Genomic DNA, 144,179 nt, shown 5'->3' with positions numbered 1-144,179 from the left:
ACATACAGTATACACAGTGTGCTCTTGGTTTCGGGGTAGATTCCCGTGATTCGTCGCTTACATACAACACCCAGTGCTCATCCCAACAAGTGCCCTCCTCAATGCCCATCCCCCATTTTCCCCTCTCCCCCGCCCTCACTCCCATCCACTCTCAGTTCTCTGTATTTAAGAGTCTCAAAAAATTAAAAATTTAAAAATGAAAAATAAAGGAGAAAAAAAAAAGAGTCTCTTATGGGTTTGCCTCCCTCTCCATTTGAAACTACTTTTTCCCCTTCCCGTCCCCCATGGTCTTTTGTAAATCTCCTACGATGAACAAACTGCTCTCATAGCCAAGTGCCTGGTGACTTGTTTCTCAAGATGCTGTGGTAGGACAGTCGTAGGCAGTTATTCTGGCCAGGCAGTCCCAGGATCATTCTTAGAGAAGATTCCCTGAACTCCTAGGTGGACAGGTTTCAGGTTCAGGGGTACCCACTATCCTGTAGGGAGGAGTAATGAGACCCCTGTGGCCAGGCAAGTGCTGCCCCTTCTAATCCCCTCAACCCTGAAGCTGAGGAGAGTGTGGGCAAAATTCTCAAGGGGACCATGGGTGTTTGGGGAAGAGAAGGATGAACAGTGACCACCTCCTGTAATGACGAGGATGAATACTACCAGAATCTCCAGAGTGCACTTAGATTGTGAAACAGATACCACAAGCAGCAAACGGGATGTTCACCCTAAGGGCCTCTGAACCAGGGCCTCAACACCGCCCCCTGGAGGTAGGCGGTTAAAGACCTGTGTGAACCCAACCCTGGAAGTGATCCCTGAGCTGAGGAAAGACTTGAGGGGTGAGGCGGTGGGAGCCCATGCTCCAGGTCCAGGGGACCCCCAGCAGTGACCAAAAGATGCACCAGGCTGGGTGGGCTAGCTCCCAAATCACTAATTCTCCCTTTACCTGCATTTGGAAACGCACATAGCCCCTGTTGAGCCAAGGAGCCTCCCCCTGGAGTTCATGAAGAATCTGGGGAAAGGTTGCAGGTCTCAAGAGGGAAGATCCTGGACCTGTTGTTAATCTGAGTATAAGGAGTGGTTAATTTAAAAAAATCAATTTTGGGGGCACCTGGGTGGCTCAGTCAGTTAAGTGTCCGACTTCAGGTCAGGTCATGATCTCAGGGTTTGTGGGTTGGAGCCCCAGGTCCAGCTCTGCACTGACAGCACAGAGCCTGCTTGGGATTCTCTTTCTCCCTCTGCCTCTGCCCCTCCCCCTGCTCTCTCTCTCTCTCTCTCTCAATAAATAATCTTTAAAAATAAAGAAATAAAATAATACATTTTAATTACAATTAAATTGAAAATTAATACTTTTTTTAATGTTTTTTTTGACAGAGAGAGAGAGACAGAGACAGAGCATGAGCGGGGGAGGGGCAGAGAGAGAGAGAGGGAGACACAGAATCCGAAGCAGGCTCCAGGCTCTAAGCTGGCAGCACAGAGCCCGATGTGGGGCTCGAACTCACAGACCGCGAGATCATGACCCGAGCCGAAGTCGGACGCTCAACCGACTGAGCCACCCAGGTGCCCCCAAAATTAATACATTTAAAAAAGTGTAATTAAATAAAAATTTTAATTGAAAATTAAAAGAGGGGTTATACCTTGCTCTCACCTGGGGAAGTAACTCGTTCTGTTCATACCTTTTAAATAAATTAATTAATGACATATCTAGGAGGCAAATAAGTAATATATAAATATCATATAGAGTAAATAAATAAATGAGTAGGTGAGAAGACAAAGAAGCAGACAAAGGAAATAAGTAGATTGTTTTAAGAGAGAGAGAAAGCGAGAAACACGCCCTGTAGTCTCAGCAGCGTCATAGGCAGGCTCTTGATTAATTCGCGTTCAGCTTTCCGGAAGACTGTGCTTGAGTTCACATCATGAAGGACTGGGTTTGTGTCCATCCTGTGGTGAGGAGACAGACGTCTCTTTCAGAGCCCCAGCATCTACATCAGCATCCTTAACCATCCTCCTTCCAAGGAGATGTATTATCCTCCTAGTTATTCTGTTAGTCACTCTGCTATTAGGAGAGCAGGAACTGTTGCATTTTTATGTTGCCTGATCATATCTTCCGGTTGGAAAACATGGTTAAAGAACAACAGCCCAAGAGCCGGGAACCCCACCACCAGGTGGTTCTCTTTCCTGCGGTGCTCACAGGAGGCCAGCATTTTTGAATGTGGCTATGTTGAATGCCTTAAAGATAACTTGGGGTATCATTTTCTGCAAGGATTTTAATTGTAGTCCCAAAGCTGGTAGGTGGAAGCATTGAGCATATGTTTGTGGCCTATTTAATGAAGCCAGCACAGGGCTATGTGTAAATGCTTATGCCGAAACAGAGTTGAAATGGGGCACTTTGGAAGACAATAGTGCAAAGGGAAAGGGTATATTAGTCATGGTTCTCTAGAGAAACAGAACCAAGAGACGGTGATTGATACATACATACGTACATACAGCGATGATAGATAGACAGAATGGTAGGTGGATGGATGGATGGATGGATATAGATAAATAGGTCTGTCAGAAGGAATAGTCTCATGTGGTTAGAGAGGCTAACAAGTCTACATTTGGCAGGCTGGAAAACCAGGAGAGCTGAAGGTATAAGATCCGGTCCAAAAACTACCAGGCTCAGGACCCAAGAAGAGCCAGTGTTTCAGTGCAATGGTCAGAGCAGGAAACAACCAATATTCCAGCTTAAAGGCACTCCAGTGGGAGAAGTTGTCTTTTACTCAGAGGTGAGTCAGACTTGTTGCTCTATTCAGACCTCCAACTGTTTGGATGAGTCCCATCCACATTAGGGAGGGCACCATGCTATACTCTGTCTACTGATTTAAATGTTAATGTTTAATGTTACTGATTTAAATGTAACAATTTAAATGTTAATCTCATTAAAAAAATACCCTCAGAGGGGCACCTGGGTGGCTCGGTTGGTTAAGTGTCAACTTTGGCTCAGATCAGGATCTCACAGTTTGGGAGTTCGAGCCCGGCATCGGGCTCTGTGTTGCCAGCTCAGAGCCTGGAGCCTGCTTCAGATTCTGCATCTCACTCTCTCTCTGCCCCTCCCCTGCTTGTGCTGTCTCTGTCTCTGTCTCTCTCTCTCTCTTTGTCTCTCTCTCAAAAATAAATAAACATTAAAAAAAATAAATTAAAAAAAAAAAAACACCCTCAGAGACACACCCAGAATGATGTTTGACTAGTCATCTGGGAAGTCTATGGCCCTGTCATGTTGACACATAAAATGAACCATCAAAGGGCATTTAGTGGAGTTACACAGGGAATGGGGGGTGACACCCATTATCTGAATTCATGGGGGAAAATGTTCAGTTTAGTACCCAACTGGGAAATTACTCTTCCCATCAATTGGATAAATGTTAATTAGCTATAAATGCAAGGCACATAAAAAGATGGTCAACATCCTTAGTCATCATCCACTAGAAGGACTAAAATTAAAGGGACTGACCACACTAAGAGCTGGTGAGGATTCCAAGCAACTGGATCTTGTGGATATGCAAAATGGGATAGTCACTCTGGAAAACAGCTTGGCAATTCCTGTAAATGTTCACTTACTTTGTGATTCAACAATTCCACTCCTATTTCCACGAAAGTAAATGAAACCATATGTCCGCGAAAAGTCTGGTAAAAGAATGTTAATTGCAGCTTTGTTCATAAGAGTTGAAAACTGGAAATAGCCCACTTGTTCATCGATACAAGAATGGATAAACAAACCACAGGATATTCATACAATAGAACACTGCTGACTAATAAAAGAGAAGGAATTCTAATCCAGGAAACACAAAGACAGTTCTCACAGACATAAGTAAGACTGAGCAAAAGAAGTTCAAGAATATAGTAAACTGATCTGCAAAGATAGAAAGCAGAATGTCAGTTGCCTTTGAAAGGAAGGGAGATTGACCAGAAATGGGTACCAGGGATCTTTGTGGGGTGATGACAGTGCTCTATATCTTGATAGGGGGTTGGATGATACAGCTGTAAACATTTGCCACACTCATGAAACTACCCTTAAGAAGTTGTGCATTTTACACTCTAGCCTTATGAGAGTAATTAAACATTTTGCCAGTAAAAATTTGCAGAAGAGCAAGTCCCAAGATAGGCATGAGACTAAGAGCAGTAGAGGTGAACAAAACAAAAACCTGTAAACTTTCGTGGGCAAAGACAGTAGGCACTTCGCAAAATGAATTGGAGGGAAGCCAGGCCTCTAGAAACACAACGGGCAAAGTCCTTGTCCTTAAAATCAGAACTCTGACAAACCGTTAATTCAGAGACTAAGAATGAAGGTCCAGAAACAAAGAATCCCCCAGCACCACCCCAGTACAGACCCGGAAGCCCAAGAACAGTGACAGAAGCACAAATGAGATCAGCAGAACGTGTTAGACCCAAGGAGAGCAAACTCCAAGCCAACGAAAGTGAACTGTATTCTCGTAGCTATGTCGGACTGTTTTGGTAATCCCTCTGTACCTTCTTTCATGATTACTGTAAATATTTGACTTGAACTAATTCTACAGCAAACTATCAAGTTCTCATTCCGTCGGGTAGATTCATTCTTTCTCAGCTAATTTTGAAGTTGTCTTCATTAAGTCCTGAGTGAAACAGAAATAAAAGCTAATAATCACCGAGGACTTCTTAGGTGCCAGACACCGTGCTAAGTACTCAACATGCGTTAATTCATGGAATCTTGCTCACCCAAGAAGTAGATACTGACAATAGAATTCCTATTTTACACATGAAGAAACCGAGGTTCAATGGGTAAAAATTTGCATAAAGTTCCTGAGCTAGGATGGGAGAGGCAAGATTCAAACCCAGGCTGTTGGACCGCAGAGACTACTGAGAATTGTGCTCTATTGCCCCCTTCTAGGAATTTTTCAAAGCGCATGGATGCTGCCCAACTGTTGTGGAATCAGAGACTCTTGGAATCCTGTACACTGCCTATGAATGTCTGAGAAACCTACAGAAAGAAGTTGTGGCCAGCCAGTGCCAAGAAAGCTGTCCATACTACCCGAAGATCCGTCCATGCATTCGTTGGTCCACAAATATTTAAGAGCCTACTGTGTGCTAGGCCTTGCTTGCCACTAGAACTGAGTGCCAAGTAGAACTGAGAGCCAAAAGCTATTCTACTACACTTGGCAACATCCTTCTCCAAAATGCTCTCCCAGGCAACCAAGCAGGAAACTGCACCCTGATGGCCATTCCCCCTTTAAGAAGTCTAGAACCTCAAATGTAGAGTCAGCATAGCATCCACTGAAAATGTGCAAAATGGCAGCCATAAGCAATCTGGTATTAGGTATCTCCTACCTGCTCAAGAAGCTGTCTCTGCTTTCTGAACAGTTTTATCAGGCCCTATGATTATTTTGTAATGTAGATATTGATCATTAATCAATGTTGCCTAAGCAACACACTTAGAATAATACATCAAGACCAGCCTCTTCAACAACAAAGCTCTGGGAAATTGCTGGCATATTAGCATTGACTGATTGCTGAGACATTGCTCTCCTGGGCTGAAGGGGGGTGCAGGATGGGTGACAGCAGGATGCACAAACAGGTACTACAGGCTGAGCAGAATTGAGGTGGCACAAGGAAATGTAGAATAAATGCCCTAGGAATGGCAGTGTCACCTACTGTAGCAGAAAAAGCAGGCTTGAGTGTTGGCTATGCCGATGCTGGCTGTGTGTATTTCATTGCCTTCTGCCGGCTCAGTTCTCTCATCCATAAAGTGGGGTGAAGTAATTGCTGCAATGCTGGACCCCTAACGTCAACCATTAAGTGGATATGAAACTGTCATGTAAACTGTTAAAGCACAAAAATCGCGGTTGAGGTTTGGAGGTGCTCTTCTGTACCTGAAATGTTGACCCAATTAAAAACTATGAGCTGGATATATCAGAACACCAGCTTCATTAATGGTGGCTGGACCCAGCCCATTTGCTTGTTTCCAAGGGTTCGGTCTCTCCTTGCCTTTGCTTATGCAGAGCAGCTGGGAAACAGCAGGAGGGGTAACAAAAGGAAGGGAAGAAGAAAAACATGCTTCCCCAGCAGGTGGAGACCATACACAAGGAGGCACAGCTTCAGCGTTCTCAGTAGCCAGATGAGCTACTCCTCCACCCACAGGGAGGAGCATCTGAGCAATGGCAATAAAGATGCAAGCTTCCTCCCCAGAATGTTCTCCAAGGGGCTTAAAGTAAGGGTAGAAATTCCAATTTTTCTACCAACAGTCAGTGGATTGACTGCCCCAATAGACTTCCACAACTCGTTTTCCCTACTTTTGCCATGTCCCACTTTAGAGGCTGGAGAACATAACTCCCTGATTTCCCAGAAGCCTTTGCAGCTAGAGATGACCATGTGACACAAGTGAGACCTAAGTGGAAAGGTAGTGAGTGAGTAGATCTTCTGGGGGAGACAGTGTGTCATTTCTTGGATGAGGCCTCAAGAGACACCAGCTGTTTTGCTCACTCTCTCCCACATCTACAACTCACCATGAGACCATGACCTGGATAGCCACTGATCCAAAGAGGACATGAGACATGTGGAACAGACTGGAACCAAGACTGTCTTCATTTTTTTTTCTTTAAGCCTGTCTTCTTAAACTAGCAAAATTACAGCTACTCCTATGTCCCAGACACTCTTTCAGCGGGCTGGAAGGGCACATAAACCATTTACAAACCATATCACTTTATGCCTGTATTAGTCAGGTAGGGCTATCATAACAAGATACCAGAGACTGGGTGGCTTGCTTAAATAACAGAAATCTATTTTCTCATGGTTCTGGAGTCTGGGAAGTCTAAGACCGAGGTGCCATCACATTCAGTTTCTGTGAGGGCTTTCTTCCTGGCTTGTAGACAGCTGCCTTTTCACTGTGGCCTCACATCATGGGGTGAGAGAGAGCTCTGGTGTCTCTTTTTCTTCTTGTAAGGGCACCAGTGCTAGAGATCTTCATGATCTCATCAAACTTTTTCCCTCTTTATAGGCTCTACCTCCGAATATGGTCACAATGGGCATTAGGATCTCAACATCCGAATTTGGAGGGGACACAATTCAATCAATAGCAATGCCCAAGATATCAGACTTCAACACCCAAGGAGCCCCACCCCTCCCCTCAGGAAACATCAGCATCTGGTGTCTGATTCTGCTAATTCAAGCCACAATCATTTTACTGTTCATGGTCATCAATGATGTGCCAGAAGTTGTAACATTCATTCATTCAAAGTTCAAAGGTTTAGGGAAGATCAAGATCTCTGGAGCTAGAGTGAAGAAAGAAGGGAAATGTAGTAGAAGAGGGTGGAGAGGAGAGAGGAGACAGACCGTGTAGGCCTAGCTGAGCAGGAGAAGAACTTCATTCTGGGGATTGAAAATATTAGGCCATAGTCCTTGGACATTTGCATTTAAAAAGGAGGAGAGGGAAAGCTATGTTTATTGTATACCTATTGTACTTACGGGTTCAGGCTGAAATAACCAAAATCCCACCCATCCGCTGCGTGGCTTAAGCAAAACATTTATTTTTCACAGTTAGGAGGCTGGGAAGCCCATGATGGAGGCTCAGGCAGATTAAGTGTTTGGTGGGGCCCCACCTTCCAGTTCATACACAGCCATCTTCTTGCTGTGTCCTTACATGATGGGAAAGGGCAAGAAAGCTCTCCAGGGTCTCTTTTATATGGACACTAATCCCATTTATGAGGGTACCATTCTCATGACCTAATCACAAAGACCTGCCTCCAAATACCATCACATGGGGGGTTAGGATTTCAGCATATGGGCTTTGGGGGAGGGGGCACAAACATTCCATCTATCGCGCTTATTATATGTCAGGATCTATATATTAGATACTCTCCATATCTTGATCTTTACATTTAAATATACATAATATTTACTGAGTGACAAACACAATCACAATTCTAGAAATCAAGTCCCATTTTATATTCCAAATCACCAGTAAGGTGTGAGGGGAAGAGGTGTGTATTCAAACCTCTCTGACCTTTCCTCGGCTCAACTTGGAATAAATGCATGATTTCACATGGGGAATGTGGAGGTCATATCAACAGCCCATTAAATTCAATCAAATACACAATAACCTGTTTTCTATTCCAGCTAGTAGGTTAAATATCCAACTTTTTAATTTCCAAATGGTCTCATGCAATCATCGCAATTACCATCCTATTCAACCATAAAGGTAATTTAAGCTGTGGGTTTCATCTCCATCAAACAGCTTGTTTCTAATATGCAATTCTGGCTTGGATTCCAAGAATAAATATTATCCTCCAAACAAATGCAGGTTGATAGTAATTCACTAATTCACAAATAATAGTTTGCAAAAGAAATAAACTTTGTGCAGATGATACGATTGAATAACAAGGAAAATTAAGAGAACTGGCTGAAGAAATACAGGAATGAATACAATAATTCAGTAAGATGGCTGGAGACAAGATAAATATACAGAAATCAATAGCTCTCCCACAAATCAATAATGTAAAAAGATCTCCACATTATATGGTGTGTGTGTGTGTGTGTGTGTGTGTGTGTGTGTATACATACATACATACATATATATATGTGTGTATATATATACACACATATATATGTATATATATATATATATATATGTAATTTATTTATAAATGCCAAAAACTAGGATACGTGTTTTATAGATATTACTTACCCAAAATAATTTTCTCAGACGTTGTAACAGATTTTTTCTCTGTGATGTACAGATGTGGAAACTAAACCATAGAGGAGTAATTTTCCCATGATGAGAAAGCAGCATGAGATCTTCAAAAGGTAAAATCTGATTGTGCAACTGCTCTGTTGAAAACCCTCCACTGACTTTTGTTCTTAAAATGGAAGCATATCCTTGCAAAGCTTTGCCTGAAGGTCACTGCTACCTCTCTAGGCTTATTTCAAGTTACTTTTCCTTCAAACTCTATGAATTGGAGATTAACCCAGACTATCCTGACCCATCAAAGCCAGGCAAACCCATTTTGTTGAAGTAGAACAGTTTCCCAAATTAGTTTTTAGAGGAAATACATTTCCAAGTTTAGCTGGCAAGGGGCAAAAAAGCAAAAAAGCAAAAAAGTAACTGAAGCTAAGAATAGATTCTTCAGAAACAAAAAGGAAGAAAGGTTATGTGTGTTTTCATGAAGTTGAAAAAAAATAAAATATAAAAGAAAGTAATGGACCATCCTCTCCTTTGCTTCTGAATATCCATGTGAAAATCTAAATAAAATACCAACAGACAGAATCCAACAGCACTCATGTTCTGTGACCAAGTGGGGTTTCTCTCAAGAATGCAAGGATTCCTCAAAGCATATTCCCTATTAATATAATTCACCATGTTAATAGACTAAAAGAGAATATCATGTGTATAGATAATAGAAAGCATTGATGAGATTCAATATCCATTCCTGTTTAAAAAAAAAAAAAACTTTTTGAAAGTAAACATTTCCTTAACATGAAATGATATGTCCATGTCACTCCCCAACCTGGCAAGATGCTTAATTGGCAAAGACTAGAAACTCTTTCACTGAGGGACAGAAGGAGTCAACAATGTCTCCTATGATGCACATTCTCTGACTCTCATGACATCCTCTCCCCCATATCCACCGTCCAGCTGGATCCTCCCTGCTCTGCGTCCAGGAGGCCAACCTCGTTAGATTTTATCACCAGCTTCCCTTAACCCTGTGGCTTCTGGTCAAGTTTTTCCAAAGGAGACACCAACAGGAGATCGGGATGGGGGGTGGGGGAGATGGCGGCAGGAGAACAGAGAGGTCAGTGTCATCAGTCACTCGACTGCCTTCCCATCTGGCTGTGGTTAGCAATAATGTGTTTCTCTGGCTAAGGCACAGCTCTTGTAAGATGCCCTCCATTCCTGTTCTGATGGAGTTTTGGCAACTGCTTTCTTCATTTGCTTTTTCATGTCTGGGGTATCCATTAGAGCTGCCCCAATGTCGGTAGCCCTGGCGTGCTTCTTCGTCTTTTGCTGGGCTTCCTTAACCCTGCCCACACCTTGCAAATAGTCCCTTCATTGAAATCTCTGCAGTCAGTCCTTTTGAGTCTTGCCTCTGTTCCCTGCCCTGATTCTGACTGATACATACAAGGCCACCGCCTTTATTTAACATAGATCGGCAGGCAAAAGTTGATGAATTTAGACAAAAGAAAGAAATTAAGAATAAAAAATTGTTAAGCTGTGTCACGGAAAAATTGCACCAGGCAATTTAAACAGACAAAGGAGACTATTCCAGACTGTTGCACTAGGGGAGTGAGATTGAACTCAATTCCAAATAAAACAGGGATGGCTGGGGATCTATAGCTAATGGGGTGGAGTGAGGCAGTCATCGGATTGAGAATTAATGGGAGGAACTTGATTCCGTATCAAAGATGGGGAACTCCTGCTCAATTGATTTGGCAAGATTCTTGCTGAGCTGGGCTGGCACTGCCATGGACAACAGACCCAGGACCACTGGGCCAAGAATGACCAGACAAGGACTCCTCCAAATCGCATATTGATTTCCTAACCCCCATTGTATTGTTATTAGGAGGTGGAGCCTTTGTGAGGTGATGAGGTCATGAAGGTGGAACTCTCCCAAATGGGATTAGTGCCCTTATAAAAGAGATCACAGGGAGTTCCCTTGCCCCTGCCACCAGGTCAGGACACAGCAAGAAGATGACCATCTATGAACCAGGCAGTGGGTTTCCACCAGGCACTGAATCTGCTGCACATTGATCTTGGACTTTGCAGCCTCCATAACTGTAAGAAATAAATATTTGTGTTTTAAGCTGAGCTATTTGTTGTTTAAGTTCGTGTGTTTTGTTATAGCAGTCCAAACGGACTAAAATATCAGGTGATGTGGTTTGTGTACCTTGAAAAAAATTCAAGTGTTCAGGATCAACTGAAAAAACTCGAAGCAAGAGAATGTAAGGTGACTAAAAAGGTAACTTCCATGAACCAAAGGCCATAGCCTTCTTGCATACCTGGGATTAGTCAATTACAAGCCAGGGGCTGGCCAAATCCAGACTGCCACAAACTTTTGTCAATCAAGTTTTATTGGAACACAGCCATACCCATTTGTCTCTTTATGGTCTGTGGCTGTTTTTGCAATACAACAGCAGAATTGAGTGGTTGCAGCAGACTCCATATGGCTCCCAAAGCCAAAAATATCTATTGTCTGACTCTATGAAAAAAGTCTACAGACCACTGCTATATACAAAGAACAAGCTTAGTAGATTAAAAAAAAAAATCCCATCTAAAATAGCATGCAACACATTGACCACAGACCTTAATTTCACAACCAGACTAATGTGGCAAAAATCAGAGAAAATAGGTGCAAAATCTGGATTTGAAAAGCAACAGTGGAGAATGTAAGCTGCCTGAGAACATGCAGACTTTTTGAGGTGGGCTTTGGATTCTGAGGGGGAAACAAACTGATGTGCCCTGAATCCTGACGGGCCAAGAGGACACAGCTGATACTTGGGCAGCATAAATAATAAAAGCATTGAAACAAGTATGACAGCAGAGACTCTTGCCAAGTGCCCAGGAACAGCGTTAGCGAGGTGCAGTGTTGTCGGGAGAGGATTCACAGATGGACGGCAAGGAAAAGACATTCTGGGCTGAGCCAAAGACACAGAGGTCTGGAAGATAGAGTGTTTTGTGAAGTGTCAGTAGAAATGGCAAGGGCTAGACCTTGCTGGTGCCAACAAGAAATAGACAGCTACAGCCTTCCAGCCTGACTGAGAGGTGGTCCTGAAGGACAACGGTGAAGGAGGATGCTCCAGTGATCGGAACTTCCAGGCAGTACATCTGCACCATGAGAGAATGAGAATCCTGGAGCTACACCAATATATGGGCAGTTGCCAATCACTTGGCTGGATGGGGTCGTTCTTAGAAAGGACACACCTGGGGCACTGGCGACCGGGAAGCCTGTGAGAAATATACATGGGAGGACACCTTGGAGTAGGCTCAGAATGATCCCATGAGACCTAAATCCACAGTAGAGAGGGTTCTCAGTAACCTGATGGGCAAGATGGCCTGCGTTCTGGCTGTCATTCAGCCCTTTTCAGCACCCACCCTCGTGCTTGCTCAATGGGCCTGTGTGCAAACAGACCAAGGTGACAGGGATGGAAGCCATGCACGAGTTCAACAACATGGACTTCTTCCCACCAATGCTAATCAGGTTCTTGACCGGCCAACAATAGAGACCAGCACCGAAGCTCAACATTGCATCATTCCCTTCGGGGAACAGCCGTCTACTTTGTGGCAGGACAAGCACTAGTTCCCCTACATTGCAGATGGGGCAGAGATCCATCCTCACTGAAACAGACACACGACCCGGACATGGGTATCTTCCCTATCCGCCATGTTTTTGCAGGTACCACCATCCATGGGCTATGGTATCCCCTATTTAACGTTATGACACTTCCCCCTGTATTGATTACTCCTGATCGAGAAATATGTCTGGCAACAAAACAGGTGCATGCACAGGTTCCTGCCCGTGGAGCTCACTGGTTTGCCAGGTGCCCGACATCTAGGTGCCCCAGGCCTAATAAGATAGAGAAATGGTCTACAGAAGGCTTAGTTACAAAGCCATTGAGGAGGCAACGCCCAGAAAGGATGGAGCTCTATATCTGGAAAGCAATATATGCCTTGATGCGGCAACCATCTCAAGGTGCTCTTTCTTCACATGGGGCCAAGAATCCAGGGATGAAGGTGGGATTGTCTCCTCTCTTGCTATCACATCCACTTGCAGGGTTTTTGGTCCTGAGCCTACCAACTTTGAGCTCTGCTGCTTTGGAGGTCTTAGTACAGGGAGGCAGTGTTCCCACCAGAGGACACCAGAGTTAGAAAATGAGAGTATCCAGGGGCACCTGGGTGGCTCAGTCGTTTGTGTCCCACTTCGGCTCAAGTCATGATCTCGTGGTTCGTTGGTTCAAGCCCCACATCGAGCTCTGTGCTGACAGCTCAGAGCCTGGAGCCTGCTTCAGATTCTGTGTCTCCCTGTCTCTCTGCCCCTCCCCCATTTGCACTCTGTCTCTCTGTCTCTCTCTCTCTCAAACATAAGTAAACATTAAAAAAAATTTTTTTTAAATAGGGTTGATAATCCCAACCCTTCATGAATGAAAGTTTGAATTTTAACACCTGGTACAGAACTGAACCAGCTGAGCCCTTGGATGAGGACAAAGCAAATATGAGATGATATGACACGAATATGACACGTGATAACCAGAGCACAATCATGACCAGTTACAGAAGCGAGGACTGTAGAAGAACTATGCTTATCTTCTTCCTTGCTTGGTGTGTGTGTGTGTGTGTGTGTGTGTGTGTGTGTGTGTGTGTGCTCTCTTTTCTTCTTCGCTAATATCCAATCTTGTTAGGGCAGTTAACTTTACAAGTTGGTCTTTAAGTAACAGAATATTCTGATGAGACTCTGGCTGACTTCGGAGAGTAATTAACATAGCCCCCAAATGGCTGTAATAACTGTTGTGACTTTGAGTCTCCTCACACTGGGGAGCATCGCAGATATACATGCCTTTGCTTGAGTGCAGAGTGGCTGTCTGTGGTCAGGTGGAGGCATAGAGTTGTCTGTACTGTTGGTAGAAGTTCAAATACAAATAGAAGCGTGTGGATGAATACTGAGTAGCCAGAGTGGATTTTGCCAGCTTTTTAGCTATTGTATTTCAACTCCAAGCCCGTGTTCCCATACCCCACTTTGGGAGGGTGGGGCCAGGACCCCGCAAGCACATTTCTCCTTCACCACTGCTCCCAGTTGGACTCGGGCACTGAGGGAACCCAAAGGCTGGAGGAGGAAGAGGGGACACATCCCCTCGGTGACACCAACACCAGCACCAAGTCATTCCTTCTCTGGAGGTCTGAAGCTTCCAATCTATGGGGCCTCTTCTCCAAACTTCTAAGTTTTAGTAATTCTAGTCTTTTCCCTCTGCTCCTTCAGCCCTAGAGGTAGATGCTTCCGGCAGGTTCTCCCCCCATGATAGTTTACTCTTCTTTTGTTCCTTTTCAGGGCTTCATTTTGCTGTCACTCGTTTATGTAAAATTACAGGTGGGTAAACTTTCCATGAAGACCTTGATAGTAAATGTTTAGATTTGTGAGTCATACAGTCTCTGTTGTAGCCACTCCACTCTTTTATCTTTTGGCCTGAAAGCAGCCATAAACTGAACACTTAAATGTATGGGCATGGCTGTGTCCCAGTAAGACTTTATTTACAAAAGCAGGCAAAGACTGGATTTGACCACCTGTCTTAAATTATTTCTGTTCAAATAATAGTATGTTTTTCTTTCTCCTGCCTGGCCCCAGATTGACACAGTGGGCATGAGTCTTAAAGCCTATCACATTCTAGTGAAATGTTCGGAGAAGGTTTCTGATTCCAAGTCAGAACAATCAGAGCCAATGAGATGGTCGAGAGAGCATTCTGCCTAAGAAATGCTGCCTAAGAAATGATATTCTTACCCTCTGGACTCAACTAAACAATTGGTTTTCATGGAGCTACTAACAGTCATCCTACCACCAAGAGGGGAGAGTAGAGCCAATACAGAGAAAAGTTCATTGGAGAATACAGAGCCTTGTTTTGATAAGATCATTAAGCACCTAGATACAGCCATGCCTGAAGCCTATGGCTTGAATTGTAAGAGTCCTAAATTACCATTTGTCTTAACCATTTTGACTTCAATTTCTGTAACGTGCAACTAAAGGAGTTTTGACAAATTTAGACACACAAATAGATGTGAAAACACAGGGGGGCTAAAATCTCTTAGACTACCATTGATTCACTTATTTAACAAATACAAAGTGCCTAGGTTTATCAAGCATTCTGCAGAGGTAAAATATACAGCCCCTGTCTTCAGAAATTAGCGGGGTCATTTTAGAAAAATATTGCTCAAGCCTTCCAAGTGATGCATTTTTATAACAAAATCAATAAATCAAGTGTTGCTGCTTAACTTAAAAAGAAAGAAAGAAAGAAAGAAAGAAAGAAAGAAAGAAAGAAAGAAAGAAAGAAAGAATTTAAATGAAGATTTGAACTCTCAGATACCCTACCCTAATACTACAAATCTCTGTCCAAACTCATGTGTTTAAGAAATCAGTTTGCTTTATCTTTATAGCTCTGCTTAATCTCTATCTCAAGCCTCATTCCTTTGGCTTGAAGGTCCTAGGCTCTTCCCTACACCCACCCCCAAGGTGTGGTAAGGTCCCACTGGTTTTTCATTGTGCCAATTCACTGAGGAAGACGAAGGGCCCACAGTGCCCTCTGCCTGGTGGTCCATGTTCACCGATGCAGATAGAGGGCAGATGAAGCTTTCTTAGCTAAAGGTCATTAGCCCCTTCAGGTGTGTGGCAGACACTGCTAGTTGCTTTCCACTTCAGCTAGATACAGCCATGTGACTAAGTTCTAAGGAGATGTCAATAGATGTATTACAAGCAACTTCTGCAGTAGATCTTTCAAAAGGAGTTGTTTTGCCTGGGAGAAGCATTCTTTCAATCTTCCTGCGGCCAAGAATTCAGATGTGATGGCTGGTGCCCTGGTAGCCACTTTGGAATTTGAGGCAACCTTGAGAAAGGAAACCATAAAGTGAGGATAAAGGAACAAAAAGATAGATGTCCCTGATTGCCTTGTGTCACTGGCACACCAGCTCTGGACTACTTGCCTCCAGTCTTCTCTGTTTTTTAACGCACGTTGCAAGCAGCTCAAGCCACAAAATTAGGAGAGGGTGGTCTCTGTTGCTTGCAGGCATTATGCAATTCCTGTTTCAAAATCTCCTAGCTCTCTCTGCTGATCTTCCAGTTCAGAGACCCAGGGACCTAAGCAAGGGCCCCTTTCTAAGTTTGGGGAAAAGCCCTCTGTGGTCAAACCCTGCTTCTCCTGAATGGGTTCAGGATGCTGAAAGTGGGGGAGAGGAAAAGGAGAGTGTGCCCCAAACCCACCCCAAGGCAAGGAACACAGAGCCAACTCCCTGCTTAATGGGGGAAGGGGAGAGACACCAGGAGACAAAAAGAAAACATCACACATCTCAAAAGCATGATCCAACACACTGTTTCTGAGAAGGTTTTTGCCAACCATGCTTCCGCCTTCCTCTGGAAACATTAATATTTCCTTCTCTTGCTTTTTACCCTAGCAACAACTTGTGCAAGATAAACACTTCTACAAAGAGGTGTAAGTTTCCGTCTAATACACACTGCCAATTGAGAAATTCATAATACATGAAAGCAGCCTTGAAGGCCATGAAATCAGATGGATCTGGAGGAATACCATCAGCCTTGTTGCGAAGAAAAACAGTTGTCAGGATGACTTTGAAGTCAAGAAAATAACGAAAGGAAGTGAACACGGTCTAAGAAAATTAAAACGGATTATCTCCCCGAAAATGGGATGCTTAAATATGCTAACACATGCAGAAGTGGGTCCTCTGCCTGGCCCCCCAGGGCCCTGCACATGATGATATGTGCTTTGTTTTAGGAAACCTGCTGAAAGAGCGGAACTATGCCGGCCGACTCCATCGTGTTCTGTGTCCTCCACCTTGAGTGATTATGTCCCGACATGGCCCCCTTTCTGCGAAAATCACAGAAACCTCAGACCACGCCTCCTCCCCTTGAGTAACCTCCCGCTCACCCGTTCAAACTTCCCGATCAAAACACGCCCAGCGACCTGCCTAACAGGACTCCAGCCCTTCCCCAGCCAATCGGCTGAGGCCACGACCCTTCCCCAGCCAATCGGCTAAGGCCACAACCATTACCTCACCAACTGCCCCTAGACCCCTATAAAACCTTTGTGCTTTTGAAACTCCCCGCTCTCTCTGGCATCTCACCACTGCATCAGTGCAGGTAGGGGATTGAGCTCGAGCTAGCTCGAATAAAGGTTCTTTGCTTTTGCATCCGACTCGGCTCCCTGGTGGTCTTTAGGGATCGCGAATTCTGGGCATAATGCTGCCTTGGTTTGGAAGTGTTTTTAAATGATTAAGGAGCAGAGATGTGCAGGGTAAGAAAAGAAGCGACTAAAGTTCTCTATTTCATTGGGAATCCGGCCCGACTTAAAAGTCCTGTTGCGCTGCTAATCAAAGTATGAAATACGGAGAGAGCTTGAAAACAGCATTAATCATTAATCTGGGGAAGTGCTTACGGTTATGAATTCTTCAAGAGTTTCGAAAAACTTGCAGCACTTTTCCAGATAATACTCGGGAGGCTGTGTGTTTTTATTTTTCTTTTCCTCAAGTCCCTTGTGAAGAGATAACCAAAAATAGTGTCAGGGTCAAGCTTGGGGGGGGGGGGGCGTGGAATGAGCTATCCCTTCACAAACGGCTCCGGAAAACAACATACAATGTAAGTAATTTGTTTTTAAGTAACTAACAAGGCATGGTGATTTCTTACCTGGGGCTTCAGTAAATGCCAGGTCGCTGGAAGCTGTTATATGGACATAAAGGCAATACTTTGCCATTCACTAATGTGAGTTCAATCAGTGTGTGTGCCTCTTCAGGAAGTCCCTGTTGTGCATTTATTTTCCTTGGTGCCATCATTCCGAAATCGGTAGTTAACCAAATGCAGGTTTCGCTTTTAGCTCTTTTTGGGTTTTTTTTTTTTTAATGTTTATTTCTCTTTGAGCGAGAGAGGGAGCGCCTTCGAGAGCCGGGGAGGGGCAGAGAGCGAGGTGGGGCAGAGGATCCAAAGCAGGCTGCATGCTGACAGCAGAGAGCCCAATGCGGGGTTTGAACTCACCAACCATCAGATCATGACCTGAGCCGAAGTCTCAAGCTTAACCAACTGAGCCACCCAGGTGCCCCTAGCTCATTTCAGTTTTGTAGCAGCATTAAAAAACAAAAACAAAAACAAAAAAAAAAAAAAAACAGGAAAGGAAGAATAAAGTTCGAATGAATAAATGTCAATCTTCTCAAGAAGAAACTAGATTAATAATATATTACTATTTCCAAGGGAGTACATAGAGTTCATACTGTTTCATCTGTCAGTCTCCTGTTTTTCAGTAACTGTTTTGGCTCCATGTCTGAAGTAGGAATCAGTCGCTAACGTTTTTCAGACTAACGTTCCCATGAAGCCACAAAGCTGTCCTCAGATGTGACGGGATGGGGCACAAACCAGTCTCTGCCAGGTTACAAGCACCCTGCACTTCTTACTTGCCCAGGGTAGCAAATGCCTTTGAACCACACTCCTTCCGCCTGGGTCAGTGATGCTCAAAACAGTGGGGAGAGGAAGGGAGGCAGGGTGGGAAAGTCACTTCAGAGTCTAACTTCATTTGTACGCTTCAGAAAGAGCAGTGGAGATGTGACAACCATCTGATGATTTCGATCTGGATAAACAGCTCCGAAGGGACAGGGCTGAAAACAGCGGTTCTCAAAATGTGGTCCCTGGACCGAAGGCACCATCACCATCACCTGAGAACTCGCTAGAAATGCAAATCCTGGCTCCAGGCCAGAGCTACTGAACCTGACACTCTGGGGGTGAGTCCCAGCAAGTCCACCTGGTGATTCTAAGGCATAAGACTGAGACCCTGACTCAAGGTGTCCCCGAGGCAATCTGGCATGGCCTCCATAGGCTGCCTGAACTTGGAAAAGTCCCTTCACCCCTCTAAGGGTTAATTTCTTGAGATGTTAGAAAAAGGATAATGAGTGCTCTTCAAGATGGCAAGGACGCGAGAAACAAGGAGGGACCGAGAGACTGTCACAGGCCAGAGGAGCCTGGGGAACATGATGGTAACATGCAGCATGGTACCTGGATGGGATTCCGGAACAGGTGGAGGACAGCCAGACACTGAATGTTTGTGTCCCCCTCAAATTCGCATGTTGCATCCTGCCCCCTAAAGTGATAGTATCAAGGGGTGGGGTCTTTGGGAGCTCCCCAAAATGGGACTTCCCTGATAAAAGAGACCCCAGAGAGAGACCTCGTCCCTTCCCATCAGTGAGGACATAGCAACACCATCTATGAACCAGAAAGCAGGGCCTCCTCAGATACCAAATCTACCAACCCCTTGATCTTGCCTTCCAGCCTCCAGAGGGGTGAGCGATACATGCCTTTTGTTTAAACTCCTCACACCCCGGCCTTTTTATGATAGCATCCCAAATGGACTAAGACAAGGACATTAATGGGAGAACTGGTCCACACAAACACCTAACAAGGTCAGTTCCTTCATTTTAACCAATGCACCCCAGTGAAGTAAGAGATGGTCAATGGGGAAAAGCGAGGGGGGTCCTGGAATCTCTGTTCTACCTTTGCAACTTTTCTCTAAATCTGAAACTATCCTAAAATTTGAAGCTTATTGAAAAAAAATAGAATGTTACCTAACTTTCAGACATCTTGTGATGAGTGAAGGTAATACCTAAGTAAATGCTCAGACGCAGTAGACCAGTGGATGTCCAGGGAAGAGGGGGGATCGAACCAGCTTCGCCCTGGGGCTGCAGAAAGCTTCTCCCTCCCCACCCCGGCTTTCCAAGGAACATCACTGTGGGGAACAGAGTAGGCGCGGCACCTTTTCCTCTCACCCTGACCTCCTTTGTCCTTTCTCTCCCTCCAGCCAAGCCCCCTCCCGGGAAGAGCACAGCCAAAGCCTTCCCACACAACGCGTGGCGACTTTTGAGTAGCTTGGACCAAGATTTATTGTCAACAGCCCAGTCGGTAACAGCTGTTTGCATTCCTCAGCCCCTCCATTGCCTCCTGAATGTCAAGTCTCTTAGCTGAAAGGGCATCCTTCATTTGGCTATGCCTGCTCGAAAGAATTACTTTTGCACGGTATGATCTGCTCAGCTATACCCATCTTCCACATCCAGTCCTCCCAAGCCAGACACGAATACAAAAGAAACGGAAGATTAATTTTAGATAGTACGTGGCTCAAGCCAATTAACTCAGCGCACACTGGATGGTCCCTAATCACTCTTCTAGCGAGCGGAGGCTCTGCGTTTCCCTTCTTACTGCCTTCTGGCCTCTCTTTGTAAATACATACTAGTCAGAATTGAATCTGTCTCATTGCACTTCCCTTTTGGAGCCTGGCTCTCGGAGCCACTTTGTTTTTTTCCCTCTTGCAACTGCGTTTCATAGAGTTGACCCTTGTTCCTCATTTGTAATCTTTCCTAGGTGGACTAGCTGAATAAATTCAACACCCACAAGGGGGACATTTGTCACCGAAAGGTGACAGCTAAAGCATCGCCACAGTGAAAATGCAGCGGGGCGGGGGGGTGGGGGGGTGGGGAGGGGACAAAGAAGACCCGAGGGCCTTTGCTTCCCCATCAAAAGAACAGTGAGGCACCTTAAAGAATCCATGGTTGGGGGTTGTGGTTGCATGAAGCTGACAACACCACCTGCTTTTTTTTTTTTTTTTGCTTTTTTTTTTTTTTTCTCCTGCAGTTTTGTCTGGTTTGGTTTTGGTTGGATTTTTCATACATCTGTGCTACTCTAAGCAAAAATGTATGCCCAACGCACACACTGATTTATCACTGGGCCACATTAAATACGATCTCCAGTCTATCCCCTGCCAGACGTCTTTCCCTCCCCTCGTCTTGCCCCTCACCGCTGGGCTCTCTTTAAAGGGAATGAAAACACGCGGAGGCACAGCCAAGGATTTCAGCTGGGAATGGCCCAGCGTCTGTGCACGGATGTGTCGATCTACCCAGCATGAAGTTTCCAGCAAAGTTCAGCAAAGAGCGACACGTCTGAACTGAGGATTTAGACTCAGGGGCTGGTGGTATTGGCATTTCCATCTATGATGAAAAAGCAAGGGGGTTACAGAGCAAAATGTTCTCGTCCTCTCAGCCCCCCTGCTGCTGGGACCACCTCTGTCCTGTTTCCCCAACAGCTGGCACAGAGCCAGGCACTGAGTAGTGTCGTGATAACAGCCTACGTGTGCTGAGCCACATCCAAGCCTTTGGTTGGTTCAACTGCTCCTCAGGTAACAACCCCTGACAACTCTAAAAGGTAGACACTCCTGTTATTGCCCAGGAAGGTGGAAGGAAATTGAAGCCCAGAGAGGCTACAGACATCTCCTAGAAACACACAGCTGGGGTGATGGTTGCAGGATTCAAATTCAAGCAGTTCACCCACGGCTTTCCTCAGAAACCCTGCCTGTCCTGAGCTTTCAGTATGAGAGTCTCAAGCTGTGGCATAAACTGAGGTGAGGGCAGGGCAGGTAAATTCTCCAGCACGCTGGAAAGAAAACAAATCGATTTCTATACAAAGCAAGCATCAGACAAGGAAGCAAAATGCTGGCTTAAAAAGAATCTTTTCTCAAAAAAAAAAAAAAAACCCCCAAAAAACTTTTGTTTGTTTGTTTGATCAATAGAACAAGAGGGAAATTAAAGCTGTACCAAAAGCCCAGGCTGGGTACAGTGATTACAGGGAACAGATGTTTTGGGTTTTGTTTTTTTTTTTCTTTTCTTTAGTATCAGATGAATTAATAGATAACCCACTATGGCATATTGCTCAAATGTCATGAGAGTAGGGAACAGTATTCTGTGTCCTCCTAAGCCTTTGTGCTGTTCTTTTTGCCAGGATTGCCTTTCTTTCTCTGCCATTTAATAAGCTTACTTTCGCCATGAACACCCAACTTAGACATGGCCTGCTTTACGGTTTTCTCCAACCCTCTCCTCTGCGCTTTCAAAAGACTCTGATTTTATCTTCTCTGTTGTATGCATCATGCTTCATAGTGCAGGGATTGCAAACTCCAATATCCTGCAGGACCAAGCATGAGTGAGCAAAAGGGGGTGAGTCCTAGGACAGTAGGGAGCAGTGGGGTGTGGGGAGTGGACACAAAGTGCCCTCCTAAAGTGAGGAGCTACCAGTCAGCTCCAACTAAGCATCGCCATATGTACATACTTTTCCTGTATTAACAAATATTCTGAGTTTTGTTCAAGAGAAGCCAGTTGTGATGGTTAGTTTTGTGGGTCAACTTGACTGGGCTAAGGGATGCCCAGGGAGTGGGTAAAATGTCATTTCTGGGTGTGTCCATGAGGGTGTTTCTGGAAGAGATTAGCATTTGGATCAGTAGACTCAGTAAAGATCATACTCACCAATATGGTGGGCATCACCCAACCCACCAAGGCCCTAAGTAGGACATAAAGGTAGAGGAAGGATGGATTTGCTCTCTCTGCTTGAGCTGGGACATTGGCACTCCTGGCTCTAGAGTCCTTCAGACTCAGAGTGAGATTTGTACCGTTGACTCGCCTGGTTCTCTGGCTTTGGGTTTGGACTGAACTACCCCACCAGCTGCCCTGTACCAACAGTTTGCAGACAGCAGATTCCATAATCACATGAGCCAGTATCTCTTTGTAAACCTCTTTCTGTATATGTGCATACATATCCTATTGGTTCTGTTTCTCTGGAGGACCCGGACAAATACATCAATAATCCAAATTTTTGTGGGAAAAAGCCCTCAGTTTTTAAATATTGGCACCTAACTTTTTAAATGTTTTAAATACTGTGCAGGCTGCCAATAGCATCTCGCTACTGGTTACTTGCTTCTGTCCTCGCCTCTACAACTAAATATAAGGCCCCCTTACAGGTTCAGCAGCAGTTGAGAAGACAGACCCATGTTGAAATCATGACTTTGCCCCTCACCAGGCTGAATGACTTTCAGTATATTACTTAACCTCTCTGTGCCTCAGTGTTCTCATCCTTCTTAAGTTGGGAGGAATAATAAAGCCTACCTCCTAGGCTCATTGTGAGAAGTCCATTAGCTAATGTGAATACAGTACTCAGAATATTGTTTTGCACCGGTTAAGTGCTCATTAAGCATTATGTATGACCATCATCATATCTTTATTTTCTCAGTACCCAGCACAATGCTTGGTACATAACTGCTGTGTATTTGATGTTTATTCGGATAACTAATATTAATATTCCTATCATGGGCTGAAAATGAAATATTCAGGCAGACAGGAAACTTCAAATCTGCTACATGTCTTTCCATCTTTTCGAGGTCTCCCAGGTAATAGGCTCTGTGGTCAGATGCCTTTCCAGATAATTGAATAGGAACACATTTGGTTTTTTATAAATTTGTCTTCAGTGTTTATTTCTTTTTGAGACACAGAGAGAGGCAGAGCATGAGCGGGGGAGGGGCAGAGAGAGAGGGAGACACAGAATCCGAAGCGGGCTCCAGGCTCCGAGCTGTCAGCACAGGGCCTGACCCGGGACTCGAACTCACAAACCATGAGATCATGACCTGAGCCAAAGCCAGCTGCTCAACCGACTGAGCCACCCAGGTGCCCCAGTAGGAACACATTTGTTCAACAAAATTATCTCTAGAAACTTAGACCTATTACAGCTCTCTCTTAATAAACCTGTGGGTGATGATGACAGAGAGCTAACTAGCAATGTGCCTACTAAACTACTCACCTTCCCAGACTCCTCTGCAAGTAGAAATGGCCATGTGGTACCCTTCTCACCTGTCAGAGACAGAGGGATGTCCCTGGGGAAAGGGCCACTCCCTAAAGCAAAGATTCTTCAAGGAGAAAATATGTTTTCCTCTTCACGTTCCCTTCTTTCTGCCTGGAAGGTAGAAAGAATACCTGGAAGGACATCAGCCCTCTTAATACCATGGGGACAAAAGCCGTGCACCAAAGGTTGCAGAGCAAGAAAAATTGAAGGAGTCTGGTTTTGGATGACTTCCTTGAGCAAGTGTACAATGATGCTCGTTCTGAATGTGTTCCGTAGTGATGAATACCACAGGGAACCATCCAAGCTTAGTGCAAGTGTTACTTTTGCTTGTATGTAACTTCGTCCATGAGAAACACCAGATAATTGCAGAACACTGTACCCAGCTGAACTGAGCCATGTACCTGCCAACACCCATTTTCACAAGCAAACTTCAATCCTTTTTCAAGACAAAGGGCCATATTTACCATACTACCTATTGTATTTCGTAACCATTTAGCACGTATAAAAAATATGCTACTGTTTTTATGGAGTTTCTATCTTGTGGATGTGTCCCTGCTGATTTTTTTAAGTTTATTTATTTATTTTGAGAGAGAGAGAGAGAGACAGAGAGACAGCACAAGTGGGGACAGAGCAGAGAGAGGGAGAGAGAGAGAATCCCAAGCAGGCTCCACACCATCAGAGCAGACCCCGATGTGGGGTTCGAACTCACGAACCTCGAGAGCATGACCTGAGCCGAAGTCAGACACTTACCAATTGAGCCACCCAGGCTCCCCCATGATGATGTTTTTGAATGTTACACTCCAACCTATCTTTCCTGTAAGACTGTGGTTTCTAACTGTTGTTTAACATAGTGTTGGAAGAAGTCCTAGCATCAGCAATCAGACAACAAAATGAAATAAAAGGCATCAAAATTGGCAAAGATGAAGTCAAACTCTCACTTTCCGCAGATGATATGATAGTCTCCATGAAAAACCTGACAGACTCCACCAAAAGTCTGCTAGAACTGATACATGAATTCAGCAAACTCGGAGGGTACAAAATTAATGTGCAGAAATCAGTTGCATTTTTATACACCAATAATGAAGCAACAGAAAGAGAAATAAAGAAACTGATCCCATTCACAATTGCACCAAGAGCCATAAAATACCTAGGAATAAGCCTAACCAAACATGTAAAAGATCTGGATGCTGAAAACTATAGAAAGCTTATGAAGGAAATTGAAGAAGATACAAAGAAATGGAAAAACATTCCATGCTCATGGATTAGAAGAATAAATATTATTAAAATGTCAATACTACCCAAAGCAATCTACACATTCAATGCAATCCCAATCAAAATTCTATTGGCATTCTTCTCAAAGCTAGAACAAACAATCCTAAAATTTGTATGGAACCACAAAAGACCCTGAATAGCCAAAGTAATATTGAAGAAGAAAACCAAAATGGGAGGCATCACGATCCCAGACTTTGACCTCTATCACAAAGCTGTAATCATCAAGACAATTATGGTATTGGCACAAATAGAGACCAATGGAATAGAATAGAGACCCCAGAACTGGACCCACAAATGTATGGCCAACTAATCTTTGACAAAGCAGGAAAGAGTATCGAATGGGAAAAAAAGACAGTGTCTTTAACAAATGGTGCTGGGAGAACTGGACAGCAACATGCAGAAGAATGAAACTAGACCATTTTCTTACAGCATACACAAAAACAAACTCAAAATGGATGAAGGACCTGAATGTGAGATAGGAAACTATCAAAACCCTAGAGGAGAAAGCAGGAAAAAACCTCTTTGACCTCAGCCACAGCAATTTCCTACTTGACACATCTCCAAAGGCAAAGGAATTAAAAGCAAAAATGAACTATTAGGACCTCATCAAGATAAAAAGTTTCTGCACTGCAAAGGAAACAATCAACAAAACTGAAAGACAAATGATGGAATGGGAAGAGATATTTGCAAATGACATATGGGATAAAGGTCTAATATCTAAAATCTATGAAGAACTCACCAAACTCCACACCCAAAAAACATAATCCAGTGAAGAAATGGGCAGCAGACATGAATAGACACTTTTCCAAAGAAGACATCCAGATGGCCAACAGACACATGAAAAGATGCTCAACATCACTCCTCATCAAGGAAATACAAATCAAAACTACAATGAAATATCACCTCACGCCGGTCAGAGTGGCTAAAATGAACAAATCAGGAGACTATAGATGCTGGTGAGGATGTGGAGAAATGGCAACCCTCTTGCACTGCTGGTGGGAATGCAAACTGGTGCAGCAGCTCTGGGAAACAGTGTGGAGATTCCTCAAAAAATTAAAAATAGAACTACTCTATGATCCAGCAATAGCAATACGAGGAATTTACCCAAGGGATACAGGAGTGCTGATGCCTAGGGGCACATGCACCCCAATGTTTATAGCAGCACTTTCAACAATAGCCAAATTATGGAAAGAGCCTAAATGTCCATCAACTGACGAATGGGTACAGAAGATGTGGTTTATATATACAATGGAATACTACTTGGCAATGAGAAAGAATGAAATCTGGCCATTTGTAGCAACATGGATGGAACTTGAGGGTATTATGCTAAGTGGAATAAGTCAGGCAGAGAAAGACGGATACCATATGTTTTCACTCCTATGTGGATCCTGAGAAGCTTAACAGAAGACCATGGGGGAGGGAAAGGGGGAAAAAAAAGTTACAGAGAGGGAAGGAAGCAAACCATAAGAGACTCTTAAATACTGAGAACAAACTGAGGGTTGATGGGGGTGGGGGAGAGGGGAAAGTGGGTGATGGGCTGGGAGGAGGGCATACGTTGGGGTGAGCACTGGGTGTTGTATGGAAACCAATTTGACAATAAATTATATTTTAAAAAAAGATTGTGGTTTCTACTGTGCGATTTTGCATAACACAGTGATTTTTAGTGCCTTCGTCCTATTATACTAGAACTGACCATACTGTCTTTAGACTGCTCACATCTGGGCTCTTGTCACATAAAAAAAAAAAATGTGATAATGCTTAAGCCAGTATTTGTAAACACAGCCAAACATATTCTCAACAGGTCCACTTTCATAAAATCTAGAATTAGAACTTCTGAGGGTGCCAAAGGGTATTATTCCAGATTTATTTTGAAAACCAGAATGCTCAGGCCAAAATGTCAAGGTATTTTTTTAATGCTTATTTATTCATTTTGAGAGAGGGAGAGGAGAGCACATGAGTGGGGAAGGGGCAGAGACAGAGGGAGAGAGAGAAATTCCAAGCAGGCTCCATGCTGTCAACACAGGCCGATGTGGGGTTCGATCCCATGAACCATAAGATCATGATCTGAACCAAAATCAAGAGTCAAACACCTAACTGACTGAGCCACCCACGTGCCCCTCAAGGTATCTTGTTTTTATTTTATTTTTTTAATGTTCATTCATTTTTGAGAGCGAGAGAGACACAGCACAAATGGGGGAGAGGCAGAGGGAGACGCAGAATCCGAAGCAGGCTCCAGGCTCCGAACTATCAGCACAGAGCTTGACGTGGGGCTCGAACTTACGAACAGAGAGATCATGATCCGAGCTGAAGTCAGACGCTTAACTGACTGAGGCGCCAGGCGCCGCCCCTCAAGGTATCTTTTGCTAAAGTTTCCTCCATCTTCTTCACCACTAACCCTGAGCACATATAGATGGGAGATGACTGTGTTATGTTGAGGAGGGGGAATAGTCGATGAGAGAGAACTTTTTGGAAGCTATCCTAATTTGGAACTGAAAACAAAAAATTCTTTGTGAAAGGCTCTCTCTCTCTAAGTGAGGCTTGGGCAGGGATGTCGTGAACCCCATGCTGGGGGAGTTTAGAATTATTCCCAGTGCTGTGAAGGGTTCTCCCCAGATGACTTGGGGAACATGAGGTTTTCCTTTTTCTGTCACCACCCTGTCCCCACCGCCACAGGCACTGGTGACGTAAGAATTGCATCAAGGAGATCTCTAATACGGGTTGTCATCAGAGATTCCATTTTCCTGTAACACGTGGAAAAAGCTGCCTGTGACATGTCCTCAGAGCTGGATTAACGTCTTCCGCCTCCCTGATGGGTGGCTTGTGCCTCCTCCGCCCCAAGTCAGAGACGCCTCCCAGGCACTGATAGTCACCAGGAAATACATCTTTATCTGTCTTGTTCCTGTTTCTCATGGGTTGGGTAATAATGACATAAAGATGTTTAGGGTTTTGCTTGTTTTTTAACCAGCTTTGCTTTATTTGTTTTGAGAGAAACAGAGACAGTGCAATTGGGGGAGGGGCAGAGAGAGAGGGAGAGAGAATCTCAAGCAGGTTCCATGCTGCCAGCACAGAGCCTGAGGCGGGGCTTGAAACCATGAACCGTGAGATCTTGACCTGAGCGGAAACCAGGAGTCGGACGCTTAAACAACTGCATCATCCAGGAGCCCCCATTTAAGGTTTTGTGAGAACAAACATGTCAGAGTCCTAGAAGTTTGCGACATGTCCTCATGAATGACGCATGCTATTTCTTTGAGCGAGCTTTCCAGGCCACGTTTGGGTCTACAAGTGGCCCAAAATGTCCAGGTTGTAGAAACAGACCAATCACTTTATTCTGTCCTCTTCAGTGGCTCTGGTGGAGAACTGGGGTCTGGGAGCATACAGAATCCATGACAGGACTGTGAAATCAAAGGTGTTCCCATCCAGCACCCCCAGGTTGCTCCGCCAGCTTCTCTCTCCTCATTGGCCGTCCCCCGCCTTCCCCATCTACCAGCGAAACAAGGCAGGAGTGAAACGATGACCACGACTAGTACGCCCATGCTGCTGCATTTGAAGGGGGTTATTCCTCAAGAGGCAGAGTGTGTTTCTGATGGTCCAGAAAGCCTGTCCTGCAGGCAGTGCTAGCCTCAGAGGCTTGAGACACAGGGCAGGCAGGAGGACAGGAAAGCATGCTGAGGGATGATAAAGCTGTTGTCCTCAAGAGTCCTTGAGCAAATAAACTCTGATTAAAGTCCCTCTGAAGGGACAAGGGAGGACAGCCAGCAGACTCCTTCCTGAAGTGGCTCCAAGTGAGGGCACCCTTCTAAGCGGGTCACGAGGAATTGGTGATTTTCCTCTTGAGAGGGGAGTGGAGAGATGAAACCATTTGCCCAGCATCATATAAAGTCTCTGGTTTGATATGTACAGCTTCCTTGGGAACAGAGCGACAGAAGCCAGGACTTCGGGGACATGATGGCCCCACGAGCTGTCCAGTGCTTGAAGCCCAGCCCACTGCCAGTCTACACTACCCCGAGCCCCGCTGGCTGTGGGGATTTGTTCTGGGAGCTAGGGATGGGGCAGGGAGACTACGCCCACACAAACTGAACTCCTCTATGAACATAAGAGCCCTTGTATAAAGTGTGTTGGTTTCATTTTTAAAAATGATAAAATAACTGTTCTAGGAGGGTGATAATGAAAGGGTTTATGAGACCCCAATTCTGCTCTGTGATGATAGAAAATCAGTGACTAAGGTTTGAAATGGATGAACCCAAAAGTAAAATGGTAATCACATGCATATTGTTTAGAAATATAGAGACAAGGAGGACACATGTGCAATCTAGAACCTCTGCCGTACCGTTACTCTGTCGGTTAACATGTAGGTGCAGGGCAGACCTCTTGTGAACATGGCACATAACACAGCACCCTTCTCAAGTGTCACACCAAAGCCCCGCCCACAGTGGGCTCTGTATTCTGTCCGGAATTCGCATGTTTCATGCCCAAGATCTTCCTTGTACCTGGAAATTGCTTCCCCCATTTCTCCACCAAGCGAATCCTATTCGAACCCTCCCTCCTCAGTCAAAACGAATCACTTCTTCCTCTAGTTACCATTCAGTGGTGCTCATTCCTCAATTTAGCATCCACACTCTACTGGAAAATCACATCGCACTGGCCACGTGACTGGCTCTGGGAAAGGCGGGTGAAGCAAGCCCAGGGTGAAGCAAGCCCAGCCAATCAGAGCCCAAGAGAGGCAGGGCCCACACGCTTGTGGGAAGGTTGGGAAATTGCCTCTTTCCACTAAAGTTGCTGGAAGAAATGAAAATGAGTTTATATCTCCTGGCAGTCCTCTGATCCCCAGCGGAAGAAACCTGAGTGAGTGAGGCCAACACAGACGAAAGTCAAGGGGAGAGGTAAAGAAGACATGCTCTATTTTTATTGTGGTAAAATACACACAACGTAAAATAAAATCCACCGCTGTAACCATTTTAAAGTGTACCACACAGTGGCACTTAGCACATTCACGGGGCTGTGCCATCATCACCATTGTTCCAGGACTTTCTTTTTTGTCACACAAAAGGAGACCTGGCGGCCATTCAGAAGTGTGTCTGTATCCCTGCTGGCCCCTGATAACTTCCAATCTACTTTCTGTCTCTATAGATTTGCCTGTTCTAGATACTTCAGAGAAGTGGAATCATACGCCATGTGTCCTTTTGTGTCTGCCCTATTTCCCTTATCATGATGCTTTCAGGGATCACCCATGTTGTAGCAAGTACCAGAACTTTCTTCTCTGACCCCCCACTTTATTGAGATATAATGGGTATACAGTATCATGTAAGTTTAATGTGAACAATGTGTTGATTTGCTATGCTTGTACATCACAACATGGCTACCACCAGAGTGTTAACCTAACACTGCCATCATATCACATAATTACTGTCTCTTTTGTCTTTTTAATGTTTATTTGTTTTTGAGAGAGAGAGACAGACAAATAGAGAATGAGTAGGGGAGAGGCAGAGGGAGAGAGAGAGAGAGAGAGAGAGACAGGGGAAGAGAGGATCTGAAGTGGACTCTGTTGACAGTAGAGAGCCTGATGCGGGGCTCAAATTCATGAACCTCGAGCTCATGACTTGAGCCAAAGTCGGAAACTTAACCAACTGAACCACCCAGGTGCCCCCCATTTCTTGTTTGTTTTAAGAACATTTAAGATCTACTCTTTTAGCAACATTCAACTATATAATACAGTATTTATTTTTTTTAATGTTTATTTATTTTTGAGTGACAGAGAGAGACAGAGCATGAACAGGGGAGGGGAAGAGAGAGAGGGAGACACAGAATCCAAAGCAGGCTTCAGGCTCTGAGCTGACAGCCCAGAGCCTGACACAGGGTCCAAACCCACAAACTATGTGATCATGACCAGAGCTGAAGTCGGATACTTAACCCACTGAGCTACGCAGGCTCCCCTATGATACAGTATGTATTAACTGTAATCACCATGCTAGATGTTAGATGCCCAGAACTTATTCATTTTATAACTGGAAGTTTGTGCTCTGTGGCCAGCCTCTCCCCATTTTCCCTTCCTCCTAGCCCCTGATAACCAGAAATCTACTCTCGATTTCTAGGACCTTGGCCTTTTAAGATTCCTCATGTAAGTGAGAAAAGTATTTGTCTCTCTAGGTCTGACTTGTCTTACTTAGCATGATGCCCTCAAGTTCATCCATGTTGTCACAAATGGCAGGAATGCCTTCCTTTATAAGGAATATATAACGATATATAGAATATACAAATAACATCTTAAATATATATCAGAATATATATAAACAAATGTATCCAAATTTATTTATATATATATATATATATATATATATATATATATATTCTGAGATATATATATACATATGTGTATATATATTCTGAGATATATATATACATATGTGTATATATATGTGTGTATATATGTGTGTGTGTGTGTGTGTATATATATATATATATATATATATATATATATACATATATGTATGTATCTGTATATATCTCTTTCCCATTTTCTTTACCCACTATTCACCAGTAGACATTTAGATTGTTTCCATGTCTTGGCTGTTGTGAATAATGCTCTAGTATACATGGGGGTGGGGGGCAGATATCGCCTTGAGATCCTGTTCTCATTTTCTTTAGGTGTGTATCCACAAGTGGGATCATTGGATCATATAGTAGTTCTATTTTTAATTTTTTGAGGAACCTCCATACTGTTTCCTATAGTGGTGATACCAGTCTGCATTCCCACCAACAGTGCAAGAGGGTTCCCTTTTCTCCACATCGTCACCAACACCAGTTCTTTCCATTTTTTTAATTTATTTTTTTTATTTACATCCAAGTTAGCATATAGTGCAACAATGATTTCAGGAGTAGATTCCTTAATTTCCCTTACCCATTGAGCCCATCCCCCCCTCCCACCACCCCTCCAGTAACCCTCTGTTTGTTCTCCACATTTAAGAGTCTCTTATGTTTTGTCCCCTTCAAGTTTTTATATTATTTTTGCTTCCCTTCCTTTGTGTTCATCTGTTCTGTGTCTTTAAGTCCTCATATGAGTAAAGTCATATGATATTTGTCTTTCTCTGACTGACTAATTTCACTTAGCAAAATACCCTCTAGTTCCATCCACGTAGTTGCAAATGGCAAGATTTCAATCTTTTTGATTGCCGAGTAATACTCCATTGTATAGATATACCACATCTTCTTTATCCATTCATCCATGGATGGACATTTGGGCTCCTCCCATACTTTGGCTATTGTTGATAGTGCTGCTATAAACATTGGGGTGCATGTGTCCCTTCCAAACAGCACACCTATATCCCGTGGATAAATGCCTAGTAGTGAAATGGCTGGGTCGTAGGGTAGTTCTGTTTTTAATTTTTTGAAGAACCTCCACACTGTTTTCCAGAGTGGCTGCACCAGTTTGCATTCCCACCAGCATTACAAGAGATCCTCATTTCTCCGCACCCTCACCAACATCTATTGTTGCCTGAGTTGTTAATGTTAGCCATTCTGACAGGTGTGAGGTGGTATCTCATTGTGATTTGTATTTCCCGGATGATGAGTGTTGTGGAGCATTTTTTCATATGTCAGTTGGCCATCTGGATGTCTTCTTTGGAGAAGTGTCTAATCATGTCTTTTGCCCATTTCTTCACTGGATTCTTTGTTTTTTGGGTGTTGACTTTGAAAAGTTCTTTATAGATTTTGGATACTAACCCTTTATCTGATATGTCACTTGCAAATATCTTCTCCCATTCTGTCAGTTGCCTTTTAGTTTTGGTGATTGTTTCCTTCACTCTGCAGAAGATTTTTATTTTTATGAGGTCCCAATAGTTCATTTTTGCTTTTGTTTCCCTTGTCTCCAGAGACATGTTGAGTAAGAAATTGCTGTGGCCAAGGTCAAAGAGATTTTTGCCTGCTTTCTCCTTGAGGATTTTGATGGTTTAGGTCTTTCATCCCTTGTGAGTTTATTTTTGTGTATGGTGTAAGAAAGTGGTTCAGGTTTATTTTTCTGCATGTGGCTGTCCAATTTTCCCAGCACCACTTGCTGAAAAGACTGTCTTTATTCCATTTGGGTATTCTTTCCTGCTTTGTCAAAGAGTAGTTGACCATACGTTTGTGGGTCCATTTCTGGGTTCTCTATTCTGTTCCGTTGATCTGAGTGTCTGTTTTTGTGCCAGTACCATACTGTCTTGATGATGACAGCTTTGTAATACAGCTTGAAGTCTGGGATTGTAATGCCTCCAGCTTTGGTTTTCTTTTTCAAGATTGCTTTGGCTATTCGGGGTATTTTGTGGTTCCATACAAATTTTAGGGTTGCTTGTTCTAGCTCTGTGAAGAATGCTGGTGTTATTTTGATAGGGATTGCCTTGAATATGTAGATTGCTTTTGGTACTATTGACAATTTAATAATATTTGTTTTTCTTATCCAGGAGCATGGAATATTTTTTTTTCTTTTTTGTGTGTCTTCTTCAATTTCTTTCATAACCTTTCTATAGTTTTCAGTGTATAGATTTTTCATCTCTTTGGTTAGATTTATTCCTAGGTATTTTATGGGTTTTGGTGCAATTGTAAATGGGATCAAATCCTTGATTTCTCTTTCTGTTGCTTCATTATTGGTGTATAGGAATGCAATCAATTTCTCTGTATTGATTTTATATCCTGCCACTTTGCTGAATTCATGCATTGGTTCTAGCAGTTTTTTGGTGGAATCTTTTGGGTTTTCCATGTAGAGTATCATGTCATTTGCAAAGAGTGAAATGACCTCCTCCTGGTCAATTTGGATGCCTTTTATGTCTTTGTGTTGTCTGATTGCTGAGGCTAAGACGTACAATAATATGTTGAAAAACAGTGGCAAGAGTGGACATCCCTGTCTTGTTCCTGACCTTAGGGGGAAAGCTCTGTTTTTCTCCATTGAGGATGATATTAGCGTTGGGTCTTTCATATATGGCTTTTATGATCTCGAGGTATGATCATTCTATCCCTACTTTCTTGAGGGTTTTTATCAAGAAAGGATGTTGTATGTTGTCTAATGCTTTCTCTGCATCTATTGAGAGGATCATGTTGTTCCTGTCCTTTCTTTCATGGATGTGATGAAACACATTGATTGTTTTGAAGATATTGAACCAGGTCTGCATCCCAGGTATAAATCCCATTTGGTCGTGGTGAATAACTTTTTTCATGTATTGTTGCATCTGATTGGCTGATATCTTGTTGAGGATTTTTGCATTCATGTTCATCAGAGAAATTGGTCTATAGTTCTCCTTTTTAGTGGGGTCTTTGTCTGATTTTGGAATAAAGGTAATGATGGCTTCATACAATGAGTTTGGAACAGCTATTTTTTGGAACAGCTTCAAGAGTATAGGTGTTAACTCCTCCTTAAATGTTTGGTAGAATTCCCCTGGAAAGCCATCTGGCCCTGGACTCTTGTTTTTTGGAAGATTTTTGATTACTAATTCGATTTTTTTACTGGTTATGGGTCTGTTCAAATTTTCTATTTCTTCTGTTTCAGTTTTGGTAGTGTGTATGTTTCTAGGAATCTGTCCATTTCTTCCAAATTGCCCATTTTATTGGCGTATAATTGCTCATAATATTCTCTTACTATTGTTTTCATTTCTGCTGTGTTTGTTGTGATCTCTCCTCTTTCATTCTTGATTTTATTTATTTGGGTCCTTTCCTTTTTCTTCTTGATCAAACTGGCTAAGGGGTTATAAATTTTGTTAATTCTTTCAAAGAACCAGCTTCTGGTTTCATTGATCTGTTCTACTGGGTTTTTTTTTTTTTTTCGATAGCATTAATTTCTGCTCTAATATTTATTGTTTCTGTCTTCTGCTGGTTTTATGTTTTATGTGCTGTTCTTTTTCAGCTCTTTAATGTGTAGTATTAGGTTGTGTATCTGAGACGTTTCTTCCTTCTTTAGGAAGTCCTGGATTGCTATATACTTTCCTCTTATGACCACCTTTGCTGCATCCCAGAGGTTTTGGACTGTGGTGTTATCATTTTCATTGGCTTCCATATACTTTTTAATTTACTTTTTAACTTCTTGGTTAGGCCATTCCTTTTTTAGTAGGATGTTTTTTAGTCTCCAAGTGTTTATTACCTTTCCAAATTTTTTCATGTGGTTGATTTTGAGTTTCATAGCATTGTGGTCCAAAAATATGCATGGTATGATCTCTATCTTTTTGTATTTACTTAGGGCTGATTTGTGTCCCAGTATGTGATCTATTCTGGAGAACGTTCCAAGTGCATTGGAGAAGAATGCGCATTCTGCTGCTTTAGGATGAAATGTCCTGAATATATCTGTTAAGTCTATCTGGTCCAGTGTGTCATTCAAAGCCATTATTTCCTTGTTGATTTTGTGATTAGATGATCTGTCCATTGTTGTAAGTGGAGTGTTCAAGTCCCCTACTATTATGGTATTATTATCAATGAGTTTATGTTTGTGATTCATTGATTTATATATTCTGGTTCTTTCACATTTGGAGTATAAATGTTTACGATTGTTAGGTCCTCTTGGTGGACAGACCCCTTAATTATGATATAATTCCCTTCTCCATCTCTTGTTACAGTGTTTATTATGAAGTCTAGATTGGCTACTTGGGCTTTCTTTTTGGCTACTTGGCTACTTGGGCTTTCTTTTGTTGAACATTAGCATGATAGATTGTTCTCCATCCCCTTCCTTTCAATCTGAAGGTGTCTTTAGGTCTAAAGTGGGTCTCTTGTAAACAGCATATATATGGATCTTGTTTTCTTATCCATTCTGTTTTCCTATGTCTTTTGATTGGAGCCTTTAGTCCATTGATGTTTAGACTGAGTACTGAAAGATATGAGTTTATTGCTATTATGTTGCTTGTAGAGGTCGAGTTTCTGGTGGTTCTCTGGTCCTTTCTAGTCTGGGTTACTTTTGATCTTTTTTGTTTGTTTGTTTGTTTGTTTGTTTGTTTGTTTTGTCTTTTCTCCCCCTCAGAGAGTCCCCATTAAAATTTCTTGCAGGGCTGGTTTAGTGGTCACAGACTCCTTTAATTTTTGTTTTTCTGGGGAAACTTTTGCTCTCTCCTTCTATTTTGAATGACAGCCTTGCTGTATAAAGAATTCTTGGCTGCATAATTTTCCAATTCAGCACATTGGATATATCCTGCCTCTCCTTTCTGGCCTGCCAAGTTTCTGTGGATAGGTCTGCTGCAAACCTGATCTGTCTTCCCTTGTAGGTTAAGGACTTTTTTTCCCTTGCTGGATTCATGATTCTTTCCTTTCCTGAGTATTTTGTAAATTTGACTATGATATGCCTTGTTGATGGTCAGTTTTTGTTGAATCCAATGGGACTCCTCTGCGCTTCCTGGATTTTGATGTCTGTGTCTTTCTCCAGGTTAGGAACATTTTCCACTGATATGCTCACATAACCCTTCTACCCCTTTTCTCTCTCTTCATCTTCTGGGACCCCTATGATTCTGATGTTGTTCTTCCTTAATGAGTACTGATTTCTCTAATTCTTAAATCGTGCTCTTTTGTCTTAGTCTCCCTCTTTTTTCTGCTTCATTATTCTCCGTAAGTTTGTCTTCTATATCGCTGATTTGCTTCTCTGCCTCATCCATCCTTGCCACTGTGGCAACCATTCGAGATGGCAGCTCAGTTATAGTATTTTTTATTTTGTCCTGACTAGCTTTTACTTCTTTTATCTCTGTAGAAAGTGATTGTAATCTATTTTCAACCCCAGCTAGTATTCTTTTCATTGTGATTCTAAATTCTGGTTCAGACATCTTGTTTGTATCTGTGTTGGTTAAGTCCTGGGATGTCATTTCTTCCTCCTCTTTCTTTTGGTGTGAATTCCTTCATTTCGTCATTTTGAAGTAAGAAAAGGAATTGATAAGGTAAAAAAAAATTAACATTCAAAAATTAAAAACAATACACACACACATACACACACACACACACACACACACACACACACACACACAAATCAAATACATGATGCTAGAACCTAGGTGTGTTTTGGTCTGGTTGTTAAAAGGAGCTTAATAGTTGGGAGAAAAAATGGGGGGGAAAAAGGAAAATGTTTGAAAATTTGAAAAAATGAATACAATGAATTAGAATAAAATGAAATGATGGAAGTAAAATAGAATTTAAAAATTTTACAAAGAAGTAAAAAATATAGTAGAAAAAATTAAAGATTTTTAATAAAAATTGAAAATAAAAATAATTTTTTCTCTTTCTGTATTCAAGAAAAGGAAACTAAAAAGAAAGAAAATAAATTGAATAGATGGACCCGCAAACAGACTAAAATACAATTGAAATTACATCGGTTTCCCCTTGAAGTCAAACTATGAAGTGCTTTATAATCCATCAACTAGGCAGGCGGAGAGACTTGTATTTCTGAAGAGTGAGGTTGGCCCAGTTGGGCAGGGCTTGGTGTAATGACTTCGTTCTCCACTAGATGACGATGCTCAGCTTACTGGAGGGGATTGTTGTGGCGCTTGCGGGTGTGTATGCGCATGCGTGGGAGCCGTGAAAATGGCGCCACCCAACTGCCCAGTCTCTAATATCGAAACTCTGTGCTCTCCCCAACCAGCAATCATACACCCATCCTTCATCTCTGGCTTCCTCCGCTCCCGCTTCTACACTGTCCGTGCAAGCAGTCAGGTTGCCAGGTGGCACCTCCCTCCTGAGTTTTATCTCTGACGTGGCTGTGTTTCCCGACCCCTCACTTCGGGGGAACTGCGGCTTGGACCCGCTCTGATCCTCTGTGGGAGGGTCTCCCTGAGCAATGGCTGGTGGTGGCCACAGCCAGGAACGTTTGCAGGACCCCTGCTGCTGCCAACGCCCAGAGACCGCAGCCGGGTGCCAGCCCACGCCAGAGAAAGTTTGCACGATTGTGTAGCAGCAATGTTTCAGGGATCATGGAAAATCACAACACATATCTGGCCCCTGGCTTTGCCCTTAACAACCTTGTTCCAGCACCAGCGAATGTGGTTGTTCTCTGGGGTCTGCTGTGGACCATCTGGCCACAGCCTCGACCATATGTCCTCCCCGCAGGGAAACTGCCTCTCCCCATGTGACTGGAGGATAACCGGCCTTCACTCTGCACCTGGGGATCCACCCTTCCCACCAGAGCCCCGCCAGGTAATGAGCTGCGGAGTTTCAGACTCTGCCCTCCCCTGTTTGTAGAGTCTTAATGGAATTTCAACCCTCTCCTTTCTCCTTTCTCCCTTTTTAGTTTAGTCCCTGTGGCTGTTTCCACTTTTCCACTTTCTCTCCAGCTGCTTTTGGCGGTGGGTGGGTGCTTTTTCCGAACTCTCTCCTGTCTCCATCCTCTGTCTGCAAGCAGAAACAGCTCCCTGCCCTTTGGGGCTTCTCTCTCCCCCAGTTCACCTCTTCCTGCTGCATACTGCTGAGTTCTGTGGTTCAGGTTGTGCAGATTGTTGTGTTAATACTCAGATCAGTGTTCTAGGTGTGCAGGATGGTTTAGTGTTGATCTGGCTGTATTTCATGGATGCAAGACACAAAAAAACTTCCATCCTGTTCCACCATCTTGGCTCCTCTCTATATGATCTGTTTTTATTATTAATTATTATTATTATTATTACTACCTTGCAGGTGTGAAGTTGTAAATTTAATTGTGGTCTTGATTTGCATTTCCCTATTGACTAATGATATTACACATGTTTTCATGTGCTTTTTTGCCATTTGGTTATCTTCTCAAGAGAAATGTCTATTCAAATTTTTTGCCTATTTTTTTAATCAGGTTTTTTGGAGAGACACATTCTTGATGACGTCTTTGAGCCCTAGATCCAACTATGAGACTTTGGGGTCTTACTCTTTTCAGTTACGGGAATCAATAGATTCAGTTTTCTGTGCAAGTCCTTTTTCATGTGTCTCTTGTCACTCACAACTAAAAACTACTCCTGAGAAATAGGCTAAGTCCACGGAACAAACCTGGATTCAGATCCGCTACTTGCATCCCCGAATAGCAACTCCTGAAATAAATTGCTCTTAGAGTTATGTTTATTTCTGCCAGAACTTTTTTTGTAATCAATGACCCAATTTTAAAAAGTAGAGAGTGCCTTTTAGGAAGATGAAAATCATCTGTATGATACTATAATAATACATATATGCCATTATACTTTTGTCCAAACTCATGAAATATACAACAGGAAGTGTGAACCCTGAGGTAAACTGTGGACATTGGATGATTATGATGTGTCCATGTAGGTTCATTTACTGAAAAATGTACCACTCTGGTGAATGATGTTGATAATGAGGGAGGCTATGCATGTGTGGGGGCAGGGGAGAATCTCTGTGCCTTCCTCTTAATTTTGTTGTAAAGTTAAACTGCCCTAAAAAAAAAGTCTCTCTCTCTCTCTCTCTCTCTCTCTCTCTCTCTCTCTCTAATTAGAGTTTTAATGAAAAGCCAATCAGCTAGGATGGACCAGGAAGTTTCCTGTAGGTATATCAAGATTGCTCTGGTATAGCAGAGCCCTACCTCTCCCATTTCATTCATGGACTTTTCCTGCATGGCCCCTGCAGGATTTTAAGTTTGCAATTCCCGACTTAACAGATGTGTGGATTTAGCTGGATCTCTTACCCTCAGTTTTCTTAATGGGTAAAGTAAGACTGATTAATAATATATACTTTGAAAGTTCATGTGCGACTTAGGTACCAAATAATAAAAGTTATTATTGCTGCTTTTAAATTATCATCGTCACTGATGATAGTCATTGTGGCAGATTCTTAGGGTGACCCCATCTTCCCCACCTCCTCGTGTTCTTGCCCTTCTGTGCTCTCTTCCCTTTCAGTATAGGCATGACCTGTGACTTGTTCCTAATCAATAGAATATAGCAAAGGTAACAGGCTACACATGATTATATTACATAAGCTTGTAGCACCTGTCTTGCAAGAGTCTCTCCCACCTTTGTTGGCCTTCAGGAAGCCAACGTATGCTGGGAAGCTCCAGGTTGAAAGGAACTACCGGTGGCCTCTAGAAACTGAAAACAGGAAACTAAAACTTTTAGTCCCATACCATGGAACTGAGTTCTTCCAACAACATGCATGCTTGGAAAGAGATCCTTCCCCAGTCTAACCTCAGATGAAACCACAGCCCCAGCTGATACTTTGAATGCAGCCCCACAGAAGACCCAGTTATGCTGTGTCCAGACACCTGGACACAGAGAAACTGTGAGATAATAAATGTCAGTTGTTTTAAGTTCCTAAGCTTAAGGAGTATGGTTCACCCATACTCCTTAAGGTAGTATGGCTATGCAGCCAAAGATAAGTCATACATTAAGTATTAATGTCCTACTTATTAATACATAAATATTAAGCAATAATACATTAAGTATTAATGCACATTAGATAGCAGGAAGATTATGGAAGAGATGGTCTAGATAAGAAGGAAGAGAAAAGTAGGAGTGCCTGGGTGGCTCAGTTGGTTAAGAAGGAAGAGAAAAGTGACTTCCATCCGGTTCCCAATGATCCCACAGCAGCAACCAGCCACACAGACAAAAACCACAAAATGTTTCGTGTCCCCATTTTCCAAGGATGATTTGCCCCCTTTCTGCTTTGCCCGAACAAACACTGCTTTTGACTTGCTTTTGACTGTCAAAGAGAAGTTTCATGCAAATGAGACAGCCCCCTGGAAAGAATGAATGATCCCAGGGTAGGATCCCAAAGAAGAAATCTTATTCAGTGGATCCTAACCAAGGTGCTTATGAAACCAATATTTCAAGGCCTAATTTTTAATAAAACGCCCAGGTGAGACTTGATAAAAGCATCTCTAGAGAAAAGAGAGGGAGAGTCCCAATCTTGCAGCCACTGTCCAACTGTATGTGAAGCCATAAGTGGAGAGATTAATGGCTCCTCACAGCCATAAATACATTTTTTTTCTCTTCGATGAGTCCTGGGGGACAGGAATCTGGTTATAATTGGATGTGTTGCAATATTGCTTTTTCATTTACAATTACAGTACTGAGAAAATGAAAAGGAATAGCGTGAGACTTGAGTGTGCTGGTGATTAAAAATGGCACCCGCAATATGCCATCAAGGCAGCCCTTCCTACCGTGCTGGCCCTCTCTTTCATTGGCACCTGCTCTGAAGGGGAGATGGGTGCCCTGTGACGAGGCAGGCACTGGGAAATTGGAACTACCATACTTCCTTCTGCTGCCCTCACAAAGACAGGCAGCTTTCTTCAGCTTCTACCCTTGTATTCTGCCCATCTCAAACACATTATGACATCATCACCCAAGTTCAGGATTCCAGAGAAAAATGACGGTCTCATTTCTCCTTCCTCATCTCTGTCACCTCCCCTCTCAGTTTTCCACAATGGCGGTTATGGCTGTGCTTTCTGGAGATTTGTTTTCCATAACATGCTCTCTGAATGCATTTACAAATCAGAGAGAGGATGTTTCAGGAAACTATAGAGGGAAAACTCTTCGCACTGGGTGCCCAGTGTGTCGCAGGTGCTTCATAAGTTCATTGCAGGTGCCAAATAATGAATAACTTAGTAAATTAATAACTTCATAAGTTCCTTCACTCCTTCATTTTGCATTCGCACCACTCCCCTCCTGCCAACCGTGGCCTCACTCACGTTCTCACTGAAATGCTTAGAAACTGGTCCCCCGCCATCATCCAGCCGTTGTCAGTGCGAAGTGTGGTCCCTAGAGCAGCAGCATCAGCATCACCTGAAGACCTGTTAGAAATGCAAGCTGTCAGGCTCCAGGCCAGAGCTACAGAATCTGACACGTCAAAAGTGACGATTTGCAGTCTGCATTTTGTTGTTTTAATGTTTATTTATTTTTGAGAGAATGAGAGAGAGTGCAAGTGGGGAAGGGGCAGAGAAGAGAAGGAGACAGAGGATCTGAAGCGGGCTCTGCGATGACAGCACAGAGCCCGATGTGGGGCTTGAACCCGCCAACTGTGAGCTCATGACCTGAGCCGAAGTCAGACGCTTAACTAACTGAGCCACCCAGGTGCCCCTAGCAATCTGAGTTTTAACAAGCCCCCCGGGGGATCTGGAGGCAGGCTCAAACACCTTAAGTACCAATCTAATCCCTTTTAATGCCTGATGGATCATCCACATCGATATCCTTTACCACAAACTCCAGATTCACTGGAATTATTTTTGGGGAAAAAAAAAACACAAAAAACAGAAGACCATTTGCCAGAGCTTAGAAATCCATTCGAGAAATTTCTCTTGCTCTGCACAGGTTGTAAGAGGACTTCACTTGAAAATCACATATGGCTTCTGATGAATTACTCTTTAGCTCCACTCTGTGGATCTTTTGTGTTTTGTACCTACCTGCTTGCAGAGAGGTGCTGGTCAATGTTTAACAACTGGCTTTCTGGGAGCAAGATGCCTTTGCCAATCTCCGGGGTGAAAACACTCCCACCGTGGCCCACGTCAGGCTCCCAACATGATATCACCAAGCGCAGAGTCGAGAAAAGACACATACAAGGGTTCTCACAAGCATGCACCTGCTATGCCCACTGCCTGCTTGCCAACAAAAGCCTGCATTTCTCGGGGTACAGAATATGTCTTCCACTTCTTTGGCATTGCCCCCAAGGGTTCTGCTTGGCCAAAGGGGAATGTGTCCGCCTCTACCCTTAGGATGGTGGTACGCTTGACTCTCTTGCCAACGATTCTGTGTCCCTTCTGTTCACACTAGCCCTGTGGGAGGAGGACTTGCTAACTGGAGGTGGCAGCTTGAGACAGTCGGTGGGGCACATTTTACTAGTTGGCTGGCTATTGGGATAAAGGTAGGAACCAGCTAGATCTTTCCTCTTTCCCTTCTGTGCCTGTGCATGGTGGCCCCTTGCCCACTTCCTATTTTTTGTCCCATGTCGTGATGCCAGAAGACAAAGCAGCCCCTGGCTCTTCCTCCAGGGGCTGCGGGGGTCTGTGGCCCCAGAGTGGCTCACACACCCAGCCATTACCAACCCTGGGGGTAGGGTCCAGGAAACCCTCTTGGACTTGCACCCCCAGACACACGCACAAAGAAGTCCAGTTCTCTGGGGGCGGGGGAAGGAAGGCACCAAGCCATGTGGCCACTGTTAATGCAGCCGCACTTCATTTTCCCTCTTTACCACCGTCCTTGTGGAGGAGGGGAGCAACCTTGGCCATGAACCCTGAAGCCCTAACGCCTAGCTCACTGCTCTGAAAACAGCAGATACTTAGTTCTTTCTGGAGTAAGAAGGGCCTGGGTTTAGTAGACAATGGGTGCTCCATAAATGAGATATTTTGTAAGTCTTGTTTCATGGCATCTTCGGCCAAAGACTTGGCCCCTAGAGACCCCTGCCAACTGCTTCCCCAGGAAGCGAGGCCCTACTGGAGAAGCTGGGCCCCACAGTGGCCAGCTCAGTACCATGCGGCAGTTGTGACAAGGCTCCCTCCACACCAAGCCAGGCCCACTCACGCCAAGCTGTCATCTACCCAGTCTTCTGCAGGCAGGAGGCCATTCCCTCTCCCATGTGGCAGACCTTCAGGACTGATGGCCAAGTGTATGTTCTCTCCCTCCCTGTTTAAGGGCTCCACCAATCAAGGGATGTGGCTTAGCATTTGTTTCAGAGAACCTGACATTCAAAGATGGGGGTTAGGGGGACCAGGAGCATAGCAGGTACCTTAACGGTGATGTGGCTGCTGTCCCAGCCTTAGTCCTGGCAACCAAGATAGATTCTGGTGTTTCCACTTAATGTGAACACAAGTCCTCTAGGGATCACGTTAAAATGCAGATTCTGGAGCTCCTGGGTGGCCCGGTCTGTTGAGCGTCTGACTTTGGCTCAGGTCATGATTTCATGGTTCGTGGGTTTGAGCCCTGCATGGGGCTCTGTACTGACGGCTCGGAGCCTGGAGCCTGGTTCAGATTCTGCGTCTCCCTCCCTCTCTGCCCCCCCCCCCCACTTGCACTCTCTGTGTGTGTCTCTCTCTCAAAAATAAATGAACATTAAAAAAAAATTTTTAATGCAGTATGCAAATGCCATCCTTCTCAGACTCCACTCTCATGACCGTAACACAATCCAGTCATAAATTACGGTTATGGTGATTTTTGAATTTAATTTCGAATTTTCTTTTATGTTATAATCAGGCTTAGAAGGAAAGGCAAAAACAATATATCACGCTCTTGTGTTTTATTGGTTAGGGTTTAAATACATTTGTTCATTTGACTACTCACTGATTGCATTTTTAAACATAACGTATTTTAATGCGATTTTTCTCTACTGCACACAAAATGCTTTAAGGCCATAAAATTCTGTGATGAATAGTAACTCCTCTTAGAAACCAAGGCATCAGCGATTCCTTTGAAGAATTTCTTCAAATTGACTCTTCAAAAATGCTGTAATGTGGTTGTGTCTACGTGACATCAAAAACATCTGAAGCAAACTGTTTTGTCTACACAGAGCCAAGTCTTGAGATATTTACATACATTTGAAGACACAGAGGAAAAAGAATCCTGGCAAAGAGCTGATTTTCACTTCACATCTTGCTCACAGCAAGTAAAGAAGGAGCCCGTAACAAATGATGCTTAATTAATTACAGTAAAAACTCACGTCTGACTTAACAAGCATTACTGGCAACCCCATTAACCCAAATCCTGTGGATTCCCACACCAGCCGGAAAGCCTTCCAATCGCAGAGAGGATGGAATGAAAACACAACTAAATCACGTCTTCAGAGGAATGCCAGCAAAAAGCAGGAGTTAAAACATCCAAAGATAAATAGGAAACCGGCGAAAGCCACGAAGCATCCACACATTTTGGTGAAATTACAGTCCATTTCAATCTCATTAGCGGCAGCCACCAGTGGAATGCAGAGCAGAGCTAGAAATAACTGGGAGGCATGTGCTACATCAGAGACGATGATTCTGTCCCGTTTAAGGTACAACTTGGCTAATTCACGGGCACCTGCGGGGCTCAGTTGGTGAAACATCCATGTCTTGATTTCAGCTCAGGTCATGATCCCAGGGTTGTGGGATGGAGCCCCGCCTCCCCTGGGCTCCACGCTGAGTGATTCTCTCTCTCCCTCTCTGTCTCTGACCCTCCTCCCTCGTGTGCTCTCCCTCTCAAAAATAGTAAACAAATAGAGGCACCCGGGTGGCTCAGTCAGTTAAGGGTCCAACTTCAGCTCAGATCATGACCTCGGGGTTCATGGGTTCCAGCCCGACATCAGCTCTGTGCTGACAGCTCAGAGCCTGGAGCCTGCCTCGGATTCTGTGTCCCCCTCACTCTCTCTGCCCCTCCCCTGCTCGCGCTCTGTCTCTCTCTCCAAAATAAACGTTAAAAATAATAATACATACATAAACATTTTTTTAAAAACTTGGCTAATTCTTTCTCATTTTGCCCCAGATTTAAAAAGTGAAACTCATTATTTGAGAGATCAGGGATCCTCTCTAAGCGAACCTTGGGTGTGGTCAGGCGAACCATTGCCACAATAACGCTGCAGAGCAAACCCCTCCCCTCCCCTCCCCTCCCTTCCCCCAATCTCAGTGGCTTACGCTCATGGCCCCGCAGTTGGGATGTGCTCTGGCTGATCCCAGCCGCAATTGACCGCATGTCTCTGCTTCAGACTGTAGGTTCAGTTCAGCTTGGCTCCAGGGGTCAAAACTGAAGGGCCAGTGGTTTCATGGCCACTAGGACACAAGAGGACAGGTCCCGCCGCCCAGCCACATTGCAAGCCTCTGCTCACACCCCAGGCCTCAACATCCCATTGGCCAGAGCGAATGATACGGCTGAACCCCAAGCCAAAAACGGGCCAGAGTGAAGAATTGGGGCCGATAACGTAAGCTACCACACCAGATACACCAGTGTTTCTCAATCTTGTACTCGTTGTCACCCGTCAACCCCCCCACCCCCCAACCAGACAGCCTTTAGACTTAGGCACTCTGTAGAGAATGCATGAGAAGCACTTGACAAGAAGTGCTAGAAGCTAAGTCCACTTATCCCTCTCCGCCTAACGTAATTTGAGCTCGCCTCCCCTGCTTTGCAGAAGAAGGAACCGGGCCACAGGTTGGATACCTACAATGGGTTCTTTATTACACTTTAGTCCCAGTTTGCTGTACAGGTGTCTCTACTCAAGTGCCTCTGCGGCCTGCTTCTCCCACTGACGCGCACAACTTCTCCTTAAGGAAATCATCTCATTTTATGCCTGAAAGCCTCTCCAATGCAGCCTGAATGTTATTACCAGTTCACCCGCATTTGCACGGCCTCTCAAACAACTAGCAAATCACAGACAGAGCCCTGATCCTGCAGCTGCCACCAGGATCCTGGCCACAACGCCAAGTGTCACCTCCTATCAGGGTAACGACACCCTGCGGCTGTCTTCAGAGCGCACTACGAACGCCTATTGCTGATCTGACTAGCATAATGTTAGAGTCTAATTCCCGCCTAATAAAAAAAAAAAACTGTAGTTTTTTCATATTAATTACAACCCAGTTAATGTGCCTACAGGCACATCACACTCCTGAATAGCAAAAGATGTCTCTTACCAGTTAAGAACCACACTCAGCGACTCGTGCAAATCCCTAAATGATACAAGAGGCTTAAACAAATTCAAGGTTTATTTATTTTTTCCATACACAAAAGAAGTCCACAGATAGAGAGACCAAGGCTAGAAGTAGAGGTACATCACGAAATCGAGCTTTTGCTTTCTTTCTCCCCTGGTATCCTTAGTAGATGGCTTCCTTCCTCGCTGTCACCTCATGGTCAAAAATGGCTGCTAGAGCTCCAGCTGTCACACCCATACACCAGGCAGAGAAAAGGAGGAAAAGTAGAAGGGCAAAGACTGTGCTTGTCAGTGGATCCAACTGAGTTCTCTAAGTGCTATTGATGTTATTTCTAGAAGTCACCTGAAATTATCTCATGTACCATGAGAAATATGTGTGGCACTCTTTGGCCCCAAGTACATGGGGTACGTTATGGTCACTCCGAAGTCTGTCTGCTCTGAAACCCTTCTCTTCCCCTTAATGCAAAGCCCTTCATTCTCCCCAAGGCCACCACCATGAAGCATGCAGGTGTTGTACCGTGACCTTCTTTCCTGAAGAGCCAGGTCAGTTGCAGAAGAAAACCTCAATATGAGAAGGTAATGTTTAAAGTCCTCACTGCTAGGGCTCTCCTTGGAGTTGCAAAAGGAAGCCATCTAAACACACAGACCCTTTGCAGGTGGCAAAATCCTTTAACTGACAACCTGAAGGAGTGCTCTTGATCTGGTTCACCCCACCTCAGGTCTGTAATTCTCCCCTAAAATTTCTTCTGCAAATCTCTCCATTCAAATCTTTATCAACCCTCTGGGCAAGTCGAGAGGTGAGCCACTCTCTTCTTAAAGGGAAAGAACACTTTTCCTGGACACACCTCCCCCTTCCCAGATTATAAAGCCCTGAGGCTGTCCATTTGCAACTATAGAAGAGACTACTGGCTGCCTTCCCATTTTTACTTCTCTTCTACTCAAAGAACCTCAAATTTATTTCATGTGGCAATGTGACCAGCAGAAGGAGTGTTTCCTGACCTCTCTCACCGCTAGAGTTAGTCAGTATTATATAAGAATAAGTTGGTGGATGGAATTTCCAGGGAAACTTAAAGAAGGGTTAATTGGGGTGCCTTCTCACCCAGGCTCAGTCAGTTAAGCATCTGATGTTGGCTCAGGTCATGATCTCATAGTTCATGAGTTCCAGCCCCACATCGAGGTCTGTCCTGACAGCTTGGAGCCTGGAGCCTGCTTCAGATTCTGTCTCCCTCTCTCTCTCTGCCCCTCCTCAGCTTGTGTGCTCCCTCTCTCCCTCTCCTTCCCTCTCTCTTTCTCTCTCTATCAGAAATAAATAAACTTAAAAAAAAAAGAAGGCTGATTCATCCAGGAGATTCCTGTTTCTTTTTCCCCCCTTGCTTCCTACTTCTTGCTTGGAAAAGCTTATACGTTTGCAGGGTTCCAGCAGCCATTTTGAATCATGAGACACTTTGACTATGAAGGCCTACATTTTACTGAAGCCAAATATATATATATGGAAGATAGGTCCTCACTGGCCATGAAGCCACACTATCAGTCCTAAACTCTTACTTCTGGACTTCCATGCACAAGAAAAATAAACATCTATCATATTTAAGCCACTGTTATTTAGGTTATCTTTTCTTTGCAGCTGATGAACCTTCCCTTAACTGATACAGCGATCCTGGGCTTAAAGACTTCATTCTGACTCTGACTGAATTCTCTAGCTCAGTGACTCTCACACTTTGCATGCTTCAGTCTCACTGGAGGGTTTATTAAAACAGATCACTGGGCCCCACCCCCAGACTTCCAGATTTGGCCATTCTGAGGACCTGCATTTCTAACAAGTCCCAGGTAATGCTGATCCTGATGTTCTGAGGACCACACTTCTAGAATATCTACGCTGGCTCGTTCCTAATTATTTGGATGATTTTCTTCCTAGAGACTGTGAAGAAAACAAGCGGCTGGGAACTGAGTCATTCTTGTTTCTCCCTTTTCGGCTTTTTGGCTCACGAATTCCTTTCCCAGACATAGCAAACTGTACCTTTTGCCTGATTTTTTTTTTCTTTTTTGGCAGTATGCCCCTCCATATCTACCATTATGAGAACTGCTGCTAACTTGATCACACGAACTTTGAGTCCTGGCAGAGATCCACGTAATTCATATAAATCTGCAACTTGTGAACACTTCATCTTGTACACTTTCCATTTTCTCTTCATCTTTTTAAAAAAAAAAATTTTTTTTTTAAGGTTTATTTGTTTTTGAGAGAGAGAGAGCATGAGTTGGGGAGGGGCAGAAAGCAGGTACACAGAATCTGAAGCAGGCTCCAGGCTCTGAGCTGTCAGCACAGAGCCCGATGCAGGGCTCAAACCCACAAACCGCGAGATCACGACCTGAGCTGAAGTCATACGCTTAACCGACTGAGCCACCCAGGCGCCCCTTCTCTTTATCTTTAATGCCACACTTTTCATAGACAATAGTTCAAAATTGTGTGGCAAAAAAAAAAAAAATGATTTGGGGTTTATGGCTTTCAGTTTTGCTGTTTTGTTTTGCATTTGAAGATAGTTGTATATATTTTTTCCTCTCACATATTATTTTGGTTCATTATCTGTACAGCATGTCAGTTCACCCCATAGCCAAACATGAATTTTTTGTTCAGAGTTCTTTTCACTGGACCCATACATTTTCCTCTTCTAGAGGATTCAAAGCAATGGTAATATATCACTGGGTAATTTTTTTTAATTAAAAAAAAATTTTAATGTTTATTTATTTTTGAGAGTGATAGAGAGACAGACAGAGTACAAGCAGGGGAAGGCAGAGAGATAGGGAGACACAGAACCTGAAGCAGGCTCCAGGCTCTGAGTTGTCCCACACAGAGCCCAAGGCAGGGCTTGAACCCACAAGCCATGAGATCATGACCTGGGCCAAAGTAGGAGGCTTAACCGACTGAGATACCCAAGTGCCCCACCGGACAATTTTTTTTTTACCCAGCAGCATCCATTCTCCTGTATTTTGGTGATAACATTCTGGTTTCCACTTGAAAATCACCTCTCCTGGTTCTCAGCCCTCCCCTCACAGTGGAACATGTCACCCATCCACAGCCAGTCAGAGCCCATGGTCTTCTCCTTGTGGGCAGAATTGTGCCCCCCCCCCATTCATATGTTGGAGTCCCAACCCCTAGGACTTCGGAATGTGACTGCATTTGGAGATAGGGTCCTTAAAGAGGTCATTAATTTAAAATGAGGTCCTTAAGATAGGACCTATTTTAATATGACTGGCATCCTTATAAAAAGAGAAGACAGCCATCTACAAGCCAAGGAGAGAGGCCTCAGAAGAAATCAATCTGCGGACACTTCAGACTTCTAGCTTCCAGAATCGTAAGACAATACATTTCTGCTTTTCACTTGGTCTGTGATTTTGTTATGGCAGCCAGAGAAAACTAATACATCCCTGGCCCTAGGGTCGGCAAACTTTTTCTGTAAATAGCCAGACAATAAACATTTAGACTTTGTGGGTCATATGATCTCCATTACAACTACTCAACTCTGCCATTGTAGCATCACATCAGCCGTAGGCAACATTCTAAACGAATGGATGTGGGTGTGTTCCAATAAAACTTTATTAACAAAAATAGGCAGGCTGCCCTTGTAGTGTGATTTCCTGACTTCTGTCCCCAGATGATTGGTTTAGGAGTAAACATGTGACTGAGTCCTGGCCAATAAGCACGATTCTATTCCTCTGACCAGAATGTTATGGTGACTCTCAGAATTTGCTCCAAACTAGGAGGAAAAGCACACTCTTTTTACTGGACCATAGTTAGGAGGATGTGAGAATGCAGCCGCCGTTCAGACACAAACCTGCCATCTTTCATCTATTTTTACAGAGGCCAGAATTCAGTAAGTAGATGCACATAAATGCCTAAAGAACAAATAAGCAGTAATCAACAATTTAAAATCTTCTACATATCCAAATGGGCTTGGCTGCTAGCTTGAATCAAGTTAACAAGAGAAGTGTCCATTGCACCGTTTGAAAACAACAGAAAGCAACATATCCTGCTATATGGCACCTTATGTAACCAGAACTTTAAAAGAATAACAAGACCCAGGAGAAAAAGCCAGAGGGAAGATACTTATCCAGATTCTCTGAGAATTCCCAGAAACAAAGCAGCTTTAAAAACACATCTGGTCAGTAATAAAGGAGATTCAAGGATGGCTGAATTCTTTTTTCCATCAACTTACTTGATTTTAATTTAGATCTTTAACAGAAGAATTCAACATAGCTTCCCTGTTATGGATCAGATAGAAGAAGATATTAGAGTTCTTAAAAATTGAAAATCGTATATTATTTTCTTTCCAGACTGATATTTATTTCTGTGTAGTAATTAACAAAATCAGATGCGAGCTTGCTTGTGTCCAACCGCTGATGGTGCTGGTGTCGGATAGTTAGCAGACCAAGTTAACCTCTAGTAGTAAGCAAAACTCAAATCTCGGGGGCTTTATGCAAGTTTATTTCTTGTTCCTGCAAAGCCCTGAGTCTGGGCAGCTTTCCGGGGAAGCTGCCTTCCACGTGGTAACTACTTCCCATGGCACTTCCAACAGATGATTCACTATGGACGGAGAAACAACACGGAGAATCACACACAGCCTTTAAACGCTTTCACCCTAGTGTCAGAGGACACGCCTACTCTCAAGCCATTGGCCAGAATTAGTCACATGGCTTCCCCAACCACAGAAGCCTGGGAAATGTAGTCTTTTAGGTGTCCAGGAAGAGGGGGGAGGATGGGAAACAGTGATTATCACAGTGCGATTCCTTCCAGAGGAGGAAAAAGGGCAACTTGCAAACCAATGAGGAGGAAGCACAGAGAAATAGGGATGCAGATAACTGGAGAAGAGACTACCATGGGGTGTTGCTCAGTTCCGTTGTTCTCAAGATGCACCTATGTACAAATGCCTGCCCATGACGTTGTTCACTGAGCTGTGGTAAAAGGAAAAAAAAAAAAAAAGAACATGTCATCATAGAGCTAAATTGGCAGTGTAATCCTTCAGTGTTGCTAAGATTGACAATAATAAATGGCCCTCCTACATTTTTTTTGTTTTAAAATGTCATTTCTTTTTTGACTTGATGGTGATCATAGTTAGTAATTGCTTATCTAATGTCCTAACTTGGCAAAATAAAAGGTTGGCAGTCGCTCATAACTTTCACCATGTTTTAAAGTTACTGTGTCAGTCTGCAAAATGAAATTCTTGGAGCCAATGACCTAGTTAATGGCTTTGCCTAGAGCTTGCTTTAGCTGTGTAAGGAAATTTACTTTTTTGAGCACTCAATCTGCAGTGTTTAGCATTTTTCAAAGGAAGGTATCATTATCTCACATTTATAGATAAGGCAACAGAGACTCAGAATAAAGGGTTCCTGGTTATAATTTCTCAGTTGTCCCACTTTTCAGCCCTCTAATAAGTCCCTTTCTCCGCATTACTCTCTGTGGTTCTCCTGCTCTGATTGAACCCTTGCTGATACACACGAGGATCCTCTTCTCGGTGTCTACTTGTGGGGACTCTAACTTAAGACAAATCTCTTAATAAATGGTGTACTATGTGACTTACCAAGGCCACACTGTTAATTAAGGCCAACAGTGGACCTCAATCCAGATGTACATGACTGAGGTACACGTTCCATCCCTAAAGCCCACTGTCACTTTAGACACTGAACTACATCAAAGCAGTGAATTAAGAGGAACTTCTGGGTCACGTTCACCAAGTGCATGTGGGCAGAAATCCCTGCAGCTATATTAGAATGATATTTAACTCAAGACCCGTTAATGAAGCACCCCTCGCCTGCACACTGGCAACAAGAAGGAGAATCACGCAGTAGGGTGTCTGAGCAAAAACGGGCTAATTCTCAGCACAGGTGCTCTTGTGGAATATTGATAGCTGTTCTGAAGACCAAATGGAGTATCTTTGGCTCTTTTTACCCCACCAGGTGTTTCTCACTCCCGGAGCCGAAAATGTATGTGCCTTCTAAGACTGTAAAAATAGGCATCTCTCACATTCCTCTATAGGAACATTTAGAAACAAACAACATTTGGAAAGCTGCATACATCTTATATGAAATATAAAGCTGTTCCACTGTAACTAGGGGCTTGCTCAGTCTGATGCATGAGCATAGATATTTGTATATTCATAAATTTCTGGTGCTAATGCACTTGAAATTCACTGTTCCTGAGAAAGGCAGGAAGAGGCAAGACAACTTTGAATAAGTTGGTGGGTTGTTTTTTTCTGAGATTTCTTCACTAAACAAATTTGTAAATATCCAACTTGCTTTTATTATTGTTAAACCCTAAATCTTATGAATTATATTAAAATATCAAACTTTGAATAGGGTTTTGGGAAAGGCTAAAATAAAACTTAATTTTTCTGATTTAATAAATATTACTAATAAAATGAGGCCATTTTGTTTTTCATCTACATACATTTCTAACAATCCCTCTTATATCTATACTTTTTTGTCAGTAGATAAAAATCAGTTCTATATATCATGAGTTATTTTAAAGCTACTTTTATTCCAGGACTTCAAAGACATACAGAATGTACTTTTCTTTAAGTGCTCTGCAACTCAGTATCCATGATACATCATCATAAAATATCAAAAATCTTATTATCCATCAGAAATATTTAGGTGGAATAGTTAATTAAATGGTGCAAAAACCTTAAAATTATGATTCACATTTGAGGCTATAAAAAGGTACTAAAGCATAAGGAAAGAGAACATTACCTTAAAGACTTAGAGGAAAAACAGAACTTAATGATCATCTTCTAAAAGACATGGACATAATTTTTTTTTAAATATTGGTAAAATTGCAATTAATTTTATATTGATCAATTTAAAGGAAGATAGATAGATAGAAAATCAAGAGTCCTCTATGAAACTAAAGTAGGAGGCCATAAGAGATGAAGGCAAAAATGCAGGAGAAAAAGCCAAATAAAATTTTTAAAGAATTTAAGGAAATCTAAACTCTAATAGGAGAATTAAAATCCACACTGGAGACAGTTTAAAACAGAAAGAACACGGTAGAAAACTGCGTTATAGGAAACTTAGAAAACCCTAAAGATTATAGAGTAGGGAAAAAGAGGCAATGAAAATCAATTTTTGAAGGGTAAAGTACAAAAGCAGTAATCATAAAACAAAATATCAGATATAAGACTAAATGGGTTAACATGTACAATGAAATATTACTTGGCCGTAAAAAAGGGTGAGCTATTGCCATGTGCGACAATATGGATGGACCTCAAAGGCATTATGCTGAGTGAAATAAGTGAGAGAAAAACAATACCATATGATTTCATTATATGTGGAATCTACAAGACAAAACAAATTAATTAACAAATAGAAAGCAGAATCAGACCTATAAACACAAAGAACAAACTGATGGTTGCCAGAGGGAAGGGGGATAGAGGGATAGACAAAATGGGTGAAGGGGAGTTGGAGGCTTCCAATTATGGAATGATTAAGTCATGAAAATAAAAGGCATACCATAAGATATACAGTCAATGATATTGTAATAGTATGGTAACTACATGGATGGTAGTTGGTAACTACACTTGTGGTGAGCATAGTAATGTATAAACTCGTTGAATCATTATGTTGTATACCTGAAACTAATGTAACATTATGTCTCAGCCGTACTCAAATTAAAAAAAAAAAAAAAAAAAAAAAGACCAAACATGCTGACATTGCCAATAAATATAAATGGGTTACACTTCCCTGTCAAATGGTTAGGAATTTCAAATAAGGTTTTAAAAGAAGTTTCTTTTTTTTTTTTTAACATTTATTTATTTTTGAGACAGAGAGAGACAGAGCATGAACAGGGGAGGGGCAGGGAGAGAGGGAGACACAGAATCTGAAACAGGCTCCAGGCTCTGAGCGGTCAGCACAGAGCCCAACGCAGGGCTGGAACTCACGGACCGTGAGATCATGACCTGAGCTGAAGTTGGACGCTTAACCGACCAAGCCACCCAGGCGCCCCTAAAAGAAGTTTCAAATAAGGTTTATTAAAAATAAAACTCTAGGGGTACCTGGGTGGCTCAGTTGGTTAAGTGTCCAAGTTGGGCTCAGGTCGTGATCTCACGGTTCATGAGTTCTAGTCCCGTGTTGGGCTCTGTGCTGACTGCTCGCAGCCTGGAGCCTGCTTCGGATTCTTTGTGTCCCTCTCCCTCAGCCCCTCCCCAACTTGTGGTCTGCCTGTCTCTCTCTCAAAAATAAATAAACATTTAAAAATAAATAAATAAATGAAAACTCTATTTTGCTTATAATGTATATACCAAAAAGGCAGATTAAAATAATAGAGGAAGATCTATCAGACAAACGCAAACTGAAAATGAAGCATAGATGAGAGATAAAGTAGGTGAAAATTCGACATATGTGCATGGGCATGGATAGGATGTGCTGGAGGCACCTTGCACTGACTCACAACAGCGGACTATACACATCTCTTCTTACCTCTACATTTAGTGACATTTTAGTACTTGTTTTTGCAGAGAGCTGGTTTACCAGCACACCACTGTGTATGCCCCTCTTTCCTTCACTCCTGTCCTCAATGTTTCCCAGCATTATGGATTTAATTTGTCATCTTAGATCTTGGTTATCATCATTAAAGTACTTTTATTTACTGTAATGGTTCATTGTATGTGTCAACTTTACCATCAGGTACCCAGATATTTCATCAAACATTATTGTGGGTGTTTCTGCAAGGGTAATTTTGGACAAGATTAACATCTTAATAGAGGAAAACAGATTGCCATCCATAATATCAGGAAGACTTAAATAGAACAAAAAGAATGACCTTCCCATGAGTAAGAGAAAAGTCTCCAGCAGACTGCCTTTAGACCTCGTCTACATCATCCACTCTCCTGGATCTCCAGGCTGCCAGCCTTCGGACTGGAATTATACCATTGACTTTCCTGTATCTTTTTAGAATCTACACACACACACACACACACACACCTCATTTGTTTCTTTTCTCAAGAGAACCCTAATTAATACATTTATACATTATATGCTTCACTTTATAGATTCTTCAAACATTTCCATTATTTTATAGCCATATTAGGATTAATTTAGACTTCGTGTAAGCAGTTATTTTATACCTTGAGTTCCACATTCTTCATTTCTATACTTTGATTTTCCAGTTGTCTGGAGTATGATGGTAAATACTTTCAGGAAGTGTATGTTAAGATATACATCTTGGGGCACGTGGGTGGCTCAGTTGGTTTAGTGATGGACTTTGGCTCAGGGCTCAGGATCTTGAGGTCCGTAAATTTGAGTCCCACATCGGGCTCTCTGCTCTCAGTGCAGAGTCCTCTTCAGATCCTCTGTGTCCCTCTCTCTCTTTGCACCTCCCCTCCTGTGCTCTCTCTCTCTCTCAAAGATAAATATTTTTAATAAAAAGATATACATCTTGATCATGTCTGAAATTGTCTGTTGCCTTCCCACATGAACAAGAGAGGAGCCAGATCCTTACCTTTGATCACTGGTTTTGCAGATAAGAAATATCTTAGCCTTATTTTTTTTCCTAAGTAAGTAGTCTTTTATCCTGTCTGAATGCCCATCATATGCTTTTTCTTCTTAACATTCAAACATTTTGGGGTGCTAGGGTGGCTCTGTCGATGGAGTGTCTGACTCTTGATTTCACCTTAGGTCATGATCCCAAAGTCATAAGATCTAGCCCTGCTCCATGGAGCCTGCTTAAGATTCTCTCTTTCCCTAGGGACACCTGGATGGCTCAGTCAGTTAAGCATCCGACTTCAGCTCAAGTCACAATCTCACAGTTCCTGAGTTCGAGCCCCACGTCAGGCTCTGTGCTGACAGCTCAGAGCCTGGAGCCTGCTTCGGATTCTGTGTCTCCCTCTCTCTCTGTTCCTCCCCCACTCACACTCCGTCCCTCTTTGTCTCTCAAAACTGAGTAAGTGTTAAAAAAAAAAAAAAAGATTCTCTCTCTCTCTCCCCCTCAGCCCCTTCCCTGCTCATGTACATGCTCTCTCTCCCTCTCTCTCTCAAAAAAAATTCAAACATTTCATAAAAATAGCCTGTTTGATTGATTTGAAAATGAACATTTTATCACATGTTTACACCCTCTGGAATCAGGGTACAACTTACAGTCACTGTCTAACGTATGGCAGTATGATTCTGCAAACTCCTTCTATTTGACACCTGTGGAAAAGAATCAAGCATAAAACCCTCTTAGCCTTGATGCTATGTGGGTTATACTCTTTGCTAGTCTATTTTCATAAGTTTGTTTTGGCCTGTGCTCAGTAAACCATAAATTTAACATTATTCAGCTAAAAAAAAAAAGGCATCTCTATTATTCCTTTGAATGATTCCGTCTCTATGTGCTGTTTGCTCCTTCTGAAATTCTTCTCATTCTTCTCCCTCTAGTCTGCATTTCTTTGATCTTTTCTTAAGTCTGTGTTCATGTCTTTGTCCTCTCCCTTTGGGTTTGGGGAGAAATTTTTAAACACGTCTCACACTGCTCTGATTCCATTTTCCACAACAGACAACTGTGTTCTGTATAGCAATTGTGTCCACTGCAGATTTTCATTTATCCAGTGTGGATTTTCTCTCCATACAATCCTTCCAGTCTCCACCTCTTTCCTCTTTAATATCACCCGCAAATGTAATGTTTCCAAATGTAATGCTCCAAAGAATTGTGTTAAAATATACTTCAGAAATATCCTAAAATATGAGACATATCCTAAAATTTCTTGCAACACCCCTAGTTCGCAAGGCGATTTTTGTTCTTTTTTTTTAAATTTTTAAATGTTTACTTATTTTTGAGAGAGAGAGAGTACAAGTGGGGGAGGGGCACAGAGAGAGGGGGACAGAGAGAGGGGGACAGAGGATCCGAAGCAGGGGCTCAAGCCCACAAACGGTGAGATCATGACCTAAGCGGAAATCGGACACTTAACCGCCTGAGCCACCCAGGCGCCCCCAGCAAGTCTTGTTCTGATTGTTGAGTTTGATCCTACGATTTTGAGATCGCTCTACTTTCGTACGCCAGTTGGTTTCCTATGTGCTTGAGCATCTGGAGACATGAGCAGCAATGCCAAAGCCATCGTGCCTGGCCCTGGTAGTGTGTCTGTCAGGCTCAGAGTTTGAGTGGAAACATGATTCACTCCTGCCCTCAATCAATTTGCGACAGGCTTTCTCTTACTTCTTTCCTCCCCTCACCCTGTAAGGGAAACTCTTCCTAGAGAATTCAACTGTCCGATCGTGCTCCACGGGAGAAGAAACCAGTTCCTTTACTGGCCTTGTCTACTCTGTCCCAGACATGTGTTGTCCCTCTTCCTCCTGTTAATGCGTGTTGTCCCCCTCACCTCCAACAAGCCACTTTGCAGGAGTTCAGGCAACACATCTGATTGAGTTGTGTGTTTCTTCTTGAAGAATTTGATACATTAATACACGCCTATTCCCTAGACCTTCATCAGTCATTATTCCTACCAAGACAAAGTATACCCCAGAGGGATGTTTTGTTTCTCCTGAAATGATGTGAGATAATTAAGATGCTATTAACTAGTCTGGAATCATTTCGGAGTCTTTTAAATTCCGTTATCTAATGAGATGAGGGACTCACTCCGATATTATGGGAAGGTAATTTATTTCCTTCATCAAAATAAACAAGCAATTGCTCGCATCCCAAAAAGATAGTAAACACTAACTATATTCAAGAATAGGATATGAAAAGATGACAAAGTCTACATGATCTATTACTGATCCCGTCAAGGTAGAAATCTGCATTAATGCTGGTTAGTTAGAACCAAATCAACAAAACATACTAATTGTCACAGGCACACACATCAAGATTAACTTTTTGCAATTGTATTCACATGTACTCTATGTGCTACCTTTTGGCAAAGCACAAACTCACTGGTCTATATTACATATAGATCGATACAAATACAATACACATACACTCATAGAATCCAGAATGCATCTATATTTTAACTAAATTGAATCTATACATTTATTCTTCAGTTCCTTCCCTTGGATTTATTGCTAACTCAAAATAAATTCACAAAGTTAATATTCAATTTCCGTTTATTTCATTACAATCTTCGTTCTTTGGGGCCACAGTAATTTTGCTGGGGAAAGAAGTAAGAAAAAGTTTCATCCAAATATATTTTCTTTATTTAATTTTAATAATATAATTTAATATGTAATTGGTGTTTGGACTAAAATGGGTGGTGAATAAAAAGATTGGAAGAGAAATGTGGGTTTTCTCAGAGCCTTGACATTTTGATATGAAATATAGTTATTTAAAGCTGCAGCTCACACTTAAAAAATTACCTACACACTGACTTTTGACATCCATGGTTACCAAATTGCTCTGCTCTTGTCAGCATCTACTTCATTCAAAAATACCCTTCCCTGGGGCGCCTGGGGGGCTCAGTCCACTCAGGTCACGATCTCACGGTTCATGGGTTTGAGCCCCACGTCAGGCTCTGTGCTGACAGCTTAGAGCCTGGAGCCTGCTTCAGATTCTGTGTCTCCCTCTCTCTCTGCCCCTCCCCTGCTTGTGCGCTCTCTCTGTCTCTCAAAAATAAATAAATGTATAATAAAAAAATTTTAAATAAAAATTAAAAAGAAATCCTTCGCCCAATATTTGCCAAGCTATGACCATGTGTCAGGCTAACTCGGTTAACACTCAAAATAGTCCTATGATTTACTTTTCATTCCTGTATTCCCATTTTACAAGTGGAAAGACTGAGGCTCAAGAAACTTGCCCACAGCCATGAAGTTGGTACGATGCAGAAACTGGATTCCAAGACATGGCTTCCTGTTTCCAGACCCCATGCTTTTGCCAGCCAGGACCATTGGGCTGAACCACCTTGGCATGGAGAGTCTTTTGGTTACCATGGTTACCCCCCCACAGATACACTGCTTTCCAAATGTGCTGTTAGCTAATTAACTAAAATACTTGTGGAAATCAAGAATGGATTAATACTAGGAAATCGAGAATTCAACATAGTTCTTCAACAGATCAAAGGAAAACATCATGATTGTATCAAGACATGCTGAAAACTATTTGATAAAATCCAACATCCATTCCAGGTTTGAAATAAACTCCTAAAAAGGAGAAATTATATGTATGAAAACTACCTCAGACCGGAAGAAGTGTATTAAAGTAGAAATGAACAGCTCCACTAAAGCCAGAGGCAAGGCCTGACCAGTATTAGATTTTCCTCTGCAGCAACCTCCTGGCCAAAGTCCCAGAGCTCTGGAAGCTGGTAACACACGGGTGGATTCTTCTCCCAAGAAACAAACGTGGCCAAGAGGAAATATCTGGAGAATGTGGAGCATGGAGATCCCTCGATGAAGCCAATTAGTCCGCCAGCCCGGCCCAGGCACACGATGATAGCCAAGAAACCACTGTGGGGATTTGCCAACCGCCAAATATGTCCATTCTAATTACACGTGGCTAGCCCCGAGAAGTGACAGGCTTCTTCTGAGCGCAAGTCTTAGAGGTTAGGACAAAGAACCTTTGGCCCTCAATGCTTCCACCAGGTGGGGAATTAATGTTTCTGTTTTCTTTTTTAATGTTTATTTTTCTTGACAGAGAGACAGAGTGTGAACAGGAAGGGGAGAGGCAGAGAGAGGGAGACACAGAATCCGAAGCAGGCTCCAGGCTCTGAGCTGCCAGCACAGAGCCCCACGCGGGGCTCGAACTCATGAGCCGTGAGATCATGACCTGAGCCGAAGTTGGATGCTTAATTGACTGAGCCTCCCAGGCGTCCCTGGATGCTTCTTAATGCACAGGTTTCTCAGCCGGAGGCTACCGGCATTAGGAGCAGGACGAGAACCTGCTTTGTGATTTATTTGTCTTAAAGAGTAATTCCCATGAATAAGCTCTTCCACAAGTTCATTTCTCCCACCGAAAGGATAGGTAAACTATCAAATTATTTCCTCCTTTCTGTTGTTCCAAGTACATGTCTTGACTTCTAAACATAATGCCTCACTCTAAATGTCAGGGCTCTATATCCTATCTCCCTGTGCAGGTAAAACTACATTTAAACATATTTACATTATATATTTACATTAAATAATAATAAATTCCACTTTTGAAATGAATCAACTTTGAATTTCCTGAGTCCATTTTTTTTTTTTTTTTTTTACTAAGAAAGCACCTTCACCCCATGGGATTTCTTAGGCAGATAGAAGAAGTAAACTCCAAATTAAGCATCTCAGAGGGTCAGGAAAAGACCAGGCCATGAAAAAATAATTACAGATTTTTTTTTTAACGTTTATCTATTATTGAGAGAGACAGAGTGAGACAGAGCATAAGCATGGGAGGGACAGAGAGAGGAGGAGACACAGAATCTGAAGCAGGCTCCAGGCTCTGAGCTGTCAGCACAGAGCCCGATGCCGGGCTCAAAGCCACCAACTTTGAGATCATGACCTGAGTCGAAGTCGGATGCCGAACCGACTGAGCCACCCAGGAGCACTAATTACAGGACGTTTTTAATAGGCTATAATTTAATTTCATTTATTTAACAAATTAGTACTTTTATCCCCAAAATACAGCACAATGCATATTTGATGTCTTATTTGTATTATTTTTTGTTACGTTTAATTTTAATTTATGTTAATTGTATTTAGCTTAGAAAATTTTTTCAATGTGTATTTATTTTTGAGAGAGAGACAGAGCGCAAGCAAGGGAGGGGCAGAGAGAGAGGGAGACACAGAATCTGAAGCAGGCTCCAGGCTCCAAGCTGTCAGCACAGAGCCCAACTCGGGGCTTAAACTCATGGACCACAAGATCATGACCTGAGCTGAAGCCGGGGCCCTTAACTGGCTAAGTCACCTAGGTGCCCCAGGTTTAACTTTTAATACGTTTTTTAACTATGTAGTTCAAAACAACAAATATAAGATAAACAATGAAAAAAATTCCCGTTCCTCCTCATTCCCATCTGAAAATTCCAATAGAAAACCAACAACCTTAGCTTCTTATATATCCTGCCAGACTTTCTTTATGTATATTCAAGCACTACACTCACAAAAAATTTCTTACACATCACATTGTACTTTGCTTTTTCACTTAACAAAATCAATTGTTTTTGATGAATAAAAAGCCACAGGGTTTTGCGGGGGGGGGGGGGGGGGGGGGTTGTGGGGGGGGTGGATGGATTGCAGCCAGATATTAGGATATTTTGGCAATCATAATATTTTTGCATGTATGCTTGGGATGATAACTGATTGTAATTTATAATTTACAGATTTAATTCTGTATACATGCTCTACCCCAATGACAAACTCCTATAGGAAAATGACATGGTTTATTAAAGATTGTCATAGGTCACTACAAGCAATGTGGTCCAATAATCGGACCCATATTTAGCATCTTCTACCTATGCTTCTTCCCCCGTCTGTGCTTCTATGAGACTGTAGGTGGAACCACATATGGAGAAAACACCGGAAGTCTATGTGTAAGTCCCCTCATGAACAAGATGCCAGGGAAACAGCCCCGCCACCACCACCCCTACTTTCCATTCCCCACACATGACACTAACTCCAAGTCAGGCAAATGGATTACAACAGCATCATCAATGCCTACTGACAAAGACGAACAGCTCTTAGATCATTATTATTCACAAGGTCAAAGCTCTTTGTCAGCGCCATGGTCAGGGCTTGCGTAGCCACCCGGACCCCAAGCTCGGAAGGGTCCCAGGCTTGGTTGAACGCTCTGCTGTCGCCATCTTGAAATTCCCATTACTTTTTTAACAAGATGCCCTGAATTTTCATTTGCACTGGACCCCACAAACTATGTAGCCAGTCCTCTGTTCCTTGTCAGAATACATTCTAAGAGGGAGAAGATGGTAAGGGAAAAGGAATGTCTCTAAAATTAAGGAAAAACCTGGGTCATCTGGGTGGCTCTGTTGGTTAAGCAGCCGACTTCAGCTCAGGTCATGATCTCTCTGCTGATGAGTTCAAGCCCTGCGTCGGGCTCTGTGCTGACAGCTCAGAGCCTGGAACCTGCTTCACATTCTGTGTCTCCCTCTCTCTCTGCCCCTCTCCTGCTCATGCTCTGTCTCTCCCTGCCTCTCAAAAATGAATAAATGTTAAAAAAATAAAAATTTTAAAAAAATAAATAAAAATAAGAAAAACACACTTCACAAAATTTGCCTGACTCACATATTCTTTTCCCCATGGGAGAGTTTCCTCGGGGTTCCTCATAAATTCCTACAAAAGGCTAATTGCCTAATCCATAAGAACCACTATCATTTCTTGATGTCCTTGCAAAGAGGGGCAGGTAATTGGTTTTCAGGTTCAGATTCATTCTTACTTTTTTTTTTTCTTTTCTGTTGTCAAACAGTAAAAATATTTTTATTTTAATTAGAGTCATCAAAAGTCCTTATTTCTGAGAAAAGAGATTAGTTTAATGACTAAATTCCCTGTGCCTCTATGAGTAATAATTAGTTAACCAAATACAAGTCTTCTCTCGGTGGAATAATGACACAGTGTTAGTACACAGGTGACTTCATTTTCAGACAATTAATGTAAGTGACACACACCAGTGGGTCTCCCAGGGACCTCAGGTCCCCGGCAAAGCTCTGTAGGTATTGCAATGGTTTCCTCCCTCCTACGCGTACCATCCATTGCCCGCAGACAGAATCGTAACAGGCCTCTCAAGGTCATATACTAAAAATTTGCACATGCTCGTAGACGCTGTCTGGTTTGATATACCACAGATCTATTTGAAACTGCTGCTGAATTCATAGTAGCTTTTTAAAAACGTGGCTGCAGGGCACCTGGGTGGCTCAGTTGGTTAAGTGCTCGACTTTGGCTCAAGTCATGATCTTGCAGTTCATGAGTTTGAGCCCCGCCTCAGGCTCTGTGTGGACAGCTCAGAGCCTGGAGCCTGCTTCGAATTCTGTTTCCTTTGCTCTCTGCCCCTCCCTCACTCATGCTCTGTCTCTGTATCTGTCTCTTTCTCTCAAAAATAAATAACATTTAAAAAAAGAAATGTTTTTACTTTTTTTAAATGTTTATTCTTGAGAGAGAGGGAGACACAGAACCTGAAGCAGGCTCCAGGCTCTGAGCCATCAGCACAGAGCCCAACGCGGGGCTCAAACTCATGAACCATGAGATCGTGACCCAAGCCAAAGTGGGATGCTTAACCGACTGAGTCACCCAGGCGCCCCAAGAAATTTTTTTAAAGTGTGGTTGCCACCCACAGACACAAATCTACTACTGTCATCACGGAGGGATTGATCCAAGAGTATTCTGAGTTTATGTTAAAGGGATGTATAAGCATAGAAAGGATGTGGACCATATGAGTCACGTGTTCAAGTCAAAGTGACTCAGTGACTCAGTGATTCATGGCCTGCCCGTGTTAGGCATCTAAGGAAGCAGTAGGGGGAGCAGGGGTGTCCACAGTTTTCGAAGTCAAGTAGAATTTGCTCCTGCTCCCACTTGGGGGCCATGGACAAGCTCCTTACCCTCCTATGTCCTCTTCTCCTTATGTGTAAAATAAGGAAAATAATAGTAGCTACCTTATGATCTTAGTGGACACCACCTCATTGTGCCCCCAGGACACCTTGAACTCAAAGGAGAATCATGGCAGTAGAAGAAGCCCCCAGCCCCGAATAAGGGAGAGGAAAGGGCTGAACAGAGCAAGGTAGAGCCGGGATGGTGGTTAGCAATGTGCCCCGCCCCAGCCACAGTGTCTGCACATTGCAAGCCCACAATAGACGTGACTTGGTTGTTGTCGCCATGGTTAGGTCACTTGCCCACCTGTCTCTAGGTGAGTAGCTATCCTAACTTGCGCGATCATTAAAAACACACTCTAGCTCAGTGTGTCTTTCTGTTCATTACCTGGTAAGACGTTATCTAATTTTTAAGACATTATCTAAGCCTCTAGGTTTTCCTAATTGCTTTCCCCATGAAATTTTAATACAGCAGATGCATTGCAATTCTATGTGTTGTGAGTAATTTCAAGCGTCGTCTCAGCTGGGCCGTGAGTTGTAAACCCAACCCCTAGTACACAGACTTGGCGGGGGGGAGATGTTATAGGCTCCGGATGGAAGGTTCTTAGCCAAGCGAGACTGTGGCTCGTGACCTGAGAGACCTCGCCTCTCAGTTCCGCCCTTCCAGATGGTGGACTGGACAACTTCCCTGAGAGGCAGTCCCAGGACGTTGGGCCCCACCTAGAAACCTCCTTGCTTGCTCTTCATCCCAACACTGCTATCTTCCATCACGTTCTCAACCTGCAACCTCTTTATCCCCTACGTAAAACTCTTGATATTCTCTTTTCCTTTCATAATCATCTTTAAAACATTTTGAAACTGGACCCCAAAGGTTAGCAACTTTCCCTTTGCTAGAGGGCAGGGATGATCCAGGCACCAAATGCTCCTCAGCATTAAGAGGGAAGGTTTGGTTTTAATCCTTAGGAATACATGTGCTTCAGGTCCTAGAATGGGTTAGAGTGTTTTAAAACAGTTGTCACTGGGGCACCTGGGTGGCTCAGTCAGTTAAGCATCCGACTCTTGATTTGGGCTCAGGTCAAGATCTCATGGATCGTGAGTTCAAGCCCGAGCGGGATCTGAGCTAACAGCCCAGAGCCTCCTTCGGATTCTCTCTCTCCCTCTTCTCTCTCTCTGCCTCTCTCTCTCTCTCTCTCTCTCTCAAAATAAATAAATAAACATATAAAAAATAAAATGGTTGTCATTAAGTTTTTAAAATAAAATTGGTTGAATGTTCACATCTTGCTATTTTCTTCATCTCAGTTAACTTCTCTACCCATCACATGAGGTAGTTCTTATTATCAGCCCCCATTTTAAAGATGAGGCAACTCAGAGAGGTTAAGTAACTTGCATGAGGTCACACAGCTAGTAGGTACCTAAGCTGAGTTTTCAGCCCAGGTCTTTCTGACTTAGAGCCTGAACCCTTAAACCACCACAAGCAAACTCTAAGAGACTCAAAGGTACTCTGGCCCTAGGACAGGGTTAAACTCAGGAAACATTCGCTTTTTATCCAGCTTCTGGATTTAGCAGACATTCCGCATAGGTATGAGAAAGGCTGAGGTTGCTAAGAGAAATCACAGTCGTGGTCAACCTAAGGTTAACTGAGATATGCTGGGTTCTATCTCGGGGCAGAGGGAAAAAATGATGCTTAATCTCATTCCCAGCTCAATGCTAAAGGCCAAAGGCCAACTACCTGCCCTGTGTCCTGATGGGCAAAAAATAACTGGAACTCACAAAGTGACCTGGAGGGGAGATGGCTGTGGCGATCAGAACACCCTAAGAAATAAGAAAAAGTTTAGGAGAACTGTGGCGACAGAGGCACGGGAAAAGAAGAGTCCCGTCACCTTACGTTGAAAACGTTTGCCCACTGGAAAAACTGAAATTTTAGTCTAGACAGAATCTGTGAGAATTTATGTCTGCCTCCCCAGATGCCAACTTTTGACATTAAGTGTTGCCCACCACCCACATATTAAATCTCGAATTCACAAGAGGATCATCTTTAGCACTGATGAAGTATGTATATAGCACCTGGGAATTGGTTTTGGCTTCATTTTTATTATACAAGCAATACATGTTCAAGGTAAGCAAGACCAACATCATGGAAGGGAATCAACGGAAAAGTAAAGGTCTTACTGCGATGCCAACCACTAATCCTGGGGATTTCGCCTCCCCAGGAACAATTGCTTTTGCTAAGAGATTTAATTCCAGAGCTCTTCTAAGCAGTCACGGGAAAACATTGGTTTTTTGCTAATGTTTTTAGACAAATGGGACCGTACTAGACATTATTGTCTTGTAACTGCTTTTTTTCAGCATATAATAACATGCACGAGAGAGCTTGCCACATACACCTTTTAATAGCCATATGATATTCCGCTCAGTAGAGATGTGTGAAGAGATTTTAACTAGCCTCCTTCTTTGGACATTTAGGAGCAATATCTGAGAAATAATGATAGTTCACAAAATGATCTGATGAATAAACATTTTTGTACACAAGCTCCCGCTCGAATACGATAAATTCTATGGTGGCAAAATTTCACCTGCTTTGTTTACTGATGAACCTCCAGCATTTGGTTCGCTGCCTGACATGTAGCAGGTGTCCAATAAGTGTTTATTGAGTGAATATATCTTCGTGTGTATATGTATCTATACAAGTATTTAAATTTTATGTGTATGTTGACCACTGCCCCTCCAAAATTATTGCTTCACTATCTATTCTCTACTCTGTTTTGTTCTGTTTGGTTTTGGTCTGCTGGGGATATCTTAAGAGCTCAGTGTCATGGAAATAGTGAGTGACTGTGTATGTTTCCCATTGTTGCTGTAAGTAGCTGCCATGAATTTCGTGGCTGGAGACAACATAAATTCATTATCTTCTAGTTCTGGAGGGCAGAAGTCTATAGTATAGGTTAGCAAGGCTGCATGCTCCCTAAGAAGGTTTTAGGATAGAATTCATTTCCTTGCCTTTTCTGGCTTTTAAAGCTTGCATTCCTTGGCTCATGGTCTCTTCCACATCATTCCAACACCTGCTTTCACTGTCACATCCTTTTCTCCGATTCTGACCCTCCTGCCTCCCTCCTTCCCTTCTCTGGATGCTTGTAATTTACACTGGCCCCACCTGGATCATCCCAGATAATCTTCTCGTTTTGAAATCACATCTGCAGAGTCCCGTTTGCCACAGAAGGTAACATATTTGCAGGTCCCAGGGATTAGGACTTGGACATCTTTCGGGAGCCATTATTCTGCACACCACAGCGTGGGAATCAGGTTTGAACTTCAGCACTGCCTCTCCCACACGCACACCCTAAACACATGGTGCGTTCCTGCTTGCCACGTCCTGAACCAAATCTAAGCAATACACTAACTCACTCCGTGGTCTCGGCCAAGTTGTGGAACTCCCCTGAAGCTCCATCTGTCACTTTCAGAATTGGAGAGATTAAGATTTGTTTCACAGGAAATTCTGCCTGTAGAACATTGCAGGCAAACCTTCCCATTCAGGAATTGTTACACGTTGTTTGAACCTTGACAGAATGTAAGTAAAATCCTGGTTAAGCCCTAACGAGACAGAGACACAGATCCCCTTGCATCTGCTGATGTGAATGTAGATTTGGTACAGGCTTTCTAGAGGGCAGTGTTGCACTATGAATGTAACGAAAAGCCTTATGCTGGTTCTCTTTATCCCACTAATTATCCATTCTAAGTATATCTTAGGAGCATGGTTGAATTTATGTGCAAAAATGTTCAGTGAAATATTATTTATCATGGGGGGTGATGGTGAAAACAAACTAAATGTCCATTAATCAGGGCTTAGATAAATAAGTGTGGTATATCCTCATTACAGAAATATTATCAGCCATGTAAAAGGATTCTGTAGAATACTAAATAGTATGCTCGAGGTTTGTCAAGTATCAGTGACAAACCTGGAAACCCGCCTCACTTACTATCTCAAATCGGTAAAAGAATTGTGCGGTGAGAAGGGGAAAAAAAAAAACCGAAAATACACATTTCATGGTATTACAGTGACTATTTCTGGGTAATGGAATAACGGTTGATTTTCATTTTCTAATAATTAAGTTGGGGGGGAAGGAATGTCCACATAGAACAGTTCCTTTGGTTGGATTATCAGGCGGTCCTTGTGTAGAACAAAAACTTCCGAAGGTGTCCCTCTAGTGGAAGAAAGGATGCGGCGGCTGGGGGGAACACCCGGGCGCGACTTTTTAAGAAACAGATTATTATTGCATTCAAGACATTTCGAGAGAAACAAGGGCCTGAAAGTAGTAAACCATTCTGCTCAATAAAAAAAAAAAAAAATGTTTACAGGGAGACAGAGGCCAACTGCAAAAGTAAAACTGAAACCTCACCGTGGCAAAGAGGGCCACTAATTCTAGGCGCGCTTGGACAACTGACAGCTTTTTCATTGCCGAGGTTGGGGAACTAAACTCCTTGGGTTTAATTCTCCTCTCCTTGCTTTGGGGTAGCTCGGGTTCTAGTTGCAGATCCAGGCCGCACCACCCTCCGACCGAAGGGACAAGGCAAGACGCATTCCCTAAAGGCCGTGGGCTGGAGCCTAAGGTCTGGAGCGGACACCTGTCGGGAGCTCGCAAGCACCAAGTTGCGCGGGAACTCTACGAATCTTCGGCTCCACTCGGCTCCTCTTCGGCTAAGTTCGGTCAGGTCTCCTCGCGGCTTCGGCTCCTCCTCGGCTGAGTTCGGCTGGCTCTCGACCTGTCGGGCTCGGCTCCCTTCGGCTTCCTTCGACCGACGCTCGTCTCCCGCTCGGCTCTGTTCAGCTGAGCTCGTCTCCCGCTCGGCTCTGTTCGGCTGAGCTCGTCTCCCGCTCGGCTCTGTTCGGCTGAGCTCGTCTCCCGCTCGGCTCTGTTCGGCTGAGCTCGTCTCCGCTCAGTTCTGTTCGCCTGAGCTCCGCTCCCGCTCGGTTCTGTTCGCCTGAGCTCGGCTCCCGCTCGGCTCTCTTCGGCTGAGCTCGGCTCCCGCTCGGCTCCCGCTCGGCTATCTTCGGCTGAGCTCGGCCGCGGCCCCGGAAGGGCGCCCATGGAGCCGGTACCGCCGGCTCGGCCGACCGCTATGGCGCCGCTGCTGGAGTATGAGCGGCAGCTGGTTCTGGAACTACTGGACGCGGACGGGCTGGTAGTGTGCGCCCGCGGGCTCGGCGCGGATCGGCTCCTCTACCACTTCCTCCGGCTGCACTGCCACCCCGCGTGCCTGGTGCTGGTGCTCAACACGCAGCCGGCCGAGGAGGTGCGGCTGCCGGCGCGGGGGTGAGGGGGTCCCCGAGAGAGTTGGGGGCTTTCCGGGCGGATGCAGGCCCGGCGCGGGCGCAAGGCCTCTGAGGGCGCCGGCGGTCCCTAGCGCCGGGGGAGGGCGTTGAATGGGGGTCCGTGAGGCAGATGCAGGGCCCTGACACCGGCGCGAGGACGTAGGGTGGGAGGGGTCCCTTGGAGGATGCACGTCCCTGACACGGGCGCGGGGACACCGAGAAGGATGAGAGGGGTCCTTGAGGCGGACGCGGGTTCCTGACGCGGGTGGGAGGACACGGGAGTGGGAGGAGTCTCGAGGCCGACGCAAGTCCCTGACACCGGCGCGGGGACACCGAGGGTGCGAGGGGTCCCGAGCAGGGTGCAAGTCTCTGACACTGGTGGAAGGTCTCTGAGACAGCTGCAGGTCCCTGCCGAGGGTGCAAGGACACAGAGGGACGGAGGGGCTCGGAGAGGGGGAGGGGAGTCACCACCGGAGGCGAGGGGCAGAGAGAAGGATTGGAGGTGCCGGAAGAGGACGCGATGGCCAGAGAAGGCTGCGGAGAGGAACGATGAGAGAGGCCCCAGGCTGGATACCATGGGGCCTGTTGGGTCAGAAGAGCGGGATCTGGAAAAGGGAACAGTGACGGGGATGGGGGCGTCTCAGAGGATAATTGCAGGGTGTGAAGGGAGAGACCGAAACTGGGGAGAGCCCTGCAGGGAAGAGGAGGGTCTGAGGGGGTTGACCCAGGCTGGGGGCAGGGGGCGGAGGGTCGGAAGGGAAGGGAGCTGGAAGCTGAGGACCTGGCGGTTAAGGAATGGAGGGCACTGAGGACGGAAGACGGATACACCTGTGCCAAAACGGGGCGTTTGCTATTGAGAGGTGGCACAGCCTGGTCTGACAAGTCTCCTGCGCCCCTAGGTAGAGCAGGTGGCCAGGAGGCAGGTGGCCGCTGAGAAGAACGCCCACAGACTCCTTGAGGGCAGGGATACTGTCTGATTTGTCTAGGGATCCCCGGTACCTGGCACAAGCCAGGGCCCCCAGGAGAGGCAGGGTTGCCCTGAAGACACAAAGGGCCAAGCTCCCACTGACCTGAAGCCCCGCTGGGGCGGATGGGGACAGAGCCACCAGTCTAAAACTCGGCTTGGGAAAAGGATTCCTTGCGATGTCCTCACACCCTGTGCTTGCCTGCAAACCTGGCTTTGATGGCAAGTATCTTCTAGCTAGCCGAAGTCTTTTCACTGAGGGTTTTAAAGTCTTTGTTATTGTTGTTAAAATGCTCATAACTCAAGTGCAGTGATGCCTCAGCACAAACCCAAAAACACAACAAAAATAAAAGCCTGGTTGCATGTGGATGATTGGTTGATCACCTAAAGCAGTAACTTGGTTTGTATATTCCTCAAGTTCCCTGCCTCTCTTTTTAAATACAAAGACCTTGCCGCCTAGTAAAAACTGCCCTGTATTAAACAGACTGCTAATCAAACTTGATTTGATGTAGGAGTATTTTATCAGTCAGCTGAAGATTGAAGGAGTGGAACACCTCCCTCGTCGTGTAACAAATGAAATCACAAGTAACAGTCGCTACGAGGTCTACACCCAAGGAGGTGTGATATTTGCAACAAGTCGAATACTTGTGGTCGACTTCTTGACTAATAGAATACCTTCAGATTTAATCACTGGTAAGAATTTGACACCTTGTCATTATTTGTATAATGATACAAACTAGCACTTTTTTGTGCCTGTCCCCACTGCTAAAGTCTAAACTAGAACCTCCTTGGGGGCAGCACTGGGTGTTTTGACTCAGCATTGTACTCCCAGGGGTTAGCACAATACCGGACACATTTTAGATGCTTAAAAAGTACTTGTAGCCTGAATAAGTAAGAATGACTTTTCCTTGCTCTCTAAGCTCCTATCTGGTTAATACTTCATAATTGGCTGGCATTTGCTTTTCGAACCTAATCAGCCTTGAAATGTTTATAGATATTCTTTGTATATTTCCTAAAATATTTGGTTTTCTCTTTGAAGGGTTTTTCTCCCCCCCGTGATTTGAAATTAAACCGAGTCGTTGCTTATTTATTTTGAGAAATAATGGCTTCATTTTAGCTAGAATTAATATAGAAAAGGAATTCGTTCTCATTATTATTCGTCTGTTTGGCAACCTTTTCTGATTTCCCCCAAAGCTCATTTGAGGTCCCTACCTCTCTGTCCTCGGGTTATCCTGTGCTTCTCCCCAGTCATAGCACTAAAGAACAACCCAGTATATTTGCCAGTTTATTTTTCTGTCTCACTCTTGGATAACAAGCTTCATAAGCACAAGGAACAATTTGTTCATCACAGGCTAAGAACCTGATACACAGGGTATTAAACACGTATTTGTTGGATGAACGTTGTGTGAATAAGCTGTGATCTTCAGTAAACTTCTGGAGGGCAGAGCGACTGTGACATTCATAATGGTATATCCCACTATTGCCCTGACCCAGAAGACCCTCAGGAAACATTTAGTGAATCAATGTATGAACGAATGTTTTATGTGGCTCATGGTAAACTGATTGAAGAAAAGCGTTTTTATACTTTTATAACATTTATAACTGTAATAAGCTGGGACACAGGTGGTGGGGTCGGACTCACCTGGCTTTGAATGGGGATGCCACCACTCACAAGGAAGTTACATAATTTTGGTGAGCCTCAGTTCTCTTTTCTCATTTTTTTTAAATTTTAGTTAACATATACAGGGCAATATTATTTCAGGAGTAGAATTCAGTGATTGATCACTTACATACAACCCCCAGTGCTCATCACAAGTGCCCTCCTTAGTACCCATCCCCCATCTAGCCCATCCCCCACTCCCCTCCCTCCCTCAATCCTCAGTTCCCTGTCGTTAAGAATGGCATGTTTCCCTCTCTTCTCTCCGCCCACTTCCCACGTGTTCATCTGTTTTGTTTCTTGAATTTCCACACATGAGTGAAATCCTATGGTATTTGTCTTCCTCTGATTGACTTAGCATAATACACTCTAGCTCCATCCACATCATTGCAAATGGGAAGGGGTCATTCTTTTCGATGACTAAGTAATATTCCATCGTATAGATAGATACACCACATCTTCTGTATCCATTCACCAGTTGATGGGCACTTGGGCTCTTTCCATAATTTGGCTACTGTTGATAATGCTGCCGTAAACATCAAGTGCATGTACCCCTTCCAATCTGTATCTTTGTATCCTTTGGGTAAATACCTAATTGTACAATTGCTGGATTGTAGGGTCGTTTTATTTTTAGTTTCTTGAGGAACCTCCATACTGTTTTCCAGAGTGGCTGCACCAGTTTGCATTCCCACCAGCAGCGCAAAAGATATCCTCTTTCTCCGCATCCTCACCAACACCTGCTGTTTCTTGTGTTGTTAATCTTAGCCACTCTGACAGGTATGAGGTATTATCTCATCATGGTTTTGATTTCTATTTACCTGATGATGAGTGATGTTGAGCATCTTTTCATGTGTCTATTGGCCATCTGGATGTCTTCTTTGGAAAAGTATCTATTCGTGTCTTCAGCCCATTTCTTCACTGGGTTATTTATTTTTTGGGTGTTGAGTTTGAGAAGTTCTTTGTAGATTTTGGATGCCAATCCTTTATTAGATATGTCTTTTGTGAATATCTTCTCCCATTCTGTAGGCTGCCTTTTAGTTTTGTTGACTGTTTCCTTTGCTGTGCAGAAGCTTTTTATCTTGATGAGGTCCCAATAGTTCATTGTTGCTTTTGTTTCCTTTGCCTCCAGCAACATATCTAGTAAGAAGTTGCTCCCGCCAAGGTCAGAGAGGCTGCTGCCTGTGTTCTCTAGGATTTTGATGGTGTCTTGTCTCACATTTAGATCTTTGATCCATTTTGAGTTTATTTTTGTGTATGGTGTAGGAAAGTGGTCTGGTTCATCCTTCTGCTTGTCGCTGTCCAGTTTTCCCAGCACCACTTGTTAAAGAGACTTTTTTCCATTTTTCTTTCCTGCTTTGTCGAAAATGAGTTGGCCATATAGTTGTGGGTTCATTTCTTAAATTGAGAAAAAGAGCACCTCCTAGAGTTATCTTAAGGATTAAGTGAGTAAAAATAAACGGCTCAGTATAGTGCGTGATACATACTAAATGATAAATAATAGCAAAGAAAAAAAAGCATTGGCTCTTCATAACCAGAAATTCTGATGCATCGTAAAGTCTTTCACTGTTTGCTGCTTTCTTCTCAGCTTAGTTTTATATTGCTTTAAGTGGATAAAATGGGGGCAGTGTACCGGAACTACCACTAGATGTCAGTATCGCTCTGACTTTTAGTCACCATTCAACCTGCTTAGGCAGAGAGCGGGATGAATCAAAGAAACCTCCAAATTATAGCTTATAGGTAGTTCCTAATTAAAACCGCAAAATTCCCAGCCCATATCTGATCAACAGCCACTAATGAAGGCGCTGTTGCTGCCGCTGCTTGGCTGCAGGGAAGGTGAATGAATGCCAGACAAGAACGCCGCCCGATTCTGCTCCCCAAGGGATCATTCCACACCCCCACCCCCACCCCCACCCCCGCTCCCACCAGGCTGGCAATGACACTTTCACCACAACTCTGACAGACCAAACAGCAGTCCTTGAGACATGTAACCCTCCGGAAAGTTCTGAATGTCCCCGGCCCTAACCTGCCCCCCCACCTCCGCCGCTGCCATTGCTACTCGTGGTATCCGCCACCATACCCCACCCAAGGGTCCCTGCCAAACGCAACTCCCCGGTGCGGAGAGAACTGTGTAGATAGCGACCCTGGTTGTACTGGCAGGAGACAGGACAGGCGCTTTCATTGCTAAAACGGCTCCTGACATCCCCAACTCGAACTCAGAACCCGCTTTCCACGGGACGCTTAAAAACCCTCCCATGTTACATGTTAGGTTCGTGTGCCCAGTGCTATAATCCAGTTTTCTGTTCACTCAACAAACATTTAGTGTCCTAAGGGTCCTTTGTTTGGTAGGGATGTGGTAGGTCCTGGAGACAGATGAACGAGGGACTGGTGAACTCTTGAGCTAGGCTCCCTCTGGGCTTGACCCCGCCTCCCCCGTGTACCAAAGTTGTGACCCCTGGCACGTTCCTTAATGTCATCAGGACTCTGTTTACTCACCCATAAATGGGAGACTGTAACAGTGCCTTCCTCTTAGGCTTAGCACACGGGTGAAATGAGATCATGTTTGTAAAATTCTTAGCTTCATGCTCAGCACACAGTCAAGCATTCTCTGATGACTGCTCGTTGTGATGTCCTTGTCCTTGAGCGGTGTCGTGGAGGAGGCAGGTGGAAAGCAGTACTCGCAGTACAGGATGAGATAACGAACTGTTGTGGGAGCATCAGAATGAAATGTAAGGAGGCTTTGGTGAGACCTCAGTTGCCCCCAGAAATACACCTGCTCGTGTTTTCTTGTTGCTGGTTTTTCAAATGGTGTGTCGGGGGTGGTGGGGAGTCCTCAGGGGGTGTCACTTAGGAGAAACCGGGCTTTGTCTTCAGGCACACATGGTTTGGGACCTTTAGCCTCCCATTGCTTGGTGGATGACCTTGATCAACCTGTTTGCCTCTCCTGATCTCATAATAATACCTACATCATAGAATTCTGAGGATTAAATGAATAACAGTCTGCAAAAGTACCTGACCCCAGTGCCCGGGATCGAGTATTCTCTTCTTCCATCTGGGTTCCAAAAGAATGACAGCCTTTTGGAACACAGCATTTTCTTTCTTTTTTCTTTTTTTAATGTTTGTTTATTTATTTTGAGAGAAGGGAGAACATGTGTGCACACGGGCATGAGCGGGGGAGGGGTAGAGAGGGAGAAGAGAGAGAATCCTAAGCAGGCTCTGGGCAGGATCTCACGGGGCTCGATCTCACGAACCGAAACCGTGAGATCATGACCTGAGCTGAGATTACGAGTCAGACGCTTACCCACCTGAGCCACCAGGTGAGCTGGAGCAGAACATTGTCTTAAATTGAGGCCCATCTTTCCTTTAGAAGCCCACCTTTATCACTTCAACCTTGTATAATACTTCAGTCTAGGCCAGCAAAGCGTAGCCCAGTGAAGTGCTTGGAAAAGCCCAGCGTCTTAAGTCCAGGATCTTTTCCGAGTTGTAAATTTGTTAGGTACACGTATTGCAGTTATTGAAAACCCTTTGTAAATTCCTAAATAACACTTACTGATTTTTAGCACATCTGAAAAATAGTGTGCTTAGCTAGAATTAGAATAGACGGTAGCTCTCTCCACCTCAGTCCAAAATTTAAACGCCAAAAGAGCAGAATCTGAATTGAGCCTCCTGAACTACTAAAAGGGGTCATAAATCACTATTAGTGTCATTTCCCAGATGCTAGGAGTCATGGGAACTGGTACAAAAACACAGAAGCACATTTTTGACAAATTTTTATGTAAGGTAATTGGCTTGATGTCGGTCTCAAAGACTAAGAATCATCACAGAATAATTGAGTTTTTGATTCAGAAATGACATCCCTGCACTCTTACGTCATACGTCTTCCTAATTTCTTGCTAATCACACTGCATCAAAATGGCATATATGTGTCATGTCTCGTGGATGTATTATACACACAAAAGAAAGATTATCTGGTCAGTGCTCTCATTTTATAAATAAGGAAACGTATAATAATTTCCTTGTTTTTGTGATCTCAGAAGTGTCCTAATCACAGCACCCCCAAACCCGGATGTAGTAAATATATTCATTAAAGGTCTTTATTTTAATGGACTAGTTTATCTCTCAGTTGACTATCCTCTGATTCCAAAAATTGAATTATTCTAGTAGGTGGTACAGATGTTACCCAGACTTGTGAAATGGCCCTTTTTTCTGTAGTCCACATCTGGTTCACATATGAAAGGAGAGTCAGTGAGGCACTTTGCTTTCAGAAACTCTTCCTCCGCTGTGCCAGACACACCCCACCCCAGGGCCTTTGCTCTTACTGTCCCCTCATCCTGGAACGGTCTTGGTGCATGTGGTTCCAAGGCTCACCTCCTCTTTTCCATCTAGCCTTGGCCCAGATAGAGCCTCAACGAGGCGACCCTGCCTAAAGTTGCCCCCCATCACCTCTCACACACACTCCCTCTCCTCCTCCTCGGATTCCTTTTTTCCTCCCCAGCCCTTATCGCTGTACAACTTACTAAATCGTCTCTTTGTTTATATTGTGTATCGTAAGTACCGCAAGGACACAGATTGCCATCTGTGTGTTCACTGCTGTATCTCCGGCCCAGATGAGCACACCGCCCGTGCTCAAGAGAAATGTGGTGAAATCAGTGAATGAAAACGAGCATGAACTTCCTTGTCTGTTCTGTAATCTAAATTATTATCTCTTCCCAGGCATCTTGGTGTATAGAGCGCACAGGATAATCGAGTCTTGTCAAGAAGCATTCATCTTGCGTCTGTTTCGCCAGAAAAACAAGCGTGGTTTTATTAAAGCTTTCACAGACAATGCTGTCGCCTTTGACACTGGTTTTTGTCACGTGGAAAGAGTGATGCGAAATCTTTTCGTAGGGAAGCTGTATCTGTGGCCAAGGTAAATAGCCTTATGTGACAGATTTCTGTGAGAGAATCCACTCCGACTTAAGCGTGCACTTGAAAGTGATGTAAAATTTAGAGGAATTGCACTTGACATATGATAGCCGGGTCCATACCAAGTGCATCAAATAGAAACATATGGTTACCTCATTTGTGATTATTTTAAAAGGAGAGACAGATTTGATATTTCCTTTTCTGGTAGCCCGTCACATCCATCCAAGGGCAGCCACTTTATTGCTTCTTCTATGTTTAGCGAAACCCCCAGGGAATCTAGAGCCTAAGGTATATAACAGGTTTAGGAGAACTAAACTCCCTCTGAAAATTACCCGTCGGGGAATAAGGCACAAAGATTGTTTTATTAATTTTATTTAACGTTTATTTGTTTTTGAGAGACGGAGCACGAGCAGGGAAGGGGCAGAGAGAGGGAGACACAGAATCCGAAGCAGGCTCCAGGCTCCGAGCGGTCAACACAGAACCTGACGTGGAGCTCGAACTCATGAACCGTGAGATCATAACCTGAGCGGAAGTCAGACGCTTAACTGACTGAGCCACTCAGGGGCCCCAAAGCGAAAAGATTTTTGAAGAATTCCTGTAAATGTCTAGGAAAACCCAGAAGGTTCCAATGTTCAAACATCTCGCACCTATGCTGATACGTATTTTGGTTACACTACATGGCATTTGAGAGTGATTGCCAGGGTCTTTTGCCTTTCTTGATTATGCTGTGTCAAGGATAGGCATGCTTTTTCTGTGAAGGGCCTGATAGTAAATATTTTGGGCTTTGCAGGCCATGTGGTTTGTGACAATGCTTCCAGTCTGCTGTTACATCAGGAAAGCAGCCATAGACAATACATAAACACTGGGCACGGCTGTGTTCCAATAACACTATTTCTAAAAACAGGCAATGAAAAAAAAAGAAACAACAAAAACGGGGCGCCTGGGTGGCTTCACTCGGTTGAGCATCTGACTTTGGCTCAGGTCATGATCTCATGGTTCATGGTTTCTAGCCCCACGTCGGGCTCTGCTGACCGCTCAGCCTGGAGCCTGCCTCAGATTCTGTGTCTCCCCCTCTCTCTGCCCCTCCCCTGCTTGTGCTCTGTCTCTCTCTCCCTCTCTCTCAAAAATAAATAAACATTAAAAAAAAAAAAAAAAAAAAAACAGGCACTGGTTTGGGCCCAGACCATATTTTTGCTGACCCCCTGCCTTATTCAACGAATACATCCTTTCGTTGAGATTAAAAGTACTTCTGAAAACATTGTCATTTTGCTGTCTGGTTTGTGTCTTAGTTGCATTTCCAAAACCCCTGTGAGAGCAAAAACTGAGAGCCGTGTTATTTCTGGTCTCGGAGAAAACGTTTGGAAACGATTTGTCTCTTCAGGTTCCATGTAGCAGTAAACTCATTCTTAGAACAGCACAAACCTGAAGTTGTAGAAATTCACGTTTCTATGACGCCTGCCATGCTCGCCATACAGACTGCCATCCTGGACATCCTAAATGCGTGTCTGAAAGAACTGAAATGCCACAACCCATCGCTCGAAGTTGAAGATTTGTCTTTAGAAAATGCTATTGGAAAACCGTTTGACAAGGTACTCTGCCTCTTTTCCTTGTAAGCGCAGTGTGTTAGGTTACAGCTTTAAAGAATTCCCGGTTCTTTTGCTAATTGCAGTGTCCTCAATAGGATATCGCTGTTGTTTTTTTTAATGTTTTTTTATATGCATTTTTGAGAAAGACAGAGAGACAGAGTGTGAGCAGGGGAGGGGCACAGAGGGAGGGAGACACAGAACCCGAAGCAGGCTCCAGGCTCTGAGCTGTCAGCAAAGAGCCCAGTGCGGGGCTCGAACTCACAAACCGCGAGATCGTGACCTGAGCCGAAGCCGGATGCTTAACTGACTGAGCCACCCAGGCGCCCCAGAAATTGTTGTTATTTTAAAACTAATCTGGAGGCGATTTAAGTACAACCTGTTCGGTTTACTGGAGAGTCATAATTTGTAGTAGAATACATGGATTGACCCTAAGCACAACTCTTTATTTTTGCAGTTATACAGTGATTATCTTGTATTTCAAGGATAATTAAGAGAAGGAAAAATAACCTTTTTGCTCTGAAATGACAGCATTTGGATATCTACAGATAGAAGAGTTTTACATGAGAATGCTTTCATAATTTATGATCTTTTGTTTGGAATAAAAATAATTGGGACGAGTTTTCATTACTGAGGAATGTGAACCTTGCTGTGTCCTAAAATTACGTTTTCAGTTGAGAAAATGTTAAGACTTTTAGTTCAAGGAACTTTTATTCTAACTGATGTTTTCTATTGTAGATGAATATTAATACAGATGCGTAAATGTCTAAAATTGAATTGTAGATCCAGAAAACGCTGACTTTTAAAAAAATTCCAGGCAGCTTTTTTTTTTTTCTATATTTTGGTGGAACGAGTTCCTGTCTTTTAAGCTCTGAATGCATCTCTGTGTCACTGGAAATAATTCACAGTGATTATTTAAAAGGAAAAATTTAACTCCTCGTATCTCTGATTCTTCCAGAAAGTGCTTTTATTGAAATAATGATACATAAAACTAATTACATTATGTTTTGTTCCTCTGTTCTTACAGTTTAGTGCATGTGAAGCCACAAAGAAAAACCACAAAAAAACCCTTCCCATTCTTTTAATAGAATGTGTGCGTCCTTATTAAAAAACACAATATAACCTGATAGGTTTTGTACTAAGTTTCTGTTTCTCATTCCCTGGTAAAGGTCAAAGTATTATTTTGGGTATTCTTTCAGCAACCAGATGTAAATGCAGACATGACTCTCATCTTGTTAGAAAATTAACATTTTAAAATTTTTTTTATTTTTTATTTATTTAATTTTTTAAACATTATTTATTTATTTAGAGAGAGAGAGAGAGACAGAGAGACAGAGAAAGACAGAGCATGAGCAGGGGAGGGGCAGAGAGAGAGGGAGACACAGAATCCGAAGCAGGCTCCAGGCTCCAAGCTGTCAGCACAGAGACTGACTCGGGGCTCAAACCCACGAACCGTGAGATCATGACCCGAGCCGAAGTGGGATGCTTAACCAACTGAACCACCCAGGCGCCCCAGAAAATTAACATTTGTTTAAGAGACAGAGCGAGGGGCGCCTGGGTGGCTCAGTTGGTTGAACGTCCGACTTTGGCTCAGGTCATGATCTCATGGTACATGGGTTCAAGCCCCGTGTGGGACTCTGTGCTGACAGCTCAGAGCCTGGAGCCTGCTTCGGATTCTGTGTCTCCCTCTCTCTCCGCCCCTAACCCACTCGCGTTCTGTCTCTGTCTCTCTCAAAAATAAATAAACATTAAAAAAAGAATAGGAGAGAGAGCAAGAGCATGAATGAGAGAGAGGGGCGGGGCGGGGGGGGTGGGGTGGGGAAGGGGCAATATTAAGCAGGTTCCACGCTGAGCGTGGCTTGATCCCACAACCCTGGAGTCCTGACCCAAGCAGAAATCAATAGTCGGATGCTCAACTGCCTGAGCTGCCCAGGTGCCCGGAAGATTTAACTTTTGTAGATTATTTTACAAAACAGGCATGCAGTTATATGTCCCAGTTTGTCTAGGATAGTTCTAGGATCTGTCTGTTGTCCCAGAGTGATTATTAATAATATAATTTCATTTTCATAAGAGCCCCAGATTGGACAGTAAACTATATGGTCACCCAGATACTCCTTCTGAGTATGAATTTGTTGGGTAAAGTGCCGTGTAGTGATACTGCTTCCATAGCATGCTACAGGTATTATCCTTTTTAGTTAAGAAATAGTTTGTGGGGCGCCTGGGTAGTTCAGTCGGTTAAGCGTCCGACTTCAGCTCAGGTCATGATTTCGCCATTCGTGGATTCGAGCCCTGCGTCGGTCTCTGTGCTGACATCTCAGAGCCTGGAGACTTCTTCAGATTCTGTGTCTCCCTCTCTCTTTGCCCCTCCCCTGCTTGCACTCTGTCTCTCTCTCAAAAATAAATAAACAGTAAAAAAAAAAAAAGGAAAAAAAAAGAATCAGTTTGTGAAGGACGTGTATATACGTAGCAGTGGATACGTAGATACCTACATAGTACATGCCAAAGCTAGCCTTCATTTTAGGCAACACTTTAGGATCCCAGAAAATATTCAAATGTAGTCCCTTGTTAATTTAACAAATTCTTTTCCATCCATGAATCACATTGGGGGGGCGGAAAACCCAAGCAAATCACTTACGCCACAAAGTTAAGGTATGTCGTTATTTAATTTGATATCATGTAGTTTCCCTGGTATGTGCCCTCTGTTCCCTGTTCAGCTGGATCCCACATCTTTATGTATCCAGGATAGGGTCACAACCAAATTCGGCAGAAACTGGGCAGGTCTAAGCTGTAAGCTTTGATGTTTCATGAAAACAAATGATTGGGGACACCTGGGTGGCTCAGTCAGTTCAGCGTCTGAATTTGGCTCAGGGAGCTCATGGTTGATGAGTTCAAGCCCCACATCAGGCTCAGCACTGACAGCGTGGAGTCTGTGTGAAATTCCCTTTCTCCCTCTCTCTGCCTCTCCCCTGCTCCCACGCTCGCTTGCTCGCTCTCTCTCAAATAATAAATAAAAAAATAATAGCTATATCCAATATATTTTTAGCCATACTAAACTGTATTCTTGTTTTAGACGATCCGCCATTATCTGGATCCCTTGTGGCACCAGCTTGGAGCCAAGACTAAGTCCTTGGTTCAGGATTTGAAGATATTACGAACTTTGCTGCAGTATCTCTCTCAGTATGATTGTATCACATTCCTTAATCTTCTGGAATCTCTGAGAGCGACAGAGAAGGCTTTTGGTCAGAATTCAGGTGGGAGATAAAAATACTAATATTATTATGGGAGCTGATTTGAATAAAGTGTCGGATTTTGTTGGGGAATCAGATGTGGGGAGTGCTATATTCAACTACACGGTATACTAAGCTTTCAAATTACGTTTTATGTTCATAGCATAAGGATGTAGGTTTTATTGATAGCTAATGTTTCCGCCTACTGAACTTCTGTTCTGTATAATAATAAATATTCATATCCATTCCGGGCAATTTTATTTCTAGAAAAGACTCTGTATATTACAGGCAGTCCCCAACTTAGAAATAGGTTGTGTTCTGGAAGTTTAGTTGTTAAGAACTTCAAATTCATTTTCTGCTAAGAAACAGCAAGGGAGTTTAGGGTTTCATCAGCTAGAGTGCTGAAGACTGAAGAGATTTGTAGAGAAACATACTTAAACAGTTGGCTACCGTCTTCTTTTTCTACCAGCCACATCTGCCCCACTAATGTGACCTCTGTCACTGTTTGACTAGACCGTTGATTTTCAAAATGGGGTCCGTTGTCCTCTGAGGCCAAGATTTACTACCATTAGTAATGTTTTTAACTTTTAAAAATTATTTTGTTTTATTTGAGAGAGAGAGAGCAAGCAGGCAGGAAAAAGGGGCAGAGGGAGAGAGAGAGGGAGAGAGGATATTAAGCAGGCTCCATGTTCAGCACAGAGCCTGATGCAGGGCTCAGTCCCACAACCTCAAGATCGTGACCTGAACAGAAAGAAGGAGTCAGACACTCCACCAACTGAGCCCCCCAAGCGCCCGTACAATTAATAGTTTTTATTGCTTCATCAGGGACATTAAGTAATAAGCTACGAATGCACAGCAGTGAAGAGCACATTGACCACTTACCAGTGGTTCCTTACTCTTTGGTTCCACTGCCTTGATGATGCTCAGGCACCCAGCAGTGTTACCCCCCAGTGCTTTTGCACCATTACCAGAAATGTCACCACAGTGGGAAAAAAACCAAATAAGGAATTATTACTCATCTGAGAATAGTTTTGAGCTCCAGAGTCCCTGAAAACATTTTGGTGGCCCCCAGAGGTCACTAGGCCACACTTTGAAAGCCCACTGGCCTAATCAAACAGTGATTGAGGCCTCAGTAAGGGAGAAGGTACGGTTCAGAGAACACTATGGCAGGCAGTTGTATAGATAGGGCATGTGACCATCAGAGAGTCTTTAAAATTCATCCCAAATTGAAGGCCTTTTTTTTTTTTTTTTTAACTTTTCATATTAGGTTGGCTCTTTCTTGAGTCCAGCACCTCGATGTTTGTTAATGCTCGAGCAAGGGTTTATCATCTTCCAGATGCCAAAATGAACAAAAAAGGCAAAGTGTCTGAAAAAATGGAAATTGAACAAGTACAAGGTATCCTGTAGGCTTCATCTTTAACTGTGTCTCTTATTTAAGTATTTGGTGTGAAAATTCTTACCAAGTCAACGTGTAATCCTCAGTCTCCTTCAGCTGTGTGAAGAATGCGTGCCTGTATGTTAAAGGCGTGTTATGTGTAACGTAAGTTAAAAGTATCCAGCATGGCAAGTCCTAGAATCCGTTGTTAGAGGATTCCGGATAACAAGTGCCAAATATCAGTCGAGAGTGTTCTTACTGCTATATAAGAACTATTGATTGATACATTTTTTTTTTTTACTTCAGAATAATAACTACTTTTGGCACTTACAGTCTTAACAGAATATTTAACATTCCTTTTAGCTGTACAAAAATAAATATACCAGAATGAGGCGAGAATAGGTTTATTCCAATACTTATCTAGTGGGTATGACAAATATCATTGGTTTTTTAAAGCATGGGATAGGATTGATGCTGACTTTCTGCCTAGTTCAAAGGTCTAGTTCAAAACTTAAATACATTAGTGATGCATTTGGGTACTTACAGAAATGTTTGATTGTGGTCTCCTTGTATTCCATTTTCAGGAATGTGAAAGTCATGCGGATTAGAAATAATAAATACTCTTCCTCTGTACTAATTCTTTCGTTTTATGTAGCAGCTTATATATAGTATCACGGTTGACAACTAATACAGAATCATCTGAAATTCATGACGCACATGTAACTTTCTCTCAAGGCACTATGAAACCTCTCTTTCCTTTAAATTAAAGTTCATTTATTTATTTTGAGAGAGAGCATGTGTGCAAGCCAGAGAGAGGCAGAGGAAGAGGGAGAGAGAGAATCCCAGGCAGCCTCCATGCTGTAAGCACAGAGCCTGATGTGAGCTCAAACCCATGATCCGTGAGATCATGACCTGAGCCGAAACCAAGAGCGGACGCTCAACCGACTGAGCCACTCAGGCGCCCCACTATAAAACCTCTGTTAATGTCAGTTTCAAATATCTTCTATTTAGACCTTAAAGAGACCTTTTTCAAGAAAGTAGTTTCTATCTGGCATCAGGAAGGAAGCTCAAAAGAACAAGCTTTTGGAATGACGCTTGTGTTGTCTGTGTTGTGTTGTTTTGAAAGCCTGTGGAACACTTTACAGGTGAATACTACCCTGGAGAATGAGGTTATCCTTTTATTCCCATACAGAAACAAAAAAGGAATTGGTGCTAGAAAGCAACCCGAAGTGGGAAGCTCTGACCGAAGTACTGAAAGAAATTGAGGCGGAAAATAAGGAGAGTGAAGCCCTTGGGGGTCCAGGTAGGAAAAAAAGAGAAGAGGACGTTTGCTTTCAAAATGAAGCAAATGAGTCTTCGTTATTAGTCCTTTAAAAGTAACTTACTGTTATTGGGGCGCCTGGGTGGCTCAGTTGGTTAAGCATCTGACTTCAGCTCAGGTCATGATCTCGCGGCCCGTGAGTTCGAGCCCCGCATCGGGCTCTGGGCTGATGGCCCAGAGCCTGGAGCCTGCTTCCGGTTCTGTGTCTCCCTCTCTCTCTGCCCCTCCCCTGTTCATGCTCTGTCTCTGTCTCAAAAATAAACATTAAAAAAAAAATTAAAAAAAAAAAGTAACTTACTGTTATTTTGTTTATCAGATGTAAAAGAATAAGTGCCAGATGCACACAGAAATCCTAGTGGCAGCCTCCTTTCTGTTCATTTGATGTGATTTTCTCCTGGTTGAATCCTTGCATACTTGTAGAAAGCAGGCTGCCTTGCTGGGCTGGTTGACTTCTCAGGACTTCTATTTAAAGATGCAGCTAATCTCCACATACACATTCACCACGATTTCAATCTAGAATCCCCCGAGGAGAAAGCTAATGGGCTTTTTTTATATTCTCAGCAAGTGTCTTTCCAAAGACGTCTCAACTGTTCTATGGATCAACACTCACGTGGCCCTGAAAAAAAAAATTCCAGATTTTAGGGCCCCTCTCTTCAAGCATGAGTATACTAGTAGATTAGCATCGTAGACCAAACCCGCTAAAATTTTTTTTTAAATAAAACCAGATATTTACTTTTTTTTTTAATGTGTATTTATTTTTGAGAGAGAGACAGAGGCAGAGCACAAGCAGGGGAGGGACAGAGAGAGGGGGAGACACAGAATCTGAAACAGGCTCCCGGCTCCGAGCTGTCAGCACAGAGCCTTGACGTGGGGCTCGAGCCCACAAACCGTGAGATCATGACTGAGCCAAAGTCAGACACTTAACCGACTGAGCCCCCCCAGGCGCCCCAAAACCAGATGTTTAAAAAAACTAGATTTTTCTTTAGTGTATTGAGACTTTGAACTCCTATGAATCAGTAAAGGCAAGCACATAATTCTTATATGAGTAAATACGCTGGTGATATTATCTGAGAACGTATGGTACTTTGATTTAAGACTCCAAGTCATGCCTGCTCCCTTATGAAAATTGAAAAGTACCAAGAAAAAAGAGAAAGGAAAAAATTATGTCTAGAAGCCACATTGGTATATTTCCTCCAGGTTTTCTTTTCTGTATTTTCTGTTTCACATTGTTAAGGTCACAGTGCAATGTAATTTCTGGATATATAATTAGCAAGTCAAATGATAACGTTCTTGAGACATATTACCACATTTGACTTACATGAAATTTTTATGAGTTTTCATTTCTTCTAGCAATGTTAGAGCTCATCTCTTTTTCACTTAGCAGTGACTGGAGATCATATATTCGTGTGTGTGTATACATACATATGTGTAACAATTTTATTAATTTGGAGAAAAATGTTCATTTGAAATTTGGTATTTGCTAAGCTCATTGTTTTCTTTTTTTAATGTAAAAAACGTTTTTTAATGTTTATTTATTTTTGAGAGAGAGAGACAGAGCACAAGCATGAAAGGGTCAGAGAGAAGGAGACACAGAATCGGAAGCAGGCTCCAGGCTCTGAACTGTCAGCACAGAGCCCGATGTGGGGCTCGAACTCATGAGCTATAAGATCATGACCTGAGCTGAAGTCGGACTTGTAACCGACTGAGCCACCCAGGCGCCCCAAGTTCAATGCTTTCTTAATGCTTTTTCCTCTTTGGTGAATTGTCTTTCTTTTCCTTGGCCAAATTAGGGTATGTCCTCAGTTTGTATTGGCTTTTTATATATTAAAGATACTATCATTTATGATAGTTGTTTTGTAAAGTCGTTTTTCTGTCTTTAGCTTTCTTAATGCACAGTTTTTTTCTTACATAGAGTCCCTCTCAGATTATAGATATCAGTCTTGTCTGAGATATCTTCCACTGTTTTTAAGCCTAGAAAATCATCTCCATCCACAGAGATGGAGAGTAGTTGCCTTTTTTTTTAATGATTTAATATTTAACATTTGACTCAGTAATCCATTTGGAATTTATTTTGGCATATAAAATCCTCTGGAAAATTATTAATTAAAAAGAGCTTCTGTAAAGCCTCCATTATACCACGGCTAGGCTTTCCTAAGACTAAATGTTTCTGGCTTCAACTTTACTCAAAAGATTTCGCTAATCCTGTCAGAGAGGGAAAGCATTTGATAAGCATCTGAGACCCTTTTTAAACAAATTGTAAATGCGCCAAGGGGTCAGATGTGTCTTCTTTGTCAGGGGAGGAGGCGAGCAGGCGGACAGAGAACGGGGGTGTGGTGGCAGTGGGGGGACACGTGAGGTAATGGTAACATTACGCTGTTTGGTAATTTTAGGTCAGGTGCTGATTTGTGCAAGTGATGAGCGAACGTGTTCCCAGCTGAGAGAGTATATCACGATCGGAGCAGAGGCCTTCTTGTTGAGGCTCTACAGGAAGACCTTTGAGAGGGACAGCAAAGCCGAGGACGTGTGGGTGCAATTTAGAAATGAGGACAGTGCAAAGAGAATGGCGAAATCTCACAAAAGGCCTAAAGACCCCCACAGCAAACAGAGGGCTGCCCCCAAAGAAAGGACTCTCAAGAAGAAGAAGCGGCGGTTAACTTTAACACAGATGATAGGAAAGCCTGAAGAACCGGAAGAGGAAGGGGATGCCAAGGAAGGCTGTCCTGGAGACATGGGCAGTAGCCCAGACAGTTCCTTAGAAGAAATCAAGCACGAGGAATTTGACTTAAACTTGTCATCCGATGCCGCTTATGGAATACTGAAAGACCCGCTCACCATCATCCACCCTCTCTTGGGCTGCAGTGACCCCTACGCTCTGACAAGGGTGCTGCACGAGGTGGAACCGAGATACGTGGTTCTGTACGACGCCGAGCTAACGTTTGTTCGCCAACTTGAGATTTACCGGGCGAGTAGGCCTGGGAAGCCTCTGAGGCAAGTTATAAAGAACATGAGCTCTTTCCTCTCTCTTTTTTGATGCATATATATATATATATATATATATATATATATATATATATATAATCTTTGTTATTGAAGTATAGCTTGACCTGTTCGATTAGTTTCAGTTGTACAACACAGTGATTGGGCAATTATATACGTTCTAAAATGCTCACCATGATAAGTGTGTTACGATATCATCGCCTATATTCCCAATGCTGTACTTTTCATCCCGCAGCTTATTTATTTTATAAGTTTGTACCTCTTCATCCCCGTCGCCCATTCTGCCCATTCTCCCCACACCCCCTCTGGCAACCATCACTGTGTTCGCTGTCTGAGTCTCTCTCTCTGTTGTTGTTTGTTTATTTGTTTTGTTTCTTTTTAGATTCTACTTATAAGTGAAATCATATGGTATTTATTTGTCTTTCTCCGTCTGGCGTATTTTGCCTAGCACACTGCCCTTGAGGTCCATCCACGTTGTGGCAGATGGCAAGATTTCATTCTTTTTTGTGGCCAAGTAATATTCCATCCGTTGAACTATTTCTGAAAGGCTCCAATTTCACAGTTCTTCAGGCTTTAACACAGACACCGCACCAGCTACACATGGATTGTCTTTAACATTCTGTTGTCATGATGGGTGGGTGGAGTTTATGAGACCTTCTTTTGCTTTCTGACCAATCTAGGAAGTTTACATATGAAGCGTGTCAGATGTCCTAGCAGAACAACAAGTCTAGGGAATGATTTGTATTCCCATTACTTACTGCCCTGCTGTTCCATACTGTGTGCCTTATGCATTGGTTGTAGCTTCTGGGGTACTGGATCTGAACAAGGCCAGAAAATCTATAATATCATAACCTCCACCAAAAATTACTGTAGTTATGACTCACCTCTGTAATTTCAATCTTCTGAAAGGTCATCCTTATAAATTTGAAGTGACTCTAAGTTACATCCACATAAAATGAAAGTGTTTGGGGAATTATTGTACCAAGTTTTCTTGAGTTTCAAGAATTAGCAGCTAAAAAAATCTAGAGAAATATCAGATTGAGAAAATGATGCCTCTCAAAGAATATAGTGTTCTGGCCCTCCAATTATCTGAAGGAAATAAACAGCAAAATTAATATCCTGAACTCAGTCTGAACCAAAAACAGAGCCAAAAGAAACCTTCCTAGCGGCTTAACTGACACAACCTTCCCGAGCAGAGATGAATGGAGCAGGTGGGTCAGAAATAACACAGGATGAAGAGATTGGACGAAGCTGGTCAAATAATTACAGGCTGGTAGATTTTTCATACTTTGCTATTGATCACCTGTGTAGATAGCTTGTTTGCTGTAAAGTTCTCTGTTGCCTGAGAATGGAACAGTGTGATATTTGAAAACAAAATGTGAGAATTGGAAGGGACCTTGGGGTTCCACTGGTCTCCATCAGTGGGAAACTGAGGCCCAGAAGTGATGAGTTACTTGCCCGTGGCCATGTCGCACTTCTGGGGGACAGCTGAGGTCTCTGGACTCATTGTCCAATGGTTTTTTTTTGTATGTTTTTTTTGTTTTTGAGCTGTCCACACTTCAAAGAAAGATAACGTAGGAGTATGATGTCTGGAAGAAAAGTTGAGGACTGAAAACCTCCGGTAAAAGGTGAAGAAAGAGGACAGACAAGGTGCTTAATTCAGCCTCTTAGCAACAAACAAGATAGGAAAGCTGCCCTTCCTAAGAGAAAATAATATATCGAATTATTGTCTTGAGGCTGATAGCATCCATATGTCTTCCATGCCCATGTGTTTATATAAAACGTGCACTGACTCGGTTCTGTTAAGACATGGGTAAAAAAGAACCGAGAAGGAAGATAAAGGTCATATAGATTTCATGTGTTTATTTCTCACTGGCATGAACTTTCACAAGCTGCGTTTTATAACTAGCAGCCAGCTTTTCAAATTATCGTTTGGCAGAGGGGTAAAGAGAAAAGTGACAAAAGAGAAGCCGCCGAGATTCTGTGTTTTCTGATTTGTTTATACTTCTGAGGCAAGACTTACTCTCTCCCTCTAGTTATATTTCAGTGTTTACCTAAACTCTGTTCCTCCTTTCTGTGAAGGGGGCAAAAAAATGTGGTAATGAGACTTTTAACAGGTGGGGGTTTAGGCAGCTTCGTTTTTAGGTGTGTGATTAATGGAACCTTTTATTCTTGGTCAAATATTTATTATTGCAGCCCTCTAGGTTGCTGATTTCAAATGCTGTGCTGTGCTCTTCCTTTTAGGGATTAAAAATTATGTTTTTACAGCCTAAAAGAGTTCTGTTTTAACTGGCAGGGTTTACTTTCTTATATACGGAGGCTCAACAGAGGAACAGCGCTATCTCACTGCTTTGCGGAAAGAAAAGGAAGCTTTTGAAAAACTCATAAGGTAATAATACATGGAAATTTTCAAGGTCTAGGGGCTTCTCTGAGTGGAGGCATAGCATAATCACCCTCAGGAGGGATGGAGAGGGGGAGACCCTGGGAGGATCGCGTCAAGATAAACCTGTGGTCCGCTTCATCCCTGGGGTACGTGCACCTTTCTTCTTTCTCCCCCGTCTCGGGTTGCCTTTCGATGGTTTGACAGAATATTGGAAACGTGGAGAGACCTGCTTCTCTGCTTGTAAAGACGTGCGACGCAAAACACCAAAAATACAGCTCGACCGACTACTTTCCTAAGAAATAACGTTTTTAAATTTCCCATACCCCCATGCGCGAGATTTCTCCTTTGCCTTGGAGTGATGATTTAGTTCCTCCTTGTAAAATTTCCATGGTCTGGGGGTGGGTGACTGCCTTCCCTTTGGCCAGGAAATGCTTTTACAACCCAGTCACTTCAGATCACCAGCAGTAGAATCACCCCAGGAAGATATTTTTTTTGACGGTGTGACATTTACCCAAACATTCGTGTATGAGTTTTAGGACGAGCGTCTGGCAGCGTGCCGAATCCAAATCGAAAATGCTCTTCTGTGTAACATAAGGCAGATGTTCTAAGTGAGGTATGCACAAACCAGTCAGCTACCTTTTACCCCCCTAAGTCCTGGGGAAATCTGATAACCTCGCACCAGAGGATGCTGTCCAGGAGGTGGCAGCTTGGTGAGGGAAGATGGGCCACATGATCTCTTAGGGGCCTCAAAAGCCAGGGCAGGGGCCTCAAAAGCCAGGGCAGGGGCTGGACAGGGCATCCTCGAGCTGAGCTAGAGAAAAGGCTAGAGTGGAGGAGACCGTGGCTTGGACTGACCAATCGTCCAAGCCTCAGACATTGGCAATGTATCAGTGGCAATGAGAGGGCGGAAATCATTGTCACTGGCTATCAGCCCACCAGGGCTCCCCACAGAATTTCACAATGGACAGCCTTCCTCTAATACTGGCTGTGGGCTCTCAGTATACACGTAAAATGTCCCCAAACCCCACTTCCTCTGGGGCATGCTTTCTTGGAAACGGGTGCTTACTGAATCCGTGCCACTGGGTCCCTGTGGAGGAGCTCAGCTCGTTACATGGGCAGTACCCTTCCCCCCCGCCAAATCCTCTGTGAATACGATGTGCTTTGGCCTGGATTCTTCCAGCTTCTGGCCAGTCCTTTCAGCCTATGAAAGTATTTTCTATTAACAGGCTCTGTGGGATGGTTTATATGCGTGTACTTATGTTTTTTGGCAAAATATTTCAGAAAGTGTGATAACCAACCAGGTATTCAACAGGCTGCCTCTTCCTGTCCAAAGCTTTTAGCGTTTCTTCTGTGCCTTCTAGACCCTCTCTCCCCCACGACTCAAAACCGCCAACAGACATGTGCCGGGCATCTCTGAGGTGCCAAGCCCTGTGCCACTAGGAACATGCTGTAGTCACAGCAGTGCCGGAAGTCCCTGCGCTGCTCGAGCTCATCCTCTGGTGGGAAAGACGAGCGTTAAGTGACCATGAATATTACACTAAGTGGACCTGCATGGAGCCCGGCCACAGTGGTGAAAGAACAGGGTGTGGTAGTGGGTGCCAGAGAGACCAGGCCCGGTGTGGGGACAACGGGTGGCTTCTCTGGAGAGGTGACGCGTAAGCCGACGCGTGAAGAATGTGCCCTAGGTGCTAAGACGACAGGGCGGAGAGGAGTGTGCGTGAAGGCGCCGAGATACAGGAAGCCCTGGTGAGGATCGAGAACGTGACTGTGGAGGCAGTGAGACAGCACCGAAGCGTTCTAAGTGGGAAGTCTATTTTTAGAGGCGCTCTCTGGCATCAAACTGGGGAAGGGATGGAACAGGGAAACGAGTCAGGAGAAAAGGTGGTAGCCAAGATTAGGCTGACGAGGAGAAGGGAACAGATTTCAGAGATTTGCAGATGCTGTTCCTTCGCTCTTCTTAAAACATCCTCTGCCCAAGCGTGCTCTGGTTGATGGTCACCAAGTCCCAACTGAGCACGTAGAGCTAAGACCATTCAGATTAGGTTACTGGCGTTCGTGTGAAGGTCCGCGAGACCCTCCTCAGATTCGGGGATTGACCCGAAGGACCCACGAGAGCCAGAAAACACTGGTATACTCCCAGTCATGGTTTATTACAGCAAAAGGACACAGATTAAAATTAGCAGAGGGTAAGAACCCATGTGGCACAGTCCAGGAAAAACCAGGCGGAAGCCCCCAGGTGTCCTCTCCCCGTGGAGTCACATAGATGTGCTTCATCCTCCCAGCTGCGGTGAGTGACAGCACGCGCTAAGGGTTGTCAACGGGGAAGCTGACCAGAGCCTTGGGGCCCCGAGTTTTTACTGGGGATCAGTCACGTGAGCACAGAGTACCCATCGTGATTGTAGTTCTCCAGCCCCCCAGAGCAAAAGCAGGTATTTACACCACATCAAGTTAGCATAAAGCATCTGATCAGACCGGGGCCAGGTGGTCCCAGGCCTCCAGTGTGCAAAACCCTTGATGAGGCAGACGATTGCAAGGGTTCAGAGCTCAACTCCCAGAAGCTGGTCAAGGGCCAGTCCTCAGGAGACTGGGCCTTTCCTGCAGCGGCGTAGCCAAAGGAGCCTGGTGGGATGTGGGGCGGGGAGAAGGCCTGAGCGGGTGAGGTTTTGTGCTCCAGGCTGCCTCTTGTCGAACACATCAGGGAACCTCCTCTAGAAAAGAGTCCTTTTAGTAGATTGTAGCAAGCTGCCGGGGACCCCAGGCCATTCGTATTTTGGAGCTAGCCTCCACATCAAAGGGCTCGGTGATAAGCTGTGGGTAAGCCTGGCACGTCCTAGAAACCAGCCGGCAGAATCTGGAATACGGACTGTCCCCTGCCTTTCCGTCTACATGATCATTTCCATATCAGAGTTTAATGTAATTTTATCTGTGGTCCAGCCTAATCTCTTAACTCAATGGTGGTTGTCTACTTATTAGAAGTTAGATCTTCCCATATTACACAGCAATCAGGAAGTTACACCATCTAGACTCTCAAGATATTTACTTTCCCAGAAAACTTGGGGAATTTGAGAAGTGTTTGTTTTGAAAAGGAAAATATATATGAGGTGTGGTGCTGAAAGAGCATTTGCACTGAGCCCGCACTGAGAAATTTAATGTGAGAAAAAGACAATGTGCTTTTGCCAGGACCTCCGTGGGTGATGTCGTAAGAATAAAAGCAGTGCTACTATTTAAAACAACCAGAAAGGAATGAATCCCGCAAACTGGCAGTGAACAGATGGCTTGTCTGGGCAAGATCAGTGGGTTACCGATGACAGGAGAAAAAAAAAAAATGGCACTCCTAAGTATTGATAATAAAACGCTCCCCGGGTAGAAAGATTGGCCATAACGTTCGGAGTAGACATAGTTTGGAGAGGTCACTGCTTTGCAAAGGCGGGGGTGAGCTTATTTGAATAGCTCGTGATCCCAAAGTGAGTTAGCGTGAAGGCCAGAATACGTGCCCGTTGGAAGAGACTTACGGTTCAGCACCTCCTCCCTACATCATCACGTTATACAAGCTATTCAAATATCATTAAAGATGCTGAAGTAAAAATAAGGAACCTCAGTACTTTAGATTAAGTGGGAAGAGGGGTCTGCACTTGTAATTATTTTCTCTCTGTCATATGGAACTTGGGTAATCATGCTAAATGTTGAAGGCGAAGGAGTGAATGTTTATAATTATGGCAGATTTCTGTTCATTTGAGGGAGACTTCTGATTTTCCTCCCAATCCAGGCTTCATTTCAGGAGCTTATTTTTTCTCAGATTCCATTTGCTGTTATGCTGTACAACATTTCACGGTAAACTGGCTGTTTTTATAGAACGATATTCATTGAAACCCTCGTGGAATCCTTTGAAGGCAAATCTCTAGTGTTTTAGCATTATCATGGATAATTAAGGGGTGAACTTACCACATTATAAGAAAAGTAGAATTATAATAACAACTAACCTTTTATAATGCTTTTTATATGCCAAGGGCTATTCTGAGTACTTTACATGTATTGGATAATCCTCCTAACGTGCCTCTTTTAGGGTAGGTTTTATTATTGTCCCCATTTTACAGATGAAATTGAGGCACAGAGCCATTAAACTACTTGCCTGAGACCACACAGCCAGTGAGTGGTTTCAGATTCCACAAAATACGGGTTTGTACGCTAACCCACTATGCCGCTCACAGACTACAAATTAATCAGAAAATTGGGATGCCCCCATGTGTGATATGTAGCGTAACCAGTAAAGTAAGTGGAAATAAAGAAAAAAAAAATCCCTACTATTAATCCCAAATGTTAAAGAAAAAGAAGTCAATGAGCAATTATTTTTCTGAATAGATTGCTCTTTGTCCTCAACTAGAGTCTAGTAGGTGTCACGGATCCGTAACGAGTGGCTGTTGGGGCCACGGCCACTGCCAAGCCGATTTCAGCAGGGCCACGGTGGACACTGACTTTGAGAAAAATAGGAAAAATGGAACTGGTACTGTGGCCGCCCCCTTGTGCCATTTAGCTATAAAACGTTGTACTAATAATAACTTTGTATATTGTTTCAAAGGGTATATATAGGATTTAAAATCGTAATTTCTGTTCTTTGGTGGTAGCTCGTAGTGGCTAAAACATCACTTATCCAGAGTTGGTCGCAAAATTGGTCCATCTGGTTTTATTTCCTTTAACTGGAAAATCTTTGTTGTTTCAGCCCTTCCTGAAATTATTAGTGAGTACTAAATATCCCCCTTCTGTTTCACCTTACACCGCGCTCTGTGACCGCCGTTGGTCAGTGCCGCTGTTGTTTCACCCTCGCTCTGTTTTCTCGACTCCGTTTCTACGAGGGAGGAGACCCGGCCTTGTGCATCCTTTCTGCCGTTCCCGGCACCAGTCAGACGCACAGCGCTTGCTGGCTCATGAATTGACTATAACCGACTTCATTGGTTCTGAAAAATACGACTGTGGCAAACCTGGTCCGCTCTTTCTTTGGTCATTGAGGATTGTAGTTCCTGACCACAAACCTTAGTTATGATAGTTCAGTCCTGTCCGTCGACCAGCTGTGAGATACTGAGCTACCTCGAAGACAGGATTTGTTGTGTAACCATATTTAAATCCAAAGCACCTAGCACAGCAGGGAGGAGCACTCCGGAAAGGTTTTTCAGCAAATGCACGAGTGAATGAATCCGTGCTGCTCCGTTGTCTCACCTGAGACGTCGATCTTTGTGTTGAATCTCTGTTGGAAATTTGTATTACTCTGGATTGTCTTGTAAAATTGCAAGTATTTAATGGGGCTCCCACCTGTTTTTTTTAAATCAAAGTTGTATCATCTGTGCTTTCATTTTCTTAATCACTGATTTTTAACATTTCTACCTATGATTTACTCTGAAAGTATTGGAATATAAGTGGCTTGCATTATTTTTAACGCTCAGAAACGCATTAGCACATTTTTATAAAAAATCTCCATCTCTCTGTGGCATTTTTTACATGCTTATTTCATGTGTCAGAGTGCTTGAAGGACGCACAGAATGGAAACTAAACAACAGATTTTGTGACTCCGGAAGATCAGAAGTAGCACCCAACCAAGAAACTCTTTTCTCCTTCCTTTGCCCGTTGTTCGTCCGTGTGTATTTACTGTGCTTGCTGGTCTAACATATTTCTTGTGTTCTCTTTGCCACTATAGTCACGCAGATCATTTTCTTATAATGTATGGAAATTTAAAATCTGGAATTTTGAAATTAGTTGAAACAAATGTTTAAAATATCTTCCGCCCCAGGGAGAAGGCTAGCATGGTTGTGCCTGAAGGGAGGGAAGGGAGAGATGAGGGGAACCTGGACCTGGTGAGAGGCTCCGCGTCCACAGGCTCGCCCACCGACACGCGGAAAGCAGGTGAGTCCTGCCCTTTGCTGGGCACCCCCGTCGCCTGTAAAGGAGGCTGTGGGTTTCCAGAGCTTCTCCGCAGAGGTGAGGTTTTTCTCAGCAACCTCGTACAGGTGGCTGCCTGCTCCCATACCCAGTGCCCGCGCTGACATTTGCTAACCATGTGTCCCTCCCGGGCCGTTGGCTGCTCATCTGTAAAATAAGGGGGCTGTGCTCCAGGCGCCCCAACCTCGGAATCCGTCACGCCCCGGCATTGCTCGCAAATGTGATTGGCTGAGATACAGAACTCAAGGAACCTGTACAAGTGGCAATTAGGTTCTTACCTTCACCCAGAGAAGCCGGTTTACCTCACAGGTAGGCAGGAGCTGTCCCCACTTCTCTTCCTGCGTCCACGTGTTGCTTCTTGGCACGTCTCCAGATCCCGGGTGTGTGGCGCCCTCATTGCGGTCTGCGCTGTGGCATGCCAGCAAAAGCTGCTGAATTCCGAGTGCGGTGTGACCCAAGAATAACCCTGTCCCCCTCCCCAAGTCCCCATTTGCCCCTGGCGGTGGCTGCTGCCAGCCAGGTGGCATGAGGAAAGCAATATGACTGAGTTGACTTAGCGTCCAGAGCGGGATCGGTTAGAGCAGCAGGACTCCAGACGTCAGGATCCTCGGGAATAACCTCAGAGGCTTGTCAGAGCTGCGGATCCACAGGCCCCCCTCCATGGAAATTCTGACTCAGTGAGTCTGGAATGGGATCGGCCTCTCAGGGCCTCCTGATAGGAGTGATCCCGGGACCCTACTTTGGGAAACCTGGCCTCACAGCATCTATATCTTTTTTGAAGAAGATTCTCGTTGACTCAGATAGGCTGCTGACATTTCATGCAGAACTACCGAACATCAGCCATACGAAGGAAGTGAGATTTGAGCACGTAGATGCCACGCAGAACGCTGTTTACAGAAGTCCGTCCTTCTGAGCTCAGTCCTCCGGGCCCTCCAGCTGCCATAACAACTTGCCACAAATCCAGTGGCTTGAAACAGTATACATTTTTTTGAATGTTTATTTATTTTTGAGAGAGAGAGAGAGAGAGTGCACAAGTGGGGGCATGTTGCAGAGAGAGAGGGAGACACAGAATCAGAAGCAGGCTCCAGGCTCTGAGCCGTCAGTACAGAGCCCAATGCGGGGCTCAAACCCCTAAACTGTGAGATCATGACCTGTGCCGAAGTCGGACGCTTAACTGACTGAGCCACCCAGGTGCCCCGAAACATATATATTTATTATCTTATGATTATTTTCTTCAAATTCTGGAGTCCAAATGGGTTTCACTGGGCTAAAACCAAAGTATAAGCCAGCTGTGCCCCTCCCACAGGCTCCAGGGGAGACCCCATCTCCTTGCCTTTTCCACCTTCTAGAGGCACCTGTGCTCCTTGGCTCCTGGCCCTTCCTCCACCTTCAAAGACAGCGCCTCTGACCCTGACCTTCCTGCTTCCCTGTTTCACTTGTAAGGACCCTTGAGGTGGGCCTGGGTAATCCAGAATAATCTCCCAATCTTGAGATCCTTAATTTAGTCACATTTGCAAAGTCCCCTTTGTCACGTAAAGTAATATATTTACACATTCCTGGGATTAGGATGCGGGCATCTTAAAGGGGCCACCATTCTGCCTACAGCAGCCCCTGGTCCTTCCGGGTGTAGTCCTTCAGCCAGCATCCTTAGCACCCACCTGCGATCTCATTAGAAACACGGTGTCTTAGGCCCTACCCCAGACCCTCTGAACACAGAACCGCCTTTAACTTGCTCCCAGGCTGTTCTGTGCACATTCAAGTGTGAGAAGTTCTGATCTACCGGCTTACGGTTTTTCCACCTTCTTCCATTTTCGCACCTCCGGACTCACTGGTACAAACACTAACAGCTCCAAAGGTTCTCATAGCAGCTTATAAGGCAGTTTACTCAGCGAGCCTTTTTAGGCATCTAGTACGTGCCGGACTCTGCCGTGGGAATCAGGAGTAGAGTGGGGCCGTGTGCAACCATCAGGGACCTTTCTTAGAGGGGCAGAGAGAAGGCAACAGTGAACGCTGGTGTTCGGGAGTCATTTGTGACTTTTCCTTTTAACTCTGTTCAGTTTAAGAGAAAATCGCCTTTAGTGACTCTGTAAACAGACCTTTCTGAAAATAGAGAAAAAGGAGGAATAAGCATGGGTTATTATATGACAGCGGATCCGAGGTTAGCAGCAGCAACCCAGATTTTAAACTTTAGTTGTTCGGCTTCGTCCTTGAGAGTTCTTCCTCAGTGACATCACTTACCGTGCCACCTTTTGTTAACAGGTGGCCAGGAGCAGAACGGTACACAGCAAAGTATAGTTGTGGATATGCGTGAGTTCCGCAGCGAACTCCCATCCCTGATCCACCGTCGGGGCATTGACATTGAACCGGTGACGCTGGAGGTCGGAGACTACATTCTGACTCCAGAAATGTGCGTGGAGCGCAAGAGCATCAGTGATTTGATTGGCTCTTTAAACAACGGCCGCCTCTACGGCCAGTGTATCTCCATGTCCCGCTACTACAAGCGCCCAGTGCTCCTGATCGAGTTCGACCCCAGCAAGCCCTTCTCGCTCACTTCCCGAGGTGCCTTCCACCAGGAGATCTCCGGCAATGACGTCAGTGCCAAGCTCACCCTCCTCACGCTTCACTTCCCCAGACTCCGGCTTCTCTGGTGCCCCTCCCCCCACGCCACCGCCGAGCTGTTCGAGGAGCTGAAACAGAACAAGCCGCAGCCCGACGCGGCCACGGCCATGGCCGTCACGGCGGATTCGGAAACCCTCCCGGAGTCAGAAAAGTATAATCCGGGTCCCCAGGACTTCTTGTTGAAAATGCCAGGGGTAAATGCCAAAAACTGTCGCGCCTTGATGCACCACGTTAAGAACATCGCAGAGCTGGCGAGCTTGTCGCAAGACAAGCTGGCGGGTATTTTGGGCAACGCCTCGAACGCGAAGCAGCTCTATGACTTCATCCACACCCCTTATGCCGAGTTTGTGTGTAAAGGCAAAATGAGAAAGTGAACGAGGGCGGCCGTTTTCTCATCCCGTGACTCTGACTTCCAGCCACCCTGTACCGGAATGAACAGACCGAGATGAATCACGAGCTCAGAATTCCGCTCTCTTCAGCACCTGACGACCGCGCAGTCCGCTTCTGGGGTCAGCGGACCACAAGCCCAGATGCCCCTCTGGACTTTGTGTCTAGGCACTGATTTTAACCTTCCCATGCCGGCCCGCCTCCCTCCCTGCGCCGTCAGGGCCAGAGGCAGCGTGTCCCGCTCTTCGGTCGGGAGTCAGAATCAGGCGAGGCGTCTTGTGGGGGCTTATAGGAGGCCGCTCTCGACGCAAGCAGCGATTTATGTTTCCCACGCAGGCCGATAAGACACGCTATCACGTCCCTGCCCTCTTTGTTCAGGACGGGCCCCCGGAACGCCGAGAAGGAACCTTGTCTGCCATTCCTCGCCAGTTCTCACCCTCTTTTCCGCAAATACGCGCTTCCCCCTTTAAGAAAAACCCATGGGGACTTCCTCGTACTGACCTAAGATGGCGCCCGTGAAACTAGCCGGTTCCTCATCCCCCGAATGTGTGTGACGCGTACCAGAACTCGACTGTGCAAAGCCAGCAGCTTTAAAACGTGAGATGAATTGTTCCCTGTTTCCAGAATTTGATGGTGAAGGAGCGCTGAGGACGCGCCCTTGTGCAGACATCTCACCTCCTGAATCGCAGAGATCTCCAAGCCCGAAGGGCTCGTTAGAGTCTCTTAAGACTTCCTCTTTCCCCCCAAGCCTCTCCCCACACGCCTGAGACCACCAGCGCCACATCCTCTCCACGCGCAGCGTCAGCCCACCCTCTGCTCCCCGCTTCTGTCCCTGGGCCAGCGTGCTCGCTGGCGTCTGTGTGAGGACTCACGTCGGACAAGCAAACGGGTGGCCCCCCGAGTCTTTAAGATTGGGTTTCCTTCTTGGAGTGGAGATAAAAGAAGTACAAGTAAATGGAAGATGGGCGCATAGAATAAGAGTTCTAGAGAAATTTACACACTTAAAAATTCACAAAGCCATCTCCTTCTCAAACCTTCCGATTGAGTTAGGTTAGCTTTTTACTGAGGTGCACATACAGGACATTCATAGCATCTTTGTGCAGTTTTTAAACTTTTCTATTTCAGCTTTACTAAGGCATTATTCACACATCTAGTAACGAGTAGTAAATTTTCTACCTCAAGAGCTGATGCGGGCGTAGACAGCAGTGCCGCCAGCCACACCGCACAGTTTCGCGTTTTCCGCGTCGGCCATGTTTTCGTTTGTCACAGTGTTTGAACTCCGAGTGGACGCGCGAGCACCGAACAGGGAGTGGTCTTAGCCTCCACAGACATTCTTTCCACCAGCCTTTCCACTCATGTTGACGTCTCCATCCCTCCATATGTTAACACTTGTTGATAAAGTTAAAGCAGACGTGGATTTCCAGCTCTCTGCCAGGGTAGGACAAGAATGAATTGAGAGAGATCAAGGAACCGTGTCCTTACATGGAACCGTGTACAGTGATCTGAGGAATGGAGAAGACGACAGGAAACAAAAATTAGTTTAAGGTAGAATAAATAGTTGGGCTACTCATTTTTTTCCCCCAGAGTTAAAAATACACCCTTGAGGGGCACCTGGGTGGCTCACTTGGTTAAGCGATCGACTTTGACTCAGGTCATGATCTTGCGGTCCTTGAGTTCAAGCCCCGGGTCGGGCTCTGGGCTGACACCTAACAGCCTGGAGCCTGCTTCATATTCTGTGGCTCCCTCACTCTCTGCCCCTCCCCTGCTCACACTGTGTCTGTCTCTCTCTCTCTCTCTCTCTCAAAAATAAATAAAACATTAAAATAAATATACACCCTTGAGAATAGAACACAAAATGTTGAGAACATTCTGTATTTCTTTAAGAGTCCAGTCAGAGTTAAAAGTACATTAAAATAGACATCCCGCACCAAATGGAAATGGCTATTAACAATTTTTCTTCACCCAGTTCTAGCTCTTCTGCTTGTGGCAGATGAAATTGCTATTTTTGTTTTCTTCTTGTGTAATCCCACCTGCCGTATTTTGTTCTTCCATTACATAAAAGGCAAATCCGAACATAGCACATTTTTTGATGTGGGTTTCCCTCCGATAGAAGTCTTCAGAAATAAGCCCTAGTCCTAAATCTACCATTTTAAACAGCCCTTGTTATCTAGTCCCACATAGATAACAGTCTTAATTGTATTCAGAGCGCTGTTGTCTCCCTGCTCTGATTCTGTCATTTGCTGTTGGACCTACCGGACCCTTGAAGACAGGCAGGCGTGCTGCCTCACGTGTATTTAATTTATGGACGATAGTTTCTAATGAACTCAAACGTGCTCGTTGTAGACACAAGTCTCCCGCTGCCACTTCCCGTTCCCACTAAGGAAATACATCTTAATGTGTGTCCAGTTGTGGGGAGACTTCAGCACAACCATCGTGTATTCACTTTTATCACATTCTTTGACACATTTTTACAATCTGAGACTCTTGGCAAAGGACTAATGCATGAGTTTGCAAAAACTAACGTATCACTTTATTTTCCAGCATCATATTGTTACCTTTGCCTTTTTTTTCCTTTCAAAATAGTAAATATCTAGTTCACTTATGAACTCACGCTTAGCTTTTTTCCAAACCTTTTTTAAAAACCTGAGATCGGCATTATACTATTTTTTTAGCTTTTTTGCATAAAAAAAATCAGCACGTATGAAATAGGAGAGAGAGCACTTTGACTGAAAATAATTGTCCCATCCATGCATCCATCGGGACACAGAGGGTTAAGTCTAGATTTGGTTGTGTTGAGGTAACAGAATATAGAATTAATAAATGGCCTCCAGCAAGAAAGCCTACCCCGAAGTCAGTCCAAAGAAGTGGGTGGGGGCAGAGAGACAGAGTGTTGTTAGTCTTTGCTTTTGTTTTTCAAGCATAATTTGATTTTCCTCTGGCTCAGAAAACTTCTTTAGGGAACTTCTCTTCTCTTTTGTGTTCAGTTTAGCCCAGAAACATCCTCCTAAAACCCAGCAGTTTAGGAAAGTTATTTTCTCAGTCTTGAATACATTCAAATGTATCCAGACTTCAACACGAGTTGTCATTTTTCTTAATTATTTTGCTTTCTATTTTGGTTTATTGCTACTTCCTGCCCAATTCTGAACTTCAGTACTTAACCGTCTTTATCCACAGGTTTTTAGTGGGTCACACCCCTGCTGTTTTTTTTTTTTTTAATTTAAGGTTATGTAAGCCAAAAGGGAGACTGATTCATATCAATTTGTAACGAGAGGCGTGTGTGTGTGTGTGTGTGTGTGTGTGTGTGTGTGTGTTTAATAAAATGTGTATTTATTCAGTGTTTTCCTCAGCATTCTGTGGGCAAAATAAAAATAACAATGTATAGTGAAAGGACATGTGTTCCCAGCGGGTAGTTTTTACCAACATGTTGGTAACTATAATCAGAAATGAAGACAATATGTAACGTGCTTTCTTTTTTGTTGTGCACAATAAATGATTGCAAACCCCAGCTTCTGCGTTTGACTTGCGTGACAAACCCACTTTCTAAGGCTGCAGCACATTTTTCTTTTCAGTTATTTTTCCTTTACTGCCTTTTATTTTGTGCGTATTTCCTTAAGGAGTGGGGGAGAAAAAGAGTATTCTTCTGAAAACACTCGTTTGTTGACGTGTAATGAATATGTGCTAAGCACAATGCCTGGAACATCTTAACTCAACAGAGAGATTAATTTCCTGCCGCCCCTGACTCATAAGTTCTTGTTCCTTCAGCGTCAGAGTTGAAAGTAAATAATCCTTGCGACACATCTAGAATTTATTATAACCTCTTATGTTTAATTATTATTTAATTAGCTTACTAATTGGCTCATCTTGAGGATTTCGTCATTTTCATTTCCGTCTTAAAATGTAGAACCGATCCCTTTGTAACAAGGCATAAAACAGGTTATTTTGCAAAATGTTTTAATATTGGAATAAAGACTGGTAGAATAATTAACCTTTTTTTAGTAGTAGTGATTTAATTCAATTCACATTTACTGAGCCCTTGTGCATGATCTCTTTTCATCACAAAGACAAAGGTGCTATTATTTAAAAGCCTCTTTTACGGTGGGGGAACTGAGGAGCAGAGAGGTTAAGTCATTTGCCCAGGGTCACCCAGCAGTAAATGATGGAACCTTGATTTGAACTCAAACAGTCTGACTCCAGAGCCCATGCTGAAACAATGGTGATGAGTGGTGGGGGGAGAGAGGTTTGTGCCCACTTTCAAATATTTCATTACAAATATGTCACAGAGAAAGCAAATTGGTTTGTTTTCATGCCTCTCTTAGTTAATAGTTTCAAAAGCAAGTATATAAAATTTGAAAAAAGGTCAGAGATTACTGAGCTGGATGATGTCGGGGCTCCTGGCTGGCTTAGTCATTGGAGCATTCCACTCTAGATCTTGGGGTTGTGAGTTCAAGCCCCACGTTGGGCTCCATGTGGGACATGAAGCCTACTTAAAAAATAAAATAAAGTAAAAAAGAGCTGGATGTTGTCCAGACGCATATGCTCCCTGGGGATTATCTGATTTTCCATGGCTGCGTACCTCTTACTATTTCACAACTTTATGAGACTAGAGGTTAACTTGTAGAAAACCTGAAAGCAATACAAGCCATTCCTGTTCAGTAGTGTTGCAAGGTTATTGCCTGGTGAGACATGAACCAGTGCTACATTCATTAGCAACTTTATTTCCGCATTCATCTGACCAGCTACCAATCTCTGGGTCTTTAATTTTCCTTCAAATCAGTCTTAACATCTAACTGGTTTCCTCGTGCATTGAATCTAATAAAATCTTTGACCCCTTTTGTTGTTGTTTCTATTTGTATGAGAGCCACGTTTCTAACTTTCTGAAAAAATCATGCTTTGCAAATGGTGTTGCCAACATGAGCTTCCATATGACGATAAAACCGTGTTTCCAGCCTCAATCATCCCCAAATTGCACCTTGTAAACTAGAAGATGGGTAATATACATATGCATATGTTTAAGAACTGTGGTTTGATAACTAAGATGTTAATACTACAGACTATAAGTGGATCAAATTTAAGAAATATAGACTCATTTTAAGATGCTCTGTGGACCCCTGTTTCTCTGTTTACAAAAGCTTAACTGAATGTTTCATCTCAGCTCTGTTTCCCTACAGCCCCTGACTGTGAGTGTTCGGGAGACTGATTCATGAATGAGAAAGAAGAGGAATTTTAGATATTCCCAAGGATCCATTTGCCCTACAAAGATATTTCTACATGAAAAGAACAGTGCTCCCCAAGGGCCTGGGAGACAGGTAAACAAAATCAGTTTGTGATTTCCACCAAGGGAGTTTCCCGGGATTCATGAAAACAGTAAATAGACCAGGTCTGATGGAACGGCAGCGGCACAGTATATTTAAGATGATGATCTTTGGGGACCCTTTTCCAACAGAATTTGGTGTCAGTGCGTGCCTTTCACTGAGAGATTTGCTTCTCTGTGCAACTTTGTTTCTGGGTAGGGGGACGCCCAACCGAAGCTCAGGGAAGAAGATAGTTCAGTAGACTAAGAGAAGCATGACTGGGCAGGTTTGTTTTCGTTTTCAGCGTAAGGCGTTTCCTGCAGAGGGCAGAGGGCCAGCTCTGGGTTCGATGCCGTAACAGCACATGCCATCAAGGGACATTCAGCCTTGCAGTGAAGGCAAGTCAGAGAAAGAACCCAAGCGACTAAAACAATTCAGATGCACGAGAGAAGTAGAAGTGCTTTGGAGGTCAGAGGAAGATGCCGCATCTGGCTGTAGGGATCTAGCATGGCCTCAGAGGGAAGGGCGGAGCATGCATGTCCATGTGCAAGAGCTTTAGCAAAGACATGGAGAAAATGGTGGTGTTTAAAAGAAGGAGTCGAGAACGGCAGAGTTGGGGCAATTCGCTGGAGACATATCCTAGGGGTCTCAAGTGCTAGGCTCGAGGCGTTCTTATTTTCATAGAAAAAGAAATGCTCAAATAAGGGAAGGGCGTGAGCAAGAAGTCTGTTTTACAACTGCAGCCTGGGAGTAGCGAGTTTGAAATGGAAATATTAATTGAGCACTTACAGTGTGCCAGATATTTTAGGTACGTCCTCACGCCCTGAAGCAGGGAACATCCCTGCTTTGGTAATGGGGCCGGTAAGATTGAGAGAGCAAGAATTGAAAGTCACAGAGGAAATAAGCAGCAGAGGCGGGACTCAAACTCCACGGCCCCCTTTCCTTCTGCGGCCCCTTTCTACCTAGAAGGAAGGACTGGAGGTGGAAAGGCCATTCAGAAGGCTTTGTAATAACCCAAGCAATAGAGAATGACAGCCAGAACGAAGATTATAGCTTTGGAAATGGAAAGAAGGACAGAAATTGAATAGGCATCGAAGGGGAATGGCAAAGAAAGTCAATGCCAGGGAGTCTAAACACTTGCCTTTAAGCCCAGGCTCAGAAAATGATGATGCCTTGAACAGAACCAAAGAGGACCCAGCCGTGTTGGAAAGAAAATGAAGTTCTGGGGTTTTTTTTGTTGTTGTCATTAAAGTTTATTTATTTATTTTGAGAGAGAGTGAGAGCAGGGGAGGGGAGGGGCAGAGAGAAGGGGAGAGACTGAATTCCAAGCAGGCCCCATGCCGCCAGCACAGAAGCCAGTGCGGGAGTCGAACTCATGAACCGCCAGATCATGACCTGTGCCTAAACCAAGAGTCAGATGCTCAACCGAATGAGCCACCCAGGTGTCCCAGGCTCAGAAAACGATGATGCTGTGAACAGAAACAAAGAGTCTGCAGAAGGACCCCATTGTGTTGGAAAGAAAGTGAAGTTCAGTTTTGACCAAGTCGATTTCAAGATAGCCGATAGGCAGACAGTCTCAATTCAAGGTGCAGTTGACCTCTGCACGGAAGTGAGAACCGAAGGCATCAGATAAATGGTTAACACAGAGAAAGATGCAAGAGAAAATTAGAAAATGCCCAAATCTTGGGAGTGAGAGCATAGAGGAGGCAGACTCTTAGAAGATCCTCAATGTGTAGCAGCCACCAGAATCAAAAGCGGCAGAGAACTTCAAGGGAGACCCACAGGGCTGGGAGCTGAGTTTGGACGCGCTGGTGGCCTCACACTGTGACGAGAGGGCATCCTGGGCAGGGGTTCCTGGGATCCCAAGGGCACACACCAGACAGGGGTACGGTGAGTCTGGAGACAAGGAGAACAGGCAAGCAGCACTCCCAAGGTGATCATGTGTGTTGGTGATCAGAAGAAAGGAGCGCAGTGGAGCCAAAGAAGGAAGATGCAGGGCGCCCGGGTGGATCGGCCGGTTGAGTGTCTGACTTTGTCTCTCAGGTCATAATCCCACAGTTCGTGAGTTTGAGTCCCGCATCGGGCTTTGTGCTGACAGCTCAGAGCCCGGAGCTTGCTTCTGATTCTGTGTCTCCGTTTCGCTCTGCCCTTCCCCCGCTCATGCCCTGTCTCTCTGTGTCTCCCCAAAAATGAATAAACATTAAAAAAAATTAAAAAACAAAAAAAGGAAGATGCTAGAGAGAGAACAGATCATTAGTGGAAGCAAAACCCACTGTTGGGGGTCCTGAGGGTGGAGGGAAACAAAAGTGATTTTTACTTTTTTTCCTTTCACAACCACAGAAAACCCATTTTTGTATCTATTTGCTGCTTCTTTTGGGGGAGGGGGGCAGAAAGAGAGAGAAAGTGGGAGAAAGCACAAGCAGGGGAGGGGGAGAGAGAGGAAGAGAGAAAATCCCAAGCAGGTTCCATGCTCAGCACAGAGCCCCACGCAGGGCTCAATCCCACCATCCCGGGATCATGACCTGAGCCGACATCAAGAGTCAGACACTCAACTGACTGAGCCACCCCAGGCGCCCCTGATTTGCCTGGTCTTAAAAGCTAACATTTATAGTACCATGTACCCCCAACTTGGGAAGGAACCGGCAGGCCACAAGAAGTCACAATGAGCCCTTTTCTGAAACCTGTTTTAACAACAAAATGCTGCTGTTTGGCAGTGAGGTCTGCTTGCGTTTAAACTGGCAGGGGGGGATGGCCTAGAACCCCTCCATTTGTAACCTGGCTGTGGAGTTTTATTATTCTTTAAAGCATCCCTTGCAGTGAACTATGAAACCAAAATGTATGCTGGCTACAGTCGTCTGCAAACAAAGTGGATGTTCAGTAGCTCTCCCAGCCAATCCTAAGACTGGGAAGGATTTTTATTTTGGTCGCCCTGAGCTTACTGTAACTGGGGCGGCTGGGTTGCTATGGTGATTTCTTCCCCAAACAGCGCTTTGCCGCAATACACGGAAACAGCAGATAAATCTGCTTTATGTTGATTTGATCGCGACATTAATTCTGGTTGGCACATCCCGCGTGCCTCCCATCAGGACTTGTGTGTAGGAATTTTCGATCGGGGCCGAGGAGGCCTTGTCTAAAAGAATAATAGAAACTTCGGTTTTTTGAACCTGGGCCTTCACAATTCATGCGGCTGAAGACGGCTGGCTCAGGGCCTAGAGCCCGACCACGGGGGTGGGAGGGATGGGGGTTGTAGCTGGAAGAAGGTCCATCGCTGAAGCAATTATGTGGTTAATCGCTCCAGTGTGGGCATAGGCTGAAGGTTGTGACTCACGCCCGACTCTGTCACTAATAATCGGGGGTTGGGCAGGATGCACAGAAAACTCAGCCGGTCCTTCCCGTTCCTCTTGCAAATCTGTAACTTCCTACGGGATCTGTCCGGGGCGAGGAAGCAAGGCCTCAACTCCGGGACGCGGCGCTCCCTGTCTCCACCAGTAGGGGTCCCCATCGAGTCACAGCTCCTTAAACCAGCTTCACTGGAGTCGCTGGACGCTTTAAGGCCGACCGCACTTTGAATGGGGGTGTATCTGCCTCTGATTCTTGCCTAACCGTGACATGGGAGAGAAGAAAAGTAGCTGCCTGTTTCCAGCATGACTCATTATAAACAAACGGAGGACAGATCGACTGCCTCTTATCAGAGCCCGAGTATGTGCCCCAGGCCTGAGGGTGAGTCACACTGGAAGTCGCAAGTCTTTTGTTGGGTGGAAGGGATTTTTTTTCCCCCTCGCAGAAGAGGTGATTTCTTAAATACAATCAGTGACCCCCCCCCCCACAGTGAGCCCTGGGCTTCTAGATGAGGTCAAATGCTCCCCCCACAAAAAACCAAAAAGGCTTCCAAATAAAACTGGCCGCCTGCACAAGGACCCATTTAGAGTTGATGATGGAAGCATTTGCAATCTGGCCGCAATGGTTTCACAACATACACACCTGCCAATAAATCATCCAAGGGTGCACCTTAAGTATGTGCAGTTTATTGTATGTGAACTACACCTCAAAGATTTTTTTTAATTTTTTTTTTTTTAATTTATTTATTTTGAGAGAGAGAGAGAGCGTGCACAAGCTGGGGAGGGGCAGAGAGAGAGGGAAAGAGAGAATCCCAAGTAGGCCTTGCGCTCTCGGCACAGAGCCCTACACGGGGCTAGATCCCAGGAACCTTGAGATTATGACCTGAGCTGAACCCAAAAGTCAGAGGCTCAGCCGACTGAGCCACCCAGATGCCCCTTCACTGCAAAGGTTTTTAAGAAGAAATACAGTTAACAAGTTAGTGAGGAGGGGAAAAAAAAAAAAAAAAAAACCCTGGCCAACCCATTTTTATTATGAATTATCATGAAGCTGCCTGCACACCCCCTCACTCCCTTATCAGTACCCTTCTGTTGCTTTGCATTTCGGTGCAAACCCAGACAGGGTGCCCGCACCTGAACGGAACCTCATGCTGGTAGGCCGATCCCAACCCTCAGAGTGTGTGTTGGTAGGCGAGTTATTTATTTCTCCCGAAGGAAGGCGGTAGGGAGAGGGAGCACTGGCAACAAATTTGGAGTCGGGGCAGATGGCAGGAGCAAAAGGAGAAATAAGCCCCCTCGATGTACCTGCTCCTCGCCGCCTCCCCGGCTGCCAGCAGAATGCAGGAGGCTGTTTATGCCCTGGGTGCCTTCATATTTCAGCCCATACAAGTCAGGTCAGGCCAGCTGCATGACTGCAGTCGGGAGCTCCGAGGACGGGCTGTGCCGACAGATCCTGCACACGTGAATGACCTAACGCTTGGCCACCAGAGCACGAGTGAATTCAGAGGGAAACGAACATGTATGTGCTTAGATGGTGGAAAAGAACCAAGTAGCCGGGCGGGTGGGGTGAAGCCAAAGAAAGCAGCGAGCAGAGGAGGGGTGGCCCCGATATAAAAGCCGACGACCTCAGTTAGGAAAATAGGGACACGTGTTTGCTCGTGGGCTCGCTGATGCATTTCTTCCAAAAAGCAATTGACATTTTTCTCCTTTCAGATACTATGCTCTCAAGTGGGCAGGAAAAGTGACTCATCTTACAAATACCTGCTTCTGACTGCTTAAGGAAAAGGCCTTACCTATTTCTTTCATGTTTCTGTATGTCTTTTCCTGTTGCTGTCTTTGGGTGAAGAAATTCAGGGTACACATCAAAGTGGGGGGATCCGGCTGTCATCTTTAACAAAAGGGTCATTAACGTTGGAGGGGGTTGTCTTCATTTCCTAATCTCTCAGTCAGTCGCTGTCACTAAATGTGTGTGTGAGAGACTGTGGGGAGGTGGGGAGAGTCGTGTGTGTGTATGTGTGCATATGAGTGCGTACGAGATCATTTGAGTATGTGTGTGGGGGTCGTGGGTGGTGGACGGGTATGTGTGTGTGTTATTTTCTGACTCCCTGGATTCCGTGTATACTTTGAAGGTACGTCTTTGCCCACAGCAGCTGATCTCACATATAATGGCTATGTGTGTCCTTAATCTCCAAAGGCAGAACCAAATTCCAACAATTCGTTTTGCTCCCGTAATCCCATACTCCCATACATATATTCATACCTTTTTAGATCTTTTTTGTTTTTGTTTTTGTTTTTGCTGGATAAATACAACCTGTAGGAAGAATGTTTCTCCCGACAGGTGTTTTCTCTTGACATCCAGGGTCTTCATGTTATGATTTGGCAAACAATGCCAGTTTCCTCAGCAAATGTTCCTGAAGGGCCTACTGTGGAATGTGGAATATGGAATGTGACCCATAGACTGGAGTTACAGGACGTTTTTTCCCCGTCTTGGAGTCCAAAAAGCAGAGCCAGAGTTTGTATTTATAACAATGGAATTACGGTAAAGTGTTACTCTTATTAAAAACAAAAACAAAAACCCGCTCATTGCCTGGAAATGACCGAACTTTCAAAGTGCTGTGATATGCATTACCGAGTTCTGGGCTGTGGGGAGCACAGGTTCCAGAAGTGGTAAGACTATACATCGTGGCACGTTGCCAGGCAAAAGGCCTTATTTCACATTTAATGCCTTGTAGGAGTGAGATAGCGTGAGACGGGTCTTTCGAGCAGGCGAGAGACTTTAGTTGTCTTGAAAAGCCAAGGACCCGCGTCTGCATTGTTCAGGATCTTTCCGGCTAGATACTGGTGTCGCTGAGTGGTGCCAGAGGGTACTTTTGAAATGGGAGAGAATTGTTACAAAAGGAAAAACGTTCTCCAGGTAGGTCTGTTTAACGTTTTTACTCCTTAGGGCCCTTTAGAAGATACCTTGGTAATGCGGCTCTTAGTAGGTGCTCCTAGCCTTTGCTCTGTCCCTTCCAATGGCATCTTCAGTCTGTCATCCCAATCCAAGCTTTGTGGGATTTCTCTAATTAATAATCTTGTTTCTCTTACCACATTCTAACTTTTGTTTAAAATAGATGGGGTTTTTTTTTTCTTAACTGGATTCTCGCTACCCAGAATTGGAGTAATCATAATCTTGGTTTATGAAACACACTCACCACCAATCCATGCACAACTTGCTTTGATTTAGATTGTTATTAAAAAAAAAATTTTTTTTAACATTTACCTATTTTTGAGACAGAGAGAGACAGAGCATGAACGGGGGAGGGTCAGAGAGAGAGGGAGACACAGAATCTGAAACAGGCTCCAGGCTCTGAGCTGTCAGCACAGAGCCCAACGCGGGGCTTGAACTCACGGACCGCGAGATCATGATCTGAGCCAAAGTCGGACGCTTAACTGACTGAACCACCCAGGCCCCCCTAGATTTTTATTTTTAATGTTTATTTGTTTTTGAGAGAAAGAGACAGATTGTAAGTGGGAGAAGGGCAGAGAGACACACACACACACACACACACACACACACACACGGAATCGGAAACAGGCTCCAGGCTCTGAGCTGTCAGCCCAGAGCCCGACGCAGGGCTCAAACTCACCAGTGGTGAGATCATGACCTGAGCTGAAGTTGGACGCTTAACCGACTGAACCACCCAGGCGCCCCGACTGTTATTCTTAATAATGCAGAAAAGTACTCACGAAGCTACCGTCCCTCTTGCAAAATGCTAGAGCTTTGATGAGAAGATTATAACCTACGTCTAACCCTATAAGGTCCACCCTCCCGACTCTATGACCCTGCTCCTCCAAAACCAAAATGAACCCTCATCCTGATTTCTGTGTTCAGTATTCCCTTGCTTTTCTTAAATTTAGTTTCAGAACTAAACTAAATTTCTTATGTGCGTTATATGTATTGCTGAAAGTGTGGTGTGTGTGTGTGATTCTTAACTTCATTAAAAAAAAAAAAGATACCATGTCGTATGTAACTTGGTGGGACCTATGTTGGTAAGATCCAACCTGCTGTGCATGTTACTGTCATTCACTTGTTTCTGGCCTCTCTGTAGTATTGCATTCTCTGAATATACCCCAGTCGACCCCACCGATCCTCTCGGTACTCGTTGTCTGGACGGCGCACCGATGCTCCATATCGTAAACAGTTCTTTTATGAACATCCTCGTACCTGGTCTTACACGGGTACGAACATTCCTCTTGGGTACGTACCTCGGAGCAAAATCGCCACGTCGGACAGTGTATGTATGCTCAGCTTTAGGGCACAATGCCAACCTGGGTACTGAAGTTGTGCGGACCCACACTGTGTGTCAGCAATGTGTATGCCGGCGGGTGGATCCACACCCTCCCTGACACCCTGGACTGTCACTGCTGGAGTGTGTATGAAAAAGAACCTCATAGGGTCCTGACTGGCATTTTCAACTACTATGCGATCTGCCAAATATGTCTCATATCTCCTGAGAAATATCAATATTTTTTCGCTCATTTTTCTACCATTGTATGCGTTCTTCTCATTAAAGGAGCCCTTCATATAATCTCATGCTGAGCCTTTGTACTTCTTTTCACTTTCTTTTTTTTTTAATTAATTAATTAATTTATTTATTTTTAATTTAGATCTTTTCACTTTCTTTAAGGTATCTCCTGATGAATCCAAGTTCTTAAAATAGGAAAACTGTATCAGTCTTCTATAATTAATGCTTTTCACTTAAGAAGTCCTTTAAGGGGCGCCTGGGTGGCTCAGTGGGTCAAGCATCCGACTTCGGCTCAGGTCATGATCTCATGGTTCTTGAGTCGGAGCTCCGCATCAGGCTTTGCACTGACAGCGTGGAGCCTGCTTGGGATTCTCTGTTTCTTCCCTCTCTCTTTGCCCCTCTCCCACTCCCACTCTCTGCCTGTCTTCTAAGAATAAATAAACATTAAAAAAAATACAATGAACTTCTGCTAACAAAATTATACTTAGAGTCTTGTGCAGTTACTAGAAAATAAGGGTAGGCAAAATGATGTCTAATTTGACTAGCCAGAATTATGATTTCTAGCATTTTGATGTGTATTCTAGACTTTTTTATATCTTTCCTTACATATGTATTATATTCCATTAAAAATGGAATCTTCTTGTAGATGCTATTTTTTAAGGGTTTTTGTGGGGGGGAGGGATTGGTTATTTTGCTTAACATCGTATCCCATTTTCCCAGTGTAAGAAATATTTGTCCACACCATGATCTGAGGGGTACAGAGTATCTCCTTTTGTGGGTAAAATCTAGAATATTCACCAAGTGTGCCTCACAGCCACCAACAAATCCTAATGGATGCTGACTACTGCTCTTACACACTCCTTTCAGCCTTGGGCATTATTAAACCAGTTCCATACTGTTGACCCTTACATTTCCAATTACTCGCTATTAGAAGCAATGATGAAATGAGCATCTTTTAATTACACTAAAACTTTGCACACATCCATGATCATGTTCTCAGGATAAATTCTGTAAGTGGGAATTCCTAATGAGTAAGAACATGTTTTTACTTCATGATACTTACAGCTGAATTGCTCTCCAAAAAGGTTTTATTCACTCATATTCACATTAGCAGAATGTAAGATGACCTATTCTCTCCCACAACCTCACTAACAATAGTATTGTTGTGCCTTTTATCATCAGTACGCCAAGTTCAAGTGCCATTTTACTTAGTGCATATTTCTTCAGTGACGATGAGGTTCAGTTTTTTCATGTTTTCTGGCCATTTGTTCTTGAGTATGTATTTGTGTGTGCGTGTGTGTGTGTGTGTGTGTGTGTGTGTGAGTTGTGTATTGGTGTCTATTCCCCCTTTTATCCATCAAGTGTTCTTTCTCTTATTTATTTGTGCAAGTTCTATCTGTGGAGGGTTTTAAAGTTCATGAGCATTACGTACATTTTTCTAAATTTGTCTTTTGTCCTTTTTTCTATGCTTTTTTGCCTTTCAGATTTTCAAAATTGCCTATGTTGTCAAATCTTTCAGTATTTTCAAAATTCCCTTTTCATTGGAGAATATATATCCCAATATATAGGCTTTTCAACTGAAAGCCTAAATTTTCTTCTGGTTTTCTTTTTCTTTCTTTCTTTCTTTCTTTCTTTCTTTCTTTCTTTCTTTCTTTCTTTCTCTTCTTCTTTCTTTCTTCCTCTCTTTCTCTCTTTCTTTACATTTCCATCTCTGTTCCATTGACAACTCATGTCAGGTGGTGATGGAGCTAACTTTGTTCAAAATGGTTAGCCAGCTGCCAGCACCATTTGTTGAAAGAATATTTTCTTTACTTGCTAGTGCAAATTAGCACCTTTGTCCTCCTGTATTTATATTTATATTTGAATATGGTCTTTGCTTCTAATTCTGTTCCTGTTATGAGGATTGTGCCTATATAAGACCTTGTGAGTTTAATTATCATTTCATAATAAGTTTGGGTATACATTTTTGGACAGATACCTCCCTAACATTATGCTTTTTGGAATTTTTATTGGCTAACTGGCCATCCATAAGCACTTATCCTTCCGGATGGACATTTGGGGTCAAGTTTCTAACAAATGTTATGTTTTGATTTTTATTAGAATTACGTTACACTTATGTTCTTTGGGTGATAATAGACACCCTTACAATGTTGGGAAAATGGCTCGTTTTACTTTACTTGTGTCGAAGTCGGGGTTTTTTGGTTCTTTGGTAGGATTTGGTGGTTTGAGTCCTATAAATCCTTGACGCATTTCTTGCCAAGTTAATTCAAAGTTATTTGTTGCCATTGCAGACTGTGATTATACTCCCTTTCCTCCCCCAGCCTCTCATCATTCTGCGGCATTAACGTTTACGGCTTTTATAACTGGCTACCTCGCAGAGCTCTAACTCATCTTAACATTTTCTCGGCTGGTTCCTTTGGATAATACAGGTAGGCCATCATTGCATTCAAAAATAATAATAGTAGGGGTGCCTGGGTGGCTCGATCAGTTAAGCAGCCAGGTCTTGACGTTGGTCATAACATTGAGCCCTGTATCGTTCTCTGCCCTGAGTGTGGAGCCTCCTTGGGATTCTCTCTCCCCTTCTCTCTGCCCCTCCCTTACTCATGCACTCTCTCTCTCTTTCTCTCACTCTCAAGATAAATAAACTTAAAAAAAAAATTGCAACCCCACCCAAGAGGAAGGCGCTGGGGTGGGTTTAAAAAATAATAATAATAATGGTAATTTTGTCCCCTTTTCAATATTTATGCCTCTTTCTCTATTTCTTATCTCTATTTCTCTATTTCTTATTCTTACCCATTCTCCAGCATGGGTTGGAGAATTCAGATGCCCATGGGCCCAGGCAGGTAACATTAATGCATGAGTTGGGCCAAACTGAGGCCTTTGGCAAACAGAACACAGATCTTTTCTCAAGGGGGAAGTCCATACTTAGCTCCAGCCAATTTTTGCTGTTTGGGGAATAGCTCTCATGTTGACAGATGGTCAGATTTAAAAAAAAAAAAAAAAAAAAAAAAAAGTATGCCAAAGATCATTTCTAATGTGAAATCTGTAAGAATCTTAAATGTTGAAAATGAATTCAACGTTTTTAAACATCAGGCAAGTCAAATGTAGACTGACAGTTAGGTTCAACCCAGGCTCACAATGTGCCCCACTTTAGCTGAAGCTTCCAGAATTTAAGAATATATTGAGTTGGACTACTAAACGTTCTTGCCTTATCTTTTATTAAATTAGCAAAAGTGCCTCCAATTATTTGACCAGTTAGCCTTTTCGTAGTCTCTTGGGTTTATTATTCTTCATATTAAGCCTCTGACTCTGTCCAATTAAAAATTTTTTTAATGTTTATTTTATTCTTGAGAGAGAGAGAGAGACAGAGCACGAGTGGGGAAGGGGCAGAGAGAGAGAGAGACACAGAATCCGAAGCAGGTTCCAGGCTCTGAGCTGTCAGAACAGAGCCCGACACGGGGCTCGAACTCACAAGCTGTGAAATCATGACCTCAACCGACGTCAGACACTTAACTGATGGAACCACCCAGGCACCCTAGCCTCTGTCCGGCTTAATAGGAGTATTGCAGGAAGAAAGAAAGTTGACTTCTGTTAGCTGATATGGTTTTCTTCTGTGACCTGTGTGATGAATCCATACATTTTCTATTATTGAACTATCCTTGCATTTGTGACTGATGGAATTAAACTGTACTCAGTCATGTTATATCATTCTTTTAAATATACAGTCGTGTTCCATCTTCTGTTTTATTTAATGATTACGAAATAGGAGGCACTCAACTGGTTTTTTTTTTTAGCAGCAAGATTCACCTATTGCCCCTCTGTCTCATACTGCCACTGTCCCCTACTTGATCTCCTGTGGTAAATAGTGTAATATGCTGCTTTGAGGGAAGGGAGGGGCCGTCACACTTTATCACACCCACTAGATATGCTTGTGCATTGGTAGATGATGGCTTGGCTTTTGTTTTGCTGGGGGAACGAGGTTAAAGCTAGATTGTTCTCCATAAAGAAATCTTATTTTGGGGGTGCCTGGGTGGCTCAGTCAGTTAAGCGTCCGGCTTCGGCTCAGGTCATGATCTCACGGTCTATGGGTTCAAGCCCCGCGTCGGGCTCTGTGCTGACAGCTCAGAGCCTGGAGCTTGCTTTGGATTCTGTGTCTCCCTCTCTCTCTGCCCCTCCCCGACTCATGCTCTGCCTCTCTCTCTCTCTGTCTCTCTCAAAAACAAGTAAATGTTAAGAAATCTTGTTTTTTAGAGGCTCTGTGATTGGGAGAAGACCTTAAACAACAGGACAGAGACGTGTAAGAGTATCTGCTGTGGCTTGAAACGTGGTTCCTTTCTCTGATGTCCCACCAAACTATTAATGAATTATCTACTTGTCTTCAATGTGCTGTTGGGTTGGATCTTTTGGGGCAGTGTGACAAAGTGCTAAGCAGCCACTCCCTTAGACCCGGCCCCGGGCGGCTTTATAGGGCTTTGCTCCATCCCTCTTTTCGCCACACTCCTCCCCAGCAGGTGGGGACACCACAGGCCCTGCAAGTAAGCGCAGACCTATCTAGGTTGGGAATTCTGGGGGCCTGCGTGTCCCCTGCCTTCTAGACCATGTTCTGAATAGCCAGGACCCAGAATTTTCTACCTAAATGGTGCTAGCCTGTACCCAGCACTGGTGCCGGCCTCTTTCCTAGGTCCATCCTCCCCAGGGAGAACCACACTACAGACATTTGCACCCCTGGGCCTGACCAGTGACCAAGCACAGTGGGTTGTGTGGAGTACAGACGAAGCCCGGACACGTGGGCTGGAGTGTCCGCAGTATTCCCACAAGGCCCGTTATGATGTAGGAAGGAGCCAGGAGCCATGAGGAAAGGGCATTCAAGTGTCTTTACAACAATAATATTTCAGACCACCAAGGAGCTTGAAAGAATTATAAATCCAAGCTTGGGTCCCCAAGTGGTTAGGAAAATACATTCATCATCGGAGAAGTAGAACAATTTTTTTTTTTAAGTTCTTATTTATTTTTGAGAGGAAAAGGGAGCGCGTGTGCAGGAGGGGAAGGGGGAGCGGCAGAGAGGAGGGGAGGGGCAAAGAGAGAAGGGGAGGGGCAGAGAATCTGAAGAAGGTTCCACACTGCTGACAACAGAGAGCCCAAAACGGGGCTTGAACTCAACGAATCGTGACCTGAGCCACACTCAGACACTTAACTGACTGACTGAGCCACCCAGGCACCCGGTTTAATAATTTTTAAACACAGTTTTATTTATAGCTTTAAATACTTTAGCCATATGGCATATGGCCCCCTGGCCCCACAGTTGCTTGGGGGAAGCCCACTGCTGAGGCTACCCTTCGAGGCCATCTGGGCGAGACTGCAACAGGAAGCAGTGCTGGGACTTTTGTAACACAAATAGACTGAAGTCACCAAAGAAATAGGGGAATCCTTACCTCCCTATCTATATGGGTCTCCTAGTGCTGCCATAACAAAATACCACAAACTGGGGAGCAAATATATGCTTTAACAGCTCTCCATAGTTTGAAGGCCAGCAGTCCAAAATCAGGCCGTCACCAGGGCCGTGTGCCTTCCAGAGCTCTAAGGGAGAACCTTCCTTGCTTCTTCCAGCTTCTGGTGGCTGCCAGAAATGCTTGAAGTTCCTGCCACATGGCTGTGTCACTCCAATCTCTGTCTCGGCATTCACATGGCCTCTTTCTTCTGTCCCTGTGTGTCCTCTCCTCTTCTTAGAAGGACACCAGTCATTGTGTTTAGGCCTACCCTAATCCAGTAGGAGCTCATCTTAATAACTATGTCTGGGGGGGGGGGTGCCTAGGGCCCCCCCACCCCGTCGGTTAAGCATCTGACTCTTGATCTTGGCTCAGGTCATGATCTCACGGTTCGTGAGTTCGAGCCCTGCATCAGGCTCTGCGCTGACATTACAGAGCCTGCTTAGGATTCTTGCTCTATCCCTCTCTCTCTGCCCCTCCCCCCCCAAATAAAAGACCCTATTTCTAAATAAGGTCACATTCTGAGGTTCCGGGTGGATGTGGATGGCGGGGGGGGGGGGGGGACGGACACCAGGCAGTGTAGCCCGCTATCCCTACGTAGGTTTGGTCTATAATATTCTCGTTCTCTCCCATAGCGTTTCTGTCTCTCTCTTCCTCTCTTCTCAGTATTTGTTTATCAGGGTTGGGTTAGATTTGTAGAACTAATTAGGACACTTTTAAACTTTCTCAGTCCCTAGGAACAACTAAATCACGTAGAAATTATCTCTTACCTTGAGGTTTGCCGGAATTTGCCCCCCACCCCCCAAATCATCGGAGCACACACGTTTCATCACAGTGCCCAAGACTTCTTTAGCAGTCTCCTTTATGACTTTTTGTCTACTTGGGTTTTCTCTGCCTGCTCTTGAGTGAATTATGTGGTCTTATTTTGGCTAATATTTTATCAGCATAAATTTCAACATAGGCTCTTCGTTAGCTTAATCTCCTTCCATGTCTTTGTTTCTAGTCCCTTTTAGACTCAATCTAGCACTATTTATTTGTATTTTGTTTTCCTTATGCAACCTTGCCAGAAGTTTCTCTCTTTTATTGGTCTTTTAAAAGAATTAGGTCTTTGATTTTTCTTACCAACCCCTATTGTTTTTCTGTTTTCTAACTTGCTTACATCTGCTTTTTTTACTTTTCATTCTTTCCTTCTGCCATCTGTAGAGTTATTTTCTTTGTTTTTTTTTTTTTAAGGTTTATTTAATTTTGAGAGAGAGAGAGAGAGAGAGAGAGAGAGAGAGAGAGAGAGAGATAGCGTGAGCAGGGGAGGGGCAGAGAGAGAGGGAGACACAGAATCCAAAGCGGGATCCAGGCTCTGAGCCATCAGCCCAGAGCCTGACGCAGGGCTCAAACTCATGAACTATGAGATCATGACCTGGGCCAAAGTCGGACGCTCAACTGACAGAGCCCCCCAGGCGCCCCTATTTCCTTAGTTTTTATCTCAGGGCTTAATTGCTCACTTTTAAACATTGTTTTATTTAATTACAAAATCATTCAAGCTTTCTCTTTTCTCCAAGGAGTAGCCAGAGAGATGAACACACTGTGAGAATGTTGTAGGTGGGGAGAAGTGCCTGGAAATAGAAACGACCACGCACGCGCTTCTCTGATGGGGACCTGGCTGTGCATCCAGAAAGCCGGGTGAGCAGATAATGCATCACTGCTTTTCTGCTGATGCTTCCTGCTAACCAGAGGGCCCACATGGTCCCTAATTGCTATAGATTGAATGTTTGTGTCCCTTAAAATTCATAGCTTGAAAACTAATCCCCAGGGTGCCTGAGTGGCTCAGTCCGTTAAGCGTCCAACTGTTGATTTCGGCTCAGATCGTGATCTCACGACTCGTGGGATCGAGCCCCCGCCTTGGGCTCTGGGCAGACAGCACAAAGCCTGCTTGAGATTCTCTCTCTCCCTCTCTCTTTTGGCCCCTCCGCCACTCATGATTTCTCTCTGTGTTGTGTTTTAATTAATTGATTGATTGATTTTTTTTAAATAAAGAAAGAAAACGAATCCCCAGTGTGATGTAGCCCAGATGGGATCTTTGGGAGGAGTCTAGGTCATGAGGGTAGAGCCCTCATGAATGGGATTAGTGCCCTTAGAAAAGGGACCCCAGAGAGCTTTCTCACCCCTTCTGCCATGGGAGGATACAGAGAGGATGACCATATATGAACCAGGAAGTAGGCCCTCACCTTACACTAAATCTATCAGCACCTTGACCTTGGACTTCCAAGCTCCAGAACTATGAACAATAAGTTTCCATTATTTATAAATCACCCGACCTTGATACTCTGTTATAGCAGCCTGAACAAACTAAGATTCTAGTCAAGGACGGGACTCCCATCTTTCCAGCAGTTGGTACTGTAAATATCCCCTGGGCCTTTTGCAGGTAGTGGTCAGTATAGAGGAAATACAAAGTTTGGGGATGGAAACACAAAGGTCAACTGCCGGACCTCCCTTCTTCAGTGGATGTAGATCTTTACTCCTCATCAGTTCATTGCAGAGTCTCAGTCCTAGACTCCCATTCCTAAAATGATACATAATAACAAACGTCTACTGATCTTTCCCTATGTGCCAGATACTGCCGCTTACTTCATTTTTTTAACAGCTTTATTGGAGTAGAATTTATATACCGTTAGATTGGCCCATTGTGAGTGTACAACTCACTGATTTTCAGAACATGTATAGAGTTGTGCAGTCACTATCACAATCCGGTTCTAGAACATTCCGTCACTTCCCAACGCCACCTCAAACCTAATTGCAGTCAATTCCCACTGTCCCTCTCAGTCCCAGGCAACCACGGAACTGCTTGCTGTGTCTACAAAATTGCCTTCTCTGGGGGCACCTGGGTGGCTCAGTCGGTTAAGTGTCCGACTTCAACTCAGGTCACGATCTCGCGGTCTGTGAGTTCGAGTCCCGCGTCGGGCTTTGGGCTGATGGCTCAGAGCCTGGAGCCTGCTTCCAATTCTGTGTCTCCCTCTCTCTCTGCCCCTCCCCCGTTCATGCTCTGTCTCTTTCTGTCTCAAAAATAAATAAACGTTAAAAAAAAAATTAAAAAAAAATTGCCTTCTCTGTACACTTCAGAGAAATTGAATCTTTCAATCCATGATCTTACATCTGGATTCTTTTCACTCCATATGTTGCCGAGGTTTGTCTCTGTGGTAGCATGTATTGGCATTTTGTTCCTTTTTTATTGCTGAGTAGTATGACCTTGTAAGGATAGACCGCGTGTTGTGTATCTAGGTACCGGATGATGGCCATCTGGTTTGCTCCAGCTTCGTAGCTACCATGAATGACGCTGCTGGGAACACACCCACATCCAAGCCTGTGCGTGGACATACCTTTCATTTCTTTGGGGCAGATACTTGGTTGAAGTGCCGGGTGGTACGTGAGCTTATGTTTCACTTTTTAAGAAACTGTCAAGCTGTTTTCCAAAGTAGCTGCGCTATTTTACATTCCCGCCAGCAATATAGGAGGCACCGGCTTTCTCCGCATCTTTGCTAACACTTGCCATTGTCTGTTTTCCTGATTACAGCCATTCTTGTGGGTGCATGGCAGTATCTTAGTTGTGCTTGCTTTTTTGTTTTGTTTTGTTTTTAATTGAATCCTCCCTCCCACCAACAGTGTATTAGTCAGGATAGGCTAGGTGATGGCAGTAAGAAACAACCCCCAAACCTCATTGGCTTAAAACAACAAAGATGTGTTTCTCACTCATGCTACGTATCCAGTGATGATTAGAACCAGGGAGGAGGGTTTGTGCTCATCACAGACACTCAGGGACCCAGGCTGCTAGGAACCCCTGAAGTTAAAAAGCAAACCGCACACCAGCTTGCAAAGCTTCCCCCTGGTGGCAGGAAATCACTGTCATCATTTCACTGGCGGGCAAGTCACACGGGTGTGGTTCGCTTCAAAGTGCATAAAAAGTATAATATTGATTTTATCACATACCTAGAGAGGAAGGGGAATTGGAATATCTGTGAACAGATTGATGGCTTTTCACAAATACTAAGAGGAAGATACTATTATCACTATTTTACCAACCTCAAAGGTCAGAAATGAAGTGCCTGGGGGGAGGATTCATAGCTAATAAATGGAACCAAGGCACTCCGACTCCCAAGCCTGCATTCGCAACTACTACATTAGTTTCCATTGAGATACTGTTAATTACGGATAGATTTTTGAGACATCCCCATTGGGGGAGGAGGTGAACAATTTAGGCACAGGCTTTACTTGATGTCACAGTGGGATAGATCACAGGTCTAGAGAGATCCATACTGTGGTCACCAAGTTCTATTGGATATTGGCTTCTGCTTCAGACTGGGGCCCATGGATTCCCATCTCAAATGGTAGAGAAGACCCATATCCTGTCACTACCCTTATAACCACAGGTCGTATCCTTCTGCCTGCGCCCCAAGCAAGTAACATGTTTTGCTCCAGAAAAATCAAGACCCAAGAGCCCTGTGTGATTGGATCCAATCGAATAAACTTCTTGGAAACCAACAGAAATGCTGATAGAGGGTCCGTTTTAGTGAGTAGGCATAGAATCAGGTAACTCCTGGCAGGCTTGGTGCGAAGGTGGCTGGGGGGTTCCAGGCATGTGCTGAGTGCCTTATGATGCCCAGGCATGCAGGCTGTAGGCTCAGACCTCTGTTGGCTGGCCATGAAACCTGTGCAAGGTGCTCCAAGCCTCAGTTGCCTCCTGTGTAAACAGGAATAATGCGCAGGAGGATCCTTTCCACAGGGCTGCTAGGATTTAATCAGAAAACGTGTGAAAAGTACTTAGCATGATGCCTGGAACTTAGTAAGGTTCAATGTTGTGTTAATAATACCAATAGCGTCTTGGGCGCCTGGGTGGCTCAGTCGGTTAAGCGTCTGACATCGGCTTAGGTCATGATCTCACGGTTCATGGGTTCGAGTCCCACATCGGGCTCTGTGCTGACGGCTCAGCCTGGAGCCTGCTTCAGATTGTGTGTCCCTTTCTCTCTGCCCCTCCCCGCTCATGCTCACTCTCTCTCTCTCTCAAAAATAAATAAACATTAAAAATTAAAAAAAATAATATACCAATAGTGTCTTAAGTCATCATCAAAGCATCGAGGTAGATGGAGACAGGAAATTCTCCAGATGTGGTGCTCAGGGATTCACTGGTCTTTGAAGCATGTTCTTGAATGACGTCATCCTTGGATAACCTTACCCACCTCTGATCATACCCTGCTTCTGTCAACACTGGTCCAGGGCCATGTATGATACATGGAGGCAAAGGGAGGTAATTTGAGAAAAATAAGATAAGAATAGGCAGGAGAGACAGTAATTTCCTGGAGTGTAGAAACAGCATAGCACTGTGGTTAAGAACGCAGTTCTGCCTTTTTACTGGCTCTGTGACCCCGAGCAGGTCACTTACCCCATCTGGCCTTCTATCTAGGAGAGCTCATGAGGTGAGGCCATCAAGGCAACTTTACTTTTGACGCATCTTAGCTCTTTCAAATTTCAGTGGGGTACATCCTTGTCCTGGCCGTGCATGAAAACTTCAGGCAGGCACCATGACTTTGCTTTTCATGCCTAATTTTTTAATTAAAGTCCTATGATTTCTAGGTCACAGATTAGTCTCATTTCCCAAATCAGAGTGTCGTGTCCAGTATGTTAATCAACACTTCAAACTTTATTTAAAAATAAGCCTCCTCTCCTCTTCCTCCACCTGAGGCCCACCATAATGGGCCGCTGGCCTTCAGGAAGAAGGAAATAGACACTGTCTTCCCCCAAAATGTACACACAAGAGGTTGGAAGAGAGAAGATGTAAGGCAAAATGAGGGTGGGTGGGTGGGTGGAGTACCTACTTGACTACTAGAACCCAAAGATGGTGTCGTCCCCTCTCGGTATGCTCAAGTATCATATGGGGTAATGGGCGGGTGCTGGACAGTCCCCAGCATTGACAGGGTAACTCACACCAGGGACTCACTAACACTCCTCCGAGTCTGATGATCCGCCTCCAGCCTCTGTCTGATGAGGGCTCAAGGCCCTTCTAGGCCGCCCTGCGAGACACTCTCTAAGGTGACCCATTAGGCAGCTTGCTCACGTGAGGCCGCAGGAAAACATGTACAGTCTTCGCCAGAATGAGCGTTGGGCTCATAAACTTCCTGGCCACGTCTCTCACCCTCTGGACTTCTCAGAAGTGAGTCAGGCACGGTTCCCTTTGTCTCCATCTCTGCAGCAACAGGGTGGCTCATCAGACTCTCCATAGTATCTCAAAGAAGCCACTCTCCCCAGGCTTGAGATGCACAAATAGGTTAAACACCCCCACCTTGCTCACATACGTGTGTGTGTGTGTGTGTGTGTGTGTGTGTGTGTGTTGGGAGGTGGGTGACAGCATGGTGTTTGTAAAAAAAAAAGTAGTAAAATCCTCTCTTCATACCTATTGAGTCTTTTACATCTTCTTTGTGGTTTAGGGGTTTGTGAATGAGGGATTAGTATTTGAAACTGGTTGTCGAGTCTTTGCTGGGAAAAACCTACATCCACACCTGGCCACTCGCTTTGCAATTTCTGTTCAAATCTCCGAGTCTTGCCGGAACCTCCTAACTTACCATCCTATTATGTGTCAAGTGGGGATCTCATTCGTAGCTGCCCTGTAGGGTTTTTTTTAGGAGATGCAGCCACATAAATGCTCAGTGCCAAGCGCTGAGCGGAGTGCCCGACGCTTAGAAAGAGCTCAGCTACGTGCTGATGGTCTTGGCTCTGAACCCCCTCGCCGAGCTGAGCTTGTGCGTTCAATGCATGTTAATGATGACTTGTAAATAACTATCTCAAGGCAGAATAGGCTAAGGGCTAAGTAAGCACCTAAGTTCCATACTGTGGTAACCAAGCAAAGCGGTAGGTAATTCTGACGGATACTGTGGGGGAGGCCTCAGCAGAGTGTTTGGGATTTCAGTAAACAGAGAAAGGAGCCATTGTGCAAGTGCACGGAAGCAGGCTGGTACGTGTTTCTGGAAGATTCCAACAGGGCGAGGAAAGAGCTATCACTTGTGGGTGGGGTTGGGCTGTTGGTTTGGCCAAATCATGCTTTATTAGGGGCCGGCTGGCTCGGTTAGGGACTCTGTCAGCTGCACATGATAGGAAATCAGCCTTGACTGGCTTACAACAGCAGAGGGGAGATACTGGCTCCTGAAAGCTCAAGGCTGAAGGGCTGGTCCACCTTTAAGTGCAGCTGGACTCAGGGTTCGAAGACCATCACCAGGACCTGTTTTTCTCAGCGCTGATTTCGTTCTCAGCCACGTTCCTCCTGGAGCGGCCAGATGGCTGTGGCCCTTGCGAGGTGCCCACCTCCCGTGCCAATCCACAGGGAAGGTCCGTGTGTCTTGTGCCTAGCATTCCCAGAAGAAGTCCTGAGATTCAGGGTCATTGGCCTGACCTCGATCCCATGCTGACAGGGAGTTCCGGGCGTGGTCCGGACCCAGGCAATAAAACTGACAGATACAGACTCTGCGCACTTAATTTTGATTCCAGGAGGCTGCTCTTGAGCTCAACTGCCTGACTCCCCATCCTGACTCACCAGCCGTCTGACCTCGAGCAAGGTAATACTCAACCGGTGCCTCACTTTCTTCATCTGTAAAATAGAGATCATCATGGTCCTTAAGTCATAGGGGTTTTTAGAAAGATTAAGTGAGCTGTTGCGATGTTCTAGAACAGTGCTTGGAATGAGCCGGCCAAGTGCCGATTCGGTGATCACTGTTGTCCCTCCGGTGATTTGACTTGGTTGCCCCGTTGCTTGATGTCTCTTCACAGTTGTTCCAGGTCTTTCCACCCCAACTTGTCTGTCACGGTGATGTGATCACTGCACAGCTCAAGCGCACTACCCAGTGAGAGGCAGAGCAAAGCCATAGCAGGCTTGGAACACAGGCTGCCTTGGTCCCTACCAGACAGGTCCCCATGCCTGAGGACAGTCCGTTTAATTCGTAGCTCCAGGTCTGCCATGGAAACCCTAGCCATCTCTGTGTTTGGCAGCATGGGAGAAACCAAGAGGAAAGTCTACCATTTGGTCCCTTCCCTTAGGGAGTTTGCAATCTAATCTAAAAGACCAGAACACTCTGTCAAATACAACCTGAGCCAGGACCCATTCCCCGAGGGAAATGCCAAATTGTCCAGCCAGGGCGCTTATAGAGTGACATCCTTCCTCTCCGGCTCCCTCTCGGTTATAACGTGAATGAGAATTTAGAAAAAAAGAAACGAAGGAGACAGGATCAGGCCAAATCCCAATGTCTGACTCACCTGCTTCGCTCCTGGACCACACTTAACAAGAAAAAGGACAACCCTTTTTCACGTAGTACCAGCGGGGTAACCTGAGAACATCCATTTAGCGCATCTGTCCCTGTGAAAAGGACCTTTCAGTGACACTGAGCTGAGTGTATCCTGCCCTATTTATAGGCACTGTTTGTTTAATTTGAGTCCGGTCTCTAAGAATAAATAATGAACTCATCCTGGGGACAAGCCAGAACCGACAACTCTGAGGCGACCCGTAAATCCCTTATTCCTTTCCTTCTGGTTCTAGAAGGGAGTTTAGTTCAAAAGTGAGCCACCTTTTGCTAGCTGGGTGGGGGTGGGCTTGACACCCAGGCATGTTTGGAGATTTGGTTTTATGGAGGTTTTTCATGATGGGTTGGGGGGGAGATTTTTTGGTATTTGATTTGGGGTTGGCGATTGAAGAATGAGGTCTTGGAATCTCTGTCACCTCCGAAGGAGGGACAAAGACCAAATAGCTTGAGCCCTTGGTTGGTTAAATGTCAGATGCAAAACTACCCATTAGGACCCAGATGTCCACTGCAGACCCCAAAAATCAAAGTCAGAACCTCAACGTGCTGGTGACTCAGAAGAACCCACATGTTCTTAATGGAGACAAACTCCTCGAAGGTACCGCTGAGTCTGAAGGGGATGACCCAAATTAAACCATTGGGTTTGATTCAGCACATTTGCATACTATGGCTCTCTGCCCCACCCCACCCCCCATTCTCCCTTTCCAGGAATTTATCCTTAAGAAGGTAACCAGCTTCTTTGGGAAGGGAAAGAACAGTGTCCATTCATTGATTTATTCTTCCACCGTCTGCAGACTCTCTATTCTGTGGTAGATACTATTCTAGGCATGGGAGATGCCTTGATGGAGAGGACAGGGTGGTCAGCCAGTGACGAGGTCTGATTCACTTTGAAAGATCCAGCCTCTTTGCTGTCTTCCAGCTGAGTCAGGCCGGCTGTAACGTGCATTCCCAGCAGACCCCGAGTTCCATTCGCTTTTCCCCCCTCCCATTCAAAAACTGTTTACGAGGCTCACTCTACAAGTTGGGCAAGGGGTTGGTTTACTTACACCACTGGACACGGTAGTGAGGTAATGAGATCATCCCCGCCTTTCAGAAGTTTGGAGTCCAGTGGGGAAGATGAGTCTTACTCAAATTATCACCTAAATATAGATATTATTACAAATGTTGCGGAGCCTAGGAGAACGAAGTTCAGAGTGTCTTGTGAGGGCCTAACAGAGGAATGATGGATCTGTTTGGGTGAGCGGAAAACCATCAACAGCAGAATACTTGAGATGCTCCAGACGGCATGCTGTCTGCGGAGTACAGGAACAACCGAGGTCTGTCTGCCGATGTGCTTTTGAGTTCCCGTTCTCTGGGCTGAGCCATCCACACTCACCGGATCGTCCTGAGGACTGTCACAGACGAACAGATCTCGGTAGCCTCGAGGAGAGTTTGTGTCCATCAAGAACATGTGGGTTCTTCTGAGTCATCAGCACGTTGAGTTTCTGACTTTGATTTTTGGGGTCTGCAGTGGACCAGGCGAGACATTCTTCTTCTTCGGGGACATTCTTCTCTCTCTGCCTCAGTGGAGAAAGGAGGAAACAATTCCACCCCACGCTGTTTCCGTGCTTTTACTTGTGAATGGTGGTGTTGCCACCATACTTAGACACCTGGATGGACAGGTGGCCCCAGGTGCCTCTCTACAGTTTCATGCCCTCAGATGTTCACATGCATTGGCCTAGGAAAGGAGCCATTGGTGCTACCCAGGTCCCGTTCCCTACTAATTAGGGTGCGACTTTGAACGCATCGCTTTTGCTGCCATGTTTTGGTAGGCACCAAGTTAAAGCCAGGACAAATGTAACAAGTTGCCCTGCTCCGGAAACGTTTACAAGGTCATTCAGAAAAGACTTCTCCTTCGTTGACCCAGCAAATATGTATTGAGTCCCTCCACTATGGCGGACACAGAAGCAGGAATTACGAGGGACACACATCAGTAGGACCAGCGCAGTCCCTGCTCTGTGGAGCTTACAGTCTAACAAAGGGGGAGAGATACTCAAGCCATCAAGGAACACAGTAATTTCAGGTAATGGTTTTTACGCCCCAGGTGGATCAGAGAAGGCTTCCAAGAAGGTGTGATGTTCAAGCAGAGTCCTGAATGATGAGATGGGGCCAACTCTGAAAAGATTTAAAGGAATTCTAGATCCTAGAGAAAGAGCAAGTGGAAAGGCTCTGTAGGAATAAGGTGACTGATTGGCTTGTCTAAGGAATGATCGATAAGAAGCCTGGAATGGCTGAATGTGTGGTGAGTGATAGGGAAGCCAGCGTGTTGAGTGTGAGTTTTATTTTGAATGCAGAGGAAGCTGGGGCACCTGGGTGGCTCAGTCAGTTAAGCGTCCAACTTCAGCTCAGGTCATGATCTCACGGTCCGTGAGTTCGAGCCCCACGTCAGGCAGCTTGGAGCCTGGAGCCTGCTTCGGATTCTGTGTCTCCCTCTCTCTGCCCCTCCCCCGCTCATGCTCTGTCTCTCTTTCTGTCAAAAATAAATAAACATTAAAAAAAAAATTTTGAATGCAGAGGAGGACTTTGGCAGGTAAACAGATGACCCTTCAGCCTATACCTCCCCGTCTACCTGGGGGAGAGTCTGTTGCCTTGGTGCAATTTTGGGAATGATGGACCCAGGATTCGTAGAACTCAGAACCTCAGGTAAACGTACAGACAGAAAGAGATGTTGATGTTCGCCTCTTTCTGGATAGGAAAGAACTGTCACGTCTAACCTCAGGGGCCTTCCTGAGTAGGGAAAGATCAAACAAAGTGAATAAAGTGCAGAACAGCCTCCTGCTTGCTGCTCAGCAGATCCATTCCATCACCTTTTGGGTCCAGTGCTTGAAATCTCCTGTGGGAAACCACTGCTTCCCTGTTCTTGGGAATCTGGTTTGGCTTAATCGGATCAATGTGTATTTCACCTTCCTGCCCCATACCAAAATGATTGGCTTGGGGATGGTCATACAACCCAGTCATAGCCAACGAAACACAGGAGGACACTTCTTGGTAACTTGTGGCAAAAAGAAGGTTCCTCTCTCTTCCTTGGGAGCCACCAGTATGAGGATGTGAGGTCTAGACCCACTGCTGCAGCCATTTGTGATCACGGGGGAAGATTCTAGAAGTGCTAAAGATTGTTGGGGAGCACAGAGTGGTGCCCGAGGTTGAAGCCAACACCACAGAACACGGAGCCGAGAGAGGGAGAGAACCGAGTCTTTGGGACGGCACAAAAAACCCCTGGCTCGAACCCTACCCGAAGCCTGACCTTTTGCTAGGCCTTTCGGTGGCCTCAGCCAATTAAACAATCTTTATTATATAACCCCGTGTAAGTAGGGATCTCTGAGTCTTGCACCATAAAGAACCGATCTGATGCAAACCTTAGAATAGGTACCTGACAGTTCCAAGGGCCTCCTCTGCGCCCCGGGGCCTCTAGGAGGAAGTGAGCCTGTTCCAGAACCCAAATAAAAGGTCTCACTTCCCACTTCTCTATTTCAGGGTTTCCATGCCTCCCGTCTCCATAGCGCTGTGACTCTCTTGGAGAGGCGGAGGAACCAGAGAAGGAGAATGGGGCCTGTTTCCAGGCTGCGCTGCCACGCTGAATGGCTGGGGAGGCTGGGGGGCTGGTGGGAGAGGCGGCTCCACGCTTGACATTTCAGGATAGAGATAACAGGGTAAAAATAAACCCCCAAGCGCCTGTAGCCGAGTTCTCGCTTCTCTCCTTCACAGTTCTCATCTCTCTTGGCTTTGGGGCCAGAAAGGTTCCTTTCAGGTCACGCTGGGCCTGTCTCTCCACAGCTCTGGGGTGGGGGGGAGTACAGGGAGTCAGTTTACGCCCGTCCACACCTGCAAGGCCACCTCCGGGAAGTCCAGGGATTCCCTCCATCCTGAAGCCCCCCTTTCGATGTTTGCAAATATTAATCCTCGACATCTTTGTCCTCATCTGATACTCGGGTTGCTGGGTCACATGAGCAAGGCCAGGAGCCGGGGTCTCCATTTCCCAAGAGGCAAGAAGGGCTCGTCGGGAGCCCCACAGCCAATGAGTACTGATGGATGCTGATGGAATCCCAGGGCCCTCTCTGCCTTTCTGTCCTCAACCAGAGGTGCAAAGAGCTGGAGCCCTTTCTGCAGGCCTGTGTGCACCCCATGACTGCTGGGGTTGGGGGCAGATGGAGGCATTCGTGCCACCTGCTCCGTAAGTACCACCCTGTGCTGCCCGACAGCCCCGCCCCTTGGTCCCTTCCCTGTCCCATATCCCCAGAGTCTTGTATGTAGCAGTGAGTCATTTCCTTGTTTACTGTAGAGACACGGCTGGAACGATACGGCGCTGAGTGGCAAGACTTGGTTCTGCCCTGAAGGTTCACAGAGACCCCCTGGACCTCAGTCTTCTCATCTGTAAAATGGTGCCGAAAGCGGACGGCCGTGTAGGACTGTTCCCCGGATGAAATAAGCCGTTTCGTGCAACACACTCAGCCTGTGGCTACTACTTGTTCCTCTGAACTTCGGAGCTTTCATAACTTTTCCTGTGCCCATGTTTGCGTAGGGTGACGATGCCACTCACCTACGTGGGTACGGCAAACCCCTTGGGTTCTTGCTCTCCCAGCGGCCAAGGATTTGCACTGAACCATTGCATCAGTTAAGACTCGTGGTTGCAAGTGACCGAAGCATTGATCCTTACTAGATTACATGAATGGGGAATTCGTTGGCTCCGTGGGGAGCTCTAAAGGCGGCCAAGGGTAGAGGCTGGCTTCAGGCACCACTGGATCCAGGGATGGAACTGATACCATCAGGATCGGGTTTCTCTCTCTCTTCATTTCTCACCGCCCCCCTTCCCTCGTTGTTGGCTCCCTCCCTGTGGTGGCAGAAATGGCTCTAGTCTCATCTTCTCAGGATCAAGGCCAGTGGGAAAGAGCCAGCCAGCCCCAGAATTCCCAGCAAGAGTCTCCATGCATCTCTCTGCCCTTCCCGGAGCCCATCCATCGCTGTGGCCAGAAGAATGGGATGCCCAGGGGAAGCCAGGCTCAGATGGCATGCCAGCCCTAAAGCCACCGGTAGGTCTGCTCTGGTCAAACCCCAGATCCAAGAGGACAGATTGGTGGTTGTCCAGAGGGAAATCAGGTATGGCAGCCACCCACACTCTATGGCCGTGTGTCCCCAAGTGGACCTTGAGGAGCTGACTTCTCGAATCTCAAGAAACAGAATGGGCTACGAGTGGGTGCCAAGCCAGGCTGAGTGGCTCCGAAAAAAATTAAAAAATCCCATCTGAGCCTCCTTGGGGGGCCAGCTGCTGACCATCTCGACCAGCTGACCTTGAACGGGATCCTTCCCTCAACTTGACCCACAGCCTGCCAGGGGGAAAGCTGGCCTCCTGGATCGAGGGGCTGACAGGCTGGAGACTTTTCCAAAGCGTTTGTCATTCCGCAGGGTCCAGCAACCACTTTGATTATTAGTTACTAATTATTTGTCTTTCCTGTAAAAAGGAACCAGCCTTTAGTGCAAAGTCCCCCTCCCCCACCGCCCCCAGGGCTCACAAAAAAATAATCACAATGGGGGCGCCTTGGGTGGCGCAGTCTGCTAAGGGTCAGACTTCAGCTCAGGTCATGGTCTGGTGGTTTGTGGGTTCCAGCATCGGGACCTGTGCTGACAGCTCAGAGCCTGGAGCCTGCTTCGGATTCTGTGTCTCCCTCTCTCTGCCTCTGCTCCGTTAGAGCTCGCTCGTGCTCTCTCTCTCTCTCTCAAAAATAAATAAACCTTAAAAAAATTTTTTTTTAAATAATCACAACGAAAAGCAGCCCTAGTAAATTGCAGGTAGTCGCTCTTACTTGTTCTCAGCCTGGGGATTGCCGTTTGCCCCAGTCAGAAGGAAGGTTAGCAAGTTTCCGGGAATGTTAAGGACAGACCCAGCCCCAGCTTGAGACTTGATGGACTCAAGACAAGTAACACCAATTAGAAAGGGAGTAACTTCCCACCAGGCCAGTCGGGGTGTTTAGCGCTAGCGAACTGCCTTTTGCATTTGTTGTCTGCACCATCTAGAGGCCTGTCACGTGCCGCAAGCCGGTGGCGTGTGGGTCACACACTTCGCCTGCGAGAACACGGTTCATGCAGTTAAACCCTGCGACCACAAAGACACCCTAGCCGCTTCCCTCTCGCCTGTCCTCTCCAAGCCTGCCGCAGAGATGGAAAAGAAACGGAGAAAGACTCCTTTTTAAATAATTATGGTCATTATGTATGCATTTCCAGGGGGCGATTCTGGGAATTATTCCTAAAAGGCTGCAAAGAATTTCTTCTTTTGATCTCGATTCTGAGCCGGAGAAAACCAAATTAAAAAAGCAAAGCAACTGAGAATTCTCAGTGGGGAGGAAGCTGGGGGGGGGGGGGGGGGCTGCCAGCAGGGTCCTGGGGCAGAAGAAAGGGAAGGGAGAATCCCCAGCACCTTCCAGAGAGGAGGCTGAGGTTGCATCGCTGGTGGTGTTTCCTGCGAGGCTGGCTTCCTTCCCTTCCTTCCAGGGCCCAGAGGAGAGGTCCCCTTGGAGTTGCTGAGAGCCTGGTGGCCGCAGACACGTGGCGGGCCAGCCTGCCCCAGCGATGGCCCTGAATTGCGGGGAGCCTCCCCCCCCCCCCCGACTTCTAACCCGCGTTCTGAGCCGCCACAACAAGATCCGCCAGTGTAGGCGGCAGGCAGCTCTGGGGGAAAAAAAAAAACCCTCCCTTTGAGGCGCAGGGAGAAATGGTCCTGTCACTTCCCTAAATCTTCTCCTGCCGTTGCTAAGCAGCACGCCTCTGCCCCTCCACTTCCCTCTGCTCCCTGTCTGCTCTCTCCACCCTCCACCCCCTCACGCCCTCGCTCGCTCGCAGTGCGCTTCCCGGCCTGGTTCCCAACGCCCAGAAGAGTCCCGAGCCCGTTGGCTCCTGGGGCCACAGCAGGCCAGTGGCGGGGGCCTCGCAGCCCCTCTGCAGATCAGGCCCTTCCGTCCTGGCAGGAAAGACCTTGCGGAGCCGCTCTGGCTCCTCCCCACCCCCACCCCCATCGCAGAGCTGAGGTCGGCCTTCCCTCCCCCCCCCCTTCCTATTTTCCTTCCTTCCTCCCTCTCTGTGTTCCTCCCTCCTCCCCATCTTCCCCCCACAAATAACACTGAACACTTAGCCGGCACCAGGAGGCCTCGGGGAGCAGCTAGGCTCCTCAAGAGGCCACGGGAGCACCTCCGGGAGCACCGAGAGTCGGGCCCCTGAAAGTGCGCCTCTGCCCCCACGCCTGAGTGAGGGCTGTAGATTTTGTGGAGTGTGTCGCAGGAGCATTAAAGGGGGGGGGGGAGTTTGCCGCTTCCCTGCCCAACATGCCTTGACCTTCTCCACCCAGCCCCGGGTCCCCCCTCTGATGCTCTCCTAACTGCCTCTCGGGGGCGCTCTCTGCTTCTTCCACCTAGTCCCCGCCTCTCCCCCCACCCCCCACCTCTCCCCTGTCTGGGTTTCGCGCAGCTTTCCAGCTTTGCTTTTCCAGCTTTTGACTTCAAATTTGCAGCAAGTGTTGGGTGCTGCCACCAGGCTCTTATCGCCATCACCCATCAGGAGAGGTCATCCAATGTTCTGGACCCAGCCTGGGCCTCCAGTGTGCATGCGGGGGCGGGGGGGGGGGGGGGGGGGTTGCCTGCGGCCGCCGGCACAGGCAATCCAATGTCATTTAAGGCTGGATTCGAAGTATAAAGACACACACATGGTAACCCTAAAAATGATCGATTTAATAAATCGATCAGTCCTCTGCTGGGGAGCGTGGGGGGGACGATTTCAAGGAAGTGCTATACTCAGGCGTGGGAGGTGAGGAGGCCTGCAGGCGTGGGAGGTGAGGAGGCCTGCACTGGTGTGACCCATCCTCCTGACTTGCCAGGGACTGAGGGGGTCCCCGGAGGGGACAAATTGGCCGCCCTAGCCTGTGATGCTTTATTATTATTATTTTTAATATTTATTCATTTTTGAGAGAGAGAGAGCACGAGAGAGGGAGGGGCAGAGAAAGGGGAACAGAGGATCCCAATGTAGTTTGAGCCCCACTGCAGGGCTCGAACTCCTGAACCATCATCACCACCTGGGCCGAAGTCTGCCGCTCAACCGACTGAGCCACCCAGGCGCCCCTGTGATGCTTTATCTTTTAAGGACGGGTGTGGGTACATGGGACTTTGCTCCATTACTTCTGTATCCTTTTGTAGACTTAGAACATTTCACTGAGAAGAGAGAGACAATCTCTCCCAAGAGGTGTGTTCTCTGGGGGCCCCCAAGAGAAAGTCACTGTGTGGGGAGACGAGAAAAGACTTGTAGGAGGCACTATTCGAGGTGAAGCTGGAAGTGGAAGTGAGAATCCCTCCAGCTCTCACCACTCAGTTTTGGAATTATTTTCCTGCCCCTCTGCGTGCCTTGCTAAGCTGCAGGCTTCGGGAGAAGGAGGACCGAATGGCAGGGCCCATTTTACGTGTCAGCCTCAGCGCGCGCAGATATTTGGTTCAGCGTTGGACCTGGGGAGTCCGTGAGGGTGTTTCTGGATGCGATTAACGTGCGCCTGGGTAGACTGAGTACAGCAGATGGGACAAAAGGCTGAATAAGAAAGGATGCTTCCCCTCTGCCTGCCTGTCTTAGAGCTGTGACATCCGTCTTCTGCCTTCAATCTCAGACTTGAACTTGCACCATCGGCGCTCCTGAGACTCAGCCCTGCAGACTCAGACTAGAAATATCAGCTCTCCTGAGGCTCCAGGTTGCCTCCCACAGATCTTGGACTTCTCAGCCTCTATAATCACATGAGCCATTGCCTTATGATTAGTATCTATCGACTGATCAATCAATCGATCGATCATCTATTCTATTGGGTCTGTTTCAGTGGAGAACCCAGACTCATACCCTGGGTCTGATACTTCCGTCCCCAGTACGTAGCCCAGACATGCATACCAGGTGCTCTGCAGACGTCTGCTGCCCGAGGATACAGATGCAGATCCCGGCAACTGCACGAGGCGTGGACCCGTGTTGGCATCTGGCTCGTTTGGTGAGCAGGCAGAGACTGGTGTGGCCCATGAGCCGAGAGGTAGGGGTGAGGGAGGGAGGGAACGGAGGGGTGAGCAGGAACAAGGCTGGAAAGGCAGACAGAGGTCAGGTCACCTACTGCCCCCAAGCTGTGCTACGGGAGCCTTGGCCCAGAGACGAGAGTGGGAAACTCAAAAGCGGGCGGGTGCCAGCTGGTCGTGCGAGGAGGAAGGGAGGCTTGGCTGTAAGGCCAGGGGGACGAGTGGAAGCCGTTCCCCGAGGAACACATGCCTGGAGAGGTGTTGTGCTCAGCTGCAGCCAGCTGTGGCCACACAGGATCAGGGCTCCACGTCTCAAGAGAAGCTAGGAAAGTCAGCTTTCGTGCAAAACTTCGAGATTTTTAAAAAACTCAAGGCAGGCCAAGCAAAACCCCATCTGTGGGCCTCCAGTCCCTGGAGGGGAGCCAAGTAGGGTTTCCAAACAGGCCTATGACACAGTCCCATTTGAGTTTTGGACGAATGGCTTCAGTGACAGACTGAACAGGAAGAAGGCAGTGGCTGTGGGCAGCACGTTGCAGCTCCCCAAAGGCCTTCAGAGAAACCCAAGGGCTCGATGGCGGCCCCGGCCCTAACTTCCAGAGGACCCTTATTTGAGTGGGTGGGAGAGTGGGCCAGCTGGACCCCAGACACATGCTGGGGAGTGGGGAGAATGGACTATCACTTTTCCCTTAGTTCCCAAAGCCACCCAGGCCATTGCGTCCACGCCCACCCTGGGCCGCAAAGACCACGGGTTACTAAGGGTCAGTCCCTGGACAGATGTGGCCACAGGCCATCCCAAAGGACCATGGGAGAAGCTGGAATGACACATCACACTCCAGGCTGGGTTGTGACCCAGGGGATCACACTGGGGTAACTGCAGGTCATCGGAAATGGAGTAAACAGAGGCTGTGCTCTGACCTGCTTGGACCCCTTGGAGGTACCGCAACCAGGCTCTCCCCTCCCCGGCCGGGGCACAACCTCCCTGCTTCCTTTCCATTGGCCACAGATTCTGGACTGCAGCTCCCCTAAAGGAAACCAGCCAAGTCCCAGAGGAAACAGAGGACTAGCCAGCCGTGCAGGGGGGACTGACACTCGGAGGCTGAAGGTGAGAGCCCAAAGCTCGGAGAACGTACTTTCCAGGTTCTGTTCGGTGACTGGAATTTCCTCCGTGGGAGCAATTCCCCAGCAGCTCCTGCATGAAGCCGGAGTCCCCTTCCACCCTGGGCACCTACCAGCACAGACTCAGACTCTCTCTGTCTCCTGGTTTTCCCCCAGGTGCCAGGCTGCCATTGGCAGGGGTGCTGGGGTGCCCTTGGATTTCACCTGCCAAGGGCCCAGGGCCGAGGTGTCCAAACTTCCAGTCTCCAAGAACGGCTGAGCGAACCCGCCCAGCTGTATGGGGGAAAGCTACAGACAGATATACGCACCTTCAGTCTCTTCCCTCTGCCCTTGGGGCTGCCCTGCCCTGCCCTGCCAGCCTCCAGGAATTGGTGAACATTAGCTGGGAATACAAAAATGACCCGTGGAGAATGACAGAGCCAACTCACTTACACATTTCCTTGGTTTCAAGAGTAGTGAAGGGAGCTGTCTTCACAGAACTTTTTAAAATCATGAGGACGAGAGGAACAAAGTATGGGATCTTTTTTTTTTAAAGTTTATTTTATTTATTTTGAGATGTGGGGGAAGGGCAGAGGGAGAGGGATGGGGAGAGACAGAATCCCAAGCAGGCTCCGTGCTATCAGCACAGAGCCTAATGCAGGGCTCCATCCCGAGAACCTCTCATGAACCCCGAGGTCATGACCTGAGCCAAGATCAGAGTCGGCGGGGGCCCAGGTGGCTCAGTCAGTTAAGTGGCTGACTTTGGCTCAGGTCATGACCTCGAGGTTTGTGAGTTCGAGCTCCAGTCGGGCTCTGTGCTGACAGCTCGGAGCCTGGAGCCTGCTTCGAATTCTGGGTCTCCCTCTCTCTCTGCCCCCTACCCCCTCACGCTCAGTCTCTCTCTCTCTCAAAAATAAACGTTAAAAAAAGAGTCAGATGCTTAACCGACTGAACCACCCAGGGGCACAGAAAGTGTGGGCTCTTAAAATCAATTCTACTCCGTGAGTTTTGATTGCTGGCCGATCAAAGGAGTCCTGCAAAGGAGTGAAGGATTCAACAGGACAGGGGTCTCCTAGCAAGACTGGTTTGGGGGATGGGAGCGAGCTCAGACAAAAAGCCTTGCCAGTAGCAAGTGGGAAACCAGGAACCAGGTGAGGCTTGTGAATCTAGTCTTCACTAATTATGAGGAGTAGGTGGTATTATTGCCTCCATATTGACAAATAATATTTCATTGTACGGTTATGCAGTAGCCCCGTCTCATCTGTGGTTTTGCCTTCCTCAGTTTCGGTGACCATGGTTGACCGAAGTCCTGAAGCAGATGACCCTCCTTCCGAAGTCTCATCAGGAGGTCAGTGGTAGCATCGCGCTACGTCACAGGGCCTCCGTCACTCACCCGACTCACTTGATCTCATTACGCATGCATTTTCTCATCTCCCATCATCATAAGAAGAAGGGTGAGTGCAGGACAATCAATCAGATATTTTGAGATACAGAAGTTGTGGTGTGTATATAGATATGATGGCATACTTCTCAGCCATAAAAAAGAATGAAGTCTTGCCACGGGGGACACCGTGGATGGACCTAGAGGGCATTATGCAAAGTAAGATAAGTCAGACAGAGAAACACATGTACCATATCATTTCCCTTATATGTGGAATCTGAAAAACAAAATAAAAACAACAAACAAAAAGCAAAAACATACATGCATAAATACAGAGAACAAACTGGTGGTTGCCAGAAGGGAGGGAAGGGGGGTTAGATGGGCAAAATAAGTGAAGGGGAGTGAGAAATGGGTGAAGGTACGGGGTGGAATGAACAAGGCACAGAGATTAAAGGTACCGCATAAGAAAAATAATCAATGACACTATAATGGTGTTGAATGGTGACGAATGGTACCCACACTTGGGGTGAACACAGCATGAAGTACAGAGTTGTCAAATCAGTGTGTTGTATGCCTGAAACTAATAGGCATATAGTTGACATTGCGTGTCAACTACATTTCAATTAAAAAAAGAAAGAGAGGGATACAGGGGCGTGTGGGTGGCTCAGTCAGTCGAGTGTCCAACTTGATGTCGGCTCAAGTTGTGACCTCTCAGTCTTGGGATCGAGCCCCATGTCGGGCTCCATGTTAAGCATGGAGCCTGCTTAGGATTCTCTCTCTCCCTCTCTTTCTGCCCTCTCCCCTGCTCATGCTCTGTCTCTCTCAAAATAAGTAAAAGTTTAAAAAAAAGAGAGACACAAAAAAGAGACATTTAGAGAGAAAGAGACTACATTCACCTACCTTTTAGTACAGTATATTGTTATAATTATAATAGTTTATTATTAGTTATCATTGTTAAACTCTTACTTGGCCTAATTTATAAATTTAGTATAAATGTATACTTTATCATAGGTATGTATGTATAGGAAAAACTATATAACACCTAGAGACTTCGGGACTATCCTCAGTTTCAGGCATCTGCTGGGGGCCTTGGAACCTATCCCCGCCAATTAGGGGTATCTACTGTACCACATTTTACTTACTCGGATTTCAGTTCATAAGACTTTTGGGTGGTTTCCACTTTTTAGCTATTATGAATAGCGTTGCTATGAACATTCATGTAGAAGTTTTTGTGTGGACATGTTCTTTTTCTCTTCTATATACCTAGGAGTGGAATTGCTGAGTCATGGGGGAGCTCTAGGCCTAGCTTTTTGAGAAACTGCCAAACTGTTTTCAAACGCAGCTGCAATGCTTTGCATTTCCACCACAACATGTGAGGGTTCCTATTTCTCTGAACCCTCACCAATACCTGTTATTATCTTATCTTTTTTATTCTGACCGCCCTCAGGGGTATGAGGTGGTATCTCATTGTGGTTTTGGTTCGCATTTCCTTGGTAGTTAATGATGGTCAACATCTCTTCATGTGTTTATTGGCCATTTGTTTATCTTCTTTGGAGAAATGTCTATCCAGATCCTTTGTCTGTTTTTTAATTGGGTTATTTCTTTTCATAATTGATTTGTGGGGTACCTGGGTGGCTCAGTTGATTAAGCATCCGACTTCAGCTCAGGTCATGATCCCACAGTCCGTGAATTTGAGCCCCACGTCAGGCTCTGTGCTGACAGCTCAGAGCCTAGAGCTTGCTTCAGATTCTGTGTCTCCTTCTCTCTCTGTCCCTCCCCTGCTTGGTCTCTCTCTCTCTCTCTCTCTCTCTCTCTCTCTCTCTCTCAAAAAAATAAATAAATAAACAGTAAAAAATATTAAACAAAAATAATTGAGTTGTAATAGTTCTTTGTATATTCTAGATACAAGTCCTTTAGCAGATATATGATTTTTGCCATTCTGTGGATTATCTTCACTAGTTTTTCATTTTGATAAGGTCCAACTTATCCATTTTTTTTCATTGATGTTGTTGCTTGTGCTTTGGTTGTTATATCTGAGACCCTATTGCCTAATCCAAGGTCATGAACATTTACCCCTATGTTTTCTTCTCCTTTTTAAATGTGTCTTTATTTCTTTTGAGGGAGAGAAAGTACACACACTTGCATGAGCTGGGGAGGGGCAGAGGAAGAGGGGGAGAGAGAGAGAGAATCCCAAGCAGGCTCCTTACTGTCAGCGCAAAGCCCAATTCAGGGCTCGATCCCATGAACCATTAGATCATGACCTGAGCCAAAATCAAGAGTTGGACACATAACCAACTGAGCTGCCCATGTGCCTCAACCCCTCTGTTTTCTTCTGAGAGTTTTATAAGCTTAGCTTTTAAATTTAGTCTTTGATCCGTTTTGAATTAATTTATTTATGATGTGAGTAAAGGGTCCACATTCATTCTCTCAAATGTGGCTATCCAGTTGTCCCACTACCACTTGTAGAACGAATTGTCTTGGGTCCCTTGTCAAAAATCAATTGACCATAAATTGTGAGGGTTTATTTCTACATTCTCAATTCATTCTATTGGTTGGCCTATGTGTCTGTTCTTGTACCAGTTCCACACTTTCCTGTTACTGCCGCTTTGTAGTAACTTTTGATATCAGGAAGTGTGAGTCCTCCAACTTTGTTCTTTTTTTTTTCAAGATTATTTTTACTATTTCAGGTCCTTGAATTTCCATATGAAGTTTAGGATCAGCTTGTCAATTTCCGCAAAAATGTTTCTGGTATTTTGATATGGATTTCATTGAATCTGTAGATCAATTCAAGGAGTGTTGCCATCTTAACAGTATTAAATCTTGCAATCTATGAACATGGATGTCTTTCCATTTATTTAGGTCTTCTGTAATTTTTTGTGACAGCATTTTGTAGTTTCCAGTTCAAAAGTCTTGTGTTTCTTTGGTTAGACTTACTCCTCAGTATTTATTCTTTTTGATGTTGTGGTAATAAAATTATTTTCTTAACTTCATTCTTGATTTGCTCATTGTCAATATGTAGAAGAAATACAGCTACTTTTTGTATATTGATCTCATATTCTGCAACACTTCTGAATTTATTTAGAAGTTCTATGTATTTGGGTGGACTCTTTAGCATGTTCTATGTACAAGATTACATTATCTGGAAATGAGGATAGTTTTACTTCTCCCTTTCCGATCTGGATGCCTTTTTTTTTTTTTTTTTTCTTGCCTAATTGTCTAGGATAGAATCTCCAGTAATATTGAATAGATGTGGCAAGAGTAGGCATCCTTGTCTTGTTACTGATCTTAGGGGGACTGAAGACTGATCTTCAGTCTTTCACCATCATGTATGATGTCAGCTCTGGGTTTTTCATAGATGACCTTTATCTGGTTGAGAAAATCCCCTCTTATTCCTAATATATTGGGTGTTTTGTTTGTGAAGCATGTGATTTCCTTTTCCCTCTCAACCTTGTGAGATTGATCCACGTGTCACTATAGATTGTAATACCTACTTTTACTGAAGATTTCTTAGGGTAGCTGGAAAAGCTTAAGTCATGCTTACCCGTCTCTTTTAGGTACATCTTCCTTATCTCTCTCACACCACTCCCCAAATGCCCCTGCCACAACTCCCTCCCCCCAGGCAAACTCTCTCCCCTCTCATCCAGTTTCAAAACCAACACAAAAACTGTCTTCCTTTTCATCCCACTGGGGACAATTATAGGACAGTGGGAGTTCCATGGAAGAATCTCTTTGCTGTGCTTGGTGGGAGGGAGGTAGATCAGCAAAATCTTCCTGAAAGAGGGTGAATTTGAGCCTAGATTAGAATGATGGGTAAGATGTTGCCAAGGAAAGGAGGAAATCGGTTGAGCAAATGCATCTTTTGGGATAGGTTGTGCTCTATCATTAAATGAAACTGAATGCAGCCCCTAACAAGGTCTAGGCAGCTTAGACTCCATTGTTATTACAAGGATCTTCTGCTTCTGTGATAATTGCATCCGTGGGTCTATAGAATCAATATGCTTTCTGGTCTTCAGAGTTACCCTGTCTGATATGGTGGCTGGTCACATGCAGCTATTTTAATGTATATTCATTAAAATGAAATGGCATGAGGGGCACCTGGGTGGCTTAGTTGGTTGAGTGTCTGACTTCGACTCTGGTCGTGATCTCACCGTCCATGAGTTTGAGCCCCGCATCGCTCTCTGTGCTGACAACTCAGAGCCTGGAGCCTGCTTCAGATTCTGTGTCTCCTTCTCTCTCTGCCCCTACCCTGCTCGCACTTTGTCTCTCTCTCAAAGATAAATAAACATTAAAAAAATTTTTTTTTTCAAAATGAAATGGCATGAAAAGTTTAGTTTCTCATTTGCACTAGATTCATCTGTAGTGATCAACAGCTACATGTGGTTAGTGTTTATCAGAAGGGATGCCACGGCTATAGACATTTCCACCCTCTTTCAGAAGGGTCTATTGGGCAGCACTGATCTAGCCTTGGAGAGAGAGAAGATGTAATTGAAGAAGACGGCTGAGGAGTTTGAGCCAGACCCATGAACCCCGGGCGTAAGGTAAAGGCAGCTGAGCCTGGAGATTAGTAGGTTGGGTGCCACTTTCAACTCTGCCACCCCTAATTCTGGACAAATCACTCTCCCTCTGTGGTTTTCTCCTTGCTACGAAGATGAAATTGTCAGGCAATGCAATCCCGTGAGCCCATCCAGTGATTTATAGATTCTGGGATTGTTTGGCAGAAAGGGATTTATTAAGCTATTTCTTCCAGATGTAGAGAAAAGAGCCCTGGACTCAAAGAGGGAGCAGGTGTTTCTGGTACTACCCACTGGATCAGGATGTGCTAACCATCTAACCTTTCTGAACCCTATTTCTCTATTTGCGAAGGGGGATTATTTAGTTCATACTAAAAAGGGTGTAAAGGAAAGCGCTTAAAGAAGGAACCACGGATAGCAGGACACCAGTAAATCAGATAAAGTGGGAAGGGTAAAGCAAACAAAGCTAAGTGGGGTTATTCATGCTAAGATTCCTCAGAGCCTTTAATATATGAATGTGTCCTATGAATCTCTGAGCATTTCCCAAACTGATATGACCACAGAATTCCATTTTGTTCCATCTCCCAAGGAATGCTCACAGGCCTTAGTTACTGTTGACACAGAGCACACTTGGGAATCGCCATTCATAAGGATGGAGCGCCTTCCTTGGCCGCAGCTTGTATTGATGGCTGTCACCCAGAGTTGCCCCTGAGAAATGTGTGACCTAAGGAAGAAGTTGAACGACCAGGGTTGGATGACATCATAGGGATTGCTTACAGTTGGGGCAGCCGTATGAGAAAACCAAAGAGAGGCAGGAGGGGAGATCTGGTGAACGCGCAGAGTGGCAGAGGGAAGGCACCGTTACTGAATGCAGATGTAAACTACGTGCCGTTGACATTGTGTGTGGCATTATCTTGGCAGTCCCATATGCATCATTTCCCATTTTCCAAGCAACTCCAGGCAAGTGGTGTCATGCCCTTTTCACAGATGAGGAAAGTGAAGCTCAGAGGTTGCATGGCTTATCTGCATTTTGACATGCAGTGAATGATAGAGCTGGAATTTGAACCCGGGGCTGCCTGAGTCAAAAGCCCCAGATCCTAACCCTTCTGCTTCAGGGAGCCTAACATGTAATGGCCCTAGAGTTTTCATCCTGTATGGGATGGGGGAGCAAATGCTCTGTGGTTTGTAAACCTAATGGTGTCATCATCTATCTTTTTGCTTGTATCTGAGTGAACTCTTTCAAATGGAATGATCTTAATCCATTATCCTCCCCCAGGACATCCAGCTTCCCAACATAGATGATTCAAGAGGCCCCCAAAGCAGAGCTAAAGTCAGCCTTTCATCCTGGCCACCCCACATCACTGACTGCCCTAAGAAGCACCAGCACTTAAGAGGCCAGTGTTAAGCCTGGGATTTTTCTTACGCTCCTATCCAGAACCATCTAAGGGAAACGCAGAGGGCTTGGCTGGTAGGATGGGAGCCTGGGTTCTTAGGCAAGGCTGAGGGGGCCTGGCGTGGAGCATCGACCTCTATGGGTGTAGCGAGTCTGATGGTAGATTGTGCAATCTCCATTTTGGGGCCTGGATATTGATCAATTGCGATCAAAAGCCATTGTACTGATTTATATTTTAAAAGATCTAACTTCTTTAGGGCATCGAGCCTTTGCCTCTGCAGAGATCCAGCCAAACAACAAATAGAAACTCTCATGTCATGTCACTAGGACTTCAGCATTTAAAAACAGGATGGCAGGTTGGGGCCCTTCAAGGAGAGAAGAGGGGAAAACATTGTAAAAAGCATGTACTTGTGACCATTTTGGCTGAACTTGAAAACTGTCTTCATTTGCAGTTAATTAGATTAACTCAGCTGTGATTACAAATGGAATCTCTTGCTCTAGCAACAACCAACGTTTGTTGGACATGTGTTGTAATCTTGCCTTTAAATACAACCACATGTATGACATATTTTGTTTTCTCTTGGCCACTGGACTGGAAAACTATTAAGACAACATCTGCTTTGCTTTCCGATTGAATCAGGGGCAAAGAGCAGGTCTCTCTAGTGTCCTTCAGATTATGCCTGGGATATCGAGTTACAGCTGCTAACCACTTTCCCACTCCCTGAGAGTCTGATCCTGAGCGTGAGTTTTCTACTGGAAACTCCGGTCTCACTCACTCAAAGACCAAACTGCCTTCTGATCTTGGCTCCAGTCTGTGAAGCCCCCCCTCGTACATCTCATGCCTCTTCAACCTTCTCCTGTAACCCCTTGTTGGGTCTGTTGGGTTTTTGTAGGTAGTACCCAACCCAATTTGAAATTGTTTTCTTTTCCATTTCGTTGTTTGTCTCCACCAAGGGAAGAGTCTGTCTGGGAGGGCAGGAACCATGTGTATTTTCCTTTCATCCCCATTATTCATCGATGCCCAAGAGCATTTAGTAGGTAACTCAATAGATATCTGTTAAATAAATCACAGTGTTCCCCGACTGGGTGAGGCATGAAGTTAAGTCTGAACCATTTGGTGAGGAAATTGTTGGCTTTGCAATCATTTCAACCCATCTGATAACATCAAAAGTTGCAGTTTGGTGTGAATGTGTGTCCAACATGCTATTCCTCTCCCCACCCTCTCTGCCCCCCTTTTAAAAACCTGCCCATCTATATATCTAATCAGAAAGAACATCTCTGGGCTCAGAGCACAGTTACCAAGGCTAGCTAGGATTCAATAACATTGTTTTGTTTTCTGAGTGTTTAATTTTTTTTTCAAATAATCATCGTGGCTCTCCACTTTAAAAGAAAGTCCTCTTTTAAAAGAAAATTTTAACTTCAGGTGTATTCGTCTTGAGGAAAAATTGTCACAGTGTGGGAGGAACGAACCAAAAGCCTTGAAGGTGCCATCCATATGTTTGAAGTTTTGGACTGAACGGATGTGCGCGTGCTGTAGGGATATCCATGTATAGAGGAAG

At 44.8% G+C, this 144,179-nt stretch overlaps 2 protein-coding genes and 1 long non-coding RNA gene across 10 annotated transcripts in view; 2 read left to right on the top strand and 1 right to left on the bottom strand.

Annotated features, from left to right (window-relative positions):
* Nucleotides 1-2,639, top strand: part of LOC122234544 — a 6,397-nt gene extending 3,758 nt beyond the window's left edge. Inside the window, exon 2 of the mRNA XM_042971195.1 lies at nt 2,593-2,639. Within this exon, the coding sequence (XP_042827129.1) occupies nt 2,593-2,622 (30 nt within the window). The 3' untranslated portion in view covers nt 2,623-2,639. The remainder of the gene's footprint in view (nt 1-2,592) is intronic.
* A 47,683-nt stretch (nt 2,640-50,322) lies between these two features.
* Nucleotides 50,323-74,454, bottom strand: LOC122234524. Its single transcript, XR_006212288.1, has 3 exons — nt 74,009-74,454; nt 51,013-51,089; nt 50,323-50,721 (listed from the first exon to the last, which is right to left on the bottom strand). It is a non-coding gene; the product is annotated as an uncharacterized LOC122234524 (long non-coding RNA).
* ERCC4 (ERCC excision repair 4, endonuclease catalytic subunit) lies at nt 68,667-142,546 on the top strand. Of its 8 annotated transcripts, none has more exons than XM_042971077.1 (18): nt 68,667-68,875; nt 70,371-70,551; nt 76,226-76,421; nt 77,799-78,006; nt 81,071-81,251; nt 82,495-82,623; nt 83,795-83,905; nt 86,314-86,911; nt 89,217-89,309; nt 95,083-95,195; nt 97,491-99,782; nt 103,406-103,543; nt 108,577-108,675; nt 109,223-109,402; nt 113,693-113,800; nt 124,382-124,449; nt 136,618-136,789; nt 142,504-142,546. In XM_042971077.1, the coding sequence occupies exons 1-11, from the start codon at nt 68,669-68,671 to the stop codon at nt 98,222-98,224; spliced, it is 2,751 nt and encodes a 916-aa protein (XP_042827011.1). In that variant the 5' UTR covers nt 68,667-68,668; the 3' UTR covers nt 98,225-99,782; nt 103,406-103,543; nt 108,577-108,675; nt 109,223-109,402; nt 113,693-113,800; nt 124,382-124,449; nt 136,618-136,789; nt 142,504-142,546. The 8 variants fall into 8 exon arrangements, with proteins under 8 accessions (XP_042827011.1, XP_042827009.1, XP_042827010.1 ...); XM_042971075.1 differs by lacking the exons at nt 136,618-136,789; nt 142,504-142,546 and adding exons at nt 128,698-129,394; nt 129,503-130,301; XM_042971076.1 differs by lacking the exon at nt 142,504-142,546 and having other exon boundaries at nt 136,618-136,875.
* Nucleotides 142,547-144,179: the final 1,633 nt, after the last annotated feature.

Source organism: Panthera tigris, chromosome E3 (genome assembly GCF_018350195.1).
Source record: "Panthera tigris isolate Pti1 chromosome E3, P.tigris_Pti1_mat1.1, whole genome shotgun sequence".
Taxonomy (NCBI): Eukaryota; Metazoa; Chordata; class Mammalia; order Carnivora; family Felidae; genus Panthera; species Panthera tigris.
Note: the sequence above shows the minus strand (reverse complement) of the source record. Positions and strands in the feature narration are given on the sequence as shown.

Bases quoted from the DNA above. Each gene is read 5' to 3' on its own strand.
- ERCC4 (XM_042971077.1), top strand. From the start codon at position 68,669: ATGGAGCCGGTACCGCCGGCTCGGCCGACCGCTATGGCGCCGCTGCTG. The intron at 81,252-82,494 runs GTGGGAGATAAA...TTTTCATATTAG, and splicing joins GGCTTTTGGTCAGAATTCAG to GTTGGCTCTTTCTTGAGTCC. The intron at 86,912-89,216 runs GCAAGTTATAAA...TTTAACTGGCAG, and splicing joins AGGCCTGGGAAGCCTCTGAG to GGTTTACTTTCTTATATACG.